Here is a 130,980-nt window from a genome sequence, read left to right on the forward strand (position 1 = left end):
AGGCCCAGCACCTTCCTGGAGCCAGCCAAAGGGCTCCGAAGCCACAGGCTCTAGTGTCTCTGAATGGCAGCAACAAGGAGCCACCAGGCCAGGTCTCAGCAAACCATCACCCAGCCACGGGCCCCAGAAACCAGCACCTCTTGCCCCCACATTTCACTCCAGAGAAGTGGCCCAGGATAACACAGCCAAGGGCAAGAGCAGAGTGCTGACTGGTGAGCGCAGCAGCTCTCAGGCAGAGAAGGGGGCACTGTCTCCCCAGGACTCCCCTGCCCTGGGCTCGTGGCATCAGCCGATCCTTCCAGAGCCAGGGAAGGGTCAGACTGGGGGGTGGAGGTGGGGACGGGCTGGCTTTAGAGCTGCAGGATCGGTCTGTGCCCAGGTACAGGGCCTGGCAGACTAAGGGCAGTGCCAAGGTGCCATGGAGAAGTCCCTCTCCCAGCACTCAGGTCCATCTCAGCCCAGAGAGAGGCCCCGTGTCCCAGAGCCCAGAACCCTTCTCACCTTGGTAGAGGAAGACATCGTGGGCATTGAGGGGCACGCCAGCAAAGGTGTCATCCGTGAGACGTGGGTAGCCCTTGTCCACCTTCTGGACTTTCATGTCCAGCCTGTGGGGAGAAGAAGAGCGCTGCCTCAGGCACCCACAGGCCCAGACGTGGGGCCCTGCTCACGTGTGCCTCTGTCATGGGGGCAGGAAACGAGCTAATTCCCTGAACCCGATTGCTGTCCACGTCTCCATCGGCCCAGCACTGACCTCACCCATGCCCAGCCCCCGGCCCTGCACTGACCTCACCCATGCCCAGCCCCTGTCCCCGTCGGCACAGCACTGACCTCACCCATGCCTAGCCCCCGTCCGCATCAGCCAGCACTGACGTCACCCATCCCCTCCCCCATCCCCATCGGCCCAGCATCCACCCTGCCCCAGTCACCACCCCGGTCCCCATCGGCCCAGCACGGCCTCGTGCTCCGGAGCGCGCACTCACCTCCAGTACTTCTCCCCACTGAAGAGCAGCACTTTGCCGCGCCCCCTCTGCAGGGCCCCCGAGATCCGCTCTGCCTCCTTGCCAATGCCCAGCTTCTCGATCCCGCGGGGGCCCACAACGCTGCTGCCTGTGTACACCCAGAAACGCCGACCTGCCGCAGAGACACGGTGCTAACAAGACAGTCCCAGCCACGGGAGAACATGCACCCACTCAGCCCACGGCAGGATGCCCACCCACGCACGGGCACTGCAGTCCAGTGAGCCCCCCAGAGGGAGCAGAGTGGCAGGGCATGGAGCTGCAGCCCAGGCTGGGGAAGGACCAGTCCCTCAGTCGGTCACTACGAGAATGACCACTGGGCCCCTCCCCCGCTCCAGGGTGCCCAGGGGTCTAGTGACCAGCTTGGCCCCGTCCCAAGCCGTTTGGTGGCCCCCCGAGAGAGGCACTGGGGCTGACGCTGGCACTGACTGACCCCCCCATGCAGCCCTCAGGCTTGCGGCAGACAGGGTGAGTGTGGGGAAGCTGGGGCAAGAATTCAGCATCGGTGCAGCAAGGGCCAGGCCAGGCCTCCAGTGAGGGATGCCCAGGGCACCAGGCAGTGGGTCTGTATGGGGCTGGGAGGTCCTGGCAAGCTGGGCAGGTCCCAATCCTCACCCGAGAAGAAGAAGAGCTTCTTGGTGAGCACATCCTGGAAGGCGGCATTGATGAGGGACGGGAGGGCTGGCCACGTGGCCGAGATCCGGAATGGGCCCTGAATTGTCCCCTTCCGGGACCCAGAGCTTTTCCAGTAATTCCTGAAGGTGCAAGATCCCAGTGTCATGCCAGCAGCATGGAGGTGAACCCCAGTGCCCCTCCACCCCGCAGAGCCCGCTGCCAAGCTCAGCTCTGCTGCAGCAGGCTTGGGGGTCACACTCTAGGGGCAAGGGGGCCCCACTGGCTCCCTTCGTCAGCAAAGGGCTGGGAGCGGCTCAGCTGGGAGCAGGGGCGACTCCAGAATTAAATGCCCACATAGATACCAAGGTCTGGGCTCCCCTCATCCCTGTGCCCCTCACCCCCACTACCCTGCCGGGCTTGCAGCAGCACCCACCACAGGGCTCGCTCACCCACTCTTGAAGAAATGCAGCTCCCCGTTGATCTCGGTGATGGCGTCGAAGGAATTCACTTTGCAGGCATCACTGCTGGGGTCCACAGGGCTGGGCTCAGTTGGCACGGGATAGTCGTCCCCCGTGGCCAAGTCAGGCTCTGCTGGGGTTGTGGTGTCCTTGGCTTGTGTGCTTGTCTGGTCAGGGATGTCTGGCACCTGGGCTGTTGGTACAGGACCAGAGCCCCGGCCTGGGAGACAGGAAGGAACGTGAGGCCAAAGCCACAGGAGTGGGGCCCATCTGCTGCGGGGCAGGTGATACAGGGGGGCAGACCGGCACAGCTGGGACAGGCCCCACGCAGACTGTAAGCCAGAGGCCCCAGCTCCTGGTGCCACCAGGTGGGTCACGCTGCCAGCACTTTGGGCTTGGAACAAGCCTGTCTGGAGCAGTGGGGAGCTTGACGAGCTCCCATTGTGCGCCCTGGCACCCAATTCCTGCAGCGGGTGCCACCCTTGACAGGGAGGGGCAGGGGGAGATCTCAGAGACCCAGGCACAGCTCCCGAGCATGGGCTGCAGCCCGTCATGCATCCACACTCCCCTCTCGCCCGACAGGGAGGCATCCCTGCTACGTTGGCATGCAGCAGTCAGGGTTGCCATAGAAACTGGCATCTCCATGAATACTGATGGAAACACTGAGCCACTGACATGTGCAATTTGGGGCCATTTCTCTTTCCAGCATCCATGCCGTGACCCTGCCCTGCCGCCCACCCCTGCCCACAGCCCTGTCCTGCCGCCCACCCCTGCCCTGCTGCCCACCCTGCCCATGGCCCTGCCCATGGCCCTGCCCTGCCACCCACCCCTGTTCTGCCACCCACCCCTGCCCACAGCCCTGCCCTGCCACCCACCCCTGCTCTGCCACCCACCCCTGCCGTGACCCTGCCCTGCCGCCCACCCCTGCCCACGGCCCTGTCCTGCCACCCACCCCTGTTCTGCCGCCCACCCCTGCCCTGCTGCCCACCCTGCCCATGGCCCTGCCCTGCCACCCACCCCTGTTCTGCCACCCACCCCTGCCCACAGCCCTGCCCTGTCCTGCTGCCCACCCTGCCCATGGCCCTGCCCTGCCACCCACCCCTGCTCTGCCACCCACCCCTGCCCACAGCCCTGCCCTGTCCTGCTGCCCACCCCTGCCTGCAGCCCTGCCCTGCCACTCACCCCTGCCCGTGGCCTTGTCCTGCCGCGCACCCCTGCCCATGGCCCTGCCCTGCCACCCACCCCTGTTCTGCCACCCACCCCTGCCGTGGCCCTGCCCTGCTGCCCACCCCTGCCCACAGCCCTGCCCTGTCCTGCTGCCCACCCTGCCCATGGCCCTGCCCTGCAACCCACCCCTGCTCTGCCACCCACCCCTGCCGTGGCCCTGCCCTGCTGCCCACCCCTGCCTGCAGCCCTGCCCTGCCCTGCTGCCCACCCTGCCCATGGCCCTGCCCTGCTGCCCACCCCTGCCCACAGCCCTGCCCTGCTGCCCACCCTGCCCATGGCCCTGCCCTGCCACCCACCCCTGCTCTGCCACCCACCCCTGCCGTGGCCCTGCCCTGCTGCCCACCCCTGCCTGCAGCCCTGCCCTGCCCTGCTGCCCACCCTGCCCATGGCCCTGCCCTGCTGCCCACCCCTGCCCACAGCCCTGCCCTGCTGCCCCCCCTGCCCATGGCCCTGCCCTGCCACTCACCCCTGCCTGTGGCCTTGTCCTGCCACCCACCCCTGCCCTGCTGCCCACTCTGGCCATGGTCCTGCTCTGCCACCCACCCCTGCCCATGCCCGGGCTCAGGGCACCTGCTCACCATAGAGGAATTGGATGCCACTGACATCGTCTGGGTGTAGGTGGAAGTCCTTGATGTAGCTGTACATGGGGTACATCAAGGCGTCGCGGACACTCGAGTGGTCCAGGCCCAGAGAATGGCCGAACTCATGGGCAGCAACCAGGAAGAGGCTGTAACCTGAAAGCCCAGAACAGCTGTCAGGGTCCAGACAGATCCACCCAGTTCTGGTGGTCTGACGCCCACCTCCCCAGCCACCATCCGGACCCCACTGACCCCGGGGGTCTGACACCTGGCCCAGCCTTCCCCCACTGGTCCTGGAGGTCTGATGCCCCCACACCAGCCAGCCCTGCCTAGCCCTGGGGGTCCACTGCCACCCACCCTTCCAACCCTGCCTGGCCCCGGGGTCAGATGCTCACAGCCAGCCCCACCCAACCCTGAGGGTCTGATGCCCCTCCACCAGCCAGCCCCACATTGCAGGCCAGAGAGCCCTGACCTGCCGCCTGCTGCAAACACATGCCCCAGGGGGCTGGGCTGAGGCCAGGGTCTGTGACTGCTTCCCAGAAAGGGCCCAGCACGGGGCAGAGCTGAGTGGCCAGGGGCCCAGGGAGCGGCCGTACCTTGGTCGGGACAGAAACCCCACTTGTGGTCGGTGTCGTAGTTACTGGTGGTGGCACACCAGAGCTTCCCATCCTGCCGCCCCTCGCTGGTGCACGCGCTGTAGGTCTGGCCCAGGAAGGTGAACGGGAACACACATGGGTCGCCCTGGGAGTTCCCGCCAATCACAGCTGTGTCTGCAGCACAAAACCAGCCGAGTGAGCAAGACTCCAGTGCCCTGGTGGAGGGCAGCACCCCTAGGCTGCCTGGGCCCCTCTGAACAAGGAGTCAGCCTCTGGGGCAGCTGCCACTGCAAACAGACTCACTGGGGGCCCCAGAGGGCAGGGGGCATAGAGTATGGGGAGGGCAGTAAGGGCCTGGCTTCTGAGGAGTCTGATGCTAGCCCAGCTCACGCTCCTGCGCCAGGGAAAGAACCCGCATGCCCAAACGGTCCTGGGCAAAGAGCAGAGGCCAATGCCAGCAAGTGCCAAGGTGCATATGTGAGGAAGCAGGAATGTTCTGGCTGTGTTATGTGAATGCTGAGTGGAGAGTGTTGAGCTGGGAAGGTGGCAGGGGAGTTGTGCTGGGATGGCCTGCTTGGGGAAGGGAGCATACCTGAGCATGAAACCTGAGAACCCAGGAGGGAGGTTGGAGGCCAGGTAACACCTCTGCCCGGGAAACTGGACAAAGGCTGGTGGAGGAGCTGTAGGGAGGCTGAGTGAGAGGCTGAAGGGTTTTTCAGTTTGGAGCTGGCTGGGAAATGGAGAGGGGGTGCCCCGACGGGGTGTAGGCTCCCCGACGGGGCTGTGGCCTCCCTGGCCACCCAGATGGACCTAACTAAAGGGGGTCCTGTTGTCTGTACCTGCAAGACCTGTCTTGGACTGTGTTCCTGTCGTCTAAATAAACCTTCTGTTTCACTGGCTGGCTGAGAGTCATGGTGAACCGCAGGAAGCCGGGGGTGCTGGGCCTGGTCTCCCCCCGCCCTCCGTGACAGCATACACCAAGTATGAGTGAGCTGAGGGCTCCCAAATCCAGCCTCCTCTCAGGATTTCTCTGCAGTTGGCCAGGGCTGCGAGCAGCCAGGGCGGAGGATGCCGGGGATTGGTTTCCAAGGAGCCAGCTGGGGCTGCACGGGCCGCTGGGCCATGCACTGGCAGCAGGGCAGGAGTGACAGCCCAAAGCAGGGCCCAGCTAAGCAAGAGAGGCAGCCAGGTTACAGGGCTGGTAGAGGCCCCTGGTGCAGATGGGGAAAGCGTCCAGCTGCAGCCCTCCAATGGTACCCAAGGGAAGAGACCCCTGCAGAGCGCAGCAGGGCCGTGGGCAGTGCTGTGCCACAGGGGGCCTCCCCCCCAGTTGACAGTCCTGCCCTGTGCCCCCAGGAGCCCAGTACCTCTGTTGGGGCAGAACCCGTATTTCTTGTCCTGGTCGAAGCTGGCGGTGGTGGCGCACCAGCGGTAGCCGTCAGAGCGCCCGTCTGTGGTGCAGGCATCGTAGGACTTCCCCTCGAAGATGAAGGGGAAGACACACTTGGCACCGTCGCTGTTGCCATCGTAGGTGTAGAGAACTACCCAAGAGATACAGAAAGTGCTGGAACGTCTCCACCAAGCAGGGGCCTCTGGACTCACAGCAACCCCCCCCAGTGCCAGGGAACCTGCTCCCCCCCGATATCCTCCCTGCCCAGGGCCCCACCCCAGGGCTACCCCAAGGTGCTGGTACTCACGCTCGCTCGGGCAGAAGCCGTACACCTTGTCCGTGTCGTAGTTGGGTGTGGTGGCGCACCAGAGCAGCCCGTCGGAGCGTCCCTCCGAGATGCAGGTGGAGTAGGACTGTCCCTCAAAGGTGAAGGGGAAGTGGCAGGCAGCCCCGTTGGCGTTCCCGTAGCTGGTTTTTACCACTGGTGGGGAGAGAGGAGGGGTGTGGTTCAGGGGCTGCTGCTAGCACCAGCAGCAGGGTGGGTTCCCCAGCCAGGCAGCGACCCTGGAGTCAAGCCTCACCTATCCCTGTTCCCAGCGTCCAGAATTCGTCGTCGTCAAAGTGGGCATCTCCCTGTACCCCTTTGCCAGGGGGGAAAGCGTGGGCCAGAAGTCCGTCCTTCCCATCAAATGGATACCCGTCACCGTGCTCTGGAGAGAGAACCCCACAGTCAGCCACCCGTCTGCCCAGAGAGAGCAGGGGGGAGAAGGGAGATGGCCAGAGCCTCCCGTACAGACCCCATACGTACCAGCCCACGCACCCAGCAAGATGAGGTGTAAATGAGCAAGTATAACCCAGGAAACCTCCCCCCGTGCCTGCCCTTTGGCCCCCTCATGAGCCCTGCCGCAGGCACCCCACCCACCTGCCCTGAGAGAGGGGCTCACCCTGGGTGCCAAACTGGATCATGATGTCGGCCTCGCCGCTCTGCAGCCGGGTGAAGGTAAGCGGGGTCACGTCACTCCACACCTTGAAGGCTCGTGCAAAGGCATCCTCTATCACAGAGGCGTCCAGGTCTGGGGAGTAGTTTAGTACCCTGCCGGGATGGGGGTGGGAAGGGATGAAGCAGCACAGGGTCAGATCCGCAGGGCTCGGGTGCCCCAGAGTAACCCCACAGCCGCAACTAGCCACGCAGTGGGACGCGCAGGGGATGGGCTGCAATCCAAGGTCTCAGGTGTTCCAGCCCGATATGGCAGCCAGCAGAGCCCAGCTGTGCCATGGCACAGAGCAGCAGCACCCCTCCGGCGTGGGCCTCCCTAGGCCAGGTGACTGCTGGGGACCTCAGCCCAGGCAGGCTGGAGGACATGGACATTACAGCTTAGTCAGAGCTGGGCTCCAGGCAGGACTGCAGCTGTAAAATCAGCCTGCATGGTCTGGGGCCAAGGCTCTCCCTCCCTGCCCCCAGGTGCAGTCTCCTGTCTGTGGGGCATCGCTAGTATTTTGAACTCCAGGAGTGGCCTGGAGGGATGGGGGGGGGGCTCACCGGTAAGTGAGGTCACTGTGATCCCACTTGAGGTCTCCTTCGAAGGTGAGGAATCTGCCCACATCGGGGACACCGCAGCGAGGTGCCCGCATGGTAGCCAACGTGCTGGCATCCAGCTCCCCCGTCTCCTCCAGGCCCAGCTGCTTCTGCATCCTCCTGAGCGCCTTGCCCATGGACACCTGCCTGCTGCGGGTCTGCCCCTCGGACTCCGTGTAGCCGAAGCGCAGCAGGTAGCTCTAAGAAAGGAGAGACAGTCAGAGGGGCGGGCAGCACCAGGCAGGACTGGCAGTGCCTGCTGCCAGGACAGGACCCGCTGGGCCCCCCAGAGGGAAAGCGACCCATCCCCCTCGTTCCCAAGGAGACTCCCAACTTTCCCCAGCCCTGCTTCCCTGCTCCAGGACACCCCCCTTCCTCTCATGACAGCAGGCTGACAGCGCAGCCCTCCAACCTGCTCTCCTCCATCCCTCCTTTGTCATGGATCAGGCGAGACAGACCAGGCCCTCGAGAGCGGTCACTGGGCTCATCTCGGCAGGGGACCCACCAGCCCACTGTCCTAACAGCCGACCCGCTGCATGGGCACCAGGGACCCCTGGGTCCCAGCCCTCAAAGGCGAGCCAAGTACTCACTTCTGCAAGCTGCAGATCCGTCAGATTACTGACCAGCTCCCCCGGGAAAGTGATCACAGCCTGGGGCCTGGAGTGGAGTGGTGCAGCCCAGCAGCTCAGGGCCAGGAGCCCCATGGCTAGCAGGGCTAGGAGAGCGAGCCCCATGGCAAGGCAGTGGGCTGAAGTCCCTGTGCTGGCTGGCTGGCTCTGGGTACCCGGCTGCCCTGCGGCTCTGTGCAGTGCAGAGCTGCCAGCTTCTATTTATGCTGTGGAGAGGGGGTGAGTCACTCAGCCCCTCTCCCAGCTGAGGTGACTCAAGCCCTTGGGGCTTTGCTCAGCCCTTTAACTATTTCAACACCTTGTTTACCAAAACACAGGGCCCAGAGGAAGCAGGACATCCTGTGAGGCAAGAGCAGGGAGAGGGGTTGGACAGGCCTCATGCCCAGCTGGCAAGCAGACACCAGCCCCAACAGAGGGGCCTCCTCCCCAGGCTTCAGCGCTGGGACGCTCACGGCCTGTGAAAGGCATCACAAAGTTTTGCTGCCTGAACCTGGTTCTCTCAAATGGGTTTGGGGCAACAGCTTCTCTCCCAGGCCCTGTATGAGTTCGGGGCTGGACTGGGGCCAGGTGTCTGTTCCCTGGCCCAGCTCCAAGGGGGTAATTCCGCTTGGTGGAGTAAACAAGCAGAGAAGCAGACCCACCCCGAGGTGGGAAGACGCCCAAATTAGCCTTGCAGTGGCACTGCTGCTTAGAGGGGAACTTGCAAAGACCTCGTAAACCCACATGCATAGTCAGATCCACTTGCAAACTGGCCTCTCAGGGCAGCATCAAGGGTGCAACTTGTGGGGCAGGTTTGGGGTAATTTGATGCAGGGGGCTCCCGATACTGATCCCCTAGTGACCTATTTCATAAGAACATTTTGATTTATAGGCTCCTCAGGATGCCTGGCCAGCTCCCCATGGCTCATCCAGCCCAGCCGCCTGTCTCAGAAACAGCCAGAATCAGCTGCCTCGGAGGAAGGAGCAGGTCTCTTGTGCCGGGAGATGGCGCCCTATGGGAGAGGGGTGAGGGGAATGGTCAGGTGGAGCAACATGCCCAGGGGGCCCAGGCATGGCTGACTATGGTGCTTGGTGGTACAGGGAAGGGAGCTGCCCACACGTGCACTGCACCAGTGCAGAGCCATCAGGGCACGGCTCCCACAGTCCCTTGCCGCTGACCACCCTGGGGCCCTCAAAGAAAATCACAAGATCCAAGGCCCATGGGTCAGGCCAGGCCTTCTGTGTCACCAGCACTGGGCAGGCAACCCAGGGTGCTCTGCAGGAGTCTCACCTCACGCCCACTGGCCGGGGCCATGGGGGAAGGGGCAGAGATTATCCCTCCCCCCGGCCAGGACGAGCGCCAGCCCCTTTTCTTATAGTTCATTATTCCCCACATGTCGTTTCATCAGCACAGCCTCAGGTAGGCTCCAGCCCCAGCGAATGCGCCCTCTCAGCGCAGAGCCACAGGTCAGCCCAGCACATGGCCCACTCTGCCTCGGCGCAAGACTCCGTGGGCCTGATCCCCCCAGCCCCACTCCCTGCCCCGCCGCATGCATGGGGCGCTGGCTGGCTGCACGGCGCGTCACGGCCCTCCCGCCACCCTGGCCAAGGTGGTAGAAGCCTCACCTGTGGATCGCTGTTCAGCCTTGGTGGGAAACCGAGTGACAGAGAGGAAAGCAAACAGAGCAAAGGAGGGTGGTGGCCGAGAGGCAGCCCAGGCCCCACTGACCAGGACTTTGGAGCATCAAGGTGGCCAGGCTGGAGCAGCCCTGGGACTGTCCGTCTGCAACGAGGGGCCAGTGTGTAACCCCTTTGGGGTCTAGAGAGCATGGCCCCTTTAAATCTTTTTCCCAGGGGGGAGGGGGAGAGTAAGAAAAAGAAGGGAGATTCCGGGGGGCAGCGCTGGAGCTCCAGGGAGGGAGAGGGGCAGCCGGCAGGCCCTGGAAAAGTGAAGAGGGAGAACCTGCCTGAGGCCTGGGAAGGGCAGGACCGATCGGGGACAGCCCAGGACAGGAGCCCAGAGGAGCCCTGTGCCGGGAGGAATCGCCAGAGAAGGACAGGCCGGAGCTGGACCCAGGATCACGGCTGCCCAGAGCTGTGTGGGGCTGGGAATACTGCGCTGGTCGCTCTGCACTGGGAGCAAGGAGGGAGGCTGTAGCTAGTTAAGTGGGGAGGTGGTCGCTCTTGGGGGGGGGCTTTGCAGAGAGCGGCATAAGAGGGCACTGGAGGGGTTTGCTGGGGAAAGTTCACTGGCGCCGAAGATGACCAGGAGCACCCAAGACTCACCACTGCACTGGAACATTGCTCAGGCCTCCTGAACTCTGTGTGCAGACATATTGCTCAGTGCCTGCCCCTCCAGACTGTGCTCCCACTGGGCCCGTGGGGTTTTGGTTTGGATGCAGCCCTCTTCTACTGCTCGCCCTATATTTCCCCTTGTTTTTCTTCTCTCATCCCTCTGTAAATAAATATCTCCCTTTGTTATAGCCATTGTACTTTTCCTGTGGGTGTGTTCACTCTGGGGGGGTTGGAACAGGGGCCCTGGGGTGGAAGGGATTTCTCCTGCTGCATTCCTGCGCGCGCCTTCTCTTGGCCAGAGCTGCCTGCAGAGCAGACTCCATCTTGGCCACGAGGGCGCTAAAGTTACAAGCGGCAGCCGTGGGCTGGGGAGCCCGGCCGGGGCAGCTCCCTCCTGCGCCATGGTGGGAGGCTGGCCCACCTTGGGAGTGGGGACCCAAGCCCAGCTGCCAGCCCTGGGCTGAAGGCTCCCAGCTGGGTCACTCTCCGCACAGGAGTCTCTGCAGGCCCCCCCTCCTCCTCAAGCCTGAGTCGGGCAGGTGCGGCCCAGCTGAGGCCTGGGGGATTTTCCTGCCTTTCCCCAGGGGCCCTGGGAGGAGCCGAGCTGTTCCCGCAGCCCTCCATCTTGGCTGATGGGTTTGAGCCTCACCCCGCAAGGTCCAGTCGCTTACACCTGTGCCAGGCCCTGGCCGACACGGGGCGCTGCCAGGGGGTCGGGGGGGGAGAGGAACGGGTCCAAGAGCTCATTTGTCTCCAGCTGGCTTCACCACGCACCAGCCATGGACAGCCCCAGGGAACTATCTCCTCCCCCCTTTAAGGGCTGGGGGGGCCGTTGGCAGCAGGGGTCCGAGCCCTGCAAGCCAAAGAGCCCATCCTTGTGTGCAGATGGGCCAGGATCGCTGCAGGAGTCGTTGCTTCCCATGCAGCTGAGAGCCATGGCAGCCCTCCCTAGCACTGGGGTGATGGCAGAGAGCAGGGCAGTGCCGGCTGCACCTGGCAAGAAATCCTCCTTCCGCTCCAAACACAGTCTGCGAACCCAGGGATGAGAAATGGGGCTGGTTGCTTCATCTCACACCACAGCCTGCAAGAGTGACGGGGAGGAAGTTACTAACTGAATGAATAAAACCCTTCCTCCTTGAATCACTGCTCTGAACACACGCTGAGCTCATCCCATGGAAGCCCCCCACCGGAAAGGGACCCCCCACCCCAGGAATCCCTTCCCCAGCACTAAGCACCAGGAACCTATAGACCCCCAGGTGCTCTGCAAAGCAATGGCGGAGACACTCCATGCTGCGGGCACTGCTCCCAACCTGGGCACCTGCAAACTCAACAGCTGGGGGGAGGGCAGGGCCGCCCAGAGGACTCAGGTGGCCTGGGGCAAAGCGGGGAAACTGTGGCGCTCGTACTCACCCGGCGGCCGTCTGGGTCTTTGGCAGCACTGAAGGGCCCCCCGCTGCTGAAATGTCGCCGAAGACCCGGACCGCCGCCGGGCCAGGGCTCACGGGGCACCTGTGGGGCCCAGGGCAAATTGCCCCACTTCCCCCTCTCCGGGCAGCCCTGGGGGAGAGCAGCAGGTTTGGGGGGCTGCTTCAAGGCTCCACCTGCAGCCGCAGGCACCTCAGCACATCAGGCCAATGGCCCTGGAACAATGTGTATAATGGAGGTGGTGAGAGCCACTGAACCAAACTGTAAACCTGTGTGTGATGGAAACCCCTTCATGCCAGGGGGTGTGGCTGCACCCCCAGCGCCCCTAGTTCCAGCACCTGTGCATCAGGCCCTGCACCAGGTCCCTGGGCTCGAGGGCGGGGGCAGCAGAAAGGTGATTATTTCCCTTCCCTTGCTTATCCTCTGGGCTGGGAATCTGCCTTCCCGGGACACAGAGCCCAGATGGCAAACGGGCTGTAAGGGGGGGAGCCAAATTCCACATTGAGACACCTTGGCCCCTTTCTGGTGTGCTGGGTACCTGGCTGGGAATCCTGCACACTGCCAGCCAGGGTGGTGCCAGCCCCCAAGTCCTTACACGAGGTACCGGACCCTGCAGGCCAGGCCCCACCAGCAGGGATGGCAAAGCCTCTTCAGAAAACCTTTCCAGACTTGGCCCAAACCCAGGGCAGTTCCATGGCTGGGCTACGCAGGCCGGGCCAGATGGGCACAAGGGTCGCGCCTGGCTTTGGCTTTCTGAAACCACGGGAGGCTCCTCTCCTTTGAGAATGTGCCAGTCCGGAGCGGCCGCCCACACTCCAGCTATGTCAAACTTCCAGTGGAGCCACCTCGGCCCCCAGAAACTCCTCAGCTAGATGGACCTTGGGTCTGACCCAGTATGGCCGTTCTGATGTTCTTAGCCCTTCTCCCAGGGCCCCAGCCCATCTCCTGCCCAGACTCATCTCCGGGGGGAATTCCATCCCCCCACCCTCAGACCCTTGCAATTCTAGCTGGACCTGGGAGTCTCCTCCCTGTCCTGCCCTGGCCTGTGGGGAACCCCGCTGGGAGCGGACAGATGCCTGCCGCCAGCCCTCAGTGGCTGAATTGCTCGCTAGCGTTTGTGCATCCTGGGGACCCTTGGCTGGGCAGAGCCACCAGGGTGCCCATTGTGGCATTTGAAGGACGCGTTGGGGCAGGGTGCTGGCTCTTCCAAACACTCGAAGGCAGGTGCAGCCCATGCCCAGCCCCTGTGCACACAAACAATGCCCAGCCTACGTTTGCCTCTGGCCGGGGCAGCCTGACTCCGCTGGCATGGGCCCTGGCTCTGCAGGCCTCCCCACACTGCGAGGAGGGTTCCCAGACAGGCCTGCGCGTTCCCCCAGCAGGGTCTGCCTGGCCCCATGAGAGCAGGTTAATCACTGAGAGTCGGGAGTGGACACCAATACACAGTGCAGCTGGCACAGAGCCCGAGGCTCCCAAGGGCCAGCCGCTCCCACTGACTCACAGCCAGGCTAACACAGCTGCTGCTGGCATCAGCACCTGGGGATTTTCGGGTGACTCCTTGGAGCCAAACAAGAAGAGCCCAGGGCAGAGCAAGGGTAGGGAAACTTCGCCCCCTCTGTCTGGAGCTAGCAAGCCTCCATGGAGGGTGCCGGGGGAATTCCAGCACAAGCCCGAGGGCACCTCCTGCCTGGCACACACCCCAGCTAGCACCGCAGGCCCAGCAAGCAAGGCCGCCGCCTCCAGACCAGGACAGGTTCCAGCCCTGGTTCTGCACACCCCCAAACCAACAGAGCAGCTGTCTCTGCGCAGGGGAGTCCCAGGCCAGCCTCAGGGCCAGAGCCTGGGAAGTGGTCAAGATAAGCAGGCAAATGAGTGCCAGGGAAGGAAAGCTGGCCCGGGGAAGGAGTGCAGCGCAGGCAGGCGTTTCAGAGAGAGGGGCTGTAACTTGCCCATTACCCACATACAGCACTGCACCATCCCCCATGTACCTGCACCTGGGGGCCAGAGCTCCAGAGAGGTCTAGGGAGGAAAGCACCTGCCCAAAGGAAGGCGAGGAGAGCTGTGCAGAGCCAGGGAGCAGAGGGCTGGATGTGGGCTGGGGAGAATCGCTCGTTCATCCCAAGAGCACCAGGGGCAGGAGAGAAGGAGGAGGGACCCTGCAAGCCCCTGCATGGACCTGCTCTGTCCTGGGGTTTGCAGTAGCCCAGAATCTTCCCAAGGCCCAAATCACCACAAAAGCAGCCCAGCTCCCCTTCCTGCAGTGCGTCAGCCGAGTTCGGCTCCCACCGGCCGAAAGGGGAAGGAGCCCAGTGTCAGCTGCCCACCAGCCTCTTACTCACCGCCAGATCTTCCTGCCAGACACACGCTGGGGAAGCCCCCATCCATCAGCCACACGAGCTTCTGCTGCAGGAGGCTTCCTGCCCGCTGCTGCAGATGCCCAGTTAGGGCTGATGGCTGGCTCCTGTGTAGGGTAGCATCTCAGGAACCTCCGTATCTTACACACGAATGCTGAGCGAGCACCCCCAGCCTTCCCCAGAGGTGCAGGGTCCTACCCCAGGGCAGCTGGACACTAGGAGGGTAGGGAGGGGCTTGGGGATTTATGGCAAGCTCTGTGGAGCAGAGCAGATCACCGGAGCAGGAGCATTACAGCCCCCCAGGCACAGCTCAGGGAACACGCGGGGGAGGGGGGGGGCTGCACACCCGAGGCCCAGGGGGAACCCACTGGGAGTCAGAGGCAAGAGGCCAGCAGTTATCTGAGCCACAGGGATATCCTTCCCCATGGCCAAACCCAGCATGCACAGACCAGAGGCAGCCTCCCCTCACCCTGGACTCTTACCAAGGGAGAACTGGAGGGGTGGGATGAGCTCTGTTCTGCTCTCTGAGCTACATGGGTCACGTTCTCCAGCTTCTCTCCAGCACCAGGAGGGCTAGAGACTCTTCTAAGAATGGTGTCGCGGACCCACAGGGTCAGGGCTATGGCCTCAGCACTGGAACGGTCTCTAGGAGGAGCCCTTCAGGGGGCCAGACCCTCGTCTTCCTTCAGGCAAGCTCCTCGTGAGCGCCATCCGCAAGTCCCACCGAGACCCTGAGGGAGACGCGTACAGTCTTCGGGGACTAATGCCCCTGGCCCAGCATTGGCAGTGACTCACACAGCGCTGTCCCACAGTCAGGTTTATTCGGTACCTGGCACATGGCCCAGGCAGGCCTTAGGGTAGCACAGAGAACTGAAGGGTAAAACACAGTCCTGGTTAGCCCAGTGCCCAGCCAAACTGTAGGGACCCCTCAGTTCGAACTCCATCTCTCTCCATCTGTCCACCCTCCTTGGTTAGAATCCGGTGTGCCCCCTCAACTGCTTCAGAGCCCACATGTAAACACCCCCCTCCTTTGTTCTCCAGCTGGGGAAATGCTGCTTGGCTTCCTGCCGAAAGGCGGGGCCATCCACAGTCCTTGGGTGCCAGGTGTCAATGACTAGGGGATTGGATCTGCCATTGTGTTTGCAAGAGCTCCATTGATATGGGACCTAAGACCCAGACAGCTGGGTGTCATTCACACCTGTGTCTTAGCCTGCCCTGAGAGCAGACAGTCCCTTTCCACCCACTAGGTAACGATGCAGCACATGGGGAAACCGGGGCGCACACAATATTGCAAAAAAAACCCACTTTGTCACAAATGGAAACTGAAGTTTGTACGTAATCACCTGACTCCAGGAGCTGGAGCTTTAAGAAAACACCCAATATTGCAAGACTTGGAGATCCTGCCTTCAGTAAGTGAAAATCCAAGCCCAGGGAAGCCAAGACAGGGGCAACACTTGCTCTCTCCCACTAATACAGAGGAGCTAGCTCTGTCACAGATTGAGGTGCCAGGGATGAGGGCTGGAACAACCTCACTGCGCTGTAACTGATCAGTTCCTGGGAGCAGAAAATAGAGCTAAGAGCTCAGAGGGGGCCTAGGGATGAAGCGGCAGAGCTGCTAACCAGACCAGGCAAACTCATTACCAGCAGCTCCTGCTGCAGAGGACGGGGTAGCAAAGGTTGTGCTCGGAGAGGTGGGAATTGCAGGGACAGTGAGATAGGGAAGGCTGTCAGGCAGCTGGAGAAGGGAGGGGATGGGAGCAAGGGGCCAGGGGCAGAGTCCTTCATGATCTCAGACCTCCATGGATGAGTATAGAGAAAGGGGGCGAACTGCTGCATTTCGGAGTCTTGGGGAGCCTGTGCAGGAGGGAACCACAGCATGAGAACAAAGGGGTGCACAGAAGGGGAGCAGCACAGTGCAGAGCCTGAGCAGGGAGTCAGCATCTTGTGAGGATGACACAGCACAGTGTCCAAGACAGAGCAGCTCAGGTTGCCACACGAAAGCAAAATCTGGGGACAGGAAACATCTGTAAAAGCAGGCAATGTGCTGACAGCAGGGATGCCACTCAACATCAGCCAGGGCTGTGTGGGGCTCAGGGTGCAGCCAGGCACCCAGACCATGGGAAAAGCAGGATGTGACTGTGACGAAGTGGAAATGTTCATAATGTTTTCTCTGAATACTGTGCGGGTGCCTCAGTTTCCCCATGCATTTCTTAAGTCTCTAGGCGGTAGGATAAGGGGGTGTAATTGTTGCAGAGCAAAGGGCCTGTGTGCATAGATGGCCATCACTCTGTCTCCTGGCAATCAATGGCTGGGGCCCTTCTCCCCTGCAAGGGGATGCTAAAGGTGTTGGAGAACAAAGAGATCAGGTGACCTCCTGGCCTGAGAAAGAGACACAGCCCAGAGGAGGAGGGGCTGAAGAGTGAGTCAGTTTGGAGCTGGCTGGGGATGAGGAGTGAGGACAGACGTGGGGGTCTGGCTCACTGCCCCCAAAATGAACCCAGCTGAGGGGTCCCGTTCCCTGTACCTACAAGCTCTGTTTTAGTCCGTGTTCCTGTCATCTAAATAAATCTCTGTTTTACTGGCTGAATGAGTCATGTCTGACTGCAAAGTGGGGGTGCAGGACCCTCTGGCTTCCTCAGGACTCCGCCTGGGCGGACCAGCTGTGGGAAGCTCATGGAGGGGCAGAGGATGCTGAATGCTCCAAGCTCAGACCCAGGAAGGTGGAAGCCGTGTGAGCTTCTTGCCCTGGAGACAGTCTGCTCACAGAGAGGAGACTTCACCAGAGTCCTGACTGGCTGTGTGGGGAGCAGTTCCAGAGCATCGCCTGGGGACTCTGTGACAGTAACATTCTGTACCTCGGGGGAACAGCCAGCAGCCCCATGTTCATCCTTATACGATGATTGTGTGGTATCCAGTGCAAAGTTTGTCATGTTGGGCATCTTTGGAAGGCTCTGAGCACTGAGCATTGTTACAATAATGTTACAGGTTGTAGTTTCATGTATATAGTTACGAGGCTGAAAAGCTGTCCTCATGGCTTAAAACAGGCCCAGGCAAAACTCTCCAAGAGCAGAGGGGCAGTTCACACCTTATCAGGGCAGGTATGTGACAAACCCAGCCCAGCCTCACAGGGGCAAAGGATGCTGGCCGAGGCAGCTACAAAGGATCTGTTGGACTCTCAGGTGAGTCATCCCCCTTTCTTTGGTCGGTTTGGGACTCCAGTGTGGTGATGCTCACCTGACTCTGAAGCGAGGGGTGGGGGAGGGAAGGACAAAGCCAAGAGGAAAGAAAGAACATGGTAAAAGGGAGAGATGTTTCCCCTTCCTCTCTCTTCCACCTCCATCTACAGACACCACCACCACCACCACCACGCGACTGAAGCACTGATCAAAGAGGAGAGCCTGGCTGAAGGGCAGCCAGCCAGCCTGTGGTGAGAAGCATCAAAGTTTGTAAGGGCGCTGAAAGTGCTCAGATCAGCTTAGAATGCGTTTTGCTTTTATTTCATTTGACCAAATCTGACTTCTCATGCTTTGACTTATAATCACTTAAAATCTATCTTTGTAGTTAATCAATCTGTCTGTTTATTCTAGCTGAAGCAATGCGTTTGGTTTGAAGCACATCAGAGACTCCCCTTGGGATAACAAGCCTGGTACATATCAATTTCCTTGTTAAATTGACAAACTCATATAAGCCTGCAGTGTCCAGTGGGCATAACTGGACACTGCAAGACAGAGGTTGCTAGGGTTGTGTCTGGGACCGGAGATATTGGCTAGTGTCATTCGGGTGCAAGTAGCTGGGAGCAGCTTACATGCCAGAGGCTGTGCGTGACCAGCCCAGGAGTGGAGGTTCTCACAGCAGAGCAGGGTAAGGCTGGCTCCCAGAGTCAAGGATCGGAGTGACCTAGCGGATCATGGGTCCAGATAACACCAGAGGGGAATGTCACACGGGGATGACACTCAACACCAGCCAGAGCTGCATGGGGCTTGGGCTGCAGCCAAGCACCCACAGACAAGGCACCTGGGAGCCCATCTTAGCCAATGCGAGCACAAGCCAAGCACAATCCGGACAAAAGGGCAGCAACCCCCCGCCTCCCCCTACCCCCAACAGCATGGCAAGCTGCATCAGCCAACATGCTGGGCACAGACACTGGAACAGGCTCTGGGCCACGGGACATGCTCTCCCCCTGCCACTGGATGCAGCATGTTGAACTCATGCCCACGGGGACCCAAGGGCGCACTGATTTTCATGGGGGCAGTGGAGCAGAGCCCCTCTGGGGGCAGCTCCTGCTGACTCAGTCACAGAAAGGCTCGTGCTGCAGGTCCTACCCTTCAGGGAAACACACTGGCAGCAGAGTCCGGAAGCGGGTCAGGCACTAGCGCCTTGGTTCCAATGTCCTCGGTTTAGGGCTCCAACCTGCCAGCCCTCGCTCTGGTTCCCAGCTCATCCCGGGCAGGCTTAGAAGGGGCTTGCTGAGGGGTTGAGGGGGATCAGCTGGGATCCTTCAGTGCTTGTCACCCCTGTGACAGGCCCCCCAGTGAGCCCCTCCCCTGCTGCCTCCACCGCACACCTCAGGGGACAAGAGGCAGGGCCCCTGCTTGCCAGTGCAGAGCACAAGCCGTGGGGCTTTCGAGCAGACAAGTGCCCACTCTCCCTCCTGTGCTGGAGCAGCAGGGCCAAGGCATTCACACCACGCAGCACTGGCCTGAGGGGACCGGGAACCTTTGCTTGGTGGCGAGCAGCACGAGGCCAGAGCTCTGTGTCAGGGTGCAGGGAGCCAGACACCCCGGGGAGGGCAGCGCCATGGCCCTGGCCTGTGGGTAAGTCCAGTAGATGGGAGTATAGCAGGGTCTGTCCAAGGTGCCCACTGCAGCCACCCAACTGCCCCACATCCTTGATGCTTCTCATGAGCCCCTCCCCCGCTCCGGCAATCTGAGCCCAGGCTCCTCAGATGGGCTTTGTCTCCACACTCCTCTGCGATACCCTTGGGCAATTCCCCTCCTACAGCTGTGCCTCAGTTTCCTCATCTGTGGCGTGGGCTCAGTGACACACCTGCCTCTGGACATGTGAGAGACTGCCTCAGCGTCTGCTCTGGGCTGCCTGCGCCGTGGCATTTCCCAGCCCACTCAGGCTGGGCCTGCCCCTTCTCCATCCCTCCTGCTCTAGAACCAGGGCAGAGCTGTTCAGGAGTAAACTCTCACAGCAGGTGAAAGGGGGCCCTGAGCCGACCCACCCATGCCCACAGCCAGGGGGTGACTCACTTCCAGCACCACCCTCAGACAAGGCTATTCGCCAAGCTTATCAGCCCGTTCCTGCCTGCTAGAGTATTAGCCAACAGACTTACTGCATGGCCAGCAAGTCATCTCAAAAGGTACAGACAGCAGCTTTCTTCTAGACCCAGAGAGCAGCAATTCCAACAAGGAGCATTAGCCTGACTGCTGTGCAACAGATAGAAAAGCCACTGGCCATATGGTGATATAGGAATCATGGTAATGAGAGGAATTCGGTCTTCATGGAGAACAAATCTTGCCGGACAAAACTGATGTGTTGTATTTTTTTAACCCAAAAGTACAGAAGCAGTGGAGGAAGAGAAATGGTAGATACAACATACATGGATTTCAACAAAACATTTGACACAATGGCTCAAATTCTCAGCTGCAAAATTAATTCAGATTAGCATGGATACAAACACGGCCTTATGGACTAACAGTGGCTGTGAGACAGCGACTGGAAACTGCAGGGGTGTGCAGTGCCAGTCTTGCACTAACCATCAGCAAAGCGGCATACACACCACACTGTGCAGATTCTGGGAATGCCACCAAGGCCTAGAGATTTGAGAGCTGGGCAGAGAACAGTCACATGCCGTTAACATGACCCTTTGGGAGGGGCGGGGGAAGAGTTCAGAGCGGCGCATCTCCACACCAGACACAAAGCTACCATGGTTAAAAAGTCGGGAATAGACGAGGCACCTTGCCTTAAGCACATTCAACTGGCGGTTAAAATCTGCAGCAGTGCCAACATCACACCTTCGCTGGCTCTCAAACTTCGGTACTGGGGAGCCCTTTCACCCAGCAAGTCTCTAAGTGTGACCTCCCCTTATACATTAAAAACGCTGTTTTTATATTTAACCCCATTATAAATGCTGGAGGCAAAGCGGGGTTTGGGGTAGAGGCTGACAGCTCATGACCCCCATGTAATAACCTCGTGACCCCCTGAAAGGTCCCAACCCCCAGTTTGAGACCCCCTGTCTTAAATCCTAGTGTAGATGAGACCAGCATAGAGAATGGATAGTGCGTGATGCAGTGTATGCCACCTTCTGGGGAGATCCCCTCCAGATTCCTGACCAGGACTTTGGAACAACCGAAAGGCTCCAACTGGGTTTGCTTTGGGCCCTGAGCAGGACTGCAAATCACAGGGCCCTTTTGTCACAGGTGCAGAGCACGCAGCCTAGCTCCAGTTGGTGCCGGGGAGCTGCGCCGCTCAGCAGGGCAGGCGCCCACGCCCAAGCAGCAGGGATGTGCGGAACGAAGAGGACAGGGAGCTCCCGGGGCACCGCATGGCGCTCGCTGCCCTGGGCCCTGCAGCACACAGCCCAGCTCTCACCTTGTTGGTTTTACTTATTTTTCAGTAATCTGCTGATTTCCCCCCTTTCCTAAGCTAACCAATGCTGATGAATCAGCAACCCCACGAGGGGCTGAAATCCGGTGGGCTGGAGCAGTGGCTCTGAGGTCTCAGGTCCTGGGAAGGAAGCCACAAGAACAAAGTCTAGGGGAAAAGACAGCCGGAAGAGCAGTTCCCTGTGTAGAAAGGGACCGGGCTATGCTGGTTAGTACTTTTAGCCCTGAGTGCAGCCTGAAAGGGCCTTGGCTTCCGGGCCCAGCGAAAGGGACTGACCAGCCAGTCTCCCAGGCAGACGGCTTACAGCACAGCCTGGCACCCACAGCCCTTCCCATACCATGCTGCAGCATGCCTGGTGTCGAAGCACAGAGGCAAGGCTATGCGTAGGCAGGCAGGCCACAGTGCACGCACCAGGGGCCCTTGCTCACTTCCGTGGTCCCTGGGTGCTGTCTGCTCCTGCCTTCAGCCTCAGTAGCTAAGGCCTGGGAGTCACATTTTGGGGCTCCCTGAGCACCTCTTTGGATGCATCTTTCTTCCTCATATACTTTCACAGTTACAGCCCGTACTGCAGCTCCATGGTCCTGCTGGGCAGTTCTCCACCCTGAGCTCCTACTCCCTCCTCCTCAGGTGGGGAACTCCTGCAACGCAGCACCTATTTAATGTGTGCCATCCTATGCCACAGCCTCACTGGCCAAGGGAAGAGGGGCACTGTGTCCTCAGGGGCAGCTATGGCATTCCCTGTTTTCGCACCAGCCCCCTGTGCACTCAAATCCCAGATGAGTGGAATTGCATTACGTGGGCACAATCTCTCGAAAGCTCTAGGAGATGGCCCTACTCAGCCCTTGGGCACAATTCACAGCAAGGGGCACCGAGAAAGTGCCCAAGATAGGGGGGCCCGGCTTGCTCACAGAGCAGTATAGGAACAATCCCTGGGAAGCAGTCCTGGCATGCCCTTCCAGGAGGTGGTCTCTGCTGCTGGGAAGGGGCCGAGTGGTGAAGCAGCTGAGTGAAGCAATGTGGTGTGAGGAAAAACCCATTTCCTGTAGCAATGGTTGTTTTGCTCAACATTTAAAAAAAAATGTGCTGATGCAACCGCCCTCTCCCCAGGTGGAATATAAATATGAGCCTTGTTTATGTAGCTGCAGGGCATTAATCCACTTCTCCATCTCCTTCATCGGGTTTTTTCTGTTGTTTTAAATACGAGGAACAAACATCACTGGTTGCAGCAGTCATAGCCTAGTGAGCAGTGCAGTGACAACTGACCCTGCGCAGAGTGTTAGAGGAACCACACGGCACTCAGCGCTGTTCTGGACTGGGTCAGAGCCAGGTTACACCACGGGCATGCTACTGTAGTATATTTATATTTATAAAAAGAACAGGAGTATTTGTGGCACCTTCTAATCAACACAGCTATCAGCCTCTGCTCACTTAAGACCCAAAGGCAGGAACAGCTGGGGCACATTAGCAAAGCCTGGATTCAGAGCTGAAGGCCAGATGGGACAATCATATTGTCTCGTCTGACCTGCTGTATCCCACAGGCCAGAGAACCTCATTATCCCTGTACTGAACCAGTAACTTGTGTTTGACTAAAGCGTCTGCCATTGGCTCCAGTTTGGATCTGAAGACATCAAGAGATGGAGAACCCACCACTTCCCTTGGAAATTTGTTCCATGGTTAATCACCGCACTTTTAAACATGTTCCTTATTTCTCATTTGAATTTGTCAGGCTTTAACCTCCAGCCATTGGTTCTTCTTCTGCCCTTCCCCACTATGTACTGAACAGCTCTTCAACCCAGTCTTTGCTCTGTGAAGTACTTACAGCCATGATCAAGTTCTCCCTTAATCTTCTTGATAAGCTAAACAGACTGAGCTCTTTAAGTCTCTCACTTTAAGGCACGTTTCCCAGCTCCCAAATAATGTTGGGGGCCCAGGTCTGGAACAGCAGGGGATATTGAAGATCAGGAGAGAGGTGCATTAGCAGAGCTGGGGAAAGGCAGGGACAGGAGGCACACGCCACTTTAGAAGGGGGCCACGCCCCATGTCCAGCCAAGCTCTGGCCTTTGGGTTGGTGGAGGGTAAGAGTCTCTAAATCATACCAAGGGCCAAAGGAGATGGGGAGCAAAAGGTGACTTAGAGAGGCCTATGGGGACTTAGAGAGGACTACAGGAATAAGTCCCTCTGGCCTGTTCCACCAGCTGGGGGGATACCAAAATACAGCCTGCTCCTCCCATGTCCCTTCCAGCCCTGGGACATCCCTTCCACCCGGGGAATCCCCAACTGACCCCTTACAGCGGCTGGGCAGAGGGCCATGCAAGAGGAACTAAATCAGTTTGCATCATTTGATGTCCAGTGTGACGAACTGGGAAACTTCTTAATGTTTTCTCTGAGTACTGTGTTGGTGCCTCAGTGTCCCCATGGCAGTTCTTAAGTATCTAGCAGAGCAAAGGGCCAGTGCACCTAAATGCCTGACCCTCTGTCTCCTAGCAACTGATGGCCTGGGCCCCTCCCCTGCAAAGGTGCCAGCTGAAGGTGTTGGAGACAAAGGGATCAGGTGACTTCCTGGCCCCGGAAAGGGGCTGAGGAGAGAGGAGGGGCTGGGAGGGGTTGTTAGTCTGGAGCTGGCTGGGGTCAAGGGTGGAAGGGAGACCTGGGGGTCTGGCTCACTGCCCCCCAGAATGGACCCGGCCGAGGGGTCCGGTTCGCTGTATCTACAAGCTCTGTTTTAGACCCTGTTCCTGTCATCGAATAAACCTCTGTGTTACTGGCTGGCTGAGAGTCACGTCTGACTGCAAAGTGGGGGTGCAGAACCCGGTGGCTTCCCCAGGACCCCGCTGGGGTGGACTCGCTGTGGGAAGCGCACGGAGGGGCAGAGGATGCTGAATGCTCCAAGGAGAGACCCAGGAGGTGAAGCCATGTGAGCTTCTTGCCCTGAACAAGTCTGCTCCAAGGGAGAGGAGGCTCCCCAAAGTCCTGACTGGCTTGGTGGGGAGCAGTTCCAGAGCATCGCCCGGTGACTCCGTGACATCTAGTTCCCAGCCCATGGAGCAGTTCATGCTCCTGTTCCACCTCAATCTAATCTGGCCCCAGCTCCAAGCTGTCACCCGACCCACGGCATGAAGACTGAGCTGGCATCGTGTAGGATGCCAAAGGGTGCTCCAGGCTCTATGCACAGGACTGTGGTTTGAGGACTGTCAGGACAGAGCTGTGAGATTGTAAGTTTATTGCACAGAGCATTCATTGCAAGGGGCCCCCTCACATCCCACACTAGAGAGGCTGCTTCCACCTCTGCAGGTCACAGAGGTGGAAAGAAAGGCAGATGAGATCCATGCTCCCCAGAGGCCTCCAGAAAGACTGAGCTCTCAGTGCAAAGGGATTCACTCTGCCACTGTCGCAGAGTAATGTGCAGGGCGTGATCCAATTGCTCATGTCTCATTCCAGCCCAGAAGTGACTTTCAGCTCAGCTGTCCCATAGAGATCGATTGGGGCATAAACCTTTCAGTGATGTATTTAATTAACCTGAATAAGAGCCAGATAAGAGATGCAAATGTAATTTGCTGATAGTACAGTGGAAGTTATTCTTCTGCCCTCTGGTGGGCACTTGGCATCTGCCAAGAAACAGGCTGACTTCCGCTCCCCTCCGCAGGAGTCCCTGGGCTGATTCATAGGCTTACTGCCCCAGCCAAAGAGCTTCAGGCAGAAGAGCAGCTACAGTACATAAAGCCAGGGCTTACTCCCATCATGCTCTTCGGTAAACTGACTGCTGCCCCCATCAGAAGGGCAATGTCGGCCTCTCACAGGGACAGTGCAATGGGGACCAGTCTGAGTGCGTTTCCCTCCACGGAGTAGGAGCACAGAAGAGAGAAAGCCCCAAGTAGGGAGTGAAGTGAACAAGGAGCCCTCCCCCAACACAAAATTTTTACCAGAGCCTACAGGACCACAGGAGACCCATGAATCAATCACTCAAGTAACTGTGAGAAACTCTCTGAAGTCTTAATGCCAGTTAACAAGAACATGAGATCAACGTGCTGTCAAAAGAGAAGCCAGCAGAAGAACTCAGTCCAGGTTATCTTTCTGCCTGCTGAATGCAGTACCAGCTGAATGGAAGCCAAGAAGCCAGAAGAAATCACCAGCAGTGTCACTCTCTGGCGGGTAACTGTGGACCAGACCCTCGTACAGATGAGCACCTCCTGTTCAGGAAGCCCACATGGGTAGAAGACTGTGCGGAAATTCAGGGTAAACAGCTTCCAGTCTCATAAACCCCCCATGCTTAGCCGGAATAGTGAATAATGACACATTTGAAAGCCAGTTTCCCTCCCATCAACCTGCCCAGGCCCAAATCCCAGATTGCTTCCCCTCCAACACAGGTACAAAAGCAGGAAATCACCTGTGCCAACGATACCATCAGCTGTGTGCACTCCAGTACTGTCATGAGTGCACCATGCTGGCCAAGACGGACCAACTGATCTTGCTTAGGGGTTTCCATAGCACCCATCAGCATCATAGTTCGGATGTGGGACAAATGCAGAATGTGAACACAGGTCCTGGCCAGCAAGCAGGGAGAAACAATTCTATGTGTTTAATGTGATTATATTTGCCTCACTGGAGATTTTGTATGTTCAGTTATTGACCAGAAATCTAAACAGATTGGGTTCCTTCCCCATTCCGTTCCAACACGTCTGGAACACATGTTATCACCAGCCAAAGGCATCACCAACTAGTCCTTCAACCCTCCCTCTCTCTGCTCTCTTGTGGGTGGAAAGAAACTACTTCCTCTTTCGATCACTACACCAGAGAGTCCCAAGGGATGTGGCAGAGTTGGAGCCCTGTTTACTACAGTGCGCGTTGGAAAACAGTCTGGTTTTAAACTCAATTTAAACACTGCTCCAGCTCAAACAGGTCCCAGTGTTGGTGTCACTGGGCATAAATCTAGGCCTCAGTGAACCAAAGCTCCTCCACGTTGAACTCTACTTGATCTAGAAAGCCAGCAGCTGTGAAATGAAATGTGTAACAGTAAGTTCTCAGTTGCAGCACAGCTAAAACCGGTCTAAAGCAGTGGTGATAAGGCCTGTGCACCTTTAGCAGAACGACAAGGTAACTTGAAGGAAAACTTACGAACGAGCTGCTGCGGCCAAGATTACTTAATGCACCTGCTCTTACATAACTGCTACAGAGGGAGGAAGGGGGGGGAGAAAGAGAAAAAAAACTTATGAAAAGGGAAAAGCCGCTTGTGTCGGTATGCATGATTTGAGGTGTTCGTCTCCTTTCACCGCCTTGAGATCTCAAATAAACTTTGCTTCTTCTCCACCCTGGTGTGTGTTCATTGGCGCTTCGCACTCTGGGCAACGAACCGCTGTTGCTTGCCTCAGTCATCCTCTGTGCCTGCAACACCAGTTAGTTCCCTCTGGAGGACTGGAAATGTAGTTTAAACAGGATTTACTCTCATTCACACTGGCTAGTCAGCCCACTGTAGAAACCATCTGACCACTTCCCCAGCAGGATAATACTCCAGACACTGCTAACCCCAGGCTGATGCACAGCCCGGGGGCTGTATGATCACCGGACAACAGCCATGAAGCTGGAAAGGCCAACTCGTTTCACCTCAGACTGCAAGAGTCACTAAGAGGAGAACACGTGGGCAGAAAGCAGGTTCCAGACACCTGATTGCTCCTGTTTCCCCCACTCCAGTCACTCCTGATTCCCACCCACCCACCGGCCACTTCTGCAGAAGAGAAGAGGACAAGCAGGTCTCTCGCTCGGCATTCTCACACAGAGGGACAGACACACACGCACACAGAGACAGCCCCCCCCCCCACGCGCGCGCACACACACGCACAGAGACACGCGCACAGACACAGAGAGACGCGCGCGCACACAGAGGCAGGCCCCCCCCACACGCCCACACACGTGCACAGACACACACACAGACAGACGCACACACACATGCACAGATAAATACAGAGACACGCGCGCACACACACACAGCCAGCCCCCCCACGCGCGCACACACACACACGCGCGCACACACACACAGCCAGCCCCCCCACGCGCGCACACACACACACGCGCACACACACAGCCAGCCCCCCCACGCGCGCGCACAAACACACAGAGCCAGCCCCCCCACGCGCGCACACACACACACGCGCACACACACAGAGCCAGCCCCCCCACGCGCGCGCACACACAGAGCCAGCCCCCCCACACACACAGAGCCAGCCCCCCCCCCACACACACACACGTACACACACGCGCACACACACACGTGCACACACACACACGTACCGCCGCTGCTGGCCGCCCCCCCCCCCGAACACCATCAGCTGCCCCGGTAACTGACTGCTCGGGGCGCCGAGCCCGCGGGCTGCCCGCGACGCGCGGCCGGGGGGGGGCTCTGCCCTCGCTGCAGGGGGCGGGGCGGGCCTGGTCTGCGCGAGCCGGGAGCCGCCCCAACCACGTGATCCTCCTGACCCCAGCGTGACCCCAAGGTCTAGGGTCCGGCCATCACCATCCCCGCACGTCGTGACGTCGTGTGCGTGCGACGCACAAATGGGAACTCTGATGCTTCCGCGGGGGAAATATAGTCCCAGGAGAGGCCGCCTCTTGGCGCGGGTGCTGGGAGCTCCGGGACCGGATGCGGTTCGGTGCCGGGTCCGGGGGCGCCCCGATCGGAGACTGTGGCCGTGGGAGATCAGGTCCCGCCCTCGGTGCGGTGAAGTAAGTAGTCCGGCGCGGGGTCCCGACGGGAAGATCCCTCCGCGGGGGATGGCGGCCGAAGGGATGCCGGGTCCGGGGGCGCCGCGGCCGCCGCAGCGGGACGCTCCGCGGGACGGGGCCAGGCACGGTGAGGGGCGGCCTCAGGCCCGGGGCCGCGGCTTCCGCTTCCCCTTCCCCGCCGGCGCTGCCGGGCCGCCCGAGCGCGGGGACCCCGCGCCAAGATGGCGCCGGCCCGAGCGGGGCGCAGGCAGCGCCAGGGGCAGCCCCGCCCGCAGGCCCCGCCGGGGAGGGGAGGGCCGGGCCGGGCCCGCGGGGCAGCGATGGGGGCCGGGGCCGGGTCCTGCCCGGGGGCCTTGCGGGGGACGCCGGCCCGCGCGGCGGGGTCAGGGCGGACCGTGCTCGGGGCCGGGCCGGGGCTCCAGGCCGCCCCCCCCCCGGGTCTGGCGCTGACTCGTTCCGTGACCCTGCGCCCATCCCCCCCTCGCCCCCGAAACGGGCCGAGGCTCCAGGCCGCCCCCCCCCGCGGGTCTGGCGCTGACTCGTTCCGTGACCCTGCGCCCATCCCCCCCTCGCCCCCGAAACGGGCCGGGGCTCCAGGCCGCCCCCCCCCCGGGTCTGGCGCTGACTCGTTCCGTGACCCTGGGCCCATCCCCCCCTCGCCCCCGAAACGGGCCGGGGCTCTCGTCGCTCCCCGCGGGCTCTGGGGCTGCGTTCGCGCGGAGCCTTCCAGCGGGGAGGCGTTCGCGAGGCAGGTCCCCGTCCTGCCCCTGCCCCAGGCACTGGGGAGCGGGCAAACCAGACACCGGCAGAGGGGAAACTCCCTCTGCCAGGGCCCGAAGCACAAATCTTCCCTTCTAAAATGCGGGAGCAGTGACAGTCAGGTAACGTGCATTCAGCACCAGGCCATTAAGACCAGTTGTGGGTCTACATTTTGTCTCGCTCTGTACTGCACAAGAGCAGTGATTAAAGCAGGGAGGCTTGGAGTCTGGACTCCTGTTTGTTTGTTGGCTCCACTGCCTGACATGAGAACATAAGAGCAGCCCTACTGGATCAGACCAAAGGTCCCGTCTAGCCCAGTGTCCTGTCTTCCAACCGTGGCCAGTGCCAGGAGCCTCAGAGGGAGTGATCAGAACAGGGAATCACCAAGTGATCCATCCCTTGTCGCTCATTCCCAGCTTCTGGCAAATAGAGGTTGGGGCACGATCCCTGTCCATTCCGGCTAATAGTCGGATGTACCTGTCCTCCATGAATTTATACAGTTCTTTTTTGACCCTTTGGCCTTCGCAACATCTTCTGGCAAAGAGGTCCACAGACTGTGCATTGTGTGAAGAAATACATCCTTTTGTTTGTTTTAAACTTACTGACTATGAGGAGTCCCAAGTCACTTCACTTTTCTCTCTTGTGGTGTATTTCTCTGTAAAATAGTGATAATTATGCTTTCCTACTTGATGTTGGTATGTTAAATTATTATTGAGGGTAGCAGGAATGTTTATGATGCTCTGATGAGGCTCCAAAGATGGGCAAAGTAGTCCCATTGCTTGTTTACTGAAATGTTAACCTCCCAATGAGTTCTGTGATCAGTGTCATGTGACCTGGCTTGAGTGACTTTGGTTGTGGATCCACAAGTAGATTAGTCATTCCTTATTTTGGGGGGGAGGGGGAATGCAGCCTCTGTATTTGACAGCTCCGCATTCTCCAGCTGAGCCACTCCTGCAGCTAATGTGGGTAAAAGTGAGTGAGTGCAGGCTAGGCTCCCATCCAATGCTCATCTGAAGTTTGGTGTTGCTTTTTCTCCCCTTGGCTAGGATGAAAGTTTGGCATTTCCTGGTTGCCTTCAAGAACAAGAGTAGGAGACGTGTCAGGCTGTAATAAGTTCTGGGATATCGCTGCACTGGTATGTTTCATGCCTGGGCCAAGTTTTAGTGGAGTATGACGAGGGTGCCCAACCTGCGTCCCATCAAAGCCGTTCATAAGGCCCACGGCTGCTTCATTAGTATTTCGTCGTCATGTTTACATCATTTTAGTTTATGCGTGCGTAAATAGGCAATACTGTACATAGAAACAGCCTATCCAAATAATACAAAACAAGATGAACTTCATATGTGGAATTTGTTTGGCCCACACAAGGTTGTGCTTAGGTTTATGTGGCCCTCCTGTGTAATAAGGTTGGGCACCATGGGAGTACGGCTGAAATATTGAGCTTCACACCCTAGCTATGGGACAAGGGGAGGAAAGCAGGGTGGCATGAAGTAGAGTCATTGGCTTGGTCTACACAACATACTTACTTTGGAATAACTATGAAAAATCTATGAAAAATCCATATCCCTCAGTGATGTAGTTACACCGACCTTAAGGCCATGTGGACAGCTCTGTGTTGCCGGGAGAGCTTCTCTCGCCAACATAGCTACTGCCTCTCACAGGGGTGAATTTATTAAGCTGACAGGAGTACTCTCTCCCATCAGCATAAAGCGTCTTCATCAAACACTCAATTTGTAGTGTAGACTGCCCCTAAAGACTGATCATGGTCTGATGTCTCCTCTCCCTCGTGAGCACACCCTTGCTGTGTGCATTGGGATACCTATGTTATGCTTATATATTTTTGTGCCAGTTATTGTGATATCTAGGCGCCTGTCATCTCAGGCGGGTGGACGGTATGGCAGGATGTTCTGTGCCCCCAGTGCACAGCAGGTCTGACTGCAGCACTTCCTCTCGCCTAGGTCACACTTAAGGGACCCAGGCAAATTGGGCATGGAGGCGGAGGAGAATGAGGTGGAGAGCAGCAGCGATGCGGCCCCTCATCTGGCACAGGAAGAACCTTCGGAGAGCGGGCTTGGTGTGGAGACTTCTGAGGCCATGTCTGCAGACAGCAGCGATGCTGCTTCAGTGCCCATCCTCTCAGAAGCAGATGAGTCTGGTGTGGGGCAGAGCTCAGACAGCAGTGGGGTCTCTCTGGTATGGAGTGGGTCTGGAAACCCCTTGGGGATGGAAGTGAGGTGGTGACTGTGATTTTGTAGATGTGTGTAAGTTGTCAGACTCTGAGAATACTGATAGTATCCTTCAGGGAGTTGGATATCTGACCCAGCCTAGGTGGGAGCCAGCCCTATACAGCACAGGGCAGAGTGGACCACAGGGCCAAGTCTGCTTGAGGGGTCTTCTACAGTACGGATATACAAACCAGGTTTGTGTCTGCCAAGTCAAGGGGAAGAGCCCTACCTACCTAGCTGGATTAGCAGGGAGGAGAGTGCATCTTGAGTCTTTGAGGACATCTTCTAGCTATATCCCAGGGCTGAAGGGTCGTCGGCAGAAGCCGGAAAAACTATCACTTGTCACCCTCTTGTGGGGCCTTTTGGGACCTTTCTTCTGGGCAGGTGCCTCCTGCGAGGCAAGATGCAGCGACAGGTTCGCTCCTAGGGTGAGTCAACAAAGGCCTCTCAACTGAGCTCCCAGGCGTGTCTGTTTTCCAGGAGGAAGTGTCGGAGAGCAGCTCCAGCACAGATGCTATTCCTAGGGTCTACCTGCCAGACTCTTCCTCTATCGCCCAGTCTACCCTCGTCTCCACAGTGAGCCAGTCCATTATGGTGTCGGAATCCCCACAGGTCCTGGTTCACTCCAGCGTCATCACTGATGGGGCCACAATGGTCTCGGACTCCACAGCATCCACCTCCTCGGACCTGGGCTCTGCCATAGACAAAATCATTGAGTCCACAATTGGGCCTGACATCATCCAGAGTGAGTGCATCACCAAGTCAGTTGTTGCGTGCTCCCTTTCCTGGAGCCCCAGGGATATGGAATAGCTCTCAGTGTCATGTGCCCTGGGCTGGGCAAGGGGGACAGGCAGTGGGGACACGATAGCTGAGTGGGGAAGGAGCTGCTGCTGTTGTGAAGACTCAAGGAAACCGACTCAATCAAAAAGGAAATCCCATTTAGTGAGAGGCTGCTCCCCCTTGCTTTCCCTGACAACCAGAAGTGGTGCCTGTTGTTCCTGGCCTTCCCACCAAGTGGTGAAAGAGGGGATTTGCAGGGCAGCTCTCTCATCACTGCTGGAATGGGTTTCTATCCTCAGTCCGTCCTGAGCTCACAGCATTACGTCCATGCCAGAGTGCCAGCCCCCAGTTAACTTTCCTCACCTTCTCACTTGCCCACCCTGACTCCCTAGAAGAATGCCTTGTCTTGTTAGTTGTCAGCCTCTACAGTCGGCCCCATCACCCTCTCACTCTCTGTTCCCTTCCTAGGCTGCATCACAGTGACGAGTGCTGAGGATAGTGGTGCCCAGACTACCCAGTATCTCATTCTGCAGGGGCCTGATGATGGTAAGTGAATGCTTCTGGGCTCTCCAGTGACGACATCTGCTTCTGAGCCCATTTCCATCCTTCTATAACCCCACCACCAAACGCCAGAAATCCCTGTGAGGGAATTGTACAGAAGCCCTGGTTGTAGGGGGAGTTCTTCGCTACTGTAGTCTCAGTTTCTCCCAACAGGGGGCACTGTAGGCAGCAGGGTGGGAATGCTGTGAGGCAGAGCTCCTAGTTACTCCTCTCCCTCCCTTCCCCTCCCCGCAGGGGGTGTTGTAGGGAGCAGGGCAGGAGCACTGGGTATGGGGAAGCTCTTGGCCACTTGAGCCACTGCCTGGGAGTAGGGGTTTGTGTGTGTATAACCGTGAGGATTCGGTTTCCTTAGTGAGCTCTTTTTGGTGCTTTAGGTGCCCCCATGGTGTCCCAGATGGCCACTTCTGCTCTGGCCAACAGTTTGGCAATAGAAGCCATAGCCGATGGACCCACTTCCACGTGCCTAGACCAGCCTGGTCCTTCAGACCTTTCCAAACGGTCTGAAATACTGGAGCTGCCCACGCAGCCAGATCAGGCCAGAGAGGCAGATTCTGGAGAAGAGCCAGACCAGCCAGACCTGGAGAGCTTGGAGGAGATGATGGAGGTGGTGGTGGTACAACAGTTCAGGTGCAAGATGTGTCAGTACAAGAGCATCTCCAAGAAAACTCTCATCAACCACATGAAGGAGCGGCACTTCCAGCCAGGTAGGGGTGCTGCCATCTCTGGGAGACTTGTATACCAGGTGGGGGTGCTCTGCGGGATGGGAGAAGAGTTGATATGTCAGGTGGGGAGCAAAGTAGTTAATGTACCAGGTGTGGGCACCACTGTCTCCAGGGATGTGGCTTATAATGGCTATGTTGTAACTGGAAAGAATCCTGACTTACATTGGTGTAACTGAGGGCAGAATTTGGTTTTATGTAATTCGTTTACTGAGGACTAAATATTTCAGCCCTTAATTCTGAATTCTCCTGTTGGGGAGAATTTGGCTCTGAATATATAATTACTAGAAGTATAAATGACTAAATATCACCATCCACAGCTTACAAAATGAAAATCTACTTTAAACAACCCTGTGAAAATAAATAATTTTAAGTCTGAAGCTTTTGATTTGGAGGGTAGTGAATCTAATACCGTTTTAATAATAATGATAATAAAAAAGTCCAGTGGTGATCCTGGCAATAAGGTCAGTGAGCCTAACTTCAGTACCTGGCAGACTGGTTGGAACTATAATAAAGAATATAGAATCATAGATTATTTGGGCTGGAAGGGACCTCAGGAGGTCATCTAGTCCAATCCCCTGCTCAAAGCAGGACCAATCCCCAACTAAATCCCTAAATGGCCCCCTCAAGGATTGAACTCACAACCCTAGGTTTAGCAGGCCAATGCTCAAACCACAGAGCTATCTCCCCCCAAAGTATTGGGCATATAGTTAAACACAATTTGTTAGAGAAGAGTCAACCGGGCTTTTGTAAAGCGAAATCATGCTTCACCAGTCTCTTAGAGTTCTTTGAGAGGCTCAACAAACATATGGACACGGGTGAAGCCAGGGGATATAGTGTACTTGGACTTTTAGAAAACCTTTAATAATGTCTCTCACCAAAGACACTCAAACAGAGTAAGCTGTCAGTGGTAGTAAGTTCAGAGTAAGGAATATTGGAAAACATAATCCCAACTATACATACAAAATGATGGGGTCTAAATTAGCTGTTACCACTCAAGAAAGAGATCTTGGAGTCATTGTGGATAGTTTTCTGAAAACACCTCAGCGTGCAGCAGCGATCAAAACTGACTGTTAGGATCCTTTAGAAAAGGCAGAAAAATATCATAATGCCACTATATAAATCCATGATATGTCCACACCTTGAATACTGAGTGCAGTTCTGGTCACCCCATCTCAAAAAAGATATATTAGAATTGGAAAAAGTAGAGTAGAGAGAGGCAACGAAAATGAGAGAGTAAAAAGACTGGGACTGTCCAGCTTTGAAAAGAGATGACTAAGGGTGAATATGGTAGAGGTCTATAAAATCATGACTGGTGTGGAGAAAGTGAGTGTTGTTTATCTCTTCACATAACACAAGAACTAGGAGTCACCCAATGAAACGAATAGGCAGCAGGTTTAAAACAAACAAAAGGAAGTACTTCTTCACACAACACACAGTCAACCTGTGGAACTAGTTGCCAGGGGATATTGTGAACTGGATTTAAAAAAAAAACTAGATAGGTCCATCAATGGCTATTAGCTAAGATGGTCAGGGACACAACCCATGATCTGAGTGTCCCAAAACCTCCAACTACCAGAAGCTGGGACTGCACTATAGGATGGTTCACTCAATAAATTATCCTGTTCAATTAATTCCCTCTGAAGCATCAGGCCCTGGCTGCTGTCAGAAGACAGGATACTGGGCTAAATGGACCATTGGTCTGACCCAGTATAGCTGTTCTGATGTTCTTTATAAACCAGGCTGGGATGCCGATGAGACTAGGGGTGGGAGAAAGGGGATTTCTATATTAGGTGAGTGTGTGAGTGAGGTGCTGTTGTGTCTGTGAAGGGCTGGGTGCTGGCTCTGTGACACACCCCAGCTTGACTAATGAGAGCAGAGTGCTGCCCAAGTGAGTCGCTTACTGCTTTCTCTGCCAGTGGCTACTGCTCTGGCCTTGAAGAAGGGGCGTCCGCGGAAGGGGGGACCTTCCCCAAAGTCTCTGGAGGAAGATGTGGCAGAGGAGGAAGAGGAGGATGATATCATGGATGCTGGAGCCATTGATGACCCTGAAGGTACAGCTCCTTCTCCCCTCTGGGCAGTGCTGCCAGCCGCTGTTGGGGTCTGTGTCTAACGCCTCGGACTGTTCTTCCCACAGAGGACAGCGACTATAACCCAGCTGAGGATGAGCCTCGTGGGCGGCAGCCCAAGTACAGCCGCATTGTCCCCACGTCAAGTGAGGAGAGGCCACGCCGGCGGCCGGGGAGACCCCGCAAGTTCCCTCGCCTAGAGGACATGCCGCAGCCTGAAGGTAGGGGGTTGGAGAGGAGCAGTGGGCCCAGGCTGGTGGAGGGTGAAAGCAGGGATGAGGCTGACCCTGACATGCTGGGTTGCTGTTGGGCAGGTGGTGAGGAGGAGCCCTTAGTCACGTCCCAGAGCACTCTGAGCAGCGAGCTGCAGGACTCCGAGGCAGCCAGCTCCTCCGTCCTGGAGAACGGGGCCAGCGACAGCCTTGTGGAGCCCAGCATCAGCCAGTCAGACTCCGAGAACAAGGATCCGTCCTCCAACACAGGCCCTGAGGAGGCTGACACCGTACCCAGGAGGCGAGGCCGGCCCTCCCGCCGCTTCCTTGGCAAGAAATACCGCAAGTACATCGGGCGCAGGTGAGGGGGTGCTGAGCTGTGGCTGTGCCCAGGGCCGGGCTGGCAGCCTCGTTACTGTCACGGCACTGAGCACCGGCTCTGCTTTTGCAGGTACTACTACAAGTCCCCCAAGCCTCTGATGAGGCCCTACCTGTGTCGAATCTGCGGCTCACGCTTCCTCACACATGATGACCTGCGCTTTCACGTTAACTCGCACGAGGCCAATGACCCTCAGCTCTTCAAGTGCCTGCAGTGCAGCTACCGCTCCCGCCGCTGGTCCTCCCTTAAAGTGAGCCCGGCCTTCCCTGCCCCAGCCCCAGCCCCACCCTGGGGGTAGTCACTGGCTCAGTGCCTCATGGCCTGCTCTTTACCTCTCACAGGAACACATGTTTAACCACGTGGGCAGCAAGCCGTACAAGTGTGAGGAGTGTGACTACACAAGCGTGTACAAGAAGGATGTCATCCGCCACTCAACTGTGCACAGCCGGGACCGGTGAGTAGAGTGGGGCCATGGGACAGATCCCTGTGTTCTGGCCAGACAGCTCCTTCCCTGTACCCAGCTCCCCTCTGCCCCCATGTGCTGAGCCAAGCAGCTCCTCCCCCATGATTTCAGATGCAGCCAGTCCTGAGCTGAGTAGACAGTATCTGCTTCTGTTCCGTTTTCCCTTCCCAGCACCGGGGGCCCTCTTGGGCAGTCACTGGGTGGGAGGGTTGGCTGGGGGCGGGTCTCAGACTCGGGGAGCGTCTGACCCTGTTTATTTTTCTTCTCTCTCTCAGGAAGAAGAGAGCCGACCCGGTGAGTTCCCAGCTCCCTGATGGCTTGTGTCTTAGCCCCAGTTCTCACTGGGGGCCTCCCGGGCAAGGCTGCTTTCTGCTCCCACTGCCTGGTAGATAGGGATGGTTCTGGGCTGACTAGAGCCCCAGATCTGGCTGGTGAGGGGGCTGAGAGGGGCTGTCAGTGGCTCTCTCATCCAGATGGGCTCATCTCTGCATCCTCTCTCTGTCTCCAGCCCCCAAAGCTGAATTCGTTCCCCTGCCCAGTGTGTAGCCGAGTCTACCCCATGCAGAAGAGGCTGACGCAGCACATGAAGACTCACAGCACGGAGAAGCCACACATGTGTGACAAGGTGGGGAGGGCATGGGGGGAAGGGCTGGGGCAAGATGCACCCCAGGCCTGCATAGGCAGTGAGTGTTGCTGTGTTCTGTTGCAGTGCGGAAAGTCCTTCAAGAAGCGCTACACCTTTAAGATGCATCTGCTGACGCACATCCAGGCCGTTGCTAACCGCAGGTAGGAGCAGGGGATTCCCGGCCTTGGGATGGCCAAAGCCTGCTGGGTTGTCGCCCCTCTCTCAAAGAGTTCCCAGGCATCCTGTCCTGAGTAATGGCCCCGTCTCCTTCCCTGGCAGGTTCAAGTGCGAGTTCTGTGACTACGTCTGCGAGGATAAAAAGATCCTGCTGAACCACCAGCTCTCGCACATGAACGACAAGCCGTACAAGTGCAGCTTCTGCAAGTACTCCACCTTCCGTGAGGACTTCCTGGTGTCACACATGGCCGTCAAGCACACGGGTGAGAGCAGCCCTGCCGCCTGGGCCTTGTGCCAGCCCCTTCGCTCAGCTGCTGTCCCTGCTCCCCCTGCTGACTGGCTGCTGCCCCCCTCTCTCTGGCTGCAGGGGGGAAGCCGTTTGCCTGCGAGTACTGTCACTTCACCACCAAGCACAAGAAGAACCTGCGCCTCCACGTGCAGTGCCGCCACACTGACTCCTTTGAGGAGTGGGCCCAGCGGCATCCCGAGGAGCCCCCCTGCCGGCGCCGCCCCTTCTTCACCCTGCAGCAGATCGAGGAGCTGAAGCAGCAGCACAGCCAGGTGCAGATTCCCACAGAGCCTGCAGCCAGCCCACCAGTGAGTACTTGGGCCCCCGGCCTTCCTGCCTGCTCCCCTCCCCTCAGGCTTGGGCATGCTCTCAGCTGTTTTCCTCATTCAGGTTTCTCTTGGCCCTGTGACCTACCACACAGTGCAGCCCCTTCCAACGGCAGAACCCTCCATCCTTTCCCAGGATTCCTTGGGGGGAACCACCATCATTTATGAGCAAGGTGAGCTCCAGGGAAGAGAGAAGGGCCTACCTGGGCAGGCACAGTGCAACTCATCTGCTCTCTCTGCCTCTCCCAGGTGTGGAGGGATCGGCAGAGCTGGCCACGCAGACAGCTCTGGATCTCCTGCTGAACATGAGCAGCCAGCGGGAGCTGGCCACAGGCTCCCTGCAGGTGAGATCACAGTCCCCACCATAGCTGTGAGGAGAGCCCCAGGCCAGGCCAGACCCCAGCTGATCCCTTCCTGTCTGTTTCCTGTGCAGGTGGCCGTGGTGAAGTCCGATGGCTCTGGAGTGGCACAGGCCCCCAAAGCCCAGTCACAGCAGGAGGAGGAGGCAGATCTGGATTCCACTGGGCAGCAGCAGAAGGTGGTGACGCTGCATGTGGCTGAGCATGGAGAGGCCTTAGTGCAGGAGGCCAATGAGGAGGCGACCCTGGGGAGCTCTGAGCTGCAGCAGATCACCATTCCTTTCGGGAGCACAGCGGAGTATAGCATCATCACGCCTGTCAGCGAGGAGATCCAGGCCCCAGAGACTCTCTACAGGTCAGTGCCAGATGCACTTAGAGGTACCAAACCAGCTGCCCCTGCCCTGGGTCCCAAAGTCATCAGATTCTGCTCCGGTTCCAAGTACGTTAGTCATGTGGCTATCTAGGGCTGCCTTCCCTGGAGGAGAGTGCCTCTGCTCTCACTCTGCCGCCATCGTCAGGGCAGCCCTGTGCTAGAGGGGAATGGAAGTGCCCTGGGGAAGAGGTGGGGACCCCTCTGACCCTGCCCTCTGCCCCTGTAGTGAGGAGGAGAGCACGACGGAGCCCACCCATACAGTTGTGGTGAGCGACGCCATGATGAACGAAGCGCTGAAAGAGCACAGCAGTCACTACATCATGTCAGCCAGTTTCCCAGGGAGCCAGCTCCATCACGTCGAGGTAAGAGGGGCCCAGACTCCTGTTTCCTGGAGGGGTGTAAGGCAGTGTAACTCTTGTGGTCTTCTCTTCCAGCAGCTCAGTGGGGACCCTGCCCTCTCACCAGGGGAAGGCCAGGAGGCCCAGGCCTCTGGTGGCAAGTGGCCCATGCTGCAGTGCCTGGCCAGGCAGCTCCGAAAGAACTCTGCCTTCTCCCCAGCACCAGAAGGGCAAGCAATCCAGTCTGCAAAGGTCAAATGGCCCGTGCTGCAGGGTGTGGCCAAGAAGCTGTCATGCAAGATTTCTGCAACTAAGAAGCTGTCGTGCAAGATTTCTGCAACTAAGAAATTCTCGTGCAAGATTTGCACGGCCATGTTCACAGGGAGAGCAGAGATGGAGAGTCACAAGAGGGCACATGTAGGGCCCAACACCTTCAAGTGTCCAGACTGCCCGTTCACAGCAGCTGTGTGGGTGGAGGTCCGGGTAGGTTGGCTGGGCGCCCAGGGGCTGGGAGGGAGTCTGGTGTTGGCAGCTGGCTGATCTCGCGATCTCTCCTGCCCCCAGAGTCACATGGCACAGCATGCCAACCTTCGACCCCACAAGTGCTCCCACTGCAGCTTTGCCTCCAAGAACAAGAAGGACCTGCGCAGACACATGCTGACGCACACCAATGAGAAGCCCTTTGCCTGCCAGATCTGTGGGCAGAGGTGGGTAAAACCAGCCAGGGCCCTGCAGTGCCTCCAGGAGGGCTCTGCAGCAGCACGTGGTGATAACAAGCCACCTGCCCCTGGACATGCCCCTCCCACTGGGCCTCTGGTCTCTGAATGAGCCTCCTGTTCTCTGCACAGTAGCAGCCAGCCTGGTCCTTCCTCCTCATTTCCAGCTCCCAGATCTTGGCAATGCAGAGCTGGAAATGAGGAGCCAGGCCTCCTGCCCTGTGCCTTCCAGGGAAGGAAGGGTGTGAGAGGCCCCGCTGCCCTCAGCAAGCTCCAGCCCCCCCACTCTTGCTGTCCTTGTAGGTTTAACCGGAACGGGCATCTCAAGTTCCACATGCAGCGTCTGCATTGCTCCGAGGGGAAGCAGCTGGGGCAGCCAACAGCCACCACCCCGCAGACCATCATACTCAACAGCGATGAGGAAGCACTAGCCACGCTGCAGAGTAAGACCTGCCTTCCCTGACGGTGCAGGGGTCTGTGCCTAGGGTTGCCTGCTGTCAGACCGTCTTGGGCTGAGCACTTGACACAGTTCGTAAGCTAAGCAGGATTGGACCTGATCAAGTCTTGGATGGGAGATCCCTGGTGAAGCTGCAGGATGCACTGTCTCTTTGCAGCCAATGCTGACCCGAGTGTCCCAGCATGGTGCTAGGGGACAGGGGGCTGCAAAGCAGTGTGGAGGGCGCTCTCCCTTTGCTGCCAGTGCTGACCCCAGCGCCCCAGTGCAGTGCCAAGGGAATGAGGACAGCTTTCTGAGGGTCAGCTCTGGGGAGACAGGGGAACCCCGCTGCAGCTACTACTGCAAAGTCCTTCTTGTGGTTGGGATGTGAATGGAGGTCTCTGCTGCCTTTATTGCACATGTCAAGGTCTTAGCTCCAGCATCTTTGTTACCTTCCAGTTTGGGCCGGTTCCATTTGACCTCTATTGCTCTGGCTCCTTGTCCCCAGTTTGCTTGCTGGTGTGCGTTTAGGTCTGGCTGAGCCTGGGCTTGGGGGGTAAGGGAGGGGGTGGCGCTGGCTGGTGTTGGGCTTGCGGGGCAGGGGATAGTGGTGGCTGAGGATGGCTCTCTCTCCCTTCCCAGCAGCTTTGCAGTCTGGCCAGGCAGTGCTGGCTCCTGAACGGCTGCAGCAGGCTCTGGGGCAGGAGCACATCATCGTAGCGCAGGAGCAGAGCATCACGAGCCAGGTGAGTCAGCCAGATGCCTTTGCCAGCCACACAAACCACCCACAAGCAGTGGCCTCTGTCCATCGCTCAGAGGGGCTGGGCTCAGCTACCGCAGTGACAGGCTGCAGCTTCACTGTCTTGCAGGAGGAGGCCACATACATCCAGGAGATCACAACGGCTGACGGGCAGACGGTGCAGCACTTGGTGACCGCTGATAACCAGGTATGGGAGGTAGCTGCTGTCCGTATGGCTCTGGCACCTGTACGTGGGGTGCTGCAGGGGCTGATGGGAGTCTCTGCGGGGAGGGCCAGCGGGGCTTGACTGGGGTGAAAGGAACCAAAGGGAAGCTCCAGCTGAATCTTAGCATGGAGGTGACCCAGGCTGAGCCAAGATCCCCAGGGAAGTGGGGAGCCCCAGTGCTTGAGCATCTCACTGCCAAGCTGGAGAGATGCTGGAAATGTGCAGCAGGGCTGCGTCCCGCACAGCCTGCAGCAATGCTGTGGGTTGAGGTGAGTGCTGAGTCTCTCTTTCCCCTGTAGGTTCAGTACATCATTGCCCAGGATGGCGTGCAGCACTTGCTCCCTCATGAGTATGTTGTTGTCCCAGAGGGGCATCACATCCAGGTAAGCAGCCAGATCGTGTCCTAGGTTGTGAAGTCCAGGATGGAGCTGTAGGGGGGAGGGAGGCACTGTTCCCTTGAAATCCAGGCAGGTCTCCTCCATGTGGATGAAGGGATCTGGCCTGGGGCAGGGGGTCAGGTTTGAGGAGCTTCCCTCCCCTTCCCAGCTCTCACTCCAGCTCTTGTCTTTCAGGTACAAGACGGCCAGATCACCCACATCCAGTATGAACAGGGCAGCCAGTTCCTCCAGGAGCCCCAGGTAATGGGAGCAGCTGCTGGCTGGGACTATGCCCTGGAGCTCCCAGACCCATGGAACCAGGCCCTGGTGGGGAGGGGGAGGATCATGTACCAGAGAATGCATCGGGAGCGGGAGGGGATCCCACGGCATGGGCATTAATAACTCAGCAAGAAGGTGAATCACAGGCTAAACAGCTGCTCCTTTAGCTAGCTGTGTGAAGGGCCTGCACGTCCTCTGAGGGCTCTGCTGCAGACGGAGGTAAGCAGGGCAGAGTGAGCGTCTCCCCCCGCCCCCTCGTCTGTGCTTCCTGCCTGCCCAGTCTGATCCGTCTCCCTCTCTCTGTTCCCCAGCAGATCCAGTACATGCCGGTTTCCCCAGAGCAGCAGCTAGTTACCCAGGCTGAGCTGGAAGCTGTGGCGCACTCAGCAGTGACAGGTACAGAGTCAGGGCTCCCTGCTCTGAGCTGAGTCCAGGCCGTGGGCTCTGGAGTGCTGGGTCACAGGAAAGGCTTTGCCTCCCGCCCACTGTCTGTCTGCGAGTCCTGGTGCCCGGAATTCATGGCGTCACATTCATGGGGCGTCCCAGCCCCAGATGGTGGTAACATAGTTGTTCCATCTCCCGGCTGCTTTGACATGAGCTAGTGGTCTGTCACATGCTGCCTTCAAAAACCGCCCACCACCCTCGCTAGCAGGGTTGGCAGGGCAGCTGTGGATTGGGTGGGCTGTGGTTACCCAGCTGCCCTCATGGCAGAGCACAGGGAACATAGGCGAAGCCTACTCTTCTGCTGCCTTTTCTCCCTAACTTAAGAGAACAAGCCAGGTTTGCTGCTGCTTGAGGGGCTGTGCCTGGAAGTGCTGATTCCCCACACTCAGTGTGGTGGGTGCCCCAGGCAGAGCCCAGCCTCCTGCTGCTATCCCCTCTTTGCTGGATGGCCTCGGGTGGACCCAGCTTGGCAGGTGGTGGTTGCAGCCCAGGGCCGGCACATCTCCTGGAGCCACAGAGCATTGTAAAGATGCTTTCTACACCCCTCCCCCATGCAGGCTGTCCTGTGCGCCTGGCAAAGCAGTGGAGAGCGAGTGGGTAAGGGCCTCCCAGCAAGGGCCCCCTTCCCTGCCTCCTGGGCTGGGGTAGCAAAAGGGCTGATGCCGCTCTCCCTCTCTCTGCAGCAGTGGCCGATGCTGCCATGGCCCAAGCCCAGGGCATGTTCACCACAGAGGCAACAGCTGAGCAGATCCAGCAGCTGCAGCAGGGAATCCATTACGATGTCATCACGCTGGCGGATTAAGGGCTGGGGACGGGCAGATGCTCTGGGCCAGCCATCCACTAGCCAGGCCGAAAGGGGCTACAGGGGACAAGTCTGAGCACCCTCTGGCTGGGGTTTGCTATTGACTTGCCGTGTGCAGCAGGAGCGCCGGATCCTGCCTGTCTGCCCCTCTGCACAGAGTGCTGCATCCGACGCAGGGGCTGCTCCCCGGCAGTCACGTGGCTAGGTGGGTGGCGGCATAGCCCTGCCTGGGGCTGGTCTCTGTCACACCTGCCAGTCTCAGATCCTTTTCCCTGCGTTGTGTCCTCAAGCTGCACCTGCCTGCCATACAAGGTCCTGGCCTGAGACGGGCGCTGACCCCAGCCATGTCGTGAAGAGGCCGGGCAAGGGCTACTGCATTCAGTTGTAGCAGCCGTGCTGCCTGCCCTTGGGCTGTAGGGTGCGTGGGCACGGCGCGGCACGGAGACTGCCTCCCCCGTAGGCTTTCCTGGCCTGCAGGCAGGCATTGCTCAGAATCTGCACGGGGAGAGCAGAACGACCTGGAGAGAGCGAACCACAGTGGACGAGGCAATAGCTGAGATGTTCTATTTTTCTTCCAAACAGAGATGGACTCTGCTGGAGAGAGCTGGTTTGTACAGGGGAGGGGAGGGAGATCAGTGCAAACCATCGGAAGCTTTGAATCTGCTTATGAATAAAAAGGCATCGAATTCTGTCTGGCCCATGCGTGGAGTGGGGCTTGGGGCTACAGGGGCCCTTCATCGACATGCAGCTCCCCTGGTCTGACGCAGCTCCCCTGGTCTGACACAGCCTCCCTCCTTGCACCCTGGGCCTGTGTGTGTCTGGCGGGGGGTGTGCTTGTGAAGTGCTTCCCTTGCGGCTGCCACCTGACACAATCTGCCTGGCAGGGAAGGGCCCTTTGGGCCTGTGTTGGAATTCCTGAGGTGAGCCCCCCGCTGCCTTGAGCTGCTTGGGGACTGGCCCAGGGGGCAGAGGGGTGGAGCCTCCCAGGGTGGGTATGAGCCCTGTGGGCTGTGACAGGCAAAGCTCACTGACGCTATCAGCTGCCCCTAGCCCCTGTGACCTTGACTGTCGAGCCCTCCATGGCTGCCCATGGTCTGCAGTGATGAAATTAATGGAGTGGTAAACAGCCTAAATCCCCTGTAACTCAGTCCTGAACTACCCAGGCTGCCCCTCCCTGATCGGATTGTGGGGAGGTATTTACATGTGATTATAACAGCTAATCGCGGAGTTTTAGTTCTGTCCATTTGCATTACACTGATTATCCGGGGGCGGGGGAGGCTAAAACCCCACCACTGCCTCCAGCCTTGGATGCTGCAGCTGGGCAGGGGCTTGGCCACTTCCGCAGCTAAGCGGCAAAGGGCTGCCACCTTCTCCCAGGCTGTGCACAGCTGAAGCTGCTGCACAGTAAGAGCTGGGGCAAGTGGGGGTATGTATCTTCCACCCCAGGAAAGGTGCTGGCTCAGCATGAGCCCTAGGGGGGCCAAGGCCAAGGGGTCAGGGGAGATAGCAGGGGCCCTGTTTTCCTCTGGCTGCCCCAGGGGTGACGTATTCCTGGTGAGCAGGGTCTGGGCTTGCAGAAGCCCCACTTGCTCCTCCCTAGCGTGGCCAAGCCTCATGTTGCACTGCGATGGGGAGCTGAGGCAGGACACACATTTGGGTTTGAAGATGGTTGCGAGGCAGCAGTGCCCCTCAGCCTGGAGATGACAGCATGGCTGTGCGTTCTCCTCCTCGTCTTGCACCAGTGCGGCTCCAGCTAGCGCTCTGCCCTGGGAGCTCCAGGGTCCGGACTAGCTATTTCCTCCCTGCCCACCTCAGCTGGCTGGTCTGGACAGTGGCCCTAAGGCCTTGCTGGGAGGCGCTGGGCTCATTCCAGTGCTTTGAAGAGGGACAGGCTGTGATGTTCTGGGCTCCTCGAGAGGGGCGCTGCTGGTTCATACAGGATAGACTCCATGGGCTCCCAGGCTGCAAGAGCCCTCAGACCCCACCCCCCTTTGCTCCAGCCAGGAGCACCCTCCTCCTTGCCTGGGGCGCTCCCCAGGAGCAGTGACCCGTCTGGCTTTAGTCAGCAGAGAAAACTCCTGGCGGGATCCTGCTCCTTGCATCAAGCCGAGGAAGGCGTGTGCCCTCCCCAGCAAGGAGCCCCTCAGCTGCCCCAACCCTTCCCCTGGAGCCGGGCAGGAGACTCTGTACCAGCCCATTAGCTCTCACCCTCGTGCCTGGCCTACAGCTGGGCCACAGCCACGCGCAGCGCTCCGCGAACAGCCCGGCTGGGAGCGCCCCGAGAGCCGGGCCGGTCCGAACCGCGCCGGTTGTACTCTAGCGGGGCCCGGGGCTCCACCCCCGGGACTGGCCCACAGCGACTTGGGCGCTGCCCGGCGCAGCGCCCCAGCCCAGCGCAGAGTCCAGTTGCTGGAGCAACAGGGGCCGCCGGTCCCGCCTGGGGACCCCGGCTCCCAGGTGGGCCAAGGCTGGGGGAGGATGGTCCCTAGGGAGTCCCCGGGCACTGGGGGCGGTTCCCGTCCAGCCCTGCCTCGGCTGCCAGCATTTCAGCCGCCTCCCCAGGGAGAGACTCGCAACTCCCTCAGGATCAGTGCTTGGCCCCCAAGGAGACCCCCCAGAGATCGGTGCTTGGCCCCTGGGGAGACCCCCCCAGAGATCGGTGCTTGGCCCCTGGGGAGACCCCCCCAGAGATCGGTGCTTGGCCCCTGGGGAGACCCCCCCCAGAGATCGGTGCTTGGTCCCCGGGGAGACCCCCAGAGATCGGTGCTTGGCCCCCAGGGAGACCCCCAGAGATCGGTGCTTGGCCCCTGGGGAGACCCCCAGAGATCAGTGCTTGGCTCCCTGGGAGACCCCCAGAGATCGGTGCTTGGCCCCTGGGGAGACCCCCCCCAGAGATCGGTGCTTGGCCCCCGGGGAGACCCCCAGAGATCAGTGCTTGGCCCCTGGGGAGACCCCCAGAGATCGGTGCTTGGCTCCCTGGGAGACCCCCAGAGATCAGTGCTTGGCCCCCGGGCAGACCCCCAGAGATCAGTGCTTGGCTCCCTGGGAGACCCCCAGAGATCGGTGCTTGGCCCCCGGGCAGACCCTGAGCCCACTGGAGACAGCCCCACCCCAGCATTAGTGTTCAGCATGCGGCTCAAGCCATGATGAGAAGCTTGAGGGAGTTCAGAGAGGAGCAGAAGGGCCAGGGTTCGGGGCTGAGATGAGAGCCTTGGCCCCCTGTGTGGGTGGGCGAAGCCTGGGCTCCAGGGCTATCCGGGCACATGCCAAGCGAGCTGGAGTGGAGTTGAGGACAGAGTATGGGGCTGTTGCCAGGAGCCATGGGCAGAAAGGCCATGGGGCTGTGACCCCTGCACTAGGCAGGGTCTGACCCCAGCTTGGGGAAGGGGGTGACTGTGATGAAGTCTGTCCTTACCCTAGGAGAGCTGTGGGGGTCAGCGCCTGGAGACACTGCCGCGCTGCCGCTCATTATCCTGGGTGACCTTCCCGCTCCCCGTCTCTGACCAGAGCTAAGCGGGTTTGTTACATGTTTAATATCCTGAGAATGTGATTAGTCGGTGTTTAATTACGGATCCAACCTGGGAGATAATCCACATTTGAGCAGGGAGACACGATGGGCGGGTTCCCATCTGGGCGCTCCTGGCTCCCAAGCCCCTGCCCTAAAACAGCTGCTCACAGCTGCCTGAACCACGCCTCTCCTGGCTGCTTCCCAAATGCTCAGCTCCAGCCCTCCTTGCCTGGGCTCCTTTGTCCTGTTTCTTATGGGACAGTTCCCAATGGAAGCCAGAAAGTCCCCGCCTTCTCCCTCAGCACGTCCTGCCAGAAATGGCCCAGGCTGGTGGGGGGGCTGCAGTCAGGGCAGGATATAGCGGTTTGTATTCCCCTCTTATTTGTTCCTTTGCCTCTCCCCTGTGCTAACAGGAATGGGGTTTGGGCTTAGCTTCCCTGTTGCACAATGGCTGAGCAACCGATTCGTTAACTATTTGTCAGCAGGGCTGCCCAGAGGATTCAGGGAGCCTGGGGCAAAGCAATTTCGGGGGCCCCTTGTGATGAGCTGGGAAAGTTCTTAAGTATCTGGCAGAGCAAAGGGCCAGTGCACCTAAATGCCTGACCCTCTGTCTCCTAGCAACTGATGGCCTGGGCCCCTCCTCTGCAAAGGTGCCAGCTGAAGGTGTTGGAGACAAAGGGATCAGGTGACCTCCTGGCCCAGGAAAGGGGCTGAGCAGAGAGGAGGGGCTGGAGGGGTTGTTAGTCTGGAGCTGGCTGGGGAGGAGGAGTGAAGTGCAGATGTGGGGGGGTCTGGCTCACTGCCCCCCAGAATGGACCCCGCCGAGGGGTCTGGTTCGCTGTATCTACAAGCTCTGTTTTAGACCCCGTTCCTGTCATCGAATAAACCTCTGTTTTACTGGCTGGCTGAGAGTCACGTCTGACTGCAAAGTGGGGTGCAGGACCCTGTGGCTTCCCCAGGACCCCGCTGGGGTGGACTTGCTGTGGGAAGCGCATGGAGGGGCAGAGGATGCTGAATGCTCCAAGGAGAGACCCAGGAGGTGAAGCCGTGTGAGCTTCTTGCCCTGAACAAGTCTGCTCCAAGGGAGAGGAGGCTCCCCAAAGTCCCGACTGGCTTGGTGGGGAGCAGTTCCAGAGCATCGCCCGGTGACTCCGTGACAACTGGTGGCAGCGGCGGGACGTACTGCACCCTGTGAATGGCACTGCTTGCAGTAAGTGACTGGGGAGCAGTAAAACAAAGGAGGGATAATGAGGACCAGGCGTGCTGAAGGCTCAGAGAGGGACGGTTTCAGGGGACGGTTAACCTCTGGGAGTGTGTGACCAGCGAGAAGGACTGTTGGAGTAACAGGGTCCCCCTGAGGACTGCAGCGAACAGTCTCAGGGGCGGAGGAGCTTGCCGCTCGACCCTGGGAGAGAGAAGGATTTTTGCAGTAGCAGGGTTACCCGGGGGATTGCAGGAGCAGTCCCAGGGGCGGAGGAGTCTGTAGCTCGACCCTGGCAAAGAGGTGGTGACCACGAGAAGGGCTGGCACACCCGGGGTTCTTCCTGGAAACCATGGGGGAGCCAAGAGCACATAGGCCTGTGAGTCCAGAGCCACTTGGGAACGATGAAGTGATGGCCTATCACCATCTCCTTCAGAAGGACATTGTGATCCTGTGCACAAAGAGAGGGTTATGCATGGGGACGTTCACCAAGGCACAGTTAATCGTGCAGTTGAAGGAGAAGCACCGCTCTGAGGAGCAGATTCCTGGCCCAGATGGGGCTACAAGAGGATCTGAGAGCAGCTGGAGCATCAGCCAGGCATCCCCGGGAGTCTGGTCCCCAATCAGACGAGGGTCTTCACGATTGGGTTCCCCATCAGGAGATTGGAGACGGATGGGATGGGAGCAGAGCCCGAGAGAGCGAGAGGACCGTGAGAGAGAGCAAGAGCCGAGGAAAAGCTGCAGGAGAAGCAGCAGCAGCGTGGACTGGTGATGGTGGAGCAGAGAGACATAGGGGGCTGCCCAGGGGTCAGTGGGGAAACACGCCTGCAGGGGCGAGACCCTGGGACAGAGAGAACTGTGGTGGTGCAGCCCCAGATGCTGAGGGACTGTGGAACCTGGGTGAAGTTCCCTGGGGTGAAGCCCCTCACCCTGCCTATGGCCCAGATCCCTGTGCAGACCCAGGAGGCATTGGGCTGGCTGGTGGTTGGGGTTCTCCAGGATATCGGCTGGGAGGCCCTGTTGGGGGTGACTGTCTTCCCATGGGACAGGATCCAGGCCCCGCTCCTGTAACGGCCGAGGGTTTGAATTCAAATCCAGGGAACCAATTGGCTAGGATGGAAATGGTCAGTGAAAATGCAAATGACCTGGCTGGCAGGGGGAAGGGGCTGCTGGGCTCAGGATACCTGCCTACCTGTAACCAGCCCCCTGGGGCTGAGTGGGAGGGAGAGATCCTCCCCGCCCCCCTGCACACCGGAGAGGGGGCTCATGCTGGCTCTGATGCTGTGACCAGAGCAGAGAGCTCGCTGCCTACCCCCACTGGGACAGCAAGGGCAGCGCTGAGCACAGGGGGAGCTGAGACCCCAGCTGAGTGGGGGGACACCCGGGCAGGGCAGGTCAGCTGCCAAACAGGTTTGCCTGGTCCAGATGTGCTGCTGGGAAGTGATTACACAGCAGGGAGGGAGCTACCAGGGACAGGGCTCAGGGGGGCTGTGACCCCAGGCCCAGCCAGCGAGAGGGAGCAGGTCCCACTCCCTGCCCCAGCTGCTGAATCCCAGACCGAGCTGCAGAGGGATCCCTCTTTGGAGAAGCTGAGGGAACTTGCTGGCCACAGCGCTGCAAACCCCCTTAGGGAAGGCTGCAGGGACAGAGTCCTGCAGGAGAAGGGATTCCTGTACCGGGAATGGGCTCCCCAAGGGGAAGTAGAACTGGGGGGAATCAGGAGACAGCTGGTGGTGCCCCAGGAATCCACAGGGTTCTTCCCGTTCAAGCTGCTGGATGGGAGGAGAGTGAGGGGACCCCTGAACCTGGAGAGAGAGGTCAGGGACATGCTGGCTTTAGATGGGATCCAGCCATTTTACAGCCCATGGGCCTCACCCGTGGGGCTGATCCCCAAGCGAGACAGGATGATCTGGTTTTATGGGGGCTATCAGAAGCTTAAAACCATCACAGTGTCCGATGCCGACCCCATGCCTAGGCCTGGGGAGATTGTAGACAAGCTGAGAGGGATGGAGAACTTGGCCCTGGCAGACACTGATAACATGTGCATCTTTAGCCAGACCTGGGAGGAACAGGTGTCCCAGGTGAAGAGGGGGCTGGGCTGCCTCAAGGAGGTGGGACTGACGTTAAAAGCTGGAAAGTGTAAGGGGGGACAGCAGAGGTGTTGTGTCTGGGCCACAAAGTGGGAAGCGGCTGCCCAAGCCCAGAGCTGGCAAAGGCCAAGATGGGGGCTCTTAACCAAGGGAGCCCGAATCACAGACCAGAGGGCTGGGAAAAGACCCAATCCCAGCTTGAACCCCAGGGGTACTGGGGTGGCAAAGGGTGTGGGCTGCATAAACCTTCCCACATGCGGCCTGCAAGTGCCATCAAGCACCCCTGACCTAAGGGAGGGCGTAAGACTGGACTGTTCTGGTGTAACTCACACCAAGGGATGGGAGAGATGCTGGGGCATCCATGGGAACCTTGGTGGGTTCGAACTTCCCCAGGTCACTGGCTGGAGTGACCTCGCTCAGTTCGGTCTCGAAGGGGGGAGAGATGTGACGAACTGGGAAAGTTCTTAATGTTTTCTCTGAATACTGTGTTGGTGCCTCAGTGTCCCCATGGCAGTTCTTAAGTATCTGACAGAGCAAAGGGCCAGTGCACCTAAATGCCTGACCCTCTGTCTCCTAGCAACTGATGGCCTGGGCCCCTCCCCTGCAAAGGTGCCAGCTGAGGGCTTGTCTACATCAGAAAGTTGCAGCGCTGGTGAGGGAGTTACAGCGCTGCAACTTTGAGAGTGTCCACATCTGCAGGGCATCACCAGCGCTGCAACTCCCTGTTTGCAGCGCTGGCCGTACTCCCGTTTTGTCTCGGGTGTAGAGGATCCAGCGCTGGTGATCCAGCGCTGGTAATGCAATGTAGACACTCACCAGCGCTTTTCTTGACCTCCGTGGAAGGAGGAAGCCTCTGGTAATCAAGCTGGTTTCCTTTCCCGGTTTGCTCTCTCGGTCCCGGAGCCAGCCAGCAAACCGCGGGGAAGGAGACCTGCTTGCTCGGGGTTCCGGGACCGAGAGAGCAAACCGGGAACGCCGCGGTTTGCTCTCTCGGTCCCGGAGCCAGCCAGCAAACCGCGGGGAAGGAGACCTGCTTGCTCGGGGTTCCGGGACCGAGAGAGCAAACCGGGAACGCCGCGGTTTGCTCTCTCGGTCCCGGAGCCAGCCAGCAAACCGCGGGGAAGGAGACCCGAGCAAGCAGGTCTCCTTCCCCGCGGTTTGCTGGCTGGCTCCGGGACCGAGAGAGCAAACCGCGGCGTTCCCGGTTTGCTCTCTCGGTCCCGGAACCCCGAGCAAGCAGGTCTCCTTCCCCGCGATTTGCTGGCTGGCTCCGGGACCGAGAGAGCAAACCGCGGCGTTCCCGGTTTGCTCTCTCGGTCCCGGAACCCCGAGCAAGCAGGTCTCCTTCCCCGCGGTTTGCTGGCTGGCTCCGGGACCGAGAGAGCAAACCGCGGCGTTCCCGGTTTGCTCTCTCGGTCCCGGAACCCCGAGCAAGCAGGTCTCCTTCCCCGCGGTTTGCTGGCTGGCTCCGGGACCGAGAGAGCAAACCGCGGCGAAGCTGGTTTCCTTTCCCGGTTTGCTCTCTCGGTCCCGGAACCCCGAGCAAGCAGGTCTCCTTCCCCGCGGTTTGCTGGCTGGCTCCGGGACCGAGAGAGCAAACCGCGGCGAAGCTGGTTTCCTTTCCCGGTTTGCTCTCTCGGTCCCGGAACCCCCCTTGAAGCCGCCCAACAGCGCTGCAGTGTGGCCACATCTAACACCACTTGCAGCGCTGGTTGCTGTAAGTTTGGCCACTCTGCAGCGCTGGCCCTATACAGCTGTACTAATACAGCTGTAACAACCAGCGCTGCAAAATTTTAGATGTAGACATGGCCTGAAGGTGTTGGAGACAAAGAGACCAGGTGACCTCCTGGCCCGGGAAAGGGGCTGAGCAGAGAGGAGGGGCTGGGAGGGGTTGTTAGTCTGGAGCTGGCTGGGGTCAAGGGTGGAGGGCAGACCTGGGGGTCTGGCTCACTGCCCCCCAGAATGGACCCAGCCGAGGGGTCCGGTTCGCTGTATCTACAAGCTCTGTTTTAGACCCTGTTCCTGTCATCAAATAAACCTCTGTGTTACTGGCTGGCTGAGAGTCACGTCTGACTGCAAAGTGGGGGTGCAGGACCCTGTGGCTTCCCTAGGACCCCGCTGGGGCAGGCTCACTGTGGGAAGCGCACGGAGGGGCAGAGGATGCTGAATGCTCCAAGGAGAGACCCAGGAGGTGAAGCCGTGTGAGCTGCTTGCCCTGAACAAGTCTGCTCCAAGGGAGAGGAGGGTCCCCAAAGTCCTGACAGGCTTGGTGGGGAGCAGTTCCAGAGCATCGCCCGGTGACTCTGTGCACCCCTTCCATAAAAAAAGTTGCAATACTATAGAATACTATATTCTCATGGGGGCGCCTGCAGGGCCGAGGGCCTGGGTTAAATTGCCCCACTTGCCCCCCTCTCTGGGCAGCCCTGTTTATCAGCCCCAGCCAGAGTGTTTCCAGAACTCGCTCTGACCACAGGCTCCTCGGAGAGATGCTGGCTGCCTCTCATGGACTGTGGGCGATTTCAGCCAGCAGTGGCCCCTTCGGCACTCCTGGGTGTGGGGGGGCCAGCCGTCTCCCTCTGGGGCTCCAGGCAGACCCTTCTGGCCTGGACCCAGAGCTTGCAAAGGTCATGTGTCCCCTGCCTGGTCCTGTGCAGGGCTGGTCTGCACACACAGCTGCAGTGGTTTAAGTGAAGGTGTAACTCGAAATGGATCTTGGTGCAGACCTGTGTTGGGAAGGGGAACCGGGTGGCCTCCTTCATTTTGATTCCGACCTCTGGGTGGAGGAGGTTGCACACAAGAAGCTGCTAGAGAGGCTCATTGTCATCACGGGTGAGAGTCAAACGGCCTAGAGGGAGCAGGAAGGAACCGTCACAGTTCTCACCATGTCACAAGGTCAAAGCAGGCTGCAAGGTGCCATGCTGGGACTTGTGTGGTTTAATCTAGTTATTAGTGATCTGAGCAGGAGGTGGGCAGGGTGCAGGCAAACGCGGCAGCTGACGGGAAGGTACTAGTCCAGGCTGGAAATGGCCGACGTAGCCAGGGGAATGGACGACACAGTTGGTCTCACTTCAGCTGCTAGCTGGTGGGTGGTGTTCAGTGGCACAGAGGAAGGTCTAACACCATCCAACGGGACGTGCTGAAGTTAGACAAGTGAGGAAATACGGTGTAATTTTTCAAATGTGAGGTAGTTTCCCACTGGAATGACTTCCCGGGGCCGGGGTGGGTTCCCATCACTGACTCCTTTAAATCCAGATGAGAGGTTTCTCCAAGAGCTCTGCCTTAGGAATGGTTTGAGGTCAGGTCTCTGGTCCGGTCAGACGGGATGATCACAGTGGTCCCTTCTGTCCTTGGAATCCAGGACCATGGTGGCAAATGGGAGTCAGTGGCGATAAACACAAAGTGATGCACATTGGTGGGGACAGTCTGACACCTCCCTAGATTACCTGCCAGGGATGGGAGCTGGGTGCCACTGCAGACAGCAGTGGAGACCTGTGCTCAATGCGCAGCTGCAGGCAGAAGAGCTGCACCAGGGCCGAGGTGGAGAATAACACGGGGATTCTTCCAGCACCTTTGCATCAATCGATAGTGCTGATCCTGTGGGCAGCGCTGGGCCCTCATCACACGCAGCTGGGGGGTCAGGGAAGGGTGATGAGAATGAGCAAGGCTAGAAAAACTGAGCCACAGCACAGGCACCGAGGAATAGCCAGTGAAACCAACAGGTGGGAAATTCAGAACTGATAAAGGAAATTCTTATTCATGCATTGTGTAATTAGCCTGTGGAACTCACTGCCACAAGAGGTCACTGAGCCAAGAACTTGGCTAGGTTCCAAGGGGGGTGGATCTAGACTGTTCTCAGTGGTGGCAGATGACAGAACAAGGAGCAATGGTCTCAAGTTGCAGTGGGGGAGGTTTAGGTTGGATATTAGGAAAAACTGTTTCACTAGGAGGGTGGTGAAGCACTGGAATGGGTTCCCTAGGGAGGTGGTGGAATCTCCTTCCTTCGAGGTTTTTATGGCCCAGCTTGACAAAGCCCTGGCTGGGATGATTTAGTTGGGAACTGGTCCTGCTTTGAGCAGGGGGTTGGAATAGATACCTCCTGAGGTCTCTTCCAGCCCTGACATTCTATGATTCTATGATCCCTAATCTCCAGAGATGTTACAGTTAATGCTGACAAAAAGTTTGGAAGAGTTCCAGGGTCTGACCTGATCTTTGATTATTGGTGATCAGGGTGAAACCTTTGTGGGGGTCCAATTCTCCCCGATGACTGACTGTGGGATCCTCTGACATATCTGGGGCTGGTGCTGTTGGAGATTGGGGCAGTGAGTCTCAGGGCTGAGCCTGAGTGGCCATTCCTGTGTCTCTCCTGGTACCCTTGCAATGTAAACCTGGCAGGTGCCAGTAAGAGGTGGGGCTCGTCTCTGGGAGCGGCGGCTTCACCCAAACTGGCCTGGCCCCGCTGGGGGTAGGATCTGGGTGACGGCTCTCCGGTGCACACTGCCTGAGCCGACCCCCTAGACTGTCCTCGGGCAGCTCCTGGAGGACACTGCCTTCGGGGCTGTTGAGCAGGGAGTGGCTGGGCCCCCAGACCCCTTCCAGCCCCAGGGCCCCTTTGCAAGGGGTCACGTTAAACCCAGTGCCCCCCCCCCCCCGCAGAACTGTCAGCTGGCAAGTCTGGGTGGAGCCCTGGAAGGGCTTCCTGTCTGGATGTCTGCTCTGGGGAGATAGGGCTGTGTGTGATCCCAGCCAGGCTAGCCCTCCTCTCCAGCACTCTCCCCAGGAAAACCCCCGCAGCCAGGGGGTCCTGGCAGCTCCCTTCTGCCCTGGGGAGAAGCTTCCAGCAGGTGGGTGGGTGACCAGGCCCTTCCTCAGCCGGGAGCAGGGTGCCAGAGCGCCCGGCCCGATGGGGAGGGGATCTCTGCGCTGGGAGATGGGGCAGGTAGGGGTCAGTTCTTCTCGGCATGATCTTGATCTTGTCCTGGGGGACTCACCACCACAGGATGTTAGGAAGGCGGGGTCCCAGGGCTCCATAGGGCTGCTCCAGCTGCAGTGACATTGGCTGCCAGGATGCTCTGGGGGACAGGAGGTTTCCAGCATTTCATGCCTTGTTCTGGTGGGAAAGGGGCCAGAACATGGGAATCCAGCTGCTGCCAGGAGCCTGCTTCTGGCTCCTGGATGGGGGCAGCTGGACGGGGTCCCTCTGGGGAAGGGACTGTGGTTGGCTCCCAGTGGCAGGAATGGGAGTCCCCGTCCCAGGAAGATCTGAACAGGCCCTGCCCTGCGTGACCCGGCCCTTGTCCCCACAGCTCAGCCCAAGAGGCCTTCATGGAGCTTGGGAACAAGCTATCCCTGGTCTGGCAAGGGGAGGTGAGTGGGCACTTTCTGGGCTCTGTGGGGTGGGATCCCCGGGGGGGCCCAGCAGGGTGCACCAGGCCATGACATGCTGTGATCTGACCCGCAGGGCGAGAAGTACGTGGTGCTGTAGCAGCAATCCCAGGAAGCAGTGCCTGGCCCGCCAGGCGGCATGGCCCTGTGGGAGGGCCAGAGGAAGGGCCTGCATTGCCCCACATCCTGGTCACTGACTTCAGTGCTTCGGTGAGACACAGGGAACTGTGGACCCTGCCCCATGGCACTGCCATGGGCTTCCCCCTCCCTTGGCTCCCTGGCCCTTTCCCACTGTTGGTGTCACTATGCATAACCCTACGTAACTCGGGAGGGTGGAAGGCCACAAGAGTATGGAGCGTTCCTGGTTTTAGGCCTCAGCAGACAAGAGTCCCTCCATGTTTGAACTTTAATCGACCTAAAAGGCCAGGTGTAACAGCCGTTATCAGTTGCAACAGTTCTAACTGGTCTAAAGCAGAAATAATGAGGCCTGTGCACCTTTAGCAGAAGGACAAGATAACTTGCAGAAGGAAAACTTACTAACGAGCTGCCGCGGCCAAGATTACTTAATGCACCTGCGCTTACGTAATTGCTACAGGGGGAGAAAGGAGGAGGAGGGAGGGGAAACGGGGGGTTGCTAGTCAGTGAGAAAAGTTCTCATGGATATAAAGGAACAGACTGCTTGTTTTAGGTGTGCTTGATCTGAGTCAATCTCCCTGCACCGCTTTGAGATCTCAAATAAACTTGGTTTGCTTCTCCACCCTGGTGTGTTTATTGGCGCGGCACACCAGGCCACAGACACCCCCCCCCCGCTGTTGCTTGGCCTCAGGCAGTTATCTGCCGGCAACAGTTCTTGGCGCCCAACGTGGGGCACTGAGGCTAAAATTAGCCTTGCCTGGATCCCTTCTGGTGGTCAACAGATCGCGGCGACGACCGACGCCCAGCGCGCACCGGTGACTTCACCGGGGGCCTCGGCGGAGACGCGGTATGAGCAACCCCAGAGGGCACAACGGTGCAACGCGCTCGAGTAGTGGAGAAGCAGTTGAGGGCGACGGTGAGGAACCGGTCCCTTGGATAAGGTAGGGAACAGTCCAGTGGTCTGGATTTTTGCCTGTTATGACCTGGGGACGCCCAGTGTCACCCTAGGATATGGGGCAGGGACAGAGTACAGGCAGGGCATGGTGTACACCCTTAGAATGCATTCTAGCGAATTGGGAAGTGCTTGGATCAGATCCACTAACTAAAAGCAAACTAAAAAGTTCTGTATAGTAGACTGGCCTCAATATCAACTAGAGGACCAGAAAGGTGGCCACGGGAAGGATCACTTAATTATAACATGATCCTCCAATTACTCCTGTTTTGTCAGTAAATGGGTAGCTTCTGAAGCTGTTTGTATGGAGAGCTCTTGTAAAAATACCCCACTGTAGCTCCAGTTCCTCCCTCTGTCTGGCAGAGTGCAAGGATCCAAAAGCAGGTTAGGGATAGTGCAGGGACAAAGGAGAGACCTGTCTAGAAAGGGGAGACCCTATGTCCTAGTGCACTCTCTCCCTGTTGTAGCTAAAAAGCAAGATCAGATGCAGAATGGTACTGGGGGCCAGTGTGAGTGACTGTTACCGGAAGACGCCCAGAGTACCCTGTGAAGCAAAAGCTTGTGACCAGGACTACTCTAACGCAAGCCCGGTAACTAGTGGATCTTTAGGAGGTCCGACCCATGGTGGGATGACTTGGCCTGGCATCGTCCGGTGAGGAAGCTGCCTGGGTCTAGGAGTGTCTGTACCCATCTTCCCTTCCCCTTTCCTTTCCGTGTGGGCTACTGACAGTCTGATCATCTCACTGGATGCAATCAGAGTAAGCGGCGCCGTCTCCGACGCTCTTTGCTGAAGGGAGGTGTAGGAGGGTCGTGGCCATCCTCGTTAGCCTCTCCTGTGTGAGTACCCTGTAGGGAAAAATCCTTAGTTTATGAGCCGCTAGCGCGGACAGGGCACCCTCCCTGTGTGTGTAAGTGGAAAATGGGTGGGGGGCAGTCTAAACATTCCATCTCACCCCCTAAGGGTACCCCAGCATATTACATGTACGTACATTATAGTTCAACAACCTGCAGGTATTTAGAGAATTGGAATATTTACACGTGTGAAAATCCATCTAAACAATGCCCACTAGAAGGTACTTCAATCTAGATAAGATAATACATCGAAGAGGAGCGTTTAATCACCAAAAAAGCCCTGACACAGGGTGAGCAAATTTGTCTATTGAGGAAAGGAACGGGTTAATTTAAAAATCATCTTGGCCCAGGGATGGAAGGGGGGGATTGCTCTGCGTTCAAGGTCCAGAATCAAAGCAGACTATGCTAAGTACAAAGAAAAACTGCTTTCGGCCCCAGCTGGCTGTGAAGGAAAAAATATAGACAGAGGCGAACCAAAGGCAATACAAGTTACAGAACTAAGATTACATTTGCAAATCTTAACTGTCCAGTAAGATCCAACAGTGTGCCTTTGTGACCCTGGAGTCGGTGTGGCTTGGTGACACCAAGGAAGCCACAGGCAGCCGACCTGGACTGGAATCTCTGAAAGAGACGCCGCAGGAGATTCCAGGGTGTAAGAGAACAGCCCTCCCAAGAGCAGAAGCATGTTGGAAATTCTGGACAAGCTGTATACAGGATAATCTCCCTTCCACCTCTCCCCCTCCTCTGAACATTATACACAGAAGTGGCCAGTCTGGACGAACGTGTGTGGGTATGAAAGGGGCTTGGGGCATTAATATTTTCCTGAGTGATGTGGGAGCGTTCAACACTCTCTGTTGTTGTTTTATTAATGAAGCTTTAAAATTCAGTTATATGGTGTGTTTTCTTTATCTTCCCCCAACGATCCTGTAGTGTCAGCCTGATCACCTGACACGAGGGATAGACTGGTAACAGAAATTTGTCACAGTTTGGTGAGCAATTAAGAAGGAGGGAGCCCTGCAGAATTTACACCATCTATTTGTTTTACCCTTGTTATTTTGTGTTTGCTTTGCTTGGTACTGTTGGTGTTATATGTTAAGAACTGCATGAGTAAAAGTGAGTCCTAATAGGATAAGAAAATGCTATCTGGTTCTGGTTCTGTTCTGTTTAACCGGTTACTGTTGGTTTTTTTTTTTGCTCTGTTCATTTGGGCGTTAGGAGTGTGGGCGGAATTGAACCTCTTGTTTGTAATTCCTCGGAGTGGAAGCCACGTGTGCGAGGAAGCTCTGAGGTGGAATTGAGATCCTTCTGTCCCATCCCCTGTAGCGGTCAGTGTATAGAAGTGGGAAAGTCTGGCTTAGACTGTTATTCCCTCTGCTCTCTGTGTACTTCTCTTTTCTGTCTAAGAGTCAAACAGATGAATGAGTCTCTGGGTAAACCCTCTAAGAATAGTCCTTAACATATAATTTAAAGTAAATGGCCTTTGCCCAATGGGCCATGTGTTTTTGTCCAGGTGACAAGCCTCATGAAGGAGGACTTGGGTAGTCTTGTGAGTAAGAATGTTTAAGGGAAGAGACCAGGAGGGGTGGGGGCTAGATGAGAAGCCCACCCTCCTAGCTAAACTGGTAGTGGAACAAGTTGGTGCCCATGGAAGGGACGGTTCAGCAAGAAAAGCAGGATCAGGCCCAGGCGGGCAGGCAACAGACAGAGAGATTGGAAAACAAGTTGGAAAACTTTAAGGGTGTAGTGGAAGGAAGGAGTCAGTAAGTGTAAGCATGGAGATTTCAAATACCTAGGACTTACTTGGAATGGTGATTTGAGTTGATAAAAGTGGCTGTTGGGAGACAAGTGATTTAAGGGAGAGTGAGAAGTTAACTCTGTAGTTGCTGGAGAAAACGGCAGTTGAACTTTGTAAAAATGCTAAAGAAAAAAAGGTTTTTGGTGTCTGTGAAATGTTTGTAAATAAATTCAGGCAAAGAAGTTATTGGATTGCAATCACTTGGTGTGGCTATGAACAATTTAGTTGAATTAGCTGAAGAATGTATACAGTGTTATGTAATTGAAAACCTGGGCTGCCTATGAAACAAATACAAGAAACTATGGGGTAATTCCTCTGTTTTGCCTGAAGCCAACAAGAGTATTTGTATATTTCAAGTGATGATTGTCTGCCCAGAAAGGGTGGGTAGACCTCTTGTTTTTTTGTCTTTCAGATAATCAGAGAAAACTGATGCCAGCTGAACAGCATTCAACATACCATGCATTTACTGGCACAATAGAAATTATGTTTTGTGTTCTATGTTCTGTCTTGTGGTGTTTGTCTTGTGGCCGGAATTTTTGTGTTTAATATTTTTATAAAATAGTCTAGTTTAAAATCAAACAAAAAGGTTAAATTAAAATGCAGATATTTGTTTTGTTCAAATTGGAATACAAAGTGTTTGGATAAATCAGGAGAATGTGATATACTAAAGTCTAATGCATTTCCTCAAGAAAAAGAAATTTCATTGGCCAAACTGTTAATTGCAAAAATTGTTGTTAAAATTTGCATACCAACAGTCTTTGAAAGCAAAGACATGAAAAGTTAAGCCACTCCCCATATTGTACATGGGATCTTTCTGGCTACCTCAGATTTCTAGCCAGAGGGCTGGGGATGGTGGAAGGCTATTGGACTAGAGGTTGTATTGAGTTAACTCCTCAAAGTGGGTGTGCTTGTCCTGGCTTGTTGCTCCAAAGCTCTGTAATAAGGTTATTTTAGTAAAAGGGTGTGTGTGGCATATATTAAATAATAAGACTAATTACTGTATAATGACAATGTTTATGTCTTCATTGTTGGGAAAAAGGTGTATAAGTAAAAAGTGAAAGTCTCCTTTGCAGGTTAAAAGAAGACAAGAAAGGAAGAAGAACAAAGCACAGAATGAGTTAACGGGAAAAAAAAATTAGCTAGCAAGCTCAGGCTATAGATAAGACACTGACTCCATTCAAGGACACTGCTCACAGTTAAGACTTGGCTAACAACTAGGAAAAGGAGGGCTTGAATTTGCCCACGCAGCTATGAGATTTGCAAAACACTGCCAGGCACTAATGAAATGTGTTAAGTTTCTTTTCTCACAGGTAAAGAAGTGCTACCCAAAGACCCTAGCAGCCCTGCCACTCTTTGGAACCAGGAGACGGGATTGATGTAAAGGTCCACCGACGAAAGTCTGCTCTGGCTCCACCCTGGAAAGGCCCTTAAGTCCCGGTGACTACCAACATCGCTGTAAAATGTCAAAGACTGACTGCATGAACCCAAGATTCTCACTGCAAAAAAACCCCTCCACATCGGGAAAATTCTCCTACTGATGATTAGCCTATTTTGCCTTCTAGCTCCACTGTGCCTTTTGGACAGCAGGGAAAAAGTACAAGGTAACGTGCTAGTAACCTCTCCCTTATCCACTGACAGATCTACTCTGCCTTTGAATTTTTCTAGAAGAATCAAAACCATTACAGGGTTATGTGCTAGTAACCTCTGCCCTGTAGGATGCTGCACCACGACTGTTTTGGGAAAGAAGGAACACTCACTCCACTGAAATTGCCAAAGTCCAGGAATTCCTGACTAGAAAGGACATTAAGAACTGACCCTGGTGAAGAAACAAAGAATTATACACTGGCGGGAGGCCATTTGTGGGACCCATGCTTGAAAATGTGGTATTGATTGGAGCTTGGGGTTTATTCTACAGGCTGCGCCCTGTGTCCTGGAGAGTGACTAATAATGTAACCCCCCTCCTATGCTATTAATGTCGATGCCTTTTGAAAGTACCTGAAAATAGTTAAATAACAGGTGTATTATAGTACTACACCAAGAAAAGATGGTATTAAATATCACTGAGGCTGGGAAGGCATTGCAGTGGGATCTAGTATGTTTAGGAATTTGGGATTTCCTGAATTACCAGCTGATGGCCATTCGGAGTGATCTAGAGTACCAGACTTGGCCCACTGCCCTTACAGACGCATCAGAAATACCATCTGATCTGTGATCATGGAGACATACTTGGACACTTCCTGGGTGGAAGTGTGGCTTCCCAGGGCTGGGTGTGCGCCCTTATAGGGGATGAATGCTGTACTTATGTCCCAGAAAGCGCACAGGATATTAACAAGCATATCCTGTCAGCCAAACAGGCTTTTGAACAGTGGAAGGCCCAGGAAAGGAAACCTACTCTTTCTGATTCCCTCTGGGGCTGGTTACTCAACCTGGGAGAACTAGGGGAAGGCATTGTTCACCTCCTGCTCACTGGTGTGGTGTTGTGTATTGTTACTCTTCTCTTGCTTGCTTGCTGTAAAGCACTCCAGCTCCCTAGAGCTTAATCACATGTTATCCTTTAAATGTGAGAACACTCAGCCAAAAGTTTGTTGAGTATTCTCAAAGGAGGGAGTTGTTGGTGTCACTAAGCATAACCCTACGTAACTCGGGAGGGTGGAAGGCCACAAGAGTATGGAGCCTTCCTGGTTTTAGGCCTCAGCAGACAAGAGTCCCTCCATGTTTGAACTTTAATCGACCTAAAAGGCCAGGTGTAACAGCCGTTATCAGTTGCAACAGTTCTAACTGGTCTAAAGCAGAAATAATGAGGCCTGTGCACCTTTAGCAGAAGGACAAGATAACTTGCAGAAGGAAAACTTACTAACGAGCTGCCGCGGCCAAGATTACTTAATGCACCTGCGCTTACGTAATTGCTACAGGGGGAGGAAGGAGGAGGAGGGAGGGGAAACGGGGGATTGCTAGTCAGTGGGAAAAGTTCTCATGGATATAAAGGAACAGACTGCTTGTTTTAGGTGTGCTTGATCTGAGTCAATCTCCCTGCACCGCTTTGAGATCTCAAATAAACTTGGTTTGCTTCTCCACCCTGGTGTGTTTATTGGCGCGGCACACCAGGCGACGGACCCCCCACTGTTGTTTGGCCTCAGGCAGTTATCTGCCGGCAACACCACCACAGCAGCCCCCCACATTCCCTGCCCCAAGGGGACCTGTGTGGCCCTGAGCGCTTGGGGAGGGCACCTGGGGCACTGCTGGCTGCAGAGGTGGGGATCGGGCTCAGCCAGGGCACACGTGCTGTGCAGCTTCCCGAGGCCCCGTGGTGAAGGGGGGCTGAGGGGTTTGGCCCCTGCTGTGGTACCAGCCCTGGGGCCAGGCTGTGTTTGGGGCTCTCCCCTCAGGCAGCTGCCCCCCCCGACCCACCTGAGCTCAGGTGCTGGGAGCCAGAGGCTCCCGTGTTCCAGGCTGGGCCGTGGCAGGAGGGGAAGGGGGAGAGCTCTGGGCCCCAGGGGGAGTGGAAGGGGGAGAGCTCTGGTCTGGGGAGGGACGGGAAGGGGGAGATCTCTGGGTCCTGGGGAGGGACAGGCAGGGGGAGAGCTCTGGGTCCTGGGGGGAGGGGAAAGGGGAGAGCTCTGGGCCCCGGGGGAGCGGAAGGGGGAGAGCTCTGGGTCCTGGGGAGGGACGGGAAGGGGGAGAGCTCTGGGTCCTGGGGGAAGCGGAAGGGGGAGAGCTCTGGGTCCTGGGGGAAGCGGAAGGGGGAGAGCTCTGGGTCCTGGGGAGGGACGGGAAAGGGGAGAGCTCTGGGTCCTGGGGGAAGCGGAAGGGGGAGAGCTCTGGGTCCTGGGGGAAGCGGAAGGGGGAGAGCTCTGGGTCCTGGGGGAAGCGGAAGGGGGAGAGCTCTGGGTCCTGGGGGAAGCGGAAGGGGGAGAGCTCTGGGCCCCAGGGGGAGCGGAAGGGGGATAGCTCTGGTCTGGGGAGGGACGGGAAGGGGAGAGCTCTGGGTCCTGGGGGAAGCGGAAGGGGGATAGCTCTGGGTCCTGGGGGAAGCGGAAGGGGGAGAGCTCTGGGTCCTGGGGAGGGACGGGAAAGGGGAGAGCTCTGGGTCCTGGGGGAAGCGGAAGGGGAGAGCTCTGGGTCCTGGGGGAAGCGGAAGGGGGAGAGCTCTGGGTCCTGGGGAAGCGGAAGGGGGAGAGCTCTGGGTCCTGGGGAGGGACGGGAAAGGGGAGAGCTCTGGGTCCTGGGGGAAGCGGAAGGGGGAGAGCTCTGGGTCCTGGGGGAAGCGGAAGGGGGAAGCGGAAGGGGGAGAGCTCTGGGTCCTGGGGGAAGCGGAAGGGGGAGAGCTCTGGGTCCTGGGGGAAGCGGAAGGGGGAGAGCTCTGGGCCCCAGGGGGAGCGGAAGGGGGATAGCTCTGGTCTGGGGAGGGACGGGAAGGGGAGAGCTCTGGGTCCTGGGGGAAGCGGAAGGGGGATAGCTCTGGGTCCTGGGGAGGGACGGGCAGGGGGAGAGCTCTGGGTCCTGGGGGAAGCGGAAGGGGGATAGCTCTGGTCTGGGGAGGGACGGGAAGGGGAGAGCTCTGGGCCCTCGGGGCAGGGGAAGGGGAGAGCTGTGGGCCGGGGCCCCAGCATGGAGCCCCAGGGTCTCTGTTTCACTGCAGCCTTCTCAGCCCCTGTGCTCCCAGCTAGTGGTGGAGACAGACCCACAGGCAGCTCATCCTGAATTCCTCCCTTGGCATGTCTCCCGGGGGGCAGAGCACTGCAGCCTGGGGCAGCCTCGAGGGGGTCCCTGCTACAGCCCTTGACCCACAGCCTGGGCCTGACCCCCCAAGGGCGGCAGAGGAGGATGCAGAAAGTGTCTCCAAGGTGAGGGGTGCCCGGCAAAGTAGCCAGTGGTGGCGGGAGGAGCTGGGTGTGGGGCTCCTGCACACAGGCAGGGCCCCCAGGGACGCACGGGGTAGAAGGTATCTGACTCGAGGGAGGGGTGTGCTGTGGGAGACACCCCCAGTGAATGGGCAGAGAATGGCATGTGTTGGTGGGCGACCGTGGTCTTGGGGGCATGGGCAGCAGGTTAGAGCCCCAGGGGTTTGGGGGGCGCTGCAGACAGCGATCCCGAGCAGGAGTCTGCTAGCGGGATACGTGGGGGAAAGGGGAACCCCACCCTAGTGTCTCCAAGGACACGTGCTGGATGCTCCACCGGGAGACAGCGCTGAGGCCTCCTGGCGCTGCAGGCGAGGGGTTGCTGGGAGCTCCTGGGCCATGCTGCTGAAGGACTGAATGGGGGTGCTGGAGAATTGCAGGGGCTGGGCCGGGCCCCGGCAGGGATTGTGTGTGCTCTGCAGGCACCAGCACCCCTGTGGGCCAGCCGGGGTCCAGTATGACCAGACATGGCAGTATTCCTGGCCCCACTCCATGGAGCAGACAGATCCCAGGGGCCTGACCCCAGGCCTGGCTCTGCTGGCCGAGCAGGTTGGCAGCTCCTGGGTCACTGCCACACGGAACCTGGGTCAGTCCTGGGCTGCGGAGAGCCTGGCACCCAGACGGAGGGCTGGCAGGCAGTGCACGGAGGTTCCCCAGAAGTGGGCAGCTCTCCAGCCCCTGGTAGGTGGGGGAGGAGGTGGGGCTGGGGCCTTCCCCCAGCTGTGGTGTCCCTTGGTGCCGTCAGAACGGGCAGTGGGCACTGGCTGCAGCTGCGGCACTCTCCCTCCCCCATGTGTGGGGAGAGGTCCTTCTCCGGGCAGCCCCGTGCACCTCCCTCCCTCTCCCTCTGCTCTCCCAGCAGCCTGAGTTGGAGCAGGATGCCTCCAAGGATGGAGGGAGCAGCCTGGCCTCCAGCTCTGTGGCAGTGAGTAGTAGGCAGGATGGGGTGTTGGATGCCCAGGATCGGTGCTACGCCCCCAGCCATGGAACAGTCTCTAGGACAGATCCCGTCAGTGCCAGGCCCCCCAGCCACCCGGGATTTTCCTTTTCCTGCCCCGGGCAGGCCGTGCAGCCCCCCCCCCCCCTCCTTAGACAGGACCTCCAGGGCTCCCGCCCTCCTGCTTGGCACTGTGAGCTCCACTCAGCCAGTCCCACTGAACCAGCCCCTGGCAGAGACTCGTGCGCCCTGCCGGGGTGCACACACCTTGCCCAGCCTTCCAGTGACACTCGCACGGCGCTGGCACAACAGGCGGGTTTGTTCGTCCCCCGGACACGGCACAGGGAGGCCGTAGGGTGGCCCAGAGAGAGGGAGGCTGAAGCACCGACTGTTCTGGGGAGCCCCAAGGCCAGGCACGCTGCAGAGACCTCCGTGTTCAGGCTCTGGGTCTCTGTCGGAGCTGCTGGGTCATTTCCCAGGTGAGAGCCCCGACTCCTTCCGGCAGCCGACGCTGAGCCCCTCCTCGCTTCATCCTTGTCCTGGGTTCTCGAGCTGGGGTCTGCCCATCTCCCCTGCTGAGAGGTGGGAACCCGTCTCCCTCTGGGCCTCCCCAGTGCTGCTGAGAGGTGGGAACCCGTCTCCCTCTGGGCCTGTGAGCCCCCTCCCCCCCCCGGCCCTGCGGGGCCCCGGTGCTGCTGGGAGGTGGGAACCCATCTCCCTCTGGGCCTGTGAGCCCCCCCCCCGGCCCTGCGGGGCCCCGGTGCTGCTGAGAGGTGGGAACCCGTCTCCCTCTGGGCCTGTGAGCCCCCTCCCACCCCCCAGGGCCCTGCGGGGCCCCGGTGCTGCTGAGAGGTGGGAACTAGGGCATCGTTTAATTGCAGTTAACTCACACAATTAACTCAAAAAAATTAATTTCAATGATTTGCACTGTTAATAGAATACCAATTGAAATGTATTAAATATTTGTGGCTGTTTTCTACATTTTCAAATATATTGATTTCAGTTACAACACAGAATACAAAGAGTACAGTGTTCACTTTATATTATTTTTATTACGAATATTTGCACTGTAAAATGATAAAAGAAATAGTATTTTTCAGTTCACCTCATACAAGTACTGTAGTGCAATCTCTTTATTGTGAAAGTGCAATTTACAAATGTAGATTTTTTTATTACATCACTGCACTCAAAACAATGTAAAACTTTAGAGCCTGCAAGGCCACTCAGTCCTACTTCTCATTCAGCCAATTGCTAAGAGAAACAAGTTTGTTTACATTTACAGTAGGTAATACTGCCCTCTTCTTAATTACAATGTCACCAGAAAGTGAGAACAGGCATTTGCATGGCCCTTTTGTAGCCGGCATTGCAAGGTGTCAGATATGCTAACATTCGTATGCCCCTTCATGCTTTGGCCACCATTCCAGAGGACATGCTTCCATGCTGCTGGTGCTCATTACAAAAAATAATACATTAATTAAATTAGTGACTGAACTCCTTGGGGAGAATTGTATGTCCCCTGCTCTGTTTTACCCACATTCTGCCATATATTTCATGTTATAGCAGTCTCAGATGATGACCCAGCACATGTTGCTCGTTTTAAGAACACTTTCACTGCAGATCTGACAAAACACGAAGGTACCACTGTGAGATTTCGAAAGATAGTTACAGCTCTCCACCCAAGGTTTAAGACTCTGAAGTGCTGTCCAAAATCTGAGAGGGACGAGGTGTGGAGCATGTTTTCACAAGTCTTAAAAGTGCAACACTCCAATGCGGAAACTACAGAACCTGAACCACCAAAAAAGAAAATCAACCTTCTGCTGGTGGCATCTGACTCAGATGATGAAAATGAACAGGTGTTGGTCCGCACTGCTTTGGATTGTTATCAAGCAGAGCCTGTCATCAGCATGGACGCATGTCCTCTGGAATGGTGGTTGAAGCATGAAGGGACATATGAATCTTTAGCGCATCTGGCATGTAACTATCTTGTGATGCTGTCTACAACAGTGCCATGAGAACACCTGTTCTCGCTTTCAGGTGACATTGTAAACAAGAAGAGGGCAGCATTATCTCCTGCAAATGTAACTTGTTTGAGCGATTGGCTGAAGTAGGACTGAGTGGACTTGTAGGCTCCAAAATTTTACATTGTTTTATTTTTGAATGCAGTTATTTTTTGTACATAATTCCGTATTTGTAAGTTCCAGTTTCATGATACAGAGATTGCACTACAGTACTTGTATTAGGTGAATTGTAAAATACTATTTCTTCTGTTTTTTACAGTACAAATATTTGAAACAAAAATAATGATATAGAGTGAGCACTGTACCCTTTGTATTCTGGGTAGTAATTGAAATCAATAGATTTGAAAATGTAGAAAACCGCCAGAAATATTTAAATATTTAAATAAATGGTATTCTATTGTTCTTTAACAGCGCAATTAATCGCAATTCATTTTTTCAGTTGTCTGACAGCCCTAATGGGAACCCATCTCTCTCTGGGCTGAGGGCCATTGTGCCCGGCTGGGCCCCGGTGCTGCTATCTGTCACTCACCATGTCTCTCCCCTCAGCTGGACCCCGTGGAGAAGGAGTGGCTGCAGGGGGCAGCCAGCAGGTACCTGCTCACCCTGAGTCACCTGCTCAAACAGGAGCTGTCCCTGGCCACCAGGAAGGCAAGTGTGGCCCTCATGCCCGGCCTGATGTGCTCAGCTGGTCTGGGGAAAGCAGGAGGGGTTCTGTGCCCGACCCGCTGCTCTGTGTCACAGAGTCGGGGACTGCCCCAGCCCTAACCTGAGCTCACCCATTTTCTCTCTCTCTCTGCTCCCGTGGGACGTGCTGCAGGACTTCACCTCGGTGAGTACAGGGCCATGCCAGGTCCATGCTCCCTCCAGCCCTGACCTGGAGCTGGGTCGCCCAATTCCTCTGCGCTGCCTTGCGAATCCCAGAGGGGCCTGGGACCCCAAACTCCTGTGAAATCCCAGCACCTCCTGCAGCTAATGAACCCACTGGCCTCACCTGTCTGTCCCTCGCCCGCCCGCTTGCCCCCGCCATCCTACAGTCTCTGATTTCCTGCTCTCTGTCTCTCTCTCACCCCCGTCGCTGACCTGCTGGGCTCTGGTTCTGCTGCAGCTCAGGGGGTAAGTTGGGGCCGTGGAGCTGGCTGCTTCTGCAGAGGCTCGGGGTGGGGGGTGTTGGGGTTCGTTGAGCCCTGGTCCCTGGCGGGATCCCCGGTGCCCAGCAGGGAGCCCAGCCCAGCCCCAGGGGGCAGTAGCAAAGCAGTCCAGCCAGGGAAGAAGGGGGTCCGAGGCCCGAAGAACAGCTCTCCCCAGGGGTTTCCAAATCCAGATGTTCAGGGGCTGAGTTTCCTGCCCCAAATGGAAGGTTTGGGCTGGCCTCCCCCACGTTGGACCAACACCGCACTGGCTCTGGGGGCCCCATGTGATGCTTCTAACATGTCTCCTTCTCTGCCCCGTCCCTGCCGCCCGTCCCTGCTGGGGCCGGGGCCCATCTCGGCCGGGAGCAGTTTGTAAGTATGAGCCTTGGGGGACCCCAGGATCAGCCTCGCCCCCTCTCTGCTGCATTCCAGGGCCGGGGCTCCCTGGCTCCTCCCCAGCGAGCTGAGTGAAGGCAGAGGGGGCGCAGGGCAGGGGCCCCAGTGGGACACTAGCGCAGAGTGGGCAGATGGACTCAGCTCAAGGCTGGTAGTCAGGACTCTGGGTTCTGCTTCTGGCTCTGATGCTGGTTCAGTGTTGGGCCTTCACGGCCAGCCCCTTCCCTGGGCCTCAGTTTCCCCATCTGATGGGCCTGAAAATAGTTCCTCCCTCTCTGCACTCACCTAGGCCTGCCCCACTGTCACTGGTCTCTGCACAGGGGCTAAACATAGTGACCCCTCCCCTTCAGCCCCATGGGAGGGTGCCATGGAGCTGGCCAGGGGAGAGGTGCTGGCATCTGTGTTCTGCCCACGTTCCCCACTGAAGGTGCCATGAAGGTAGATTCTCTGCTCTGGATGAGTGGGGCGGGGAGTGGGGCAAAGGTGGCTCTGCCTGAGCCCAGCATGGTGGGGAGCAGGGTGAGCGAGGCTTGGCGGGGGGTGGTGGTGCCGGAAGGGGGTGCTGAGCCCAGCATGGGGGGGAAGGGCCCTCTCGGGGGATGGGTGAGGCTGGGCTGGGGGGGCAGCAGGGGGTCTGAGCCCAGCATAGGGGGGGAAGGGCCCTCTCGGGGGATGGGTGAGGCTGGGCTGGGCTGGGGGGGCAGCAGGGGGTCTGAGCCCAGCATAGGGGGGGAAGGGCCTGTCACAGAGTCCCCAGGCGATGCTCTGGAACTGCTCCCCACCAAGCCAGTCAGGACTTTGGGGAGCCTCCTCTCCCTTGGAGCAGACTTGTTCAGGGCAAGAAGCTCACACGGCTTCACCTCCTGGGTCTCTCTTTGGAGCATTCAGCATCCTTTGCCCCTCCGTGCGCTTCCCACAGCGAGTCCACCCCAGCGGGGTCCTGGGGAAGCCACAGGGTCCTGCACCCCCACTTTGCAGTCAGACGTGACTCTCAGCCAGCCAGTAAAACAGAGGTTTATTCGATGACAGGAACAGGGTCTAAAACAGAGCTTGTAGATACAGCGAACCGGACCCCTCGGCTGGGTCCATTCTGGGGGGCAGTGAGCCAGACCCCTACATCTGCACTTCACTCCTCGACCCCAGCCAGCTCCAGACTAACAACCCCTCCCAGCCCCTCCTCTCTGCTCAGCCCCTTTCCCGGGCCAGGAGGTCACCTGATCCCTTTGTCTCCAACACCTTCAGCTGGCACCTTTGCAGGGGAGGGGCCCAGACCATCAGTTGCTAGGAGACAGAGGGTCAGGCATTTAGGTGCACTGGCCCTTTGCTCTGCCAGATACTTAAGAACTGCCATGGGGACACTGAGGCACCAACACAGTATTCAGAGAAAACATTAAGAACTTTCCCAGTTCGTCACATCTCTCCCCCCTTCGAGACCGAACTGAGCGAGGTCACTTCAGCCAGTGACCTGGGGAAGTTCGAACCCACCAAGGTTCCCATGGATGCCCCAGCATCTCTCCCATCCCTTGGTGTGAGTTACACCAGGACAGTCCAGTCTTACGCCCTCCCTTAGGTCGGGTGTGCTTGATGGCACTTGCAGGCCGCATGTGGGAAGGTTTATGCGGCTTGAAGCCTTTTGCTACCCCAATACCCCTGGGATTTACACTGGGACGGGGTCTTCTCCCAGCACGCTGGGCTGCAATTCAGGCTCTCTTGGTTAAGAGCCCCCATCTTGGCCTTGGCCAGCTCTGGGCTTGGGAAGCCGCTTCCCACTTTGTGGCCCAGACACAACACCTCTGCCGTCCCCCCTTGGACTTTTCAGCTTTTACCGTCAGTCCCACCTCCTTGAGGCAGCCCAGCCCCCTCTTCACCTGGGACACCTGTTCCTCCCAGGTCTGGCTAAAGATGCACATGTTATCAGTGTCTGCCAGGGCCAAGTTCTCCATCCCTCTCAGCTTGTCTAGAATCTCCCCAGGCCTAGGCATGGGGTCGGCATTGGACACTGTGATGGCTTTAAGCTTCTGATAGCCCCCATAAAACCAGATCATCCTGTCTCCTTTGGGGATCAGCCCCATGGGTGAGGCCCATGGACTGTAAAACAGCTGGATCCCATCTAAAGCCAGCAGGTCCTTGACCTCTCTCTCCAGGTTCTGGGCTGCTTTCCCAGTGACTCTGAATGGGGAACACCTGATGGGGAGATTGGCTCCCATCTCAGGGAAGAGATCCCCCGGGGGTCTTCCCCCTTCTTCATCCAATCCTCCCTCTTCAGGTTCAGGGGTCCCCTCACTCTCCTCCCATCCAGCAGCTCGAAAGGGAAGAACCCTGTGGATTCCTGGGGCACCACCAGCCGTCTCCCGATTCCCCCCAGTTCTACTTCCCCTTGGGGAGCCCATTCCCGGTACAGGAATCCCTTCTCCTGCAGGACTCTGTCCCTGCAGCCTTCCCCAAGGAGGTCTGCAGCGCTGTGACCAGCAAGTTCTCTCAGCTTCTCCAAGGAGGGATCCCTTTGCAGCTCAGTCTGGGATTCAGCAGCTGGGGCAGGGAGTGGGACCTGCTCCCTCTCGCTGGCTGGACCTGGGGTCACAGCCCCCCTGAGCCCTGTCCCTGGTAGCTCCCTCCCTGCTGTGTAATCACTTCCCAGCAGCACGTCTGGACCAGGCAAACCTGTTTGGCAGCTGCCCTGCCCTGCCCGGGTGTCCCCCCACTCAGCTGGGGTCTCAGCTCCCCCCGTGCTCAGCGCTGCCCTTGCTGTCCCAGTGGGGCCAGGCAGCGAGCTCTCTGCTCTGGTCAGAGCATCAGAGCCAGCGTGAGCCCCCTCTCCGGTGTGCAGGGGGGCGGGGAGCATCTCTCCCTCCCACTCAACCCCAGGGGGCTGGTTACAGGTAGGCAGGTATCCTGGGCCCAGCAGCCCCTCCCCCCTGCCAGCCAGGTTTTTGCATTTTCACTGACCATTTCCATCCTAGCCAATTGGTTCCCTGGATTTGAATTCAAACCCTCGGCCGTTACAGGAGCGGGGCCTGGATCCTGTCCCATGGGGAGACAGTCACCCCCCAACAGGGCCTCCGAGCCGATATCCTGGAGAACCCCAACTACCAGCCAGCCTGACCCCTCCTGGGTCTGCACAGGGATCTGGGCCATAGGCAGGGTGAGGGGCTTCACCCCAGGGAACTTCACCCAGATCCCACAGTCCCTCAGCATCTGGGGCTGCACCACCACAGTTCTCTCTGTCCCAGGGTCTCGCCCCTGCAGGCGTGTTTCCCCACTGACCCCTGGGCAGCCCCCTATGTCTCTCTGCTCCACCATCACCAGTCCACACTGCTGCTGCTTCTCCTGCAGCTTTTCCTCGGGCTCTTGCTCTCTCTCACGGTCCTCTCGCTCTCTCGGGCTCTGCTCCCATCCCATCCGTCTCCAATCTCCTGATGGGGAACCCAGTCGTGAAGACCCTCGTCTGATTGGGGACCAGACTCCCGGGGATGCCTGGCTGATGCTCCAGCTGCTCTCAGATCCTCTTGTAGCCCCATCTGGGCCAGGAATCTGCTCCTCAGAGCGGTGCTTCTCCTCCAACTGCACGATTAACTGTGCCTTGGTGAATTTCCCCATGCGCAACCCTCTCTTTGTGCACAGGATCACAATGTCCTTCTCAAGGAGATGGTGATAGGCCATCACTTCACCGTTCCCAAGTGGCTCTGGACTCACAGGCCTGTGTGCTCTTGGCTCCCCCGTGGTTTCCAGGAAGAACCCCGGGTGTGCCAGCCCTTCTCGTGATCACCACCTCTTTGCCAGGGTCGAGCTGCAGACTCCTCCGCCCCTGGGACTGCTCCTGCCATCCCCAGGGGAACCCTGCTACTGCAAAATCCTTCTCTCTCCCAGGGTTGAGCGGCAAGCTCCTCCGCCCCTGAGACTGCTCGCTGTAGTCCTCAGGGGGACCCCGTTACTCCAACAGTCCTTCTCACTGGTCACACGCTCCCAGAGGTTAACTGCCCCCTGAAACCGTCCCTCTCTGAGCCTTCAGCACGCCTGGTCCTCATTATCCCTCCTTTGTTTTACTGCTCCCCAGTCACTTACTGCAAGCAGCGCCATTCACGGGGTGCAGTATATCCCACCGCTCCCACCAGTTGTCACGGAGTCACCGGGTGATGCTCTGGAACTGCTCCCCACCAAGCCAGTCAGGACTTTGGGGAGCCTCCTCTCCCTTGGAGCAGACTTGTTCAGGGCAAGAAGCTCACACGGCTTCACCTCCTGGGTCTCTCCTTGGAGCATTCAGCATCCTCTGCCCCTCCGTGCGCTTCCCACAGCGAGTCCACCCCAGCGGGGTCCTGGGGAAGCCACCGGGTTCTGCACCCCCACTTTGCAGTCAGACATGACTCTTAGCCAGCCAGTAACACAGAGGTTTATTCAATGACAGGAACAGGGTCTAAAACAGAGCTTGTAGATACAGCGAACCGGACCCCTCGGCTGGGTCCATTCTGGGGGGCAGTGAGCCAGACCCCCCCCCGTCTGCCCTCAGCCAGCATCAGACTCACAACCCCTCCCAGCCCCTCCTCTCTCCTCAGCCCCTTTCCCGGGCCAGGAGGTCACCTGATCCCTTTGTCTCCAACCCCTTCAGCTGGCACCTTTGCAGGGGAGGGGCCCAGGCCATCAGTTGCTAGGAGACAGAGTGACAGGCATTTAGGTGCACTGGCCCTTTGCTCTGCCAGATACTTAAGAACTGCCATGGGGACACTGAGGCACCAACACAGTATTCAGAGAAAACATTAAGAACTTTCCCAGTTCGTCACAGGGCCCTCTCGGGGGATGGGTGAGGCTGGGCTGGGGGGCAGCAGGGGGTCTGAGCCCAGCATAGGGGGGGAAGGGCCCTCTCGGGGGATGGGTGAGGCTGGGCTGGGGGGGCAGCAGGGGGGTCTGAGCCCAGCATGGGGGGGAAGGGCCCTCTCGGGGGATGGGTGAGGCTGGGTTGGGGGGGCAACAGGGGGGTCTGAGCCCAGCATGGGGGGGAGGGCCCTCTCGGGCGATGGGTGAGGCTGGACTGGGGGGGGCGGCAGGGGGGTCTGAGCCCAGCATGGGGGGGAAGGGCCCTCTCGGGCGATGGGTGAGGCTGGTCTGGGGGGGCAACAGGGGGTCTGAGCCCAGCATGGGGGGGAAGGGCCCTCTCGGGCGATGGGTGAGGCTGGGCTGGGGGGCAGCAGGGGGTCTGAGCCCAGCATGGGGGGGGAAGGGCCCTCTTGGGGGATGGGTGAGGCTGGGCTGGGGGGGGCAGCAGGGGGTCTGAGCCCAGCATGGGGGGGAAGGGCCCTCTTGGGGGATGGGTGAGGCTGGGCTGGGGGGGGCAGCAGGGGCTCTGAGCCCAGCATGGGGGGGAAGGGCCCTCTCGGGCGATGGGTGAGGCTGGGCTGGGGGGGCAGCAGGGGGTCTGAGCCCAGCATGGGGGGGAAGGGCCCTCTCGGGGGATGGGTGAGGCTGGGCTGGGGGGCAGCAGGGGGTCTGAGCCCAGCATGGGGGGGAAGGGCCCTCTCGGGGGATGGGTGAGGCTGGGGGGCAGCAGGGGGTCTGAGCCCAGCATGGGGGGGGAAGGGCCCTCTCGGGGGATGGGTGAGGCTGGGCTGGGGGGCAGCAGGGGGTCTGAGCCCAGCATGGGGGGGAAGGGCCCTCTTGGGGGATGGGTGAGGCTGGGCTGGGGGGCAGCAGGGGGTCTGAGCCCAGCATAGGGGGGGAAGGGCCCTCTCGGGGGATGGGTGAGGCTGGGCTGGGGGGCAGCAGGGGGTCCGAGCGCAGCATGGGGGGGAAGGGCCCTCTCGGGGGATGGGTGAGGCTGGGCTGGGGGGCAGCAGGGGGTCTGAGCCCAGCATGGGGGGGAAGGGCCCTCTCGGGGGATGGGTGAGGCTGGGCTGGGGGGCAGCAGGGGGTCTGAGCCCAGCATGGGGGGAAGGGCCCTCTCGGGGGATGGGTGAGGCTGGGCTGGGGGGCAGCAGGGGGTTTGAGCCCAGCATGGGGGGGAAGGGCCCTCTCGGGGGATGGGTGAGGCTGGGCTGGGGGGCAGCAGGGGGTCTGAGCCCAGCATGGGGGGAAGGGCCCTCTCGGGGGATGGGTGAGGCTGGGCTGGGGGGGGCAGCAGGGGGTCTGAGCCCAGCATAGGGAGGGAGGGCCCTCTCGGGGGATGGGTGAGGCTGGGCTGGGGGGCAGCAGGGGGTCTGAGCCCAGCCCTGCCTCTCCCCACAGACAGCGCTGCACTGGACGGCCAAGCACGGCCAGGACGACTTGGCCTCGCTGCTGGTGGCTGCAGGAGCCGATGTCAACTCGGGATCGGTGAGTTTCCGGCGGGCTCGGGGCCCTGGCCAGCCCCCGGCAGCAGACCCAGGCCTATGGCCTCCCACCTTCCTGAGTGAGGTCTGGAGGGTGGGGTCCCCAGCCTGGGGAGCTGAGTGCCGAGGGGGGCAGAGCCTGGGGGGGGGGGGGCGGTACAACCACTAGGCAAACTAGGCAGTGGCCTAGGCAGGGCCGGCACTTCCATTTAGGCGACCGCCTAGGTCACCTAGGGTACCAGGATTTAGGGGGGTGGCATTTTGCTGCCCTCGGCGGCAGGTCCCTCACTCGCTCCAGGACCTGCCGCTGAAGTGCCCCAAAGACTGGGAGCATGAAAGGACACCCACTGCCCCGCCGCAGAATTGCCACCGACTGGGAGCGCAGAAGGACCCTCGCCTAGGGCACCAAAAACCCTGGCGCCGCTCCTGGGCCTAGGGCAACCAGGGGTTGGGGGCGCTCAGGGCCATCCTCAGGCATAGGCAGCTGCTAGGGCACCTGAAAATTTGAGGCACCACTGGGTTTTAGTGTCCACCCTGCTGGCCCTTCCTCTCCCTGTTCTGACCCTTCCTGCAGGCTCCTGGGAAGGGGATCCAGTAGTTAAGAGAAAAAGTCTCCAGCCTGCCAGAGCTATTAACACAACACTGAGACCGTTCAACAGGCATTTGCCAACCCCCAGGTATCTACTGTCAGTTTCTGAATGTACTGACAAAACCAGTTGTGCGTCACTGTAATGTTTACTCAGAACATGTCAGTCTGCAGGACCTTCGTTTAAAATTTGTTTTAAAAATATTTCATTAGTCATAGCTGGACAAAGAGTTTCCCTTTCTTTACTTCTGACTATCTGATGAACTAGTTTTAAGCACAATTTGTTCCTTAGTAAGATATAAAATGCGTTGTGATGCCTAAAATCTTTGGAAACATCTTTTTTAAAGTTGGTGAAATTTCATAAACGTGTATTGTTCTGGAGATCACACACAGTAAATTAGTGTCCCTTTTTCTAAAAGCAATGAACATTGTTATGAACGCACTAAACCTCTGTGACATTAATTTAAAATAATGTCGGTTTCAGTGAGTTACATATGTAGTAATCTGGAATGAGTACATTTAAGAGTACATTTAAAATATAAAATCAGCTTAGAAATAGCGGTTAAGAAAATATAAAACAGAGAAGAGCTGCATCGTGTATTCCATAATATTTCATGTTGTGTTCAGCAGGACGGCTGACTCACCCTTACTACAAAGTTTTTGCAAATAAACGTCTGACAAACTTCAGGGCATATCAAAAAACCTGTGGTTGACATTTTTTTCCCCCCAAGTTTAGTGCTTTTAATTAGGTACCTTCTGTGTGTCCATTCTGCGGGAGGGAGAGGGTACAGGGGTCTCTGCGGGGACCTGTGATTCTCTGCCACCGTGAGGTGGGCCGGGCGTCTTGTTATTCTTTCTGCCTTGTCCCTTCGCACCCCGCCCCCACTGGGCTGCAAGCTCAGGCTGCCATCGGGCATAGGGGCACCAGTTTAATAATATTACACAGGGCCCCATAAATCCTAAGGACAGCCCTGGGGGCACCAAAAAGTGGTGCCCTGGCTTGGCAGGGAGGAGCCATCTTCCAGAGGCACCGGAGAGCCAGAGCGTTGGCTTGTGGGGGTGGCGAGCCCCAGCCATGGAGGAGCCAGCAGCCCTGCAAAGGCAGCAGTGCCGCTAGCAGAGAGCAGCCGCACCCCCTGCCCCTCCTGCCCAGGCTGTGGCCTGGCACCTCCCTGGAGGGCTCCTGCAGGCTGCAGCAGATACATGCGGGCAGAGACCCCCGTGCGCCCCCCAGCTCCCCCTTTGCCGTGCTCGGGCTCTGTAGCTTCCGGACATGTGAGCCGACGGCAGGGCGCGGGGCCCTGAGCCTGCTCCAGGAGGGGCAGGGGCAGTGGTGGTAGCTCACACTCCTGGGAGCTGCAGAGCCCGAGCACAGCGAGGGGAGAACCGGGGGGGGTGCATGGGGGCCTCTGTCCACATGCATCAGCTGCAGGAGCCCCCAGAAGGCGGCTCCTCCCTGGCAAGCTGCTGCAGCGGCCCAAGCCTGGCCAAGCCAGTGAGTGGACTCGGGGTGGGGGCTGCTGGGGTGGGGTGGGGTGGGGAGGGGAGGGCTCATGGGGGGGGGGCTGTGCACCCTCTAGGAGAGTTCAGGGGGTGGGAAGGGGGGAACTTGGTCTGGGGAGCAGCCCCTGGGCAGGCTGGCCCCTGGGGTCTATAAAGGCTCTTTGGGATTTGCCCCTCAATGAACCGATGTTATGGGGGGGAGGGCAGGGCAAGGTGGAAGTTTCGCCTAGGGCGCAAAATATCCTTGCACCGGCCCTGCCGGGGGGATGCTGTGAGCAGTGGGGGCTGTGATCCATAGGTGCCTGGCTCTAACAGGTTCTCCTCTCCCCCTCCCCACGCTGCTCCCCATGCTCGGACCCAGCACGTGAGTACCTGCCTGTCTTTGTGCCCAGCTGCTGTGTGGGTGGGAGGAGCTGAGGGTACGCAGGGCTAGGGGCCGGTGCTGGGCGAGGGCCTGAGCTCAGGTGGGATGGGGCCTGTTGGGGGAGGAGTGGCAGCCGGGGCCCTGCACTGGCAGCGTGGCACTGCATGTGCAGGGCATGGAGAGTTCACTGGCAGCGTGGGCCTGGAGCTCTGCACTAACCCTGTGCTCTCTTCTCCCCACACCCACCCGAGCAGGGCGTGAGTATGCAGGTGCCCGGAGACGGACAGACCTCGCAGCAGGCTCTTCAGGACAGATTAGGCAGTGGGCACTGGTGCCGGGGGGGGTGTGATCGTTGGTGCAGCAGGACTGGATGCTGGGGGGGTCTCACTGGGAAGCGTGGGGATGGGGAGATCAGTGGGGGGCTGTGCTGTGGAAGGGGGTGTTTTTCTGGGAAAGGGGGGCCTCTCTGAGGGGCTGATGCCCACGTCCCCTGGGTGGGGAGATTGCTGGGGGGAGGGGAGTCTCCTGGGTAGCCCCGTTTCCTTCCTCCAGGGCTGGACTGGGGGTCTGAAGCCACCAGTCCCTCGCGTCCTGATGCCTCCCATGTCCCCTCAGGGCTACACTCCGCTGTACATTGCTGCTCTGCACGGGCACCGCCAGGTCATGGACCTGCTCGTCCGGAGCTATGGTGAGCAGGACCTGCCCCCCGGCCTCGGGCCCTTCCCCTCTGATGACAGGGAAAGCGCTGGGAAGGGGGTTGGGCGAGGCTGAAGCCAAGGCCCTGCCTGCTGGGTGACTCCTTGGAGCCCTCTTGGTGCAATCGCCATCCTGGGACCAGGTCGCCTGGGGTGAGGGGGCAGTGCCTGCTGGGCCAGGGCTGAGCCGTGTGTCCTGGCAGGTGCCAAGCAAAACGTGCGGGATTACAGCGGGCACCTGGCCAGACACTACCTGGGAGCAGAGAAGCCACTGGACAGAGCTGCCATGCTGCCCCGTGAGAAATGCCCCTTGTCTGTCTGTCTGTCCACCTTTCAGGGGGCCCCTTCCCCCAGCTCCAGGGGTTGGGCACCTCCCTCGTGGCCTCTCCAGAAGGCGGGTCCATGGTGGGGGGCCGAAAGCAGCGCGTGCATGGGGGGAGGGGCACACAAGTGGGGGCAGGGCTTAGCCTGGCTGCCTGGGGGGAGGGGCCGTGCAAAGGGCTGGGCACTCCCTGCTCGGTGCCACCGTGTGCACCCGCTGAGCTGCAGCTGTGCCCCCAGGGCAGGGGGGCAGGATGGGCTGCCAGGGTGTGGGGGGCGGGGGCGGGAGGGCTGGGGGTTGTAGGCCCTGCTGGGAGGGGGCCGCGTCTCCTGCCCTGACCCTGCCCTGTCCTCTCTCTCCCCCAGAGCTGCCAGCGGTGCGCGGCAGGAACAGGGCGCTGGCCTGTCTGCTCTTGCCCAAGGGCAGCGGCCAGGCCCGGAAGCGCTGGGGCTCTGCCGAGGACCTGACGGAGGAGGAGGAGTGGGGGCAGGTGCAGCACCTCGCCGTGCCAGCCTCGTACCGCGCCATGCGCAAGTTCTCCCGCTCGGGGGCCGACTCCCAGCCCTGCCAGCCCCGGCCCTAGTCCCACCTGCTGCCAGGGGCTGAGGCAGCCCCGAGGGTGCAGGGTCTGGAGGAGGGCAGTGGATGGGCCCTGCTAGCGACTGCCCAGCCCAGCCAATGTTCATACTCACACAGCCCCTCCCACATCTGGATGCCCCTCAGTCCTGACCCGCAGCCCCTGCTGTCCTGCCCTCTTGATTCCTGTCTCCACCGACACGGGGCTCACTCGGTTACCACCCGGCTGCTGGGTCTGCCAGCGCCAGGCGCCTCACCCAGCCCCGGGAGCCCCACACCCCTGCCTCTCTGCTTTTTTCTAATGGATCCTGACACTGAAATAAAACACTATGTGCCACTGTAGGTCTGCATCTGCGTCAGCCCTGGCCAGGTGCGAGGGCAGAGTCCTGAAGGGCCCTCGGGGTCAGGGGCACCCTCCTGCCGGGGACTGAGTGAACGGTGGGGCTGAGGGCAACGGGATTCCTGCAATCAGAATCCTCGGGGGCAGGGCGGGTGGCCCCAGGATGAGATGCTGACATGCACACGCCCATACCCACCCCCACCTCGCCCTGCCGCTGGGGTCTCCCCTGGCACCACTGAGCAGCTGCTGCTGTGTGGAATCTGCTTCCCAGGCCCCCCGCCCCTACCACCAGCCCTGCCTCCCCAGGTCCACCGCTGCTACCCTCCCATCACTCCCATGGGCCCCGGTGAGGGCCAGGAGGCCAAGCCCGTCCCCCCCACGTCTTGGTGCTGCAGGACCCCACCGTGCCAGCCGAGCACTATTGCCGTATGCATGGGGCTCCTCCAGCCTGGCACCACGTGTCACACCCCCCCCCCGCCGGATGGCCAGCATGGGAGTGTGGTAGCGGCATGACCATGGCATGTTTGACTCACAGGGAACCAGCCGTGCTGGGGGATTTACCATCCAGACAATCTGCGGGCGCTTTAACGCAAGCTGGCACCAGACTGCTAGTCCTTGCTAAGCAGCTGTCAATCACCCTGCTGGTCCCACACGGACGCCCCCCCCCTCCCTATAAAGCTCCGAGCTTTGGGCTCCCTCCCACTGGTCCCGGCAGCATGTCAACCGCACAGCTGGTGTTGGGGGCGACTCAGGCTGGCAACAAGCCGGGGGGCCGCAGAGGGGTGTGGGGGGCCCCAGGGCCGCTGCCTCCCCCTCACCACACTGTCCTGCAGCTGCCCTGCACCTACCCAGCACCGCAGGACGCCAACCTGCTGCCGCTGCATCTCAGGCTCCTTGCACAGCCAGTAAGTGACGTCCTGCCAGGCCTGGGGCGTTGGGGAGGGGCAGGGGCTGTCACCACTCCTCAGAGGGTGCCCTGCGTGTGCCCCCCACCCAGTGGGGACAGTGGAGGGGCGGGCAGTTAGCTGCACCCATTGTGACTGGGAGGAGGGCAGGGGCCGAGCACCCACTGGCAAAGCGTCTGCCACCCTGAGTTCAAATGGGGGAGGAGGCTAGTGGGTGGCTTGGGACAGGGAACCAGGATTCCTGGGGTGTAGCCCTGGCCCTGGGTGCGGGGGAGACATTGCGGGTGAGTGGTCACAGCTGGGAATCACTGCCCACTCTGCTACTCTCGCCGTGGTCCCCTGCAGCCAGCCGTGCACACGCTGCCCCAGAGACTGAGCCTTGCCTGTCTCCCTTCCCTGTGGAGTAGTAGCTGTCCCTGTTGTGGGGTGGCTGGGGGGGGGCAGCTGGCTGGTAGGGGCATGTTAACCCTCCCCCAACAATAGTTCCCAGGAGCTGTGGTCCTGCCCTGCCCGTCGGCTCAGGTGGGGGCCGCCACACTAGCCACAGGAGCAGAGGTGGGTGCTGGGAGCCCCCCCAGCAAACCCCAGGGGCTGCCTGTGGCTTTCTGTACTTGGGGGGGAGGGGGGCAGAGCTGGTCCTGCCCAGCACCCTCCTTCCTCTGCCCCACAGACTGACTGTCCCCAGGATCAGCTCAGTGGTCAAGGGTCTGATCTGGCAGAGCTGGGACGGGCCCAGGTCGTTCCCTCCCCCCCCCCGCAGAGCAGCGGGCTGGCCCGGGGGATGTATCCATAGATCCCAGCCGGCCCCCAGGACAGCGCCTAGAGGGCGGGGGCGGGGGCCTGCGGGGCACGTCCCAGTGTGTGCAGCACAAGACCGGAGAGGAACTGGGAGCCGCGGCAGGCTATGGGGGAAGGACATGAGATTGGCCGGAGCAAAGGCCCCGCTCTCCCCTCAGGGAGCAGAGCCCAACAAATGTGCCAGTCCCATGTGGCTGAACACGGGGCAATGCTCTGGGGCAGGGCTGGGCTGGGAGCTCATGGCTTGGGCAATCCACCAGCAAGCCCCTTCCTGCATCCACCTCTGCATGGAGGGCTTCACCACCCTGTCCTGTGCCTTCCAGGTGACAGCGGCTTACAACCTCCAGCTCCTGCCCGGCCCCATGCTGTGTGCCCCCTGCTCCGGGCAGGGCCTGCCTACAGAGCTGTCCCGAGCCAAGGCGGCCACCTCCCGGGAGAGCACCAGCGCCCTGAAGGCCTGGCTGGGCCAGCACTTGAGGAACCCCTACCCCAGCAAGGGCGAGAAGGTCATGCTGGCCATCACCAGCAAGCTGAGCCTCGCACAGGTCTCCACGTGGTTCGCCAACGCCCGCCGGCGCCTCAAGACGGAGAAGCGGCTGCATTGGGCCCCCCGCAGCAAGTGGGACAGAGACGTGGGCAAGCACCAGCCCGGTGTGCAGGGCGAGGGGCCGCAGGGTGAGGAGCCAGGTGGCAGCCCCAAGGAGGGCAGCCCTGGCCCCTGCCTGGAGTCAGAGCACCAGCGGCCAAGCCCCAAGCCCCACGCTGCTGGGCTGATGCAGGAGATGCAGCCCAAGCTCTGGTGTCTGGCTGAGATTGCGACGTGCCCCCGGCAGGAGCAGAGCTGCCGCCTACGGCTGGAGGTGGCACCGCCCAGCTGGGGCCCTGGGGCACCAGGGTTGGCAGAGGGAGCCACGTATGTCCTACCCCCCCAGCTCAGCCTGGCCCTTCCTTGGCGAACCGAGTGCCACCGGACGCTCCTGTTATAACCTTATTCCCAGATTCTGGACCTTAGCGTCCAAAATTTGGGGGTTAGCATGAAAACCTCCAAGCTTAGTTACCAGCTTGGACCTGGTACTGCTGCCACCACCCAAAAAATTAGAGTGTTTTGGGGCACTCTGGTCCCCCTGAAAAACCTTCCCTGGGGACCACAAGACCCAAATCCCTTGAGTCTCACAACAAAGGGAAATAATCCTGATTCCCTTCCCCCCTCCAGGTGCTCCTGGAGAGATACACAGACACAAGCTCTGTGAAACTACGCAGAGTGAGTCCCCCTCTCCGTTCCCAATCCTGGAACAAAAGCACTTTCCTCTTCACCCAGAGGAAATGCAAAATCAGGCTAGCAATCCAACACACAGCTCTCCCCTTGATTTCTTCCTCCCACCAATTCCCTGGTGAGTACAGACTTAATTTCCCTGAAGTAAAGAAAAACTCCAACAGGTCTTAAAAGAAAACTTTATATAAAAAAGAAAGAAAAAATACAAATGTTCTCTCTGTATTAAGATAATACAACACAGGGTCAATTGCTTAAAAGAATATTGAATAAACAGCCTTATTCAAAAAGAATACAAATCAAAGCATTTCCAGCACTTATATTCATGCAAATACCAAAGAAAAGAAACCATAGAACTTACTATCTGATCTCTTTGTCCTTACACTTAGAAACAGAAGACTAGAAAATAGAACTACTTCTCCCAAGCTCAGAGGAAACAGGCAGACAGACAAAAGACCTCTTACACAAACTTCCCTCCACCCAAAGTTGAAAAAATCCGGTTTCCTGATTGGTTCTCTGGTCAGGTGTTTCAGGTGAAAGAGACATTAACCCTTAGCTATCTGTTTATGACACGCCCCCCAAATTGCAGACAGTGGGGAAGCTCACTGGCGGCAATTTCTTCTAGAACTTAAAAATAAACAGATTAATACAACACATGCACCTTTACATATACTACTAAGTATATAACTAACAGACTTTAGATTTTAAGAACACTTTTTAACTACTGGATTCTGGGAAACTCTCACGGGAGAGTGCATCAGCAACTTTGTTAGAAGCTCCTGTGATGTGTTGAATGTCAAAATCAAAATCTTGGAGAGCTAAACTCCAACGAAGAAGTTTCTTGTTGTTCCCCTTGGCAGTATGAAGCCACTTTAGTGCAGCATGGTCAGTTTGTAGTTGGAACCGCCGTCCCCAAACATATGGGCGTAGCTTTTCCAGGGCGTACACAATGGCATAGCATTCCTTTTCACTGACTGACCAGTGACTTTCCCTCTCAGACAGTGTCTTGCTGAGAAACACGACAGGATGGAAGTTGTGATCTGTTGCTTCCTGCATGAGCACTGCTCCTATACCACGCTCAGATGCATCTGTGGTTACTAGGAATGGTTTGTCAAAATCCGGGGCCCTGAGTACAGGGTCAGACATGAGCGTTGCCTTAAGCTGGGTAAAGGCTTTTTGACACTCATTAGTCCACTTAACGGCATTTGGCTGGGTCTTTTTGGTTAGGTCGGTCAATGGGGCAGCGATTTGGCTGTAGTGTGGTACAAATCGCCTGTAGTATCCGGCCAAGCCTAAGAAGGATTGGACCTGTTTTTTTGACCTTGGGACAGGCCACTTTTGGATAGCATCCACCTTGGCCTGTAGGGGGTTTATGGTTCCTCGACCCACCTGGTGCCCCAGGTAAGTCACTCTGTTTTGGCCTATTTGACACTTTTTGGCCTTAACAGTTAGTCCTGCCTGCCTGATGCGCTCAAAGACCTTTTCCAGGTGTAGTAGGTGTTCGGGCCAGGAGTCTGAAAAAATGGCCACATCATCGAGGTAGGCAACTGCGAATTCTCCCAGTCCAGCTAGTAGACCATCTACCAGCCTCTGGAAGGTGGCGGGTGCATTTCGAAGGCCGAAAGGAAGGACATTGAATTCATACACCCCCGCATGGGTGACGAATGCTGACCTCTCCTTGGCAGGTTCATCTAGCGGTACTTGCCAGTACCCCTTGGTTAAGTCTATTGTAGAGATGAACTGGGCACGTCCCAACTTTTCCAATAGCTCATCAGTACGTGGCATCGGATAGTTGTCCGGACGAGTTACAGCATTTAGCTTACGGTAGTCCACGCAAAAGCGTATTTCCCCATCTGGTTTGGGTACCAGAACCACTGGAGATGCCCATGCACTGGTAGATGAGCGGATTATACCCATCTGTAGCATGTTCTGGATCTCCCGTTCTATAGCAGCTTGGGCATGAGGAGACACCCGGTAGGGTGGGGTTCTGATTGGGTGAGCATTACCTGTATCAATGGAGTGGTATGCCCGTTCAGTCCGTCCTGGGGTGGCTGAGAACAATGGGGCGAAGCTAGTGCACAGCTCCTTGATTTATTGCCGCTGCAGACGTTCCAGGGTGGTTGAGAGGTTCACTCTTCCACGCCACCGTCTTTTTTTCCATCGTAGTAGACACCGTCAGGCCACTCAGCATCATCTCCCTGGACTGTAAACTGACAAACCTGTAAGTCTCTGGAATAGAAAGGCTTGAGAGAATTAACATGGTACACTTTAGGCTTTAGTGAGGAATTGGGAAATGCTATGAGGTAGTTTACAGCTCCCAGGCGCTCTTGGACCGTGAATGGCCCTTCCCATGATGCTTCCATCTTATGGGCCTGTTGCGCCTTCAAGACCATAACCTGGTCTCCTACCTTGAAGGAACGTTCTCTGGCATGTCTGTCATACCAGGCCTTTTGCTCTTCTTGAGCATCCTTTAGGTTCTCTCTAGCAAGGGCTAAAGAGTGTCGGAGGGTGCTTTGTAGGTTGCTTACAAAGTCCAGAATGTTAGTTCCTGGAGAAGGCGTAAACCCCTCCCATTGCTGCTTCACCAACTGTAATGGCCCCTTAACCTCGTGACCATACACAAGTTCAAATGGTGAAAACCCTAAACTGGGATGTGGTACAGCCCTGTAGGCAAACAGCAACTGCTGCAACACTAGGTCCCAATTATTGGAGAATTCGTTGATGAATTTTCTTATCATGGCCCCCAAAGTTCCATTGAACCTTTCCACCAGGCCATTGGTTTGATGGTGGTACGGGGTGGCAACCAAGTGCTTCACCCCATGAGTTTCCCACAGTTTTTCCATGGTCCCTGCCAGGAAATTAGACCCTGAATCTGTAAGGATGTCAGAGGGCCAATCTACCCTGGCAAAGATGTCTGTTAGGGCCAGGCACACAGTGTTAGCCCTGGTGTTGCCTAGAGCTACTGCTTCTGGCCATCGGGTAGCAAAGTCCACTAAAGTCAGTACGTACTGCTTTCCTCTGGGTGTCTTTTTTGGGAAAGGGCCCAGAATATCCACAGCTACTCGCTGAAATGGGACCTCAATTATGGGGAGTGGCTGGAGAGGGGCCTTGACCTGGTCTTGGGGTTTTCCCACTCTTTGGCATACCTCACAAGACCGGACATACTTGGCAACATCCTTGCCCATCCCCTCCCAGTGGAAGGACTTCCCCAACCGGTCCTTGGTTCTGTTCACCCCAGCATGGCCACTGGGATGATCATGGGCTAAGCTTAAGAGCTTCTCCCGGTACTTAGTTGGAACCACCAACTGTTTTTGCGGCTGCCATTCTTCCCGGTGTCCACCAGAAAGAATTTCCTTGTATAAAAGTCCTTGGTCTATAACAAACCGGGATCGATTAGACGAGCTGAGAGGCGGTGGGGTGCTCCGTGCCGCCGCCCACGCTTCCTGAAGGCTGTCATCTGCTTCCTGCTCAGCCTGGAACTGTTCCCTTGAGGCTGGGGTCACCAGTTCTTCCTCAGACTGTGGACTTGGGCTTGGTCCCTCTGGAAGCGATGTAGGTGATGGGGTTGTTTTCGTTGCTGGTGAACCGCTCTCCGCTGGTGCACCTGAGGGTATTTCAGGCTCTGGCTGAGCCTTTTGGGTATGGCTGTCGTGTGCTTCTGCCAGTTCTGGCTCGCTGGCGCCCTCTGGCGTTGAGTTTGAAGATGTGGTTGCACTTGCTGGTGCTGGTTGCTGTTCTAGTTCCGGGCCTGGGACTGGAGATGCTGTGGCTGTTTCAGTGGTAGGCATGGAATCCGGGTCCACTACCTCTGTCTGGGTCTCTGGTAACACAGACGGGGCCTCTGTGGACGGCTCAGGAACAGGAATGGGTCTGGAAGCTTGCCTGGTTTGGCTACGGGTAACCATTCCCACTCTCTTGGCCCGCCTCACCTGGTTGGCCAAGTCTTCCCCCAGTAGCATGGGGATAGGATAATTGTCATAGACTGCAAAAGTCCACATTCCTGACCAGCCTTTGTACTGGACAGGCAGTTGAGCTGTAGGCAAGTCTACAGCTTGTGACATGAAGGGGTAAATTGTAACTTTGGCCTTTGGGTTGATGAATTTGGGGTCAATGAAGGATTGGTGGATAGCTGACACTTGTGCCCCCGTGTCTCTCCACGCAGTAACCTTCTTTCCGCCCACTCTCAAATTTTCCCTTCGCTCCAAGGGTATTTGAGAGGCATCTGGGCCTGGGGATCTTTGGGGTGATGGTGGTGTAATGAATTGCACTCGCATGGTGTTCTTGGGACAGTTGGCCTTGATATGTCCCAGTTCATTACACTTAAAGCATCTTCCATCTGATGGGTCACTGGGCCGAGGTGAGTTACTGGAGACTGGTGAGGTTGAAGAGTAGGGTATCTGTGGCTTTACTTGGGTGGTATGGAGGGTCTTTGGCTGTCCTCGGTTGTAGGGTTTATGGTCTGTGTGCCCCCTGGGGTAATCGTTCCCCTTGACAGTAGCTTTTTTGCTTTCTGCCAGTTCCATCCATTTGGCTCCAATCTCCCCCGCCTCAGCGATAGTTTTGGGATTTCTATCTTGTATGTACCGTGTGATGTCTTCAGGAACACCATCCAAGAACTGCTCCATTTGTATGAGGAGGTTCACTTCTTCCAAGGTTTGAATGTTGTTTCCTGTTAACCAGGCCTCATAGTTTTTTGCAATGTAGTAGGCGTGTTTGGGAAATGACACCTCTGGTTTCCATTTTTGGGTTCTGAAGCGCCGACGGGCATGATCTGGGTTTATCCCCATCCTGTATCTGGCCTTGGTTTGAAAAAGTTTATAGTCATTCATTTGCGGCTTGGGCATTTCAGCTGCCACCTCTGCTAAAGGTCCACTGAGGTGTGGCCTTAATTCTACCATGTACTGGTCTTCGGGGATGCTGTACCCAAGACAGGCTCTTTCAAAATTTTCCAAGAAGGCCTCGGTGTCATCACCTGCCTTGTAGGTGGGAAATTTCCTGTGCTGTGGAGCAAGACTTGGCGCCGGGTTGTTAGGGTTGGCTGGCACATGCAGCCCAGCTTTTGCCATCTCCAGTTCATGTTTTCTCTGTTTTTCCTTTTCTTCATTCTCTTTTTGTTGTTTTTCCATTTCTCGGCGGTGGGCCACCTCTTCTTCTTCTAGTTTTCTTTTGTGTGCTGCCTCTTGGGCTGCCTGTTCTCTTTGGAAGGCTGCCAGTTTGAGGCTTTCTTCCTTTTCTTTCATCTCCATCTGTCGCCTGTGTTCAGCGTCTTTGATTTGTTCTTCGGCGTCAATCTTTGCCTTAGAAGTCATGGTTCCTGTTTTCTTGTGTTGGGGTGCCCTCCGGTGTTTATTTTCTGAACTGCAGGCTCTCTGTTGCCTCCTGAAGTCTGCCTAGCAACAGTGCTTTTTTCCTTTTCTCTCTCTAGCTAATGTTCAATGAAGGGAAACCAGAAAAACCACTTTATTTGCATGCATATAGAGTGCTGGTATGACTCTCAATGGGAGTGCTATTGTGTGACAATAGACTGTCAATAGTCTGCTAATGGCTTCTTGCTTACTATGCAAGCCACAAACTGCTAGAGAGAGCAGAAAAAAAAATTCTCTCTGGTTCCCTTTTAAAACCAAACTGTTTCTCTCTGCTAAAAAGCCCTTAGCAGAGAAAAGAAAAATATAATATTCCTACTGGCTTCTGGGTTCTGTCTATATCCCGCCGCTGCTACACCATGTTATAACCTTATTCCCAGATTCTGGACCTTAGCGTCCAAAATTTGGGGGTTAGCATGAAAACCTCCAAGCTTAGTTACCAGCTTGGACCTGGTACTGCTGCCACCACCCAAAAAATTAGAGTGTTTTGGGGCACTCTGGTCCCCCTGAAAAACCTTCCCTGGGGACCACAAGACCCAAATCCCTTGAGTCTCACAACAAAGGGAAATAATCCTGATTCCCTTCCCCCCTCCAGGTGCTCCTGGAGAGATACACAGACACAAGCTCTGTGAAACTACGCAGAGTGAGTCCCCCTCTCCGTTCCCAATCCTGGAACAAAAGCACTTTCCTCTTCACCCAGAGGAAATGCAAAATCAGGCTAGCAATCCAACACACAGCTCTCCCCTTGATTTCTTCCTCCCACCAATTCCCTGGTGAGTACAGACTTAATTTCCCTGAAGTAAAGAAAAACTCCAACAGGTCTTAAAAGAAAACTTTATATAAAAAAGAAAGAAAAAATACATACAAATGTTCTCTCTGTATTAAGGTGACACAATACAGGGCAATTGCTTAAAAGAATATTGAATAAACAGCCTTATTCAAAAAGAATACAAATCAAAGCATTTCCAGCACTTATATTCATGCAAATACCAAAGAAAAGAAACCATAGAACTTACTATCTGATCTCTTTGTCCTTACACTTAGAAACAGAAGACTAGAAAATAGAACTACTTCTCCCAAGCTCAGAGGAAACAGGCAGACAGACAAAAGACTCAGAGACACACTTCCCTCCACCCAAGGTTGAAAAAATCCGGTTTCCTGATTGGTTCTCTGGTCAGGTGTTTCAGGTGAAAGAGACATTAACCCTTAGCTATCTGTTTATGACAGCTCCCTCTGTGACAGAAGCAACCGGCGTGGGACTCAGCGCGGGAGAGGGGCCTCAGCCCATGGGAGCCCAGGCTGTGCACAGGCCCTCCCTGGTGGCCAGCAGTGCAAGAGGCGGGGGGCTGTAGATATGGGGGATGCTCTAGGGTAAAGAGTGAGTCTGTGGGGTGACAAGGGCCTGGGGGGTGGTTCCTTGAGTGGCTCCCAGAAGCCAGTACAATATCTTGGGGGTGGGGCTGGAGGTTGGGGAGAGGGTGAGGCCAGGGGCTAGAGCCTGCGGCTCAGGGGACAGTGAGGGAGGCCAGGCAGAGTGGGTTTGAAGAGGGCCCAGGCCCCAGCCCAGGCGAGATCGCTCCCATTGTGGTGTTGCCAGGGCTCTCACCAGCCACACAGGATGGCAAGCGACAGGCCAAGCAGGGCAGTGGGGCCAGCCCCATGTGCTCAGGCTGCACTCCAGCCCCACTGGTCCAAACCTGGGGCCCCGGTGCGCCCCTGAGGGGGCGCAGAGCCTAGCTGGGGTTCAGGGGAGGCGCCCACACAGCCGGGGTAGTTGGGCTTTGCTGTGGTCTGTCTAATAAAGATGAATGAGCAACGCGATGTCACCAGCCTCTTCCTGGGCGTTACCAGCCAGTGGACGCCATCATCCGCCGCCCCCGACCTAGGGACCCTACTGCCACGAGCTGGGGAGAGGGTACGCTAGGGAGGGGCATCCATGGAGTCAGGCGGGCTGCAGCTCCCAGGGGCTTGGCCTCCACTCCACTCACTGCTTAGCTGGGGGCCTGGAGCCCCCCTCCCCCAGGGGTTGGGACAGTGTGTAGAGTGGGGTGCTGCCACCATTGAACAAAATTGTAAACCCTGGCTGTGATGGACCCACGTCCAGCTGGGGGATTCAGCAACCCCAGTTCCTGCACCTCTGCCCCCCGCCACCTGTGGGGCTCAAACATCCCGGGCACAGGAAAAGCCTGTGGAACAGCCACTTACAAGCGACCTCCCAGCACCCAGGTGTCTTCGGCAATGGCTCCCCCCTAGTGGCCTTGGGGGTTACGCCATGGGGCCGGCGTTGAGCCTTGTCCTTGCGCTTGCAGGACGCTAGCAGCGGGGCCCAGGAGGGCTCTGGCTGCCTGCAGTTGCAGTTTCTCTGGCAGTGGCAAGTGCTGCCCCGGGGAACTGGCCTTGCTGGGCTGACGGGAGCTGACTGGGGACTCCACAGCCAGAAGCAGCTCCGGGGCCGCTCCAGCCCATAATCCCCATAAACTCTGGCCCCCGAAGTCAGGGGCGCCATCTCCCAGAAACGGTTGCCTGCCGCATGCAGCAATAGAGCTGTTCCACCACGCTCCCCTCTGCAGGCCCAGCCACCCCTGCTCCCCACAGACATCCCCATGGGCAACCCCAGCAGCGGAGTGTTCTGGGAGCTCAGCAGCAGATGATCTGTCTGGAGGGACCTGGCGAGGCTGGGCTGGGGCAGGTTTCAGGCTTGTGTGGCTTCTCACTGGTGGCAAAGGGGCTCTTAGCCTCAGAAGCAGCACGAACTGGGGGGTGGAGCATGGAGACCCAGCGATGTAAACCCCCCTCCCTTGCCCTTCCCGATGGCTGAGGGTTCCTGGTACACACGGCTGTTCCTGAGCTGCAGGGTGGGAAGGACATCCTTGTGCTTTGCAGATCCCTCCCTGTAACAGCGAGCAGGAGTGCAAACATGGCCATGGGCCAGACTCTCCGGGGCTGAGTTCTCCGGAGCTGAGCTCTCCGGGGCCCGGTTCTCCAGGGCTGAGTTCTCCGGGGCCGCGCTCCACAGCTCTATGGCCATGCGTGGCTCACTAGGGCTATAAACCCTCCTGCTACTGCAGCAAACAGTCCATTACTGCACAGGATGGGTCTAGATTACAGCCCTGCTGCCGACCATGAAGACCATGCAGATGCTGGAGAGACCCAAAGCCAGCAGCTCACGTGCCCACTCACCCCTCTGAAGAAGGGTCCAGTAGGCCAAGAGCACCTTTAACATGCAGGCAGACATGGCTAGCAACAGGCCTGTAGTTTGCACTGGAAGACGCTCCAAGACATAGAATGAAAATAATGATCAAATGGGCTGGGGGCTTCCTCTTCCATTCCCCCTATGCTCCAGCAGCCAGGGCAGCGAGCTCAGGGGCACAGGAGAAGAGAGCAGAAGATGGTGAATCTGAGGGCAGGCAGGCAGGCCTTGCCTCCCACAGACAGTCCTACGCCCCACAGATAAGGAACAGCACAGACACCAAGTGGAGCTGTAATGCTAGTTTTTAATGTCCCTAAGAACTAGGAAACAAAAATCAAAAATAGACTTGACTTTGCTTTCTTTGATAAAAGTAATAAAATGGTTAGCGGTGTTAAATTAATCCTTTAAAAAACAAAACCCAAGGAGGTTAAATAAAGCCCAGAGGGCTCTGGGTAAAAACCACAACGACTACAAAACAGCTGCAAAGCCGTTTTTACACACAAAAAAATTCCTTTTCTCTGCTTTTCTTGTATACGGTAAACAGCTTCGGCAAACACGGAACTCGTACATGTGGAAAGGAAACATGGATGCTACGGAAACAAACCCTGCAGGGAGCATGGTCGCCACGGACAGAACTATTTACACTATGGACACGGAGCTGGGCTGGTGGTGCCAGGCCAGCAGGAAGAACCTCTGGACCCTGCCAGCTTTTCTCTTGGAAATGACAGGCTTCAGCCACCTGCCAGGGACCTTCTAGGCCACAGCTCTGTCAGTCCATCCATCCTTCCTTCATCCGTGCAGCCGTCCCAGCTCCAGCTGCCGCCTCTTCCTCAGAGCTTTAGTGTCTGAAGGGGCTGCAGACTCTTCCTATGACTGCGACGTTTGGCTTCTTTGCCCCTCGTTGAGGGCAGCAACCGATCGTCTTCCCACAGGGCATAAGGCGAGGGAATCTCCCTCGATTCTGGTGAGGAAAGAGGTCTTGCAGGTTGACAGAGGAAAGCAAGCAGGGTGGAGCTGCCTGAAGAGAGTCCCCCAGGCTTGGCACTGCACAGCCAGCAGTCTCTCCACCTGCCACATCGAACCTCCCCTCCTCTGGAGCACTGTTACCTTCGCCCCTGCTGCCTGTCCCCGCACACTGCCCTCTGCAGATTAATTGGCATTGGTCTCCCGGCTGGTGCTTTGCTCTCCGCCCGTCTCCCGATCTTTATCTGCTGTTGAGGAAGAGGTGGAGGAGGAAGAGGAGGTGGAGGAGGAACCCGTGGAACTGAGGGTCCGTCCCGAGTGCTTATAGGCTGTGACGAGCTCCTGCAGCCGCTCCGGTGTGGGCTCCCACTTGGTGAAGCCTGCGTCGTTTTGGAGGAAGATGACAGCAGTGTTGTGCACGGCTTTGTAGTACATCTCCTCTCTGCAAGGGAAGATGACAGGTACTCAGTACTCGCTTCGTGGGCCTGTCCAGCCAGTCGCTCACCTGCACCTGGACCCTCCCACACTGACATCTCCCGATCTCCCTGCAATACTGTGGGGGCTGGCAAGCCCTGAGTGACGATGCTCTCGGCTGGCCCCAGGCAGAGGGCACAGCCTCAGGGAGCTCCAGGCTGTGCAGGGCCAGTGCCTGGTGCCTTCAGGACACGGGAGCAACAGGCTCAGGTGGAGGGGAACTCGAAGATCTCGCGGCACAGACACTGGCAGAAGCTGTAGAGGGGACAGAGAATGAGGGTGGAGGGCACCAGGCTGACCAGCACAATGCCCAGGTTGTGGCACTCAATGAGCAGGAGGTAGATGCCGAAGGGCAGGGAGCTGAAGTAGATGAGACATAGCATCCAGAGGATGAAGTGGGGTATGGCATGCCAGGAGCAAGAGCGGCATTTCTGGATGGGGCTGCGGCAGGGCAGCGAGTCCAGGCTGACGGGGCGGTACAGGCCTATCATGTCCAGCATACCCAGGCCTTCGGGGGGCACCACGTTCTCTGGCACCTCAAGGATGGTGATGACCAGGCAGTCAGAGGAGCTGCGGGTTGGCTCCAGGATGCTGGGGCACAGGATGACCTCAGAAGAGGGCAGAGTGCCTCGCTTCTTTGCCTGCTTGTGGTATGTCAGCACTGCCAGCACCTTGCTGTCATCCTGGAGCAGCTGCACATCCTCCTCGGGGACCTGGGTCTCCTGCCGGCAGAAAGGGCAGCTGAGCAGGTGGGGCGAGGACTCCCCCATGGCCACCATCTTGCGCAGGCACTTCGCACAGACCCGGTGGCAGCAGCTGAGCAGCTTGGGCTTGTGGGCTCCTGCATCGTAGCAATTGTAGCAGATCTTGCACTCCAGCTCGTGCACTAGGAATGCCAGTGGCTGGCACCTCTCCAGCTTGCCATCCTGGTGGGTCATGGTCTCTCTTCCTGAAGCCGCTGGGAGCTCCTGGAGAGAAGGTCCTAGAGCCCAGCCTGGGGAGAGGTACAGGGGAGACCTCCCTGAATAAAGGCTTTGTAAGCAGAGTCCCAAGTGCCCTGCTTGCCACCCTCAGGGCCTCCAGCACAACCACCCCAGGCTAGAAACTGGGTCAGGGGCTTGTTCTGGGCAGCAATTCAGGGGGCTGTGCAGTGCAGGGAGCCAAAGAGAGGTGGGGATGGAGAGCCGAGCCAAGCCCTTCCCTCGGACCCTGCCCTATCCCGCCTGGGCTGGGGTGAGGCCCTGGCCTCATGGCAGGTGTGCACATCACAGCTGGCACCTGCTGCCCCTGCACCGAGCGGTGGCAGCCACGGGCAGAGGCTCACAGCTTCCCTCTTCCAGCTGGGGATTGATCCCGACAGTGGGGCTGCGGGCGCAGTGATCAGCCGCTGCCCGCCCCAGGCTGGGACCCTGCAGCGGCTGCGTGTGCCCAGCACGGCTGGGGGCTGCCCAGCTCCCCGGGCACCGGCAGGTTTCTAGACGCTGCGGCTGCAGCTTCTCAGATCAAAGCAGGAGCCCGAGCCAAGGGCGGCAGGGCCAGGCTGCCGGCAGCGCCGGGCACCAGGGCCCCGTGGGGGGGAGGCAGAGGCCCGAGCCGCCCGGACGCGGCGCTGGAGCCGGGCAGGGCGCGCAGCCCGGGAGAGCCCGGCCCGGCGCCTCCCCCGCGGGCCCGGGGCGTACACCTGCTCGGCGGGTCCCGGGCCGGGGCCGTGTGCGAGCCCTGCCCGGCCCGGCGAGCATCCGCCTCAGCGTTGGCATGGCAGCGAGGGGCGGAGGGGCTGGGGGGCCCGGCCGGCTCCCGGGGAAGGGGCCGCCCCGCCGGCTGCTCCAGCCCTGCCTCCATCAGCGGGCGGAGGCTGGGAGACGGGGGCATTGGTAAATTGCCGCTTGAACCGTTACTTGTATTGCCCAGACCAGGGCCCCGCTGTGCCAGGCGCTGTACAAATAGACCCCAGCTCCCACCCCCGCCCTTCCCGGCTCAGGGGCTGGCCTGGAGCAGAAGCGACTGCGGGCAGCTCCAGCAGGGCTTAGCCCAGAGCTGCTCACCAGGCTGGAGACAGGGCTGCTAAAGACTAACCCCTGGGCCTCAGTCCTCTCTCCAGCGGCAGCCTCAGCCAGGCAGGGCAGCACTGGAGGGGAGCAGGGTCGCAGGTCCCTCCTCAGAGCTGTGCTCCAGCAGCCATGGGGTAGGGGCAGAAGAAATCCTCTTCCTTTCCTAGGCCGAGGGCCCAACACTTGCTGCTTTCCAGGAGCTCCTGGGGTGCTGGAGTAAGGGAGGTTCCCCCGTGCGAGGCTGTCACTCCAGGAAGATACTGCAACATCCCAGCCCCGTCCCGCCTGGCAGCTCCTGTCGCTCCTCCCAGGGGCTGCAGGGAGCCCCCACCAGGGACGACAGTGGAAGGGGGCTCAGGTGAGACTCACCCCTGCCGTGTGGGCATATATCCCAGAACTGAGACTCCACTCAAAGCACCTGGGATTTCTAGGGACCTAAAGAGCCCCACACCCAGGACAAACCTGCCTGCAGCCTGTAATTTCCACTGTGGCATCCAAGTTGGTCCCCGAGACTGAGGCAGGACCATGGCCCAGCTCTCTGCCCTGGCCCCTTTCCCCATCGGCACACTGTGCATTCACTTTCAAGTTCTGCCGGAGCTCAAACCAACCCAATTCCTTTTCATACCCCTCTTCCTGCACCAGGATCAGTTCCGGGAAGGGTGGCAGGCAGCCTGGCCCCCGCAGGTGGAAAGGTGGCTGCAGCAGCTCACACCCAGATCAGCTCTGCCCTACCGCACAGTTAGTGTGAAATCCAGTGCGGATGAAGGGTGCTTGATTGACAGCCCTGGGTCACCCCTACAACAGACAGAGGCTGAGACAGCAGTGCAAACATCCCTCATTGCCAGGGCAGCTGCCAGAGAGACAGCAAAGCGAGTGAGGCAGCAATGCTGAGGACCATAGGTGGGCACACCAGGTGTGCCAGGCACACCCTAATGCAGGGTGGGCAAACTACAGCCCAGATCCGGCCCCTCAGGGCTTTGGATCCAGCCCACGGGACTTGCCCCTGTGGCACTGCAGGCCCCACACCACTCTCAGGAGCAGCCGGCACCACATCCCTGGGGCCCCAGGGCAGAGGCCTCCATGCCTTGCTCCAGGCACCGCCCCACACAGCTCCCATTGTCTGGGAACAGGCAACTGCGGCCAACGCGAGCTTCGGGGGAGGTACCTGGAGGCATTGTAAAGGCAGCACATGAAGCCCTGTGGCCCACGCAAGGACATGGAGCCAGGGCAGGCAGCACGCCGCTGCCACCCCGAGCTGCTTTAGGTAAGCGGCCTCAGGCCAGAGCCCAAACCCCTCTGGCACCCCACCCCCCAACTCCCTGCCCTGAGCCCCTTGCACCCCTCCTGCACCCCAACTCCCTGCCCTGAGCCCTTTGCACCCAGGAAGGGTGATTAGCTACTTAAGCTACATGACAATGCAGGCAGAACAACGAATGGATATAAACTGTCCATGAACAAATCCAGGCTGGAAATTGGAAGTAGGTATCTAACCATCAGAGGGATGAAGTTCTGGAACAGTCTCCAAACCGGGGCAAACAACATTAAGAAATGGTCACAGCTGGAAATGGGACCTTGCGGGAGGCCCTGGACTCAGAGATGACACTGTGCATTCTCTCTCCCAGGTGCTTGACTGGCTGGTTCTTGCCCCTATGCCGGGTCAGGAGGGAATTTTACCCTATGTCAGAACTAGCAGTGACCTTGGAGGTTATTCACTTTCCTCTGCAGCATGTGGGTGCGAGTCACTTGCTAGGATTATCTGGGTTTATCTCAAGGAATCATTTCCCTGCCACGGCAGAGGGCTCTGGCACTATCACATCTTGGTCCCAGCTTTTCTCTGCCTATATCACATAATAGTCTGAATACGTTGGTCTCATTTCAGTTGTTGGGTTCGTGTGCGGGTGCTGGATGGTGTTGGTGCCTGTGCTACACAAGGTCAGACTGGATGATCCCTCTGGCCTTAAACACTATCAGATTCCTTTAGGCTGGGACAGGATTCTAGTAGATTCAAGACCCATTTAAAGATAATGCAAGACTCCCCTCACCACTCTCCTACACCTCTCCTTCTGAATGATTTTTTGATATTAGAAATGTAATAGATTTGAAGGCATTACTAATGGGACACTTGACCTTAGGGAGTTTGTGTGTCCAGTACCACTTTATCAATCCGTAATTTGCTGGGTGTATTTTGCAATCCTCCTGACATTGCTGGCATCAAAGGAAAAGACAAGTCTGACTTACCTGTGTAAATATCTATTCCTGTGGCATCAGCATCTCTAGAAAGTAAATTCCCTGGGTGCACACCCGAATGAAGTGTGCTGCGCACGCCTACGCTGAGGACAGGAGGGAAAGAGTAGAAACTGAACTGAACACCTAAGCAGAGGAGGAGTAGATGAGTGCATAATTATCCTCATTTCCTAGCTCGGGAACTGAGGCACATGGAGGCTAAGGTCAAAACTTCCCACTAATTTGGGGTGCCCAATCTGAGACACTGGTATCTGGTTTTTCAGAGTTCTTAGCATTATATAGCACTGTTTATGTTCAAAGGACAGCTCCCTGTGACCTCAGTTCAGCTCTGAGCACTGCACTCCTACAATTCAGACTCAACTGTCTCACACCAGACACCTAAAAAATGAGGAATACAGTTAATGACCACAGGTGAAAAGTGTGGTTTCAATGACTTGCCCAGTGTAACAGTAAAGTACTTTGTGGCATAGGCAGGCACAGAATCCAATTCTCAAGGGCAGTATTCAACTCCCTTAACCATGAGTTAAAGGGGAGACTACCATGGGTCATACTGAAAGGTGAATGGTCAGGCTGGAGGGAGGTTACTAGTGGAGTTCCTCGGGGATTGGTCTTGGGACAAAATCTTATTTAACATTTTCATTCATGGCCTCCGCACAAAAAGTGGGAGCATGCTACTGAAATCTGTGGATGACACAAAGTTGGGAGACATTGACAACACAGAGGACGACCAGAATATTATGCAAGAGGATCTGGAAGACCTTGTAAACTAGTGTAATAGAAATGGGATGAAATTTAATAGTGCAAAGTGCAAGATCATGCAGTTAGGGACTAACAACAAAAATTTATGCTAGAAACTGGGGACATATCACTTGGAAGTGGCAGAGGAAGAGAAAGACCTGGCTGTACTGGTGGATCACAGGATGACTATGAGCCACCAATGTGATGTGGCTGTGGAAAAAGGCTAATGCAATCCTAGGAGGAAACAGGAGAGGTACTGCCATTATACAAAGCACTAGTGAAATCTGGAATACTGTGTGCAGTTCTGTTTTCCCATGTTTAAGAAGGATGAATTCAAACTGGAACAGGTGCAGAGAAGAGCTACTGAGCTGACCCACGAAATGGAAAACCTACCTTAGGAGAAGTGACCCAAGCAGCCTGGCTTGTTTAACCTAACCAAACAAATGCTGAGGGGAGAGGTGACTGTTCCCTATAAATACATCAGAGACATAGACACCAGGTTTACCTAAGTAACGGACCACTATTGGCACAAGAACATAGAGATACAAACTGGCCATCAACAAGTTTAGGCTTGAAATTAGACAAAGGTTTCTAACCATCAGAGGAGTGAATGTCTGGAACAGCCTCCCAAGGGGAGCAGAGGGGGCAAAAAATGTAACTGGCATCAAGCCTGAGCTCGATTATGGCACAGATGGCATGATGGCACTGCCTACACTGGCACATGCCTCACCTGTGACTGAGAGCAGCCAATATCCCCAACAGCCAGAGATGGGGCACTCCTTGAAGAGGGCTGAGAGTTACTAGATAATTCTTTCCACATGTCTGGCAGGTGGGTCTTGCCCACATGCTCAAGGTCTAACTGATCACCATATCTGGGGTCAAGAAGGAATTTTCCTCCAGGTCTGAATGGCAGAGAAATGAGATTTTTCACCTTCCTCTGAACTGTGGAGCACAGGTCACTTGCAGGTTTAAATGAGTGAAAAATGGTGGATCCTCTGTAACTTTAAATCATGATTTGAGGACTTCAGCAACTCACCGAGAGGTTAGGCATCTATTACAGGAGTCGGTGGGAGAGATACTGTGTGGCCTGCGGTCAGCTTAATGATCAAAATGGTCCTGAGACCATCCTTTCTTTTCCTGAAATTCCCTGCTTCATTCACTGCACACCTTCCAACTTCTGCAACAGATGAGGCAGACACATCAGCCTCCTTCACTACACCTGTGGGATTTATCCCCAGAGCAGGTCCATTCTGCACACTGAATGATGCAGGGTCCTGCAGAAAAAAAAATAGTATGTGATCATGTAATTGAAGACTTATCAAAATGCATATGCCCAAGACAGCAGAGTTAAGGTTCCACTGGCAACTTTATTCTGGTATGTACTCGGTTTTGAGTGCTTGACTTTGCGAGCTTAATGTTCTTTTAATGTAGTGTGTGTGGGGGATTTCCTAGGTATTTAAAAGAGCAAACAGGAACAGTCCCCCCTCGAAATTCCATCATGTGGCATCATAGTGACATTGGCATGGTTCACCAGTAGGTCTAGAACCTGTACATCCACCATAGACCTCAGATCACTTAAACTAACGGAGTCACTGATAGCAGTAGTGGGTTGTCATTTTCCACATGGCCCGGCACTAGAAAGGGCATCACACTTTGCCAGTGGGTTTCACAGATATTCGCAGAGAGCAGAGGAGTGGTGAGACTCTAGGATCTTGGGTCCATGCCACACTCCACAGAGGAGTGTGCTGTAGTGGCACAGACTCTTCAGCCCATTCTCCCTAAGCTCGTCTCTTCCACAACCCTGGCTCTGTGTCCCCAGCTCATTCCCCGTGCCTCTCCAGTCCCAGTCCCAAAGCCCAACCAATCAGAGCTCCCCCTCCTCCAATTCCATTTCCTTATCTCAACCAGTCTCAATACCCCTCCAAGCATCTCATCTCTTTCCCTGCCACTCACAGACTTCCTCCAAATCCGATCGCAATCATCTCCCCAAAGCCCTGCCCGGCCCTTGGGTCCAGTCTCAGCCAATCCCAGTTCTCTCGCATCTCAGCTCATCAGTTCTCTTCTCCTCTCCCTTCCCACTGGTCCCTAGTTCCAGCCTACAATTCCTCTCCCCTGCCCCCTTGCCAAATCATCTGATCTGTCTTGTCCCCCACATTTACCACACTGGCTCCCCAGCCTCCTTGCACAAGCATCCTTCCCACACTCCTGGTTCCAATCTATTTTTCATCTGGCTTTTGTCCCCTCATCATTCAGATCAGACACCTGCAGGTAGATCATTAAGGGCACAGGAGAGAGACTCTCTGCTCTCAGTTCCAGCGCCCAGCCTGGAGCAGATGGGAGGAATCATTACAGGAAACTCCTATACCGGATCATGCTCAGTCACTCACGGAGCTGGTGCATGTGCAGTCCAGTAGGAGCTGAGAGGAGGGAACATACTTAATTGCTCTGTCGAGAAGGCACTAGGACCTAGGAGGGGCTCAAGGGCTGAATCATTTTGGCTGAAATTTTCCAAACATTTCAGGCTGAGGCAGACCACTGTCACTGTATCCTTCTCTAGAGAGCCACAAGGCGCTCTGCTCTTTTATCTACCCTCTCCCCGATGCACCTGATCTTAGCCTTTACCTTAGCTACCCCCTTATCCTGACAATACGCAGGTGCATATTTAGGGATCTCCAGCAACTCCTAATGAGTTCATTACTGGATACTGTCTTGGTCTCCTGGCCACACTTAAGGATCCTGAAAAAATCTGAATGGTTCAGAAAAGAGCTACAAGAATGAAACGGAAAATCTGCCTTTAAACCTTACAGCGTATGACCTAAGAAAATCAATCCGTTTAGTTCATCACAGAAGATTAAGAGGTGACTTGCTCAGTCTGTCAGTACCTACATGGGGAAGAGGGGTCTTCAATCTAGCAGACAGACAGCACAAGATAAAATGGCTGGAAGCAGCCTGGAAATGAGGCACACATTTTAACACAAAGGAGATTTAATCACTGGAACTTACCTAGGGATGTGGTGTATGCGCTATATTTGCGGTCTTTAAATCTAAGAGATAAACCTTAGCTGAGCCAGCCGTTACGGGTTTAATGCAGGAAAATGCAGGATTATACAGAAAATCAAATTAGACAAACACAATGGCCCCATCAATCTATAAATCCTCCCAGACTGCCCTTTAGGCCTCTCTGATCTGTGGCTTTATCTCATTTCAGTTAAAATGTCCCAAACCCCCAAAAGCTGCTCTTGGGCAGGTGCCTCCCCAAGCCAAGCTCCATCCTCTCATATCTCTCTGGCTTGTCATCACAGCCTCCAGCCCTGACATCACCTTCACTTGCACACTGGCTTAACATTACCTCATTCACAATGGTCTCAACTACACTGGATCCAGGCCTCTCCTCCTCTCGCCTAACTATAGCAATTCCCTCTTCCAAGACCTCTGGAAGTCCCAGTAGCTCAGATTCCAGCATATGCAGAGTGCTTCTGCCCCTTTCTCCTCAAATACAAAGAAGTGAGCTCATGTCACCCACAATCCTCAGCACCATTAGCTGATTCCCCCGTTGTTCTAAGAGCCAGTTCAAATTTGTCCTACTCCTGACTTCACTAACAGAACGCTGATACCTCCCCCTTCACCCCCCTTAAACATTCTTTCTATTACTGGAGTGAAAGCTTCTCTCTGTTGTAGTTCTAAGGAGCCTATAACCAATGTATCAGAGTGCCTACCATCTCTCCCTCTCACTGACGTGCCATTTTAAATCTCAGCAAAATGGTCTCTTTTCCCTTGCCTATGCCTCAGTCTCTGCTTTTTATCATTGGAATGGTTTTATTTAACTCCCAGACATATCGGATATACTGTGTTTTAGGATGCTGCACACAAACTCTGCCCAACTCAACCCACAAACCCTACAGATAAACAGATTCAAAGTGTAATTCTGTAAGAAATGATCATTTTCCTAGAGTTCACCCCGTCCAGGGGCACAGGAGAAGGCAGTGAATCTGAGGGCGGGCAGGGCAGGCCTTGCCTCCCACGGACAGTCCCAGGCCCCACAGATAAGGAACAGCACCAACACCAAGGGGAGCTGTAATGCTAGTTTTTAATGTCCCTAAGAACTAGGAAACAAAAATCAAAAATAGACTTGACTTTGCTTTCTTTGATAAAAGTAATAAAATGGTTAGCGGTGTTAAATTAATCCTTAAAAAAACAAAACCCAAGGAGGTTAAATAAAGCCCAGAGGGCTCTGGGTAAAAACCACAACGACTACAAAACAGCTGCAAAGACGTTTTTACACACAAAAAGAAATTCCTTTTCTCTGCTTTTCTTGTATACGGTAAACAGCTTCGGCAAACACGGAACTCGTACATGTGGAAAGGAAACATGGATGCTACGGAAACAAACCCTGCAGGGAGCATGGTCGCCACGGACAGAACTATTTACACTATGGACACGGAGCTGGGCTGGTGGTGCCAGGCCAGCAGGAAGAACCTCTGGACCCTGCCAGCTTTTCTCTTGGAAATGACAGGCTTCAGCCACCTGCCAGGGACCTTCTAGGCCACAGCTCTGTCTGTCAGTCCGTCCATCCTTCCTTCATCCGTGCAGCCGTCCCAGCTCCAGCTGCCGCCTCTTCCTCAGAGCTTTAGTGTCTGAAGGGGCTGCAGACTCTTCCTATGACTGCGACGTTTGGCTTCTTTGCCCCTCGTTGAGGGCAGCAACCGATCGTCTTCCCACAGGGCATAAGGCGAGGGAATCTCCCTCGATTCTGGTGAGGAAAGAGGTCTTGCAGGTTGACAGAGGAAAGCAAGCAGGGTGGAGCTGCCTGAAGAGAGTCCCCCAGGCTTGGCACTGCACAGCCAGCAGTCTCTCCACCTGCCACATCGAACCTCCCCTCCTCTGGAGCACTGTTACCTTCGCCCCTGCTGCCTGTCCCCGCACACTGCCCTCTGCAGATTAATTGGCATTGGTCTCCCGGCTGGTGCTTTGCTCTCCGCCCGTCTCCCGATCTTTATCTGCTGTTGAGGAAGAGGTGGAGGAGGAAGAGGAGGTGGAGGAGGAACCCGTGGAACTGAGGGTCCGTCCCGAGTGCTTATAGGCTGTGACGAGCTCCTGCAGCCGCTCCGGTGTGGGCTCCCACTTGGTGAAGCCTGCGTCGTTTTGGAGGAAGATGACAGCAGTGTTGTGCACGGCTTTGTAGTACATCTCCTCTCTGAAAGGGAAGATGACAGGTACTCAGTACTTGCTTCGTGGGCCTGTCCAGCCAGTTGCTCACCTGCACCTGGACCCGGACCCTCCCACACTAATGTCCTCCCCATCTTCCTTCCCTTCTGTCGTACTGAGGAGCAGCCATTCTCTCTTAAAAGAAAGCCATACCAATGAGTTAAAATTCAAAGACGCAGCACACAGCCCCTCACTTGGGAGGTATCTGTCCTGACGTGCCAATACAGCTATATAGGTAGGACCCCGCTGTGAGCTCTACGTGGTCTTCCAAAGGAGAACCTCAGAGAATCAGTGTGTGTTACTTCCCATGGACACTGCAAGGGCTGCTCTTGGCTAAGAACACACTGCAGTACCATAAGCTCCGGGGAACAGGAAGATTGCAAGAAGCTCAACAAGTTAGAGAAGAGGGACACTGTACAGATCTTGCAGCGCAGCTCCTACTCCAACATACACAGCTGGGAATTCCTACCATCCCAGCTACGAAAAATCATGTTGTCAGACATCCTGGGCCAACCAGAAACCAAGTGTGGACAAGTGATATTTAAGCACTTGCTGCCCACCAAGCAAGCTGTTAGCACTGCCATACAGAAGCCAATGGTGAAAACTGGCCCAAGCTTCTGCTTCTTTTTAACTGTTACTGAATGGCAGAGGCAACAGGACATTGACAAGCCCAGAAACCTACTCTGCTCAGCCAGCTGCACCTCAGACTGTATGCTGGTGAGTGGCACAAGGCTCTTCTCCACAATACGATATGACATACGCAGGTCAGATCAGAGACGTGTCCCTGAGGGAGAGGCTGATGTCAATTTTTAATAGTAGGGGAAATATACACAAATATGGTGACCCATGATACTGTCTGTTGAGCCCAATCTGAGATGTGCTCAAGGTTCATTTTGGATATGTCACTTCGCTTTTTTCTTAGCCTGTTCCATACCCATAACCAATGTCACCTTGAAGCAGAGGATTCCTGCCAAGGGCCTCTCTAAAATGCAGTACATCTCCAGAGCATCCCAACCAAGCCTTGGGAGAAGACCTACTTTTTGCAGATATGCTGAGACCCGCTGCGGTACTCATGATCAAAGGCTGGCAGGATGAGCTGGTGCCGCTTGAACTTGCTTTGCTCCATGCGGGTCAGGGCTGGCGTCGGAGGGTCCCTCCACTCAGGGATGAAGACAAGGAAGGAGAGGGGCTCATTGGAGCTCTCCAGCAGTTTCTAATCCACAAGGAAAAGAAGAGTCTTATTCTTGATCAAGTAACGACAAGCATGACAGGCTCTGTGAGAAGGATCGCACCCTTCTCTGAGACCGTCATAAGAGCTGCCACAGTCCTCAGTGACCTGCTGAGCTGCAACCCTGCCATGGGGATGTGGGCTAGCAGCAGAGGGGAGAGAGAGCACTGTCCCAGTCCAAGCACAGTGACAGGGATAAGTGAACATACCTCAAAATGAGAGACCATGGCATCCATCAGTTCCTCACAGAATGGAGGATTTGCCTCAAAAGAGCCACTTATGGGGAAGAAATCCAGGAATGGGCTGAAGGGAACAAGGGAAAAGATCCCAGTTAGGGAGGACCAACTGTTAATTCAAACATCTAAGAAGGCATCAGCCTCTGTGAAAGGGCAGCCACATACAACCTCACTTCCTAGCAAGACAGCGCCTGCCACATTTACTTCCCCTGTGGCGCACACGGTCACGAAGGAGAGAGACTTCACCTGGGAACCTGCAGACCGACATTCCTTGGCTTCAAGTTCACTATTTTCAATCTCTTATTTGAGACTCCCTCTTCCTTCAGAACGAGAGGGGCATATCTCCACAGACGTAACAAACAAGCCAAATCCAGGGCCTGCAACAAATCCATGCCCATATACCCTCACAACCAGGCCTGGAGTAAAGCATAGAAATGCAGGCCTGGAAGGGACCCCAAAAAGTCATCTAATCCAGCCCCCTGTACCGAGGCAGGATCGAGTAAACCTAGACCATTCCTGACAGGTGTTTGTCAAACCTGTTCTTAAAAAACCTCCAGTTATGGGGATTCCACAACCTCCCTTGGAAGCCAATTCCAGAGTTTAACTACACTTCAAATTAGAGCGTTTTTCCTAGTATCTAACCTAACTCTCCCTGGCTGCAGGTACTTCCTGTCCAAGCTCCAGTGGACATGGAGAACAATTAGTCAGCCTCCTCTATAACATTATTCACATCTGTAAACAGCTGTTCTAAAAAGTCCCCCCATAGTTGTCTGTTCAAGACTAAACAGGCCCAGGTTTTTTAACTGTTCATCATACAACCGGATTTCTAAAACCCTTTTATCATTTTTGTTGCTTGCTTCTGGACTCTCTTAAATTTGCCCACATCTTTCCTAAAGCGCGGTGCCCAGAACTGAGGACAGGACTCCAGCTGAGCCCTCCCCCGTGCTGAGCAGAGCAGGACAATGACCTCCTATGTCTTACATACGACATGCCTGTTAATACACCCCAAAAGGATATTAGCCTTTTTCACAACTGAATCACATTGCCAACTCTCGTTCAATTTGTGATCCACTATAACCTCCAGAACCTTTTCAGCAGTACTACCACCTAGCTAGTTATTCCCCATTTTGCAGCCATGCATTTGATTTTTCCTTCCTAAAAGTAGTACTTTGCACTTGTTTTTACTGAATTTCATCTTGCTGAATTCAGATCAATTCTCTAATTTATCAAGCTCAATTTTAATTCTAATCCTGGCCATGCAAAGTACTTGCCACCCCTCCCATGTTAGAGTCATCCTCAAATTTTATAAGCACATCTCTATTCCATTATCCAAGTCATTAATGAAAACATTGACTAGTACCAGACCCACGACTGAAACCTGTGGAAATTCACTAGATACATCCTCCCAGTTTGACAGCAAACCAATGATAACTACTCTTTGAGTACAGTCCTTCAACCAGCTGTGCACCCACCTTATAGTTATTCCATCTCTAGACCACATTTCCCTGGTTTGCTTATAAGAATGTCATGTGAGGCTGTGCCAAAAGCCTTACTAAAAATCAAAATATATCATGACCCACAACCAGTAGGCCAGTAACCCTGCCAAAGAAGGAAATCAGGTTGGTTTGACATTTGTTCTTGACAAATCTAGCCTAGCTATTCCTTATTATATATTTGCTATTATCTTTTAATTGCTTACAAGTTGATTAATAGTATCAAAATTAGGCTAGCTACAGTTTCCCAGGTCCCCTTTGTTCTCCTTTTTAAAGACAGGTTCAATGTTTGCCCTTCTCTAGTCCTGCGAAACTTGACGTGTCCCCCGTGAGTTCTCAAAGATACTGCTAAAAGTTCTCAGATTGCTTCAGGTTCTTTAGCCTTTTCTCTCCCTGTTTTGGCTTGTGTTCGTTCCCTCTTGCTGTCCATATTAACTGTTGGAATATCTGGTCACCACTAATCTTTTTAGTGATGACTGAAGCAAAATAGCAATGAACAACTCAGCCTTCTTGATGTCATCAGTTATTAGCTCTCATCAATGAGAACTTAAGTCCAGGACAGAGTTCCCACTCCAGCCAAAAATGCACGCACATAGGTATACATATGGCAAGGGCAACAGAACGCAAGACTCACCCCCTGGATCCAAAAATACCCATCTGTGTCCAGGAAGGCCCGAACAGTACTGTTTAAATAGCAGTTCAGGGGCGAGGCAAAGCATTCAAAACTCACTCCAAAGAGCTTGTGGAGGGCTTCAAAGACATGCACCGGGAGTGCCCCCTGCAGGCCAGTTCCTTCATACAGACCAACACCAAACATCATCTGAGGAGAGCAAATCCTCTGTGAGTGAGTGAGTGCCGCCATTGCTCCCCTCTCACTGCACTCTGACCCCATTCCCCCAGACTGACAGCACCCCTTCCTTGCCCCACACTCTCAAGTCTCCAGAACAGTCAGGACTGCCCTCTAGACACTTTGTCAAACTGGGCCCCACCATCACACATCACCAATCTCCACACATTCCTTCCTATGAAGCTCCCCTCACCTGGAACGAAGTTCATTTTGTAAATGGGTGCACTTCTCCCAGCTTGAGGGCTAATGTCAAGACCACGAGATAGTTCCCCAGCGTAGTACCCTACCCTAAAATCTTGGAGAAAACCCTGCTTTAGCCCAACTTTGTTTCATTTCTGGATCTATTCATAGTTTTCTGCTGGGTCTCCCAGAGCACTGCTCACTGTGTCAGTATTACAATTCCATCAGAGAAGGAACCAGTACCTGATATCGACGGAGAAGGCACCAAACCCTAGGCAGAAACCTCTCACAGCCAGAGTCGTCAATGCAACTGTACCGATAGAGAAGCCACTGGAAGAGAAACCCAGGTCATTAAAAATAGCAATAAAGGAAGCAGGAGAGTTAGACAGCCACAGGATGCTGAAGTGATAAGGAATCAGAGATGGTGGGTGCTAGTACAATCCCATCCATAGAGAGAAGCAGACACTGAGGTGATGGGAGAGGTAGAGACGTTAGAGAGCTTCGTAGCATTTTTCAGGAACACCTACTTTTAATGTGGCACACTGCAGGCTAGACACAAGAGGGAACTTGCTTTTCACCATAGACCCCACATCCAGAGTTGGGCTTGCTGTGGAGTGGGCATGTGACACAAATCGGGACTCTAGGGGCCTACTAACACCACTCTTCAGATAAGCCTCCCCTGACAGATGGTAGGAGCTGTCCTGATTTCAGCAGGTATTATTATTTAACACTCCTGCTGCAGTAGCACCTAGAGGCCTCTGCCAGGTCAGGGGCCCACTGTGCTAGGCACCGGACAAACATGTAACAAAGGCCTATCTATCTAATCTGACTGCTGGTCCATCAAGTCCAGCACAGGCCAATAGCTGATGCTTCAAAGCAAAAAGCTAATGTTGCACCTGGCCAACCGAGCAAAGCTGCACATATGGGGAGGGAGATTCCTTTCTGACCCCACCACTGATCAGCTAACACCCTGAAACAGGTGAACTTGTGATTTCAGTTTGCATTATTACATGATAGTAGTCATAAAATTACCTAGCCATGGTCCTTCAATCAGTGACCAGTAATGACACGTATCTCACAGGATGCCTACACACCGAGGAATTGCTGCCTTTTATTGGCTCTAAATACACTGCACTCTTTAAGTTTTAATGGATGGTCTTTTAACAAGTGGCCTAATACTGAAGGGCTCGGTAACAGCAGGCAATGATCAGTTTTCATTTAGACTCTTCAACATTCTGAGCCCATAGGCCAGTCCATAAATACTTTATTGTTTGTACAGTTCCTTGTCATACACTGAGGCCTGCTTTGGCCTCTGCATTCTTCCCCCCAACTCCCCGCTGGATCTCTGAATTCTCAAACTCTCTCTCAAAGTCAAGCAACCACTGCTGGCAGAATTCCCTTTGCAGTGTGGAAAGAGACCAGACTGTTTCAGAACCCCTCTCCGAAGGCAAGGAGAAGGCAGACCTCTCCCATTAAAGGCAAAGCACAATGGTGAGTGTGTTTCTCTTGTCACAGCCCTTACCAGTTTGCTGAAGTAGCTGCGGCTCACTTTCACCATCTCCCCCTTGTACCGAACACATGCCACATTGTTCTCCATGTGCATTTCTACATTGGGGACTGGTGGGGAAGGGATGGCCAGTCTCACTGGGTAACAGTATACAAGCCGGTCCTGGACCTCCGGTGCTTCTACCTCGGCTATGTGGGAGACAGAGAAAGACAGGCACATTAGAATCCAAGCACACTCAGGGGACAGGCCCCACCTCCACCCCAAACACAGGAGTGATGGGTCTGGAGCAAAGAAGGTAGGCCCCACTCCAAACACATAAGGAGACAGGACTGAGGTGACCACAATCACAGGTCAACCAGGCAGTCCACTCAGTTAAGAGCTGAACCCACAGCTTACTTTAAATATTTGTTGGCCAAGTGAAGCAAGACCCTACACTCACCTCAATGGCACTCCTTTGGCTGTAACACAGTAACTCTGGACACTGTAGCCAAGCAATCCCAAGATTTCAGGGAATGTTCTGGGCATCCACAGACACAAAGCTAACTGATGCAAACTGGAATACTAGACAAGCCAGATTAAGAGGAAAATCAAGGCCTCCAGGCTGGTGCTGCAAGAACAATCTATTGCCCCCTGCTGATGCCTATACATATCAGCAACAGCTGCTTAATTTGTTGTGCAGCCCGGGAAGATTGTAACTTGGACTCTAAGGCCACATCAGCAAAAATATACTGCTCAGGGGGGGAAAAACCAAAAACAAGCCCAAACCCGAGTGACTTGGCGGGGAGAGCATGTCCCGCCAACATCGCTACTGCCGCTCACTGGGGGTAGTTTAATTATCCCATTGGTGTAGAGCGGCTACACGGGAGACCTCACAGCACTGCAGCTGCAGCAGTACACCTGTGCCGCTTGCAAGGTCACTAGTGTAGACAAAGCTAACAGAAATAGATAGCAGGTTGTCAGGGAGGAAGTAGGGACCAGGAAGAGGCGATGGAGAAATGGTGGGGGCGAGAGGCAGACATCTGGGAGGCATTAGAGGATACTGGCCGTCTAGTCTTCAAGATGCAGGTGGAAGGTGACAGGGAAGGAAGGAGACCCAGACAATGCTCTCCTACTGTGCTATTGTCACTAGAGCTAGCACAGGACCCACCAGTTCTACCCTAATGACACATGGCCCCTACGAGTCAGAAAGCACACCTCCTCGCACTACACCTCCTCGCACTACGAGTGCATTTGAATAGGACAGGTTAGCTTGCATTCCATCACTCTGTGTCATGTACTGCGCTGTACAGCGCCTCTCAGAGATTGCTGCCTACCAGATATATTGTGCTCCTTGAGGATAGCAAGATGCTTTTCCCGGATCCGCTTGACATATTCGAGCGATATGTGGTAAATCTTACTGCAGATGCCTTCAACAGAGTCCTTGGCTGCAGCAGACACATGGGGCCCACATTGCTTACGTAAGTGCTCTAGGCGGTCCTGCAGGGCCAGAGAGAGAGAGGCCCTTACACCACGATCACCAACTCTTCATCAGCCTTTCACCAAATTCACACAGGTCTTCTAAGAAGGTGTCACGGACTCACATCATGCCCACTCTTGGCCCGTGTGGTCCATGAGGGGTGTCCCTTTCAGCAAGACAGCCCTTCTTCCGGAGGTCCTCCCTCTCTCTCTCTCTGGGTTATGCACCCCCTCTCCCCCCAACAAGGCTCTCTCCTCCGTAAGGATAAGGCCTTTGTCTGCAGCCATATTAGGAGAGAGGCAGTCATTAGCCAAGAAGCAGAAAGTCACATCCTCACATTCCATCTAAATCGCATCAAATCAATGTAATATCGGACTATTAAGAAGGCTCCTGTCCTAATAGTACCATCACCAGACAAAGAAACAGATCTTAAGATGGCTAAGAAATTTTGTTTGATAGCGTTCTGTTGGGCAAGAAATCACTTAACGGATTTGATTGTAAAATCTATACTTCTATTGTTTTGCCTTTTAGTCTCCATTTCTCTGGTTTAATCTGTATGGTCTCTGTCTGATTCTTTGATATGTTAAGATTGGTTAGAAAATTGTTTAGTAATATTTTAGTAATATGATTGGTTAAGGCACAGCTACGCAGGAGTCAAGTTTCACTATATAAACTGGGGTCCAAAAAGAACTTTTTTGGAACCAACTCCAGGACACAGCCCCAAGATCAGCTGCCAGACCTCAACACCCTGCCAACCACCACACCGTGCAGACGCTGGAGTCCCCTAGATGACCTGATCCTGACTGGCCATCATCTGCCTTACTGGGAGTGCTGAGCATGGTATGTGTAGTGTGTGTATTTTTTTGGTGATTGTTAATAAAGAGAGGTTAAGTCGGATATTACTGCGTCAGGCTCTTTCACTGGTAAAAGACCCCTGCAAACCCACAGAGTTCAGGGTTACACCGGAGCCCTAGGAACAGGGTAAGGTGGGTGCCTGCCCCTAGAGGGTGAGTAACAGAGAATTTTGTGCAGTAACACGTCTCTCTCACAAAGCAGCTGTAAGTGAGGAAGACAACCACAGACTATCCAACGAGGGGCTTTTCCTGCCCTCCACCTTTTCTTCAATTCAGTGCATTCAGTTGTACTGAGCTGGAAAGGGGATACTGACCATGTAGTCCTCCTTAGAGGCTGAATGTCCCGTCGCAGCCAGCTGAAGGTGTCCTCCACATTCCATTCACAACTTTCCTACTGTCTGGTGATGCACTCCTGCACACAATGGGGAAATAGGAATTTACCCCACAGCTGCTGTGACATGTCCCTTCCCAACACAGGGCCTCCTATCAGTGGGGGAAATGTGGCAGACGCTGTTTTCTGCAACCCTGTGCCGTGTCACTGCCATCCAGGATTCCTGTGGGCAGTTTCTCAGATGCCTGCCTGATCAGGACCTACATGCTGTCTCCAAGACACAGTGTAGATGGCTGCTCTCATCTCTGCAACAGGAGAGGTAAGTAAAGGAATGTCCTAACTGACCAATGGTCCTTTCATCTCCAAAGATGTCCACTACTGGCAGCAGCTTCCAGGAAGGCAAGAAATCCTCCGCTTCCCAATGAACTTAACTAAAGACTGAATCAATTGGATGTTGCAACCTTCTACCATGTCTGGACTGGACTATCTATATAGGGTTTAAATTTTGAGCTACTTGGGGCAGGGTTCTGCTTGCTTCAGCCACCAGTGCTGCTCAATGAAAAGTAATATGGCATCTCACTGTGCCATTCTGTACCTCAGCCAGGAATCTGTTCTTTCTTCCTGACCCTGAAGGATCTTTAGCTCTTATCATTTTTAACTTAACTTGTGCACATACTATCCTCATTAATAGAAAGCCTAGCAAAAATAAAGGATTGACCTATTTGTCTCAATGCTAACCTGGTAATGGAGAGTTCCACAGAGCATTCACATGGCTGTGTAATATTACCTTTTATCCATTTTAAATTGGTTGACCTTTTCCTACCACTGGTGCCTACTGTTCTTGTCTTATCACAAGGATACACAGCGCCCAGTTGGCCTTCTCTGTACCAGGCATTTCACAGACTATTTACTCTTCTTCTTTCCAATCTCAATAGCATAAAATCTTTCCAAATTCATGCCCTACGGATCTGATCCCCCACAAGATACTGCCGATCATTTTCATTGCCTTTCTTGGGGGTCTGTTCTAGTCCTGCTTCGGTCTTACTGAGAAGAATTAAAGGTGGGGATGCAACTGCCACTTCTAGAAAAGGCATAAGAATATTCTCTGCTCTCAGAAGCTGATAATACAAACTGCAAGAGACCATCCCAACCTGGATTCAATAAGCCGTTTCGCAGCTTCGGCATATTGAACAGCAGTCGCTTGGCTTCCTCACGGAACTTGATTCGGGATAATCTGAAACAAATACAAATACACATGTATCACAGTCAGCTTCCCAGTTACCACTCCAAGCAGGAAGCATCAGGGCCAGCTCCCACCCTTCACTCAAGCTTGCTACTGCTCCACTGGGGCAAGTGAAAGTCAGCAGTAAAGAATCCCCTAGGAAAACCCCTAGAATGCCCCAAGAACAGAAACCCCAAAGGTGCACGTTGCTTGAGCAGTACCTGATGGGAATGTCATTCATGATTTCTCTGAACATGGAAGGAGAGACTACTGGCTCACAGTTGCTTGGTAACAGAGGGTCTGTCCCTTTATCCACAACCTTCCGCTCCAACATCCAGCGATTAAAGGATTCCCGTGGAGGGTCAATCCCTAGAGGAAAAGAAAAAAAGTTTGCTTATTACTATTTAATATTAGTATTATGGTTAGGGCCCTACCAAATTCACAGTCATGAAAAACGCGTCACGGACTGTCAAATCTGGTCTTCCCCCACTGATATCTGGTCTTTTGTGTGCTTTTACTCTATACTATACAGATTTCATATGGAAGACCAGCATTTCTCAAACTGGGGGCCCTGACCCAAATGGGTGTTGTGGGGGGTGCTGCATGGTTATTTTAAGGCAGGTGTGGTATTGCCACCCTTACTTCTGCACTGCTTTCAGTGCTCGCTGGCTGGCGAGCGGCAGCTGTTGGCCGGGCACCCAGCTCTGAAGACAGCGCCCCAACTGCAGCAGCACAGAAGTAAAGGTGGCAATACCACAACATGCCATCCTTACTTTTGCTGGCAGCAGGTCTGCCTTCAGAGCTTGGCTCCTGGCCAGCTGCCACTGTTCTCGTGCTGCCCAGTTCTGAGGGCAGCACCGCCACCAGCAGCAGCACAGAAGTAAGGGTAGCAGTACCGCAACCCCTCTACAATAACCTTGCAACCGCCCCCACAAGTCCTTTTTGGGTCAGGACCCCATACAATTACAACACACTGAAATTTCAGATTTAAATAGCAGAAATCATGAAGTTTTGATTTTTAAAAACCTATGGCCATGAAACTGACTAAAATGGACCATGAATTTGGTATAGCCCTAATTATGGTACTGCCCAGATGCTTGGATCAGGGTCTCATCCTGCTGCATGCAATCTCTGCTTGAGAAGTCCACAATCTTATGCTCTCTTTGACACCATTTTAGAGAGCCACATAAGGAAGGCAAAGAACAGGGAAGCGGAGAGACAGACTAGAGGGGCAGATGAAGATGAGACAGTCAGAAAGAGAACAAGGCACTGTAGTGGTAGGGGGAAAGAGACAGACAAGAATTTACCCTCTCGCTGCTGGCACAGCTCCCGGTAATGCTGCCGCAGCTTCAGTATGAGCTGGGATCGAAGCAGCTCCACCTCAGGGTGCAGAGGCAGCACTTCAGACGGTGCCCTCTGCTTAATCACTGCATTTGTTTGGATATCCAGGTCCCAGTATACTCTGCAGCAGAAGCAACAGTCGTCAGCATGGTCAGATATTTAACCAACTGTCTCCCCTTAAAGATGTCACCTTGGGATGTACCAGCAGAAGACTGAACCACCCAGCCTCCCCTAACCTGGAGCCTGCCAAGTTCCCCTTCACAGGCATGGGGGAAGTCTGCTGTCCCCAACTTGGAGCAAGGAAAGAGCAGAAGCAAAGAGGAGACACAACTCACTCAGTTGGTCGTAAAAGAGCTGCCTGTTGTTTATCTTCGGGTGTAATACCACATAACTTTAAAATAGGGGTTCCTGGAATACTGGGAGAACTGGGGAGTGGCCTGGGCAGCAGGGTTCCCTGGAACGTCCACCTGAGAGGGAGAAATGCCAGTCATTACCCTAGAAAGTAAGGCACTGGGGCACAATGTGTAGAACTGATAAATGAAATTGTTTTTAATTGTTCACTTTATTAATGTAACTTCTATTCACCATTCACTACACTTGCCTACACTGTAACTTCTGTTCACTGTTTGCCATCCATTATACTTGTCTATATTGTGACTTCTGTTCATTGTTTGCCATATTGAAATTCAAACCCCCTTTTAAAACACTCCATTCTGTAAAAGCTTCCTCCAGCCTTCATTTTGCAAACCCTGCTGTAATCTTATTAGTTTAGTTTAGATGGTGACTGAGGCTTGGCTACACTTGAAACTCCAAAGCGCTGCCGCAGCAGTGCTTAGAAGTGTGAGTGTGGTCGCCGGCACCAGCGCTAGGAGAGAGCTCTCCCAGCACTGCAGGTATGCCACCTCCCATGGGGATTGGCCTGCAGTGCTGGGAGCTCCCAGCACTGCAGGTACGCCACCTCCCCATGGGGATTGGCCTGCAGTGCTGGGAGCTCCCAGCACGTGTGGCACTGTTCACACTGGTACTTTGCAGCGCTGTAACTTGCTACGCTCAGGGGTGTGTTTTTTCACACTCCTGAGTGAGAAAGTTGCAGCGCTGTAAAGCGCCAGTGTAGCCAAGGCCTGAGGTATGTATGGGTGATGAAATCACCTCCAGCCCCAGCCCGTCCTGACGAAACAGAGTTCAAACCCCACCGGCTGAAGATGCAGACAAGAGCCCTAACAAAGTAAGAAGAGTCCACCCTGAAAAGAAAGGTACAATTGAAGGAAGATCAAAGCAGGTCCGAGGCTGAAAGTCACGTCTGCGATTGACGTGCAATCAATCACCAAACCCAGAAGCAGCATGACACAGCAAGACCTACAGACTCTGGATTCAAGCCTACAAAAAGGAATGGGTGAGATGGAAGACTTTGGAGGGTAACATTCTGCTGCCAACATGGAAGGGCATCAGTGCATGCCCAACAGAGATCCAGCTTGTCCTTGTGCCCGGCTTTCCTGACCAGTTAGCCACCACAAAGCTACGAACCCAAGCCATGAACTCAAGCTATCTTCAGGACTGGTAACTATGCAGCAGCTGCAGAACATCTGATGGATGTGTGTGTGTGTATATCTAGGTATTAGGTATAATGTGTGTGTATAAGGATTAAAATATTAGTTATTGGTCATAAATCAAATTATCATAATAAATGTGGATCTGTGCCTTGCCCCCTGAAAAGATTCTGTCTAGTTTTGTCTGTACAACACATGCTGATTATCTCCCAAATCACTCCCTCAACAGTGCAGAACTCAGGATGCCCAGCTAATTGCTAGAGACAGAGTATGTTCACATTGCCTCTGGCATACACAAATAGGGGCACCTATATTACCCTGTTGTTCAGTCATAGCCCATTTCCCAGCACAGAGGCACACACAATTCCCTCACTACCGGGTACAGGTCTGAGTCCGATTTTCCTGTTCTTTGGGTGCAAGGCGACATGGAGCTGAGTTACTAGACAGTAACTGGGGCTGTCCTCTGACCTTGAACAGTTCAGGTGACTCTTTGAGACCAAGTTCCAGGCTCCCTTGGTTTCTTTTTCTAATACAAGTCTCATATATGGAAGGAAGGGACACACAGTGAAGACAGTGCCTTTGTATAGCGATTCCTTTAGGATTAGTTACTCTGTGCCACTCTAGGAATTCTGGCTATGGGGCTTAAATATCTTTTCCTGTCCAGCACAGTGACCACCACTTTGTAAATACTCTTCTGAACAGAAACATTAACTCTAAGCATCAGCAACAACTGAACATCTTTCAACTTGAACACAATTATCTCAAAGCTTACCCTCTCAGCTTATCCTCCCATTATATTACTATCGTTACTCCTCCCAGTTACTCAGTTCTCAGAGAATGTTGCAATTCAGAGATTCACATCAGATCTCTCAGATTCTTGGCTGTAAGTCCTCCAGGACACCACCCTAACGTTTTATTTCACAGCCCAGTCACCATCTCACAAAAACAACAGCTAGGAAGAACCTTCTCTTTGCCAACTGGTTTGTGCTTGCTAATACTCTCAGATTCAGTTCTGGGAGTGTTGATCAACAGCAGCAAGACTTCTTGCTCTCTCACCTGGGCCTGTGCTTTTCAGCCCTCATCATCACCTCCCTCAAATGAATGCCTCACTCCCTCTGGGACACAGCCTCCCATCTGCTGTGCACTATGGAATTGGATATTTTTGGTCTTTCATTACCGGAAGCACCTTTCAGTGGACTCAGTTTCACACATACAGAATGGGACGAGACTGTCTAGGAAGAAGTATGGCAGAAAGATCTAGGGGCCATAGTGAACCACAAAGCTAAATATGAGTCAGTGGATACTGTTGTAAAAAAGCAAATGTGATTCTGGGATGCATAACAGGTGTGTTGTGAGCAAGACAAGAGAAGTCATTCTTCCACCTCTACCCTGCGCAGGTTAGGCCTCCACTGGAGTATTGTGTCCCAGTTCTGGGCACCGCATTTCAGAAAGACTGTAGGAAATTGGAAAGAGTCCAGAGAGAGCACAGAATGATTAAAGGTCTTGAGAACATGACCTATGAAGGAAGGCTGAAAGAACTGGGTTTATTATTTTGGAAAAGAGAAGACTGAGAGGGGACATGATAGCAGTTTTCAGGTATCTAAAAGGGTGTTATCAGGAGGAGGGAGAAAACTTGTTCACCTTAGCCTCTAATGATAGAACAAGAAGCAATGGGCTTAAACTGCAGAAAGGGAGATTTAAGTTGGACACTAGGAAAAAGTTCCTGTCAGGGTAGTTAAACACTGGAATAAATTGCCTAGGGAGGTTGTGGAATCTCCATCTCTGGAGATATTTAAAGGTAGTGTGACGAACTGGGAATGTTATTAATGTTTCTTTGAATATTGTGTGGTGCCTCAGTGTCCCCAGGCAGTTTCTTAAGTATCTTGCAGAGCAAGGGCCAGTGCACCTAAATGCCTGACCCTCTGTCTCCTAGCAACTGATGGCCTCGGGCCCCTCCCCTGCAAAGGTGCCAGCTGAAGGTGTTTGGACAATAAAGAGATCAGGTGACCTCCTGGCCCGGGAAAGGAGCTGAGCAGAGAGGAGGGGCTGGGGGGGGTTGTTAGTTTGGAGCTGGGTGGGTCGAGGAGTGAAGTGCAGACGTGGGGGTCTGGTTCACTGCCCCCTAGAATGGACCCGGCCGAGGGGTCCGGTTTCACTGTATCTACAAGCTCTGTTTTTAGACCCTGTTCCTGTCATCGAACTAAACCTCTGTTTTACTGGCTGGCTGAGAGTCACGTCTGACTCGCAAGTGGGGGTGCAGAAACGGTGGCTTCCCCAGGACCCCGCTGGGGGTGGACTCGCTGTGGGAAGCGCACGGAGGGGCAGAGGGATGCTGAATGCCTCCAAGGAGAGATCCCAGGCGGTGAAGACGTGGTGAGCTTCTTGCCCTGAACAAGTCTGCTCCAAGGGAGAGGAGGCTCCCCAAAGTCCTGACTGGCTTGGTGGGAGCAGTTCCAGAGCATCGCCCGGTGGACTCTGTGACAAGTAGGTTAGATAATGTCTATCAGGGATGGTCTAGACAGTATTTGGTCCTGCCATGAGGGCAGGAAACTGGACTCGATGACCTCTCGAGGTCCCTTCCAGTCCTTGAGTCTTGAGTCTATGACTTCCTGGTTTGGTAGGACTTTCAGGTTGGTTTGACAGGAGACCTTCCCTTTAGAGGCACAGCATGTAAGGCCAGAAGCGACCACCAGATCATCCAGTCTGACCCCCTGTATATCACAGGCCACCAACACCAGTTAGCACCTGCACACTAATCCAGCAACCAAAATTCGATTAAAGTATCTCAGCCCACAGGAGACCAGACTGTTCTGTGCACAGGGAAAGAATAGGACGGAACTAGGGGCACAAGTGCCCCAGGCCTCTGCAATGGCATAGAAATGATTATGTGAGATATATCCAGATAATCCTGGCAAGTGACCCACACCCACGTTTCAGAAAAAGGCGAACTACCTTCCCTCCCCAAGATCACTGCCAACATGACTAGAGGGAAAATTCCTTCACAGTGCTACATATGATGATCGGTTGGATTCTGAGCCACGCCCCTTTCAGACTCAGCAGGCTGATACACAAGGCTCTGCCCACTTGCTGCACTGTACTTAGACACATTATCTGTAATATTAGACGGTCAGAAATTTGGAGTCCTCCTGTCACCTTAATCCTTTTGTAGGTGTTTCTCTGTTCCCCAGGGCATTCAGCAGCCTTAGCTCAGTGCAGACTGCCTCCGTTCCAGTCCCTCTTCCCTTAGCAACCCAGGTTTTTTCTGCAATATTCAAAACGTGAAGCCACAGAATCTTCAGTTCTTGTAGGAGCTTCCATGAGTAACAACTCCGTCATCTGCTGGCCAATTCTTTAGCAGCCCTCCTTCTGTCTAATCTTAACTATATTTGACGTTAATTCTAGTGTTTAGTCCAACCTGGATGGGCTTAAAGGACACCTTAAGGAGAACTAGGACCCACCTTAGGTTTCTTTACGCTGTTACCACTGGGCTGAACTTCCTCAGAGAGTTTCCTCTTCCTTGGCTTGCTCTCCGGAGTGGTTTCCAACACTCCTCCTTCCGCAGGCATGGGAGCAGCATTCAATCCCAGAGGATCTGACTAAGAGGATTGGTTACAGGCATATAGTTACAATGAGAATCCTTAGTTCACAAGCTTTCCACAACTCCAACTACAGAGAAGACCAGACACCTTCCTCCCAAGAGAAGACCAGATCCTAGAAGAGGAGCTCTCTCTCTATATCCCACTCCAACAGGAGTGCCATATAAAGCCCCGTAGGGCATCACTATGGCCACCTGAGGCAAACATTTACTCACAATGGACATCATGCTGTCCCAGACAGGCATCTCCCACAGTGACTGGTTGGTGAAACGGTTGAAGTAGTAAGGGCGATTCTCCCGTTTGCTCCAGCACTTCTCCCAGCCAGCCTGCACCAGCTCATCTATGAGAGAGGAAAAGTATCAACATAAGAGCAGCCCCGAACAGCAACCCTGCTGCTCCAGTCCCCATCGCTGTCACAGCACATGCTAAACTGCAGGTGGGAAGGGGGAAATATCATCCCACAATCCCCTCTACCCACTCTGATAGGCTCCTTACCCTAAACTTTCTCCTCTCCCTCTCTGCTGCCACCGGGCTCCAGAATCCTATCCCTGACCCCCTAAACAGCAGAAACAAGTACCTGGCAGGTCCTGCACCAGTCGGATGGGGGTTTCGGGGAGCTGGGCTGGTTCTGGTTAGAGGTACCAGGTGAGTGACTCATCAGCGAAGCTTCCTCCCTGGGGCTGCCGTGATTTCATTGCCATTCTCAGTATATGCACTATAGAAAATATACACAAACAGCACACCAAAATATGATTTGTGCAAGGCTGGCCCTGTGCCCAGAGCCAGTTCAACAGCTTAGCTCTAGCAATACAATCCTGTATCAGCAACAACAGAGGGGTTGAAATGGGGTGGGGCGCACCTAACTCCATGGTAGAAAGCTGTTACAGATGGCTGTTAATCTAATTACACACTGATTAATAGGAACTTTGAACTCTGAACAGCACACAAAAGAGGGGAATCACTTAGCAGCATTAAAACACACAACTTACAACTAGACCTCATGAGAAAGGTCAAGTGTCTGATACCCTACTAGCCTACCTGGAAGAGAAACCACTTCTCACCTGAGAACATATGCAGACCTCCCCCATCTCAACCATACCAGGAACAGAGTGCACCCTCATATGCTCCCGTAATCTTTATAAAGTAGCACAGGCTTAAAACAATATAGACACACAAACTTTGTTAGCTTTAAACTTGAGGCATCTATTAAACACTCAAGTACTACATAAACTCCAGTGCTCTACTAGAAAGGCAACCAATGAGATCCGCCATCGGACACAGGCTGGGAGGCAAAACTCCTTGGTCCTGTCACTGACTTGCTCCAGGGCTTTGAACAAGTTACCACATCTCTATGTACTTCAATTTCTTGAGCTGCAAAATGGGAGTGACACTCCTATCTCTACCCACAAAAGGGAACGTGGAGGTTAATTAGGTCATACTGCTAAAGCACTCTGTAAATATTATTAAATGCTGTCAGTTGGAGAGAAGCCTCCAGGCTCTTCTCATCTCACTCAACCCTCCCTGTGAAGCTTTCAAAACACCTGTCCTGGGGCAAGAATCAGAGATGGCTTCTCTATCACCCTAAACATGCTGGCTCTACAGTGAAGCAGGAAAAAAGGGATGAATGTTAAGGAGTTTTCAGCAGTTACCCCCATTTTCCTAGCTCCAGCTGGGCAGCTGCCTTTGTATCTCACCACCCTTCTGTCCCCTCAATTCAGTATCTAAGACAGTGGCACCTCTTTGTCATTAAAGTTTATTTAAGTGGCGCTAATATAAAATAATATTGCAAAGTGGCCATGCTCTCATCTTTCATCTACAGAAACTCACGTTAAAATCCCGGGTCATGTGATAAATCTGGCAGTCACTCAGTCTAGTCCCTTCCTGCACATTTCACAACAGGCAGAAGGAAGTTCTGCGAATCAGGAATGAGCACTGGCTGTCTGTGGTGCTAACTACAAAAGAAGAATGTGGTGCAGGTCAGAACTGAAGTGTATTGGTAGGCATGCCTGGCGTGGAAGGTGCCACAAAGAGGGAACCACCCTCCTTCCTTCTCCCAAGAAAGGCAATATAGTGGGTTAGTGGAAGTGTGCAGGTCTTCTAGAACTCTTGATTTTCCAGAGCCAGGCAAAAGACAAGCCCACAGCTGAAAGGCTGTATATTATCCGAGAGCACTTATTAGCCTGCACCACAACATAGAAATATTTAGACCCTTCAGCAAGTGGAGAAGTTATATTAATTTTGCATATCTGTGCTGTGTTTCCTACACTCTAACCCCAGGATGACCTCTAGTCATCCTAACCAGGAGTGAGCAGAGGCTGCAAAACTAGCTCAATCATTTTGCAGGAAAAAAGCAACAGCTCAGGCCCATGCTAAAGTCACTTTTATGCACCAGACCACAGCTGGAATCTGTGTTTCATAGGGCTCCAGACTCACATGCTTCATTACCTACGTAGTCCATCAATCACTCATCTTGTTTGATTTTTAAAAGCTTTTAATCCTTCCTCTTTAGAAGAGTATGTAAAAGACCCAAGCCTGTGCTTATTCAATATGATTGCCGGTCTGTCCTCCATTATATATTGTGCACTATACTTAAATGCAGTGGGTAAGGCCCAAAATAAACCAGGTGTGTACTTCAAGAAGCTACAGCTATTTACAGGCTACGAAGTGTTAAATAAAATGACAGCAATTGGTGCAAGGTTTGATATGTGGTGTATATATAATATTCAGCGAATGCTTTTCATCCACGTAGTTTAAAGCACTTAAGAAATGAAGTGCCATCTCCATTTACAGACAGAAAAACGGAAGCAGAGAGAGAGTGATTCTTCTCAACTCACTGAAGACACTGTGGCAGAGCTTACTATAAACCCAGGTCCCCTTATAGCCAGTCCTCCTCTCTCCAGTGGACCATGCTGATGGGAATATTTGGAGGAGTCTCACCAATGCTGGGACTTAAAGTGGATCCAAAATAACCATTATATTGGTTGTGTTGTGTATAGTACTTTACAGACGTAAGATCTGGTCCCTGCCCCAAAGAGCTTATAACCTGGAAGTGGTAACTACCAAAAGAGAGTACAGTATGGTGGAAGCACACACACAGCAAGGGAGTACAGCCAGAAGCAGCATGATTTGTTGCACTTCATCAATAGGGGATCTTACATGTTTCGCTCTATAATCAGACAGAAGGAGGGATGCAGACATTAGGAATTAGCAGCAGAGAGGGGAGAAATTTTGCAGGTATTTCCCCATCCCAAAGGCAGGGCTGCTCCCTGGGGCTGGGAGAGTTGACCACCATCACAGCTCATTTCTGCACTGCTTTCGGGTGCCAGTCTGGCAGCACAGCCCATGGCACTGTAATTGCTCAGTCCCGAGCGCACCCCCCCTAGCCCCCGGGGCTATTTCAGTTGAGAAGGACACTGACAAACGAGTGACTTGCTTGTTGTTTTTAATGGGTAACACGGGACGGTCATCGGGAAGGAGCAGAGGCACCTGGGTTAACTCACATGAGCATCAAACAGAAATGACCCGAGCCCAGTACAGTCTGACAGAGCCGGGGCAGGCAGCGCCGGGGCACTTCGGCTGCAGAGGCGGCGAGGCCCAGGGGCGCGGCGGCAGGAGGCTGGAGATCGCTTGCCGGCCAGGACAGGCGGAAGAGCAGGGCCCGGCTCCCCGCTGCCGAGCGGCCGGCCGGGCCGGGGCTCCGTGGGCGCCGCCGAGCTACTTACAATGGCGGGTTGGGGCGCGGGCCTCGCTCTCTTCTCCAGCGACGCCGGGCGCTGCGCGGGGCTGCGGCCGCATCTTCACAGCGGGCGGGGGCGCGCCTGGCCCGCGGCGGGCGCTACGGGCGAGAACAGGCCGCGTTAGTGCCCGCCCGCCGGCCGGCTCCCGCAGTGCGCAGGCGCGGGGGCGCGCTCCCGGGCCTCGGGCCGCGGCGGCAAAGGGAGCGCGCGGCCGGGCCCCGCGCGGCCAGCGGTGCTCGGGGCAGGGCGCTCAGGACTCTAAGATGGCGGCCGAGCACCCGGGGCCGCGGCGCCGCCTCCCCCTCAGCCCCCTCCCGGCGGCGCGGCGCGCGCGCGGCCCCGCCTCATATCCCGGGGCGCACCCGGTACCTGCGTGTGAAGTCAGGGGCTGGGGGCACCGGAGAACGCGCCGCTTCCTGCTACCGTCCCGCCTCCGCCGCGCCCTCCCCTCCGCCGCCATCTTGTGTCGGGACCGGGAGGACCAGCGCAGCGCAGCCGCTGCACCGCCCCGCCCTGGGTACTGCGCAGGCGCCGCTGTCGAACTCAGACACTGCGCAGGCGTGACTCTCTCCACACCCCAGCCACAGGCAATGCGCATGTGTAGAACCTAGACTCGTTCCACAGGTGCCAACAGTACTCATGCGCCAATCCAGCTGCGCCCTGTGGCCTTTCTGGCGCCATCTTTGGTGTGGCCGTATTGGAACTCACGGGAGGCTCCTCCCCTCTGGGCGGGGCCAGACGCGGAGGCCGGCAGGGGGCGGAGCTCTAGTCCCCAGGACCCCTGGGCTCTGGCTGGTGGCTCCTAGAGTCCTAGGTTGCAGGCGCCATTGGGTCATGGGGCCCGATCCCTGCGCGGCCCATGGGAACTTGTCCGTCCCTGGGGCTTGGCCTGGCTGGGGCACGGAGCTGGATGCACCGGGGAGACTCACCAGAGCCTCCCCCGCTGCCATCCCTGCCACGGTGCCAGGGCATGGCCAGGGGACTCACCAGAGCCTCCCCCTGCCCGTCCCTGCCACGGTGCCAGGGCATGGCCAGGGGAGAGTCACCAGAGCCTCCCCCTCTGCCCGTCCCTGCCACGGTGCCAGGGCATGGCCAGGGAGACTCACCAGAGCCTCCCCCTCTGCCATCCCGCCACGGTGCCAGGCCATGGCCAGGGGAGACTCACCAGAGCCTCCCCCTCTGCCATCCCAGCCACGGTGCCAGGGCATGGCCAGGGAGACTCACCAGAGCCTCCCCCTCTGCCATCCCAGCCACGGTGCCAGGGCATGGCCAGGGAGAGTCACCAGAGCCTCCCCCTCTGCCATCCCAGCCACGGTGCCAGGGCATGGCCAGGGGAGTCACCAGAGCCTCCCCCTCTGCCATCCCTGCCACGTGCCAGGGCATGGCCAGGGAGAGTCACCAGAGCCTCCCTCTGCCATCCCTGCCACGGTGCCAGGGCATGGCCAGGGGAGACTGACCAGAGCCTCCCCCTCTGCCATCCCTGCCACGGTGCCAGGGCATGGCCAGGGGAGACTCACCAGAGCCTCCCCTGCCCGTCCCTGCCACGGAGCCAGGGCATGGCCAGGGGATCACCAGAGCCTCCCCCGCTGCCATCCCTGCCACGGTGCCAGGGCATGGCCAGGAGACTCACCAGAGCCTCCCCCTGCCCGTCCCTGCCATGGAGCCAGGGCATGGCCAGGGGAGAGTCACCAGAGACCTCCCCCGCTGCCATCCCTGCCACGGTGCCAGGGCATGGCCAGGGAGACTCACCAGAGCCTCCCCCTCTGCCCGTCCCTGCCACGGTGCCAGGGCATGGCCAGGAGAGTCACCAGAGCCCCCCCTGCCATCCCTGCCACGGTGCCAGGGCATGGCCAGGGGAGACACCAGAGCCTCCCCCGCTGCCCGTCCCTGCCACGGTGCCAGGGCATGGCCAGGGGAGTCACCAGAGCCTCCCCCTCTGCCCGTCCCTGCCACGGTGCCAGGTCATGGCCAGGGGAGATCACCAGAGCCTCCCCCTGCCCGTCCCTGCCACGGTGCCAGGGCATGGCCAGGAGAGAGTCACCAGAGCCTCCCCCACTGCCATCCCTGCCACGGTGCCAGGTCATGGCCAGGGACGACTCACCAGAGCCTCCCCCTGCCATCCCTGCCACGGTGCCAGGGCATGGCCAGGGGAGTCACCAGAGCCTCCCCCTCTGCCATCCCAGCCACGGTGCCAGGGCATGGCCAGGGAGAGTCACCAGAGCCTCCCCCTCTGCCATCCCTGCCACGGTGCCAGGGCATGGCCAGGGAGAGTGACCAGAGCCTCCCCCTCTGCCATCCCTGCCACGGTGCCAGGGCATGGCCAGGGGAGACTCACCAGAGCCTCCCCCTCTGCCATCCCTGCCACGGTGCCAGGGCATGGCCAGGGGAGAGTCACCAGAGCCTCCCCCTCTGCCATCCCTGCCACGGTGCCAGGGCATGGCCAGGGGAGACTCACCAGAGCCTCCCCTCTGCCATCCCTGCCACGGTGCCAGGGCATGGCCAGGGGAGAGTGACCAGAGCCTCCCCCTCTGCCATCCCTGCTACGGTGCCAGGGCATGGCCAGGGGAGACTCACCAGAGCCTCCCCCTCTGCCATCCCTGCCATGGTGCCAGGGCATGGCCAGGGGAGACTCACCAGAGCCTCCCCCTGCCATCCCTGCTACGGTGCCAGGGCATGGCTAGGGAGACTCACCAGAGCCTCCCCCTCTGCCCGTCCCTGCCACGGTGCCAGGCCCCGGCCGCGGCCAGGAGATCACCAGAGCCTCCCCCTCTGCCATCCCTGCCACGGTGCCCGGGCATGGCCAGGGGAGACTCACCAGAGCCTCCCCCTCTGCCCCCTGCCACGGTGCCAGGTCATGGCCAGGGAGACTCACCAGAGCCTCCCCCTCTGCCACCCCTGCTACGGTGCCCGGGCATGGCCAGGGCAGACTCACCAGAGCCTCCCCCGCTGCCATCCCTGCCACGGTGCCAGGGCATGGCCAGGGGAGACTCACCAGAGCCTCCCCCTCTGCCCGTCCCTGCCACGGTGCCAGGGCATGGCCAGGGAGACTCACCAAGCCTCCCCCTCTGCCACCCCTGCTACGGTGCCCGGCATGGCCAGGGCAGACTCACCAGAGCCTCCCCCGCTGCCATCCCTGCCACGGTGCCAGGGCATGGCCAGGGAGACTCACCAGAGCCTCCCCCTCTGCCATCCCTGCCACGGTGCCAGCCCAGGCCCCGGCCAGGAGAGAGTCACCAGAGCCTCCCCTCTACCCGTCCCTGCCACGGTGCCAGGCCCCGGCCGCGGCCAGGGGAGACTCACCAGAGCCTCCCCGCTGCCATCCCTGCTACGGTGCCAGGGCATGGCCAGGGGAGACTCACCAGAGCCTCCCCCGCTGCCATCCCTGCCACGGTGCCAGGCCCCGGCTGCGGCCAGGAGAGAGTCCACCAGAGCCTCCCCCTCTGCCATCCCTGCTACGGTGCCAGGGAGACTCACCAGAGCCTCCCCCTCTGCCATCCCTGCTGCGGTGCCAGGGCATGGCCAGGGGAGACCACCAGAGCCTCCCCCTCTGCCATCCCTGCCACGGTGCCAGCCCAGCCCCAGCCAGGAGAGAGTCACCAGCCTCCCCCTCTGCCCGTCCCTGCTACGGTGCCAGGCATGGCCAGGGGAGAGTCACCAGAGCCTCCCCCTCTGCCATCCCTGCCACGGGCCAGGGCATGGCCATGAGAGAGTCACCAGAGCCTCCCCCTCTGTCTGTCCCTGCCACGGTGCCAGGCCCCGCCGGCCAGGAGAGAGTCACCAGAGCCTCCCCCGCTGTCATCCCTGCTACGGTGCCAGGGCATGGCCAGGGGAGAGTGACCAGAGCCTCCCCCTCTGCCATCCCTGCCACGGTGCCAGGGCATGGCCAGGGGAGAGTCACCAGAGCCTGCCCCTCTGCCCGTCACTGCCATGGTGCCAGGCCCCGGCCGTGGCCAGGAGAGTCACCAGAGCCTCCCCCGCTGTCCGTCCCTGCCACGGTGCCAGGGCATGGCCAGGAGAGAGTCACCAGAGCGTCCCCCTCTGCCCGTTGCTGCCACGGTGGCAGGCCCCGGCCGTGGCCAGGAGAGAGTCACCAGAGCCTCCCCCCTGCCTGTCCCTGCCACGGAGCCAGGGCATGGCCAGAGAGAGTCACCAGAGCGTCCCCTCTGCCCGTCGCTGCCACGGTGCCAGGGCATGGCCAGAAGAGTCACCAGAGCCTCCCGCCTCTGCCCGTCGCTGCCACGGTGCCAGGCCCCGGCCGCGGCCAGGAGAGAGTCACCAGAGCCTCCCCCGCTGCCCGTCCCTGCCACGGAGCCAGGGCATGGCCAGGAGAGAGTCACCAGAGCCTCCCCCTGCCCGTCCCTGCCACAGTGCCAGGGCATGGCCAGGAGAGAGTCACCAGAGCCTCCCCCCTGCCCGTCCCTGCCACGGTGCCAGGGCATGGCCAGGGAGAGTCACCAGAGCCTCCCCCCTCTGCCCGTCCCTGCCACAGTGCGAGGCCCCGGCCGCGGGCAGGATTGAGTCACCAGAGCCTCCCCCTCTGCCCGTCGCTGCCACGGTGTCAGGCCCCGGCCGCGGCCAGGAGAGAGTCACCAGAGCCTCCCCCGCTGCCCATCCCTGCCACGGTGCCAGGGCAGGACCAGGAGAGAGTCACCAGAGCCTCCCCCTCTGCCCGTCGCTGCCACGGTGCCAGGCCCCGGCTCCAGCCCCGGCCAGGAGAGAGTCACCAGAGCCTCCCCCACTGCCCGTCCCTGCCACCGTGCCAGGGCATGGCCAGGGGAGAGTCACCAGAGCCTCCCCCTCTGCCCATCCCTGCCACGGTGCCAGGCCCCGGCGCGGCCGGAGACAGTCACCGGAGCCTCCCCCGCTGTCCGTCCCTGCCACGGTGCCAGGCCCCGGCCGTGGAATGCTCTGCTGCCAGCAGTAGCAGTGCAGCCATGGGAGGTGCTGTTTGGTGTGCAGAGAGCCGTGTAGGGGTGTGTACACCAGGGTTCAGGCATGCAGGGCGCTCTACTTGCCCACGCTGAAGCTCACTGTTCCCACCGCCATTGATAGCGTTCTTTACAGCCCTGCAGCTGGGCGTGCCGTGTCCACATACCTTAAAGCATCTTCCAGAACGGCCTCTCGTCTGCCTCTGACGGTGTCAAAAGTGGAGCCTCCTGCACTTCCCTTAGTAGTTTGTGGCAAGCGTCCTGCAGTGGCTCTAGAGTATGAGGACTACGCTCCGGGCAGACTGTTCCCAACCAGCGATCAAGTGCACACTCCGTGGGCTCCAGAACAGCCTAAGCAGAGCGTCACAGCGTCTCCGTGAGCACTCTGGTCTGTCTCGCCACCCCGGGACCCTGCCTTTGTGACATGGGCCCTTACATTGAGTATCCCGCAGCATGTGGATTCACTTACCCAGGTCAATTGTACTTCAGATCTCACACAGACAATGCTTGTAGTCAATCCTATAAAAACTATCCAAAGATTTATTAGCGAGGAAAAGGGAACAGGAGTTATTTACAAGGTTAAAGCAGCCAAACACACACAAATCTCAGGCTTCAAAAATAACAGAAACGTCTACAATAAGCAAGGTCTAGACGTCCTTTAGGGCTAACTCAAGCAAAGCACGGGAATTTTTTGCTTATGCCTAGAAATCTTGTCCCCACAGTCCAAGCAGCATAGATACTGTTCCTCCTTGTCAGGGGCTTTTATTCCCTTTTCCACTTCTGCTTTGAACTGCAAGCTCAGCTGATGAGAGGAATTCACTTGCAAGCAGGACTTAAGTTCTCCACAATTATTTATTGGAGCTGAGCTGGGGCTGGGGGGGGGGCGAGCTTCAGCCCTGGGGCACACATTGGGCTGAAGCCCTGAGCCCCCGCATGCACTGCAGGGCTGAGGCCACAAGCCCTGGGGCCTCCTGCAGACTGAAACTCTGCGGGAGGTGCCAGGGCTCCTGGGAGTTTGAAAATATTTACCAGAGCTCCTGCTGCGGAGGGTCCTGCTGAATTTAAGCCCTCCTTGCAAGCCTCATCTTCATGGGGGAGGGAGGGGGAGAGTAAACAGCAAATTCTGTGTCCTCTCTAACGTTCCACTTCAGTCCATCTGGTGTTGCTGGCGTTACCAGATGTCCTGATTTTATAGGGACAGTCCTGATATTTGGGGCTTTGTCTTACATAGGCACCTATTACCCCCCACCACCCGGCCCGATTTTTCACACTTTCTGTCTGGTCACCCTAGGTATTGCTGGGCTTTCCCTGTCGGGCAGGACATAACATCTGCTGGAGACCGGCATTTCCCACTGGCTAATGTCGCTCTCCTACTTGGAGAGTTACCGTTACAATGGCTCACAACGCAAATGCTCAACCATTACCTTACCCGATGGGATACAGATGTTCCCTGTGAGATTAACGCAGGCAGCCAGCCCCAGACTTCAATAGACTAAATTCCCAAGACATTCCTATACTTCCCATTTTAACATTACTTACACCTGGGTGAGCCCGACTGGCTCCAGCTGTGTGTCTGTCAGGGTTCAGTTGAGGGATGGGGACCTTGGCCTGAGCTGGGACCTGGTCTGCCAGTGTCACAGTTTGTTCCAATGGTTAATCACCCTCACTGTTAAATACCCTGCACCTTATTTCTAGATTGAATTTGTCCAGCTTTATCTTCCAGCCCCTAGTTCTTGTTATACCTTTCTTTGTTAGACTGCCGAGCCCTTTACTGCTGAATAGTTCCTCCCCGTGAAGGTCCTTGTACACCAGAATCAACCCTGAGAACCCATGTCCCAAACATTAATTAATCCCATAAGTCTGCCATGAAGTGGTATCATCAGCCCCATTTCAGAGAGAGAGGAACTGAGGCTAAGAGTTGTGAAATGCCCAAGCAAGCCTATCAGATGGGAAACCCAGTCAATTGCCTCTGTGCTCCTTCTGCTCTAAACACTTGATTTCACTTTCCTCCTGAAGCTGCCAATGGAACCCAGGTGTCCTGACTCCCAGGCCCATGCCTGGACCACTAGCCCCACTTTGAGCTTGTCGACACTTAAAACGCTGCCACAGTGCATCTCCCCTATGTAGATCTTCCGTGTAGACACTCCCCACACCAACAGGCAGGGTTCTCCCATCGGCGTTATCCTCCTCCCTGAGAGGAAGTAGCTAGGTCAACAGGAGAATTCTCCCAGCATTGGGCTACCCTGGCAGTTAGGTCGGTACAGCTGCGTCTCAGGGGTGGGTGTGCATTTTTCACACCCCAGAGAGAGGTAGCTATACCCAAGTAAATGCCGACTGTAGACGAGGCCTTCCTCTCTAGTGTCTTAAGCAGAGGAAGGTTCACTTGAATGCAATAGGGAAGAGTGAGGCTAGCTTGGCAACCCAAAACCCGGAGCGTGGCTGGCTGGGTGACAGTATTATTTATTTGTATTATCAGAGCGCCCCCAGGGGGCTAGGTACTGTACCAGCACAAAGGATAGTCCCTGCCCCAAAGAGCTTATGATCTAAGGCCTGTCTACACTAGGAACTTACATCGGTGCAGCTACAACTCTGGGGCGGTGGGGGGTGTAAAAAATACACACACGCCCCTCAGAGACCCAGCTAGAGTGACCTAGCCCTACTGTAGATAGTGTTCTGTCAATGGGAGAATTCTTCCGCTGACCTAGCTGCGCCTCAGGGAGGTGGGTTACTAGCGATGGGAGAACCCTCCCATCTGCATAGTGTTTACACTGAAGCACTACAGTGGCACTGCTGCAGCGTTTTAAGTGTAGACACCTTGAGTATAAAACAAGAAATGACAGCTCCAGACAGAATGATGGGAGAGCACAAGGAAGCAGCCAGTATGGGGCTGCGTGATGGGCAATGGTCTCAGCTGACAAGCAGCTGTTAAGCCTAAATAAAAATATAGCAAACAAAACCAGGTATGCCAACCTGACCAAAGTCAGGCTAACAGAGGTTTGTGGGTAATCCCTAAGTAAAAAAAACCCTAAAAAGCAGCATGTCTCACAAAGCGCTAAAAAGAAGTAAAATAAAAAAGGGGCTGCATTCCTAATATAGTACCAACCGTGCTGTGTTAAAAACAGTTCCTTTAAAAAACTAATAAAAAATCCCAGCCTCCGTGTTTTCACTCCTTGGTTTAGTTCTCTGTCTGTTTTAACTCCCCTAGATTCCTAACTTCTGGTGCTTGCTAAGATATTGTTAATCACCTAATGCTGTAAAACAGGTATACTAAAAGTGTCTAGTTTCTAGCTGTTAAAAAAGGGGGTGGGTTGCTCCAGTAAATAATTTATAACGCAACAAAACTGTCTATATAGGCTTATACTAAATGTAAAAAGCAGGCTGGTTCTCTCTAAAAACAAGCTGCTCTCTATTAATGCGTGCACTTATCAATAAAAGCTTTTAATCAAACCTTGCTGGTGTTGCCTGTCTCTCCCTCACGGTCAAACAACAAACTTTGCCATCTGGGGGTTAGAGTCCCTAACACAGCCCAGCCTCTGGAGATTTTTGTGTAGGCCTCACGGCAAAGGAGAGTTTCACACGCTGGTGAGCACCTGGCATAGGGGATCTGGGGTTACAGTGCCATGCCAGTAAGGGCCTGCCCCGCCCTCGCGGCTAGGGGGAACTGCAGCATGTGCTTTGCAGGTGGAGGCAGAGTGCGGTGTTCTTTGGAGAGCACACAGCCGGGGCTCTGGGGTGGCACTCCAGTCTATTTAGGGTTGTGGAACCTCTCATTTAGCTAATGAGCACTCTTTGCTCTGCCCCTGTGGTGACATTCAATGGGCTGGTTTCTTTTTGGGATTTAATTGTTAGATCCCTGGTAGTTTTAACATATAGAATTAAACTTGGTCCTCTCCCGCACCTTGAGTCTCTGTGCAGAGGGAGGCTGAGCAGCACACACAACTCTGCTGTGCAGCTGGACTTCATCACGTGTTTCAGCCGCCTGCTGCCTGGATGGGTGGTTCCCCTCAAAAAGATATAAACAGAGGGTTAGTCTGCAAATAGCTACATGACCAAAGAAGCTTTGAAGTCCTGACAGCCGGCCTGTAGGAGTGAGCTGGGGCTGCCAGCCAGGGAGGTGGACAGAGTGAGACAAAGCACTGTTAATGGTCTCCTCTGGGTCACACCAATCAGCAGCCTTTCCAGCATTCGCTAGGCCAAGCTGCGCCAAGAAACCACATCAGCATCTCCTGAGCCCTCAGATGGCCACACATTATTACATCTCTCTGGGAAGTCATATGTTCTACATACAAATATCCTAAAGGGATTTTCCAAACACCCGTCACCACTTCTGGCTGCCCTGTCACTGGGAACTGCTCTTTTTGTGATGTTTCCCAGTGGGTTCCCCAGTTTAGCTACTTTCAAATACACCTAAAGTTGAACACAAATTAGTAAAATTTACCTTGCAACAACCTGGGAAGTCACTGTTTTCTCTGGCTTTCCATGGGAACAGGGTTTCCTGGGGTCCCCCTGCAGCACCAGACCTGGCAACTAGCAGTTTGCTGTTTATTTGTTAATTCTCCTTTTGTTTATTAGGCTCTTACGATCAGATTTTAGGCAAAATGAGCTGTGCTAATGCACGAGCAATTGCTGTGATGTTACCACAGACTCCTAATTAATCCTGCACTTATCCAGCTGCACGTGATAATCACGTTCAGATCAGACACAAACCTTGTGGACATTTGCTTGCCCAATTGTTATAATTGTGTGCATGTGAGATGAAGGGAAGGGGATGTTCTTAGTGTTTTGCATGAACACTGTGTGTCTCACTTTGCCCCAAGTGCTGTGTGTGTAATGAGGTGGTGGGAGAGGGTGCTTGTTGTTACAGAGGACCAGGTGTGACCTCGTCTAGCAGTCTGGACCCTGGACAATGTCCTGGACATGGTGGGTGTAACATAGCAACTGGTGACCCGGAGGCCCACTCCCTTGGAAGCCAGCCGGTTCTGGCCAGTGGGAGGACAAAGGGCTGAGGAGAGAGGACCCTGGGGCTCCGGAAGGCAGCCGGTTCTGGCCAGTGGGAGGACAAAGGGCTGAGGAGAGAGGATCCTGGGGCTCCGGAAGGCAGCTGGTTCTGGCCAGTGGGAACAAAGGAGGGAAGAAGTGGGCCCAGGTGGATGTGGGGCTAGAG

General features: G+C 56.2%; 6 protein-coding genes across 17 annotated transcripts in view; 3 read left to right on the forward strand and 3 right to left on the reverse strand.

Annotated features, from left to right (window-relative positions):
* MMP9 (matrix metallopeptidase 9) overlaps positions 1-8,276 on the reverse strand; it is a 9,356-nt gene extending 1,080 nt beyond the window's left edge. Inside the window, exons 1-12 of the mRNA XM_030533419.1 lie at positions 8,047-8,276; positions 7,421-7,656; positions 6,825-6,973; positions 6,462-6,590; positions 6,188-6,361; positions 5,858-6,031; positions 4,491-4,664; positions 3,895-4,050; positions 2,081-2,309; positions 1,632-1,771; positions 981-1,131; positions 502-605 (exon numbers count right to left, since the gene is read on the reverse strand). Of these exons, the coding sequence (XP_030389279.1) occupies positions 502-605; positions 981-1,131; positions 1,632-1,771; positions 2,081-2,309; positions 3,895-4,050; positions 4,491-4,664; positions 5,858-6,031; positions 6,188-6,361; positions 6,462-6,590; positions 6,825-6,973; positions 7,421-7,656; positions 8,047-8,190 (1,960 nt within the window). The 5' untranslated portion in view covers positions 8,191-8,276. The remainder of the gene's footprint in view (positions 1-501; positions 606-980; positions 1,132-1,631; positions 1,772-2,080; positions 2,310-3,894; positions 4,051-4,490; positions 4,665-5,857; positions 6,032-6,187; positions 6,362-6,461; positions 6,591-6,824; positions 6,974-7,420; positions 7,657-8,046) is intronic.
* Positions 8,277-27,566: 19,290 nt separating this feature from the next.
* Positions 27,567-42,827, forward strand: ZNF335 (zinc finger protein 335). Of its 9 annotated transcripts, none has more exons than XM_030532819.1 (29): positions 27,938-28,344; positions 29,269-29,357; positions 30,181-30,415; positions 30,928-31,192; positions 31,696-31,773; positions 32,163-32,492; positions 34,427-34,561; positions 34,645-34,797; positions 34,891-35,134; positions 35,240-35,417; positions 35,509-35,621; positions 35,906-35,924; positions 36,139-36,255; positions 36,340-36,416; positions 36,535-36,695; positions 36,800-37,029; positions 37,112-37,220; positions 37,297-37,391; positions 37,481-37,761; positions 38,006-38,141; positions 38,214-38,600; positions 38,682-38,824; positions 39,137-39,276; positions 39,912-40,015; positions 40,139-40,216; positions 40,534-40,617; positions 40,807-40,872; positions 41,205-41,286; positions 42,018-42,827. In XM_030532819.1, exons 3-29 carry the CDS (start codon positions 30,212-30,214, stop codon positions 42,134-42,136), a joined length of 4,128 nt encoding a protein of 1,375 aa, XP_030388679.1. In that variant the 5' UTR covers positions 27,938-28,344; positions 29,269-29,357; positions 30,181-30,211; the 3' UTR covers positions 42,137-42,827. The 9 variants fall into 9 exon arrangements, with proteins under 9 accessions (XP_030388671.1, XP_030388677.1, XP_030388670.1 ...); XM_030532815.1 differs by having other exon boundaries at positions 27,939-28,344; positions 34,891-35,149; XM_030532816.1 differs by having other exon boundaries at positions 27,939-28,344; positions 41,202-41,286.
* A 10,868-nt stretch (positions 42,828-53,695) lies between these two features.
* On the forward strand, positions 53,696-78,105 carry LOC115635176 (ankyrin repeat domain-containing protein SOWAHC-like). Its single transcript, XM_030533519.1, has 13 exons — positions 53,696-53,776; positions 54,239-54,299; positions 62,785-62,895; positions 63,812-63,874; positions 66,451-66,552; positions 66,722-66,733; positions 67,015-67,017; positions 73,644-73,730; positions 76,131-76,179; positions 76,434-76,510; positions 76,795-76,867; positions 77,078-77,170; positions 77,562-78,105. The coding sequence occupies exons 2-13, from the start codon at positions 54,258-54,260 to the stop codon at positions 77,777-77,779; spliced, it is 930 nt and encodes a 309-aa protein (XP_030389379.1). The 5' UTR covers positions 53,696-53,776; positions 54,239-54,257; the 3' UTR covers positions 77,780-78,105.
* Positions 78,106-78,197: 92 nt separating this feature from the next.
* Positions 78,198-88,857, forward strand: LOC115635178. The gene is made up of 4 exons (XM_030533521.1): positions 78,198-79,017; positions 80,139-80,794; positions 86,620-86,625; positions 88,758-88,857. Exons 1-4 carry the CDS (start codon positions 78,541-78,543, stop codon positions 88,855-88,857), a joined length of 1,239 nt encoding a protein of 412 aa, XP_030389381.1. The 5' UTR covers positions 78,198-78,540.
* A 1,067-nt stretch (positions 88,858-89,924) lies between these two features.
* On the reverse strand, positions 89,925-100,075 carry LOC115634847 (E3 ubiquitin-protein ligase RNF182-like). Of its 4 annotated transcripts, XM_030532777.1 has the most exons (3): positions 95,365-97,009; positions 93,152-93,337; positions 89,925-92,069 (listed from the first exon to the last, which is right to left on the reverse strand). In XM_030532777.1, the coding sequence occupies exon 3, from the start codon at positions 92,011-92,013 to the stop codon at positions 91,282-91,284; it is 732 nt and encodes a 243-aa protein (XP_030388637.1). In that variant the 5' UTR covers positions 92,014-92,069; positions 93,152-93,337; positions 95,365-97,009; the 3' UTR covers positions 89,925-91,281. The 4 variants fall into 4 exon arrangements, with proteins under 4 accessions (XP_030388637.1, XP_030388635.1, XP_030388638.1 ...); XM_030532775.1 differs by lacking the exons at positions 93,152-93,337; positions 95,365-97,009 and adding an exon at positions 97,145-100,075; XM_030532778.1 differs by lacking the exon at positions 93,152-93,337.
* A 104-nt stretch (positions 100,076-100,179) lies between these two features.
* On the reverse strand, positions 100,180-117,839 carry PCIF1 (PDX1 C-terminal inhibiting factor 1; the record flags this gene model as incomplete). Its single annotated transcript, XM_030533522.1, is given in 21 exon segments — positions 100,180-101,302; positions 102,351-102,526; positions 102,751-102,844; positions 104,905-104,918; positions 104,920-105,090; positions 105,541-105,627; positions 106,820-106,992; positions 108,118-108,280; positions 109,429-109,457; positions 109,460-109,495; positions 109,498-109,526; positions 110,597-110,633; positions 110,636-110,679; positions 110,889-111,036; positions 111,975-112,129; positions 112,344-112,444; positions 112,446-112,475; positions 117,014-117,151; positions 117,367-117,491; positions 117,729-117,756; positions 117,759-117,839. Coding segments are annotated over 21 exon segments (2,115 nt in total), but the record flags the coding sequence as incomplete, so codon positions are not given.
* Positions 117,840-130,980: the final 13,141 nt, after the last annotated feature.

The sequence above is a fragment of the Gopherus evgoodei genome, chromosome 14, assembly GCF_007399415.2.
Source record: "Gopherus evgoodei ecotype Sinaloan lineage chromosome 14, rGopEvg1_v1.p, whole genome shotgun sequence".
Taxonomy (NCBI): Eukaryota; Metazoa; Chordata; order Testudines; family Testudinidae; genus Gopherus; species Gopherus evgoodei.

Coding starts and splice junctions, on each gene's coding strand:
- LOC115635178 (XM_030533521.1), top strand. CDS start 78,541: ATGCATGGGGCTCCTCCAGCCTGGCACCACGTGTCACACCCCCCCCCC. Junction 79,018..80,138: donor TCAGGCTCCTTGCACAGCCA/GTAAGTGACGTC, acceptor TGTGCCTTCCAG/GTGACAGCGGCTTACAACCT.
- LOC115634847 (XM_030532775.1), bottom strand. CDS start 92,013: ATGACCCACCAGGATGGCAAGCTGGAGAGGTGCCAGCCACTGGCATTC.
- ZNF335 (XM_030532811.1), top strand. CDS start 30,212: ATGGAGGCGGAGGAGAATGAGGTGGAGAGCAGCAGCGATGCGGCCCCT. Junction 36,417..36,534: donor CAGGCCGTTGCTAACCGCAG/GTAGGAGCAGGG, acceptor CTTCCCTGGCAG/GTTCAAGTGCGAGTTCTGTG. Junction 40,618..40,806: donor CAGAGGGGCATCACATCCAG/GTAAGCAGCCAG, acceptor CTTGTCTTTCAG/GTACAAGACGGCCAGATCAC.
- LOC115635176 (XM_030533519.1), top strand. CDS start 54,258: ATGGAGCTTGGGAACAAGCTATCCCTGGTCTGGCAAGGGGAG. Junction 62,896..63,811: donor ATGCAGAAAGTGTCTCCAAG/GTGAGGGGTGCC, acceptor CTCTCCCAGCAG/CCTGAGTTGGAGCAGGATGC. Junction 77,171..77,561: donor CAGAGCTGCCATGCTGCCCC/GTGAGAAATGCC, acceptor TCTCTCCCCCAG/AGCTGCCAGCGGTGCGCGGC.